This window comes from Microtus oregoni, unplaced genomic scaffold, assembly GCF_018167655.1.
Source record: "Microtus oregoni isolate MIOR12 unplaced genomic scaffold, Mior012 000003F_ref0000135, whole genome shotgun sequence".
Classification (NCBI taxonomy): Eukaryota; Metazoa; Chordata; class Mammalia; order Rodentia; family Cricetidae; genus Microtus; species Microtus oregoni.
In genome coordinates, this window is record NW_024543062.1 from 73,600,641 (window position 1) to 73,744,819 (window position 144,179).

Consider the following 144,179-nt stretch of genomic DNA (forward strand, 5'->3'; position numbering starts at 1 on the left):
GTAAGGGCTCCCATGGGAAGGCAACAAAGTCTAGCACATTAAGTAGGGGTAGGACCAAGTCCCTCCCTCCTGCATTAACGATAAGCATTTTCATACATACATTCTCATACAAATGAGAAAATGGCATCTAAAGTAAATTCTTAAGTGTTGGAATATTACTTTCATTGACTTAAATAAGACGTTTGATTGGTGCATATCACACACTACTGAAAGGAACACAGTTTTAAAAATTTACTCAGTGGAAAAATGTTGTGTGTTCATCGCACAATTGTGTTTAATATATAATAACATCTTAAGTCTTTCCCAAAGGCCATTGCAGTAGTGGTTGGCCCCTAGTGTGATGGCTTTTAGAGGTGGTAGAATCTGTAAGAAATGGGCATAGTCAGGGATCTTGAAGCATAATTCTGAAGAGATCAGTAGCTAGGCAATCAGCTATGTCCTGGCTAGGAGGGAAGGGTCTGCCCTGCACAGGCTAGCACCAGACAATGCTGCTTTGCCAGAGGCCCATTCAAAACTGGGAGCCAATCTAAACCTTTCCTCTTAGGAAAGAGATTTCATTTTGAAAACTGAGGAACGCGGTCTGGTTGTTGATTTGTAGAAGTGAAATTTATTAGTCAAGAGGTTGTTTTTAAAAAGTTTCTATTTGGGTCTAATTTTTTTTTTTTTTTTGGTTTTTCAAGACAGGGTTTCTTTGTAGCTTTGGAGCCTGTCCTGGAACTAGCTCTTATAGACCAGGCTGGCCTTGAATTCACCGAGATCTGCCTGCCTCTGCCTCCTGAGTGCTGGGATTAAAGGCATGCGCCACCACTGCCTGGCCTATTTGGGTTTAATTTTAAGTTTATAGAAGATCTTCTATTATAATAAAGCCCAGTTATAATTTAAATCACCTCTCTTAATTTTATCATCATTAAAACCATGTTACCAATAGGAAAAACTCATGAATTATCCTTCCCAGTAAGCCACGACCTCGTGGAGACATACAGATTATTAGTAATGGGTTGAATCAAGATGTGAAAGTTAGCTAATCAGAGGCTAGAGCTAATAGCTAGGCAGTGATTTAAATGAACATAGTTTCAGTGTGGTTTTTTCGGGGGTTAAGCTACGGTGGGACGTAGCCTGCCACTCCTCATACTACAAACAAAAACAAAAACAATCCTGAAAATATTTAATGATATCAAATATAGACTACTATTAATAGTAGTCCGAAGGTGTAGACAGGAATTTTCCTTAGGAATTTTCCTTAAATTCATGTTGTCTTGATATAATGTTTTAATGTGTTGCCTAAAGTATTGAACACAATACTTAGTATTTAGTAAGTAGCAGCCTCTTGATTATTTCTTGTAATTTGCACCCTTTTTAAAATGGTTATATTATTCCTATGAGGTTAGAAGTCAGAGAAAGTTACCGTTTCCTTTTAAACTTGGGGGGGGGTGGTTTCTAGGCTTCCCTGGGTGCTAATGAGGTGGGATTTAGCGAGCCATTTTGCTACGTTATAGCACCAAACTCTATGATGCTCACGTTTTTTTTTTTTTAAATGTGGTCCTCATTAGAAGTGACAAGGAGAAAACCAAGTATTTTGATAAGGTCATTGTTTCTGGAAATTTTCAAGGTATCCATGGCGGTTTTGCTTTTCATGGGAGAACACATTGTGAGTCACAGTTCCTCATGTGATCCCTCTAAAAGAATTTTAAGGGAATGTCCCAAGAGCCCTGCTCTCTTATGATACCGAGCTGATACTCAACAGGGGGATTTCTCAAAAGCTTGGCCACAGTCTCATCTGGCAGCACTTCTTCAAAGCAGGGGAGCATTTGTGAGAACGTTGCACTTGACATATGAAAAATCCAGTAGTTTCCTTTTTCTTTTTGTGTCTTTTGTTTTGGGAAGGGAGGTTTTTGGAGACAAAGTCTCCTTTAGCTCCAGGCTGGCCTTACATTCCCTAAGTACTAGAAGCTGGCATTGAATGCCTGGCACCTATCTTCTGAGATTTTAATTACTGGAACCCCGCCCTGCCAGGCCTACAGTTTTCCCTTAAATAACTATTTTTATTTCCTTCAGAGAGCTAAATTTACATATAGAGATTCTGCATGTTTAATTAATTACTCCTTTCTCCCAAATGTAAAACCCACTATTTTCATGACTTTCAGGAGACATGTGGCCAGTGCTTCTGCCCAACTGACACCAGAGACATGCGTCTTTCCCAGGCTAACTCTGCTCAAAAACACCAGAGTAAATTCTTTTTTCCAATCAGGAGAATAGAAAAATGTTTAATAGCCAAATGAAATGGTTCAAATAAACAAAGAGACAGGTGGCTTTGTGGCTGGATATTGGGATTAAGGTGAGTTCCTGGGCTTTGTATGGGTTTTGAAGTTTCCCTCTGCTGTTAAAATAACCCATGCCTAGGTTTTCTAATGTTTTTGTCCAGGTTGGAGTGGGTGGAAAAAAGAAAGGAAGAAAAAGGTGGACTTGTGAAGAGCCAAACTTAAAAAAATGAAGTCTTATTTTGTTTTCTAGAAAGTGTTACAATTCTATTGGAGTATATAATGAGGCTATTACCATTGTTAGATAGCGAAACTAAGTCATAAAAAACATCTGAGTTATCATATTATCTATACATGTGCATACAAATAGACTATATACACACACATGTAATTACAAAAGATTATATCATTTTATTTCTTGTTTTAGAGAAAACAGATGAAGCACTTTTTTAATTGGGAAGTTTGCTTTCCTTTCTTCCTCTTCTTCTTCTTCTTCTTCTTCTTCTTCTTCTTCTTCTTCTTCTTCTTCTTCCTCTTCCTCTTCCTCTTCCTCTTCCTCTTCTTCTTCTTCTTCTTCTTCTTCTTCTTCTTCTTCTTCTTCTTCTTCATTTTTTTCCCAAGACAGTGTAATAGTCCTAGCTGTCTTGTAACTACCTCTGTAGACCAGTCTGGCCTTGAACTCACAGAGATCTGCCTACCTCTGCCTCAGCAGTGCTGGGATTAAAGACACGCACCACCACTACCTGGCTGAAATTTGTTTTCTTGACTGTTCGTTTTTGAGTTGTTTATGTATTCTGGATATTGGTCCTTTCTCAAAAGAGTCTATCACTCTGTAAGTCTCTTCTTTGCTTAACTGATTGTTCCCTTTGTATTGCAGAAGATTTTTAGTGTTATGGTGTCCCATTTAGCAATTATTAGCCTTAATCCCTGAAGAGCTGGAGCCCTTATAAGAGAATCTCTCTTACACCTGTAGCTTGTAGGGATAGCCCATGTTTTTCTTCTAGGTATCTCAACATTTCGAGTTTCATACTGGGGTCTTTGGTTCATTTTGGGTTGGTTTTTGTGTGTAGATGGATAGATAAGAGGCATGCCAGTGTTCTCACAACCACTTACAACTCCAGCTCCAGGTGATCCAACTTCTACATGTTGACACCCAGTTTTCCTAGCACCATTTGGTGAAGATACTGTGCTCCCTCCCATGTGTATTTTTGGCATCTTTGTAATATATCAGATGTCTGTAGCTTCTTGCACTCATGCTTGGGTCTTTTGTTTTGTTCTATTGACTATATGTCTGGGTTTTATGCCAGTATCATGCTGTATTTTTTTGTATGGCTCTATAACATAGTTGGAAATCTGGGATGGTAATCCCCCAACATTGCTCCTTTAGGTCAGGATTGGATCCTTTGCAGTTCCCTATGAATTTTAGGATTTTTTTAAATTTCTGTAGGAAATATGGGGATTTTGATTGGGATTTCATTGAACCTTTAAAATACTTTTGGTAGGCTAGCTATTTCCACGAAATTAATTCCACCAATCCATGAGCTGGAGCGGGGGAAATCTTTTGATCTTTTAGGCCCTTTTCAATCCGTCTTTTCAGAGATTTACAGTGTTCATTGTAGAGGTCTTTCACAACCTTGGGAGATATTAGTAGATGCTTTATTTGTTTTTGATGATATTGTGAATGATAGTGTTTTTGTGATAACTTTCTCAGTTTCTTTGCTGTTGATGTATGGAAAGGCAAATGATTTTTGTAAGTTGATTTTATATCCTTTTAGTTTGCTGATATTGTTGATCCTTTCTAGAAAATTTCTCGTGGATTGAGATCTCTTATGTACAATATTGTATCATTTAGAAATAGAGACAATTTAGCTTCTTCTTTTCCAGTTATATCACTTCTCTTACTTTATTACTCTGGTCAGCACTACAAGTACTCCATAGAAAAGGAATGAGGATAATGGACAGTTCTGTTTCTTTCCTGCATTGTGCTTCTCCCTAATTAGGATAATGTTGGCTACAACATTGTCATCTAGAGCTTTTATCATGTTAAGGTGTGTTTTATCTTGTCTTCCTTTCTATGATGTTTATCATGAAGGCATCTTGAATTTTGCAAAAAAAAAACTTTTTTTTGTTTGTATTGAAACAAAAACAAAAGCAAGATCACAAATAATCAGCAAATCTAAGAGCTAGTTCTTTGAGATGATCAATAAGATTGGCAAATCTAAATGTTCTTCAACTAAAGAATGGGTATTGTGACCTCTTTATCAGCTGGCAAGGTGATTCCTCTTTTCGTTTCTTTTCTTTTAGATTGTCCCTACTTTAGCTAGTTGTGTGAAGCAGTGCACATTGATTGCATTCACCTCTGTCACTTTCCCTCCGTCTACATTCTTGATTGTGTCCGTTTTACTGCTATGCCCTCTACCCTTGCCCCATATGTGAAAGAAAACACACAACACTCCTCATTATAAGACAAACTGTTCTCATTGAACACGGTGATCTCAAGTCTCATTACTCCTGCCATCGATTCCCTCAAAAAATAAATTTGATTTATGGGAGCTGGAGAAATGGCTCAGATAATAAAAGAGGCTCTGCTCTTGTAGAGGACTTGCCTCTGCTTCTGGCACCCATGTCAAGTGGTTCACAACCACTTGTAACTCCAGCTCCTGGGGATCTGACATCTTCTCCTGGCCTTGGCAGTCACCCACATTCATGTCTGTGTGTGTGCACAAATGCACTCACACATGTATGTATGTGTACACACACACATTAGAAATAAAATAAATATTTAAATTTAGTTTGTCACATATTTTATAGTTCCTACAGCAAACCATAATTGTGCAGCTAAGTTTTAGATGTGCAGTTTCATTAATGTTTACTCTGAAACTAAATACACTAGAAATTCTCACATTTACAGTTTGGGTCATATAATTGAGTAATACTTGAGATATTTAGTTACCTAGTTTGTGAAACAAGATAATCACACATAAAATATTCTGAAGAATAGGAAACAGCTCCAACCATAGAATATGTAATTTAATAAATATAAAGAACAAATCACTATAGTATTTAATAATTTTAATAATACAGATGAACCAAAATAAAGTTTTTATAAAAACTAAATTATCTTCCTATAGTGATGAGTCATCCCCGGGATATCGTCTTGGCTGTTGAGAGGCTGCAGCTGGGCTGGTGGCATCTAATTGCAGGGACTGGGGAGGTCCTCATGTGCTGAGAATGCTTTGCAGTTTACTTTTCTTCCCTCCCCCTCCCTCTGTTTCCTCTTACTGTATCTGCCAGGATGCATTATAGGAAACAGAAACTACCTCTGTAGATATTGCAAGTTGGGAACCTTTGACTGCAGAACACTGTGTACGTAAACAGTTACTGAAAGTGATGACAGAGAGGGCGGCAGGCTGTTTCCAGGCCTGAACCCCTGCTAATCCTACTGGAGAGCTATTAGCTCAGGCCTTCTTTAGTGCTGCAAGTTCAAGCTAGACTCTGCAAGTTGCTATGAAAGCCTCTTCACACCAGCCTTATGAAACTGGCGCTTCCACCACTGCAAGTTCCCCCCAACACCCCTCCAACACTGAGGCCACTTGGAAGAGAATTGCCAGAGTTACAGGCTAAGCATGGACTCAGTGGACTCAAGCGAAGCACTGACCCAAGAAGCTGTGGATGGTACTCTGGGCATTTGATGCAGGAACTCCACTGTTTCTCCAGCTTTATATGCAATAAAAAACAAGAAGGAAGCTTTGACTTTGCTATATGCTTCTAAGTCTTCTGATTAACAACCAATATTCACAGCAGATGCTACTATGGTGTCTCAGCGTCTTTGCATTTTCCTCTTCCTTTTTTCCTTTCATCTTTTAACTATATGAAATTGGGATCTTGGGTGTGGGGTGGGAGGGGGGTAAGGGAAGAGAAAAGTAAGAAAGGGAGGATGGGGGGAACTTGGGGAAACAGGATGATTGGGATAAAGGAAGGTTGGATAGGGGAGCAGGGAAGCACATATTTTAATTAAGGGAGGCATCTTAGGGTTGGCAAGAGACTTGGACCTCGAGGGGCTCCTAGGTGCCCAGGGCAATGTCCCCAGATAGCTCCTGGGGCAGCTGAGGATAGGGAACCTGAAATGACCCTATCCTATAGCCATACTGATGAATATCTTGCATATCACCATAGAACCCTCATCTGGCGATGGATGGAGATAGAGACAGAGACCCACACTGGAGCACCGGACTGAGCTTCCAATGTCCCAATGAGGATCAGAAGGAGGGAGAACATGAGCAGAGAAGTTGGGACCACGAGGGGTGCACCCATCCACGGAGACAGTGGGGCTGATTTATTGGGAGCTCACCAAGGCCAGCTGGACTGTGACTGAAAAAGCATGGGATAAAACCGGACTCTCTGAATATGGCAGACAATGAGGGCTGCTGAGAAGCCAAGGACAATGGCACTGGGTTTTGATCCTACTTCATGTTCTGGCTTTGTGGGAGCCTAGCCAGTTTGGATGTTCACCATCCTAAACCAGGATGGAGGGGGGAGGACTTTGGACTTTCCACAGGGCAGGGAACCCTGACTGCTCCTCAGACTGGAGAGGGAGGGGGAGAGGAGAGGGGGGAGGGGGAGAAGGGTGCGAGGAGGGGGAGGGAAATGGGAGGCTGGGAGGAGGCAGAAATTTTCTTTTTTTTTCAATAAAAAAAATTTAAAAAAATAAGTATAAAGCATTGCTGAGTTTAGCAATTTAGTTGAAGTGGGAAGACAGAGGGGTCCAAATGATAGAATAAGCACCATACTTATGTGTAAAATTATTATATTATCAAAAATTAAAACTACAATAAAACATATTAAAACTGGAGTAAAATTAGAAAAAAGAAAATTATAATAAAAATAAATTGAAAATTATGCATGAACTGGATGATTCCAAGAATAAGTGAACCACTACTACTAGCTACTATGTTTTATATTATACGAATATGATGAAATGTTATACACAGGCCTTTGGTAGCACAAAAGAAGTTAAAGAATTAGAGAATTGGCTAGAGCCCTAACAGTCTTTTTGGGAAGATATGGGTTAGATTGCCTAGTGGGTAGGGATGCACTCTGAGGAAGAGGTAATTAAAAAAAAATATGTACATTTAAGAATGCCTGGAGATCCACAGGAATAGCAAGAGGTAAAATATAATACCAATCTAAGTTTAGTCAGTTTTTCCTAGAGAAAGGAATAGCTAGAGACAAGATTTTGCCACTAACCCATCAGAGAAATCAGCGAAGCAAAATGTCGATTAGTCTTTCTACAACCTTGCTTTGTAGCTGCTATAGAAATTAGTTTATGCCATGTTACCCAAGATTTGCTTCTTTGATGGGTATTTTTCCTCTAACCTAACTCAGTATTTATTTCTTAAGCTTAAAAAGCACAAAGGCAAGGCTGGACCCGGCAAGAGAAGGAGACAAATAGCTCCATGCCACGTCCTGTGGCTGGGGTGTGCAGGACTCAACCAGGAGCCTGCCTGATGCCTCTGGTACTGTGTGGTCCAGCACCACTATGGTGAGCAAGAACAGAGAGAGAGAGAGAGAGAGAGAGAGAGAACATTCCGTGGGCTGGGGAGAGTGGCAGATTGAAGAGGTGAGGCTGGTGAGGAACAGGCTAATTTGCACGGCCTGCTTGCCATCCAAGTTCAAGGTGATGTCCCGGGCTGGACTATTGCCAAGGTCCGAGGCCCTGAAACAGCCAAGGGGCTTCTGTGTCTGTGGCTCCTGGAGTCACTGAAGGTCCACGCAAAGGCCTGTAGTCTGGGTCGCCACCTAGGGCCATGTTGGTGTCTGAGGACTGTGCCGCCAGCAGGACTGTGATGACTGAGTGACCAACACTGTTATCTGGGACCATGGTAACGTACAGGCCAGGGCTGTCTTGTAGGACCATGTCTGGGTGTGTATTGATGATAATGGACTAGGTTGAGACCAAAGGCCACCCGGGTGTCCAGGGTCTAGGTTACAGCTTGTAGCTAGGTGGGTGTTCGAGGGCTGTGCCACAGCCAGGGCCATGCTGATCTGAGTGGCCTGAGCTGTCACCCAGGGTCATGGAGCCATCTGGGTCAGGGCTGCTGCTGAGGGACATGTCTGGGTCTGTGGTCACATAGCAGCCTGGGTCTGAGTTGATGTCTGTGGTTTCTATTACTACCTGGGGCTGTGCAGACATCTGGGTCTGGTCAGCAACCCGAGACCACGTTGGTGTCCAAGGGCCATACTGCCCCTGGGACAATACCTGTCTGGGTAGACAATGCTGCCACCTGGGGCCATGCGGACATTTGGACTGGGCTACTGCTGAGGGACATGTCTGGATCTATGATCCTGCTGTGGCTGGTATTTTTGTTGATGTCCACAGTCCTTGCTATGACAAGGGGTCATAGAAACTAAGCATGTTAAAGTCCAAGGGCCTTACTGAACTGGCCCCTCCCTTCATCCACCCCAGGACAGCTCCTCCTGCCCTTTGATGATAGTGGAGCAGGAGAGTTGATCCTGTCCCTCAGGAGAGAGCTGCTCTTCCCCAAGTCAGGAAAAGATGGCCCCACCCCCCTCACCACAGGTGAGCACCTCCCCTGGGAAACACACTAGAACTGACCCTATTTGCACTGATGCAGGTGAAATGGCCCTGAGGGCATGAGGGCACTTCCCCTGCCCCACTTTGTCTGACAGGTGGTGGCAAGGGTGAGGGACAGATGCCCTTCCCTCCTTGCTACCTGCAGTAGGCAAGAGATGGCCCTGGGGTCCTGAGAATGGGAGAACTAGCCTGCCCCTCATTAGCAAATAGGAGAGCAGTCCCAGAGCTAACCCTGTTGTTGGGATGCAGGTGAGCCATCCTTGAGGGCGTTTACCTCTTCTCTTTCTTCTCAATCCTACCTGCATGACCCATACGGCAAACAGGAGAGAGGGCTCTGTAACTTGCCTGGCAAGAGAGTACAGCTGCCCCTGGTTGTGTGAATGTGGGTGAGCTGGACTGAGGGCCTGAGAATGGGAGAACTGACTCGGATCCCTGCTCCAGGTTGCTTTGGGTGAGCTAGCTGATGCAGCATTGGAGAGCTCACCCTGGTAGTGACAATGGGGGAAAGCTGGTAGGCTGACCTACTCAGCTACCCAGGCCCAGAACCAGGGCTGTGAGTAAGCCCACTCCAACAGCCACCCCATCTATAAACTATTGGAGCTTGTGAAGCGGACAGAACCTACAGATTCAAAACAGCAGAATATCTAAGAGGTGCCCCAGGGAGAGCCCATTATAGAGAGTCTGACAGAAGCCAGAGGCCTCCAACCAGACCAATGACTCATAGCAACGAACACTTACAAGTAATGATATGTGGACTAAAGGGTAGACTGTGTGACTCACTAGGCCACACAATAGCTTCCTCTATAAAATTATTTTCCTTTTCTTTTTCTTTTAAGTTTTGTTTTCAGTTTTGGAGGGAGGTTGTAAGGGCAGAGGGCAGATGTGAGATAAGTGGGATCAGAATGCCTGATGTGAAATCTATAGAGAATCAGCAAAGGTTAAAAAAATCCAAAAGAACACAAATGCCCTTCATTATGAGGGGATCGTTGCACGTATTTTGATTCATTTAACAAACATTACCGGCTCATTTTCTGCTGGATATATTGCTTCCTATAAGACGAAAGGCAAACCCTTGTGACCATGAAGAAAGCTTCTTAATAAGCAGAGCAATATGCATCCACCAGCATAATCACATGGTTGATCTGAGACAGGAATGTACAGAATGCTATGGGCAGGCAGCAGAAATCTCACCTCTGCCTGGTGAGCCAGCAGGGGATTCACACAGGAAGTGACATTTTAACAGAGACTTTGAGCTGGAATTTTCTAGTTTTAGTATGAGGGGGAAGGGATACTTTAGGAAGATAAAGTAGCTGTTCACATCTTAACTTGTTCTCACCGAGGAGAAAACCGAATGTTGAGGAAAATAACTGGGAGAAGGGCCCCAGACCAGGAGAATATGGGAGAAAACGACACAGAGACAGATCATCCGCCAAAGTCAGAGCTATTGAGATTGGGAAATTGTACTTTGGCTACTACAAGTGCTGGGATCATTTGAAGAATAAAGTGGAGAAACCAGCAAGAATTTTGTAGGGCCCAGTGGAGCTGGCCAGAAATGGTGAAGGGACATTGATCTGAAAGAGACAGATCCAGAATGCTATGGGAACTCAGCTGCAGTCTCGCCGCAGGGGATTTACACAGAAAGTCGTTTTTTAACAGAGACATTAACCTGAGTTGGAATTTTCTAGGTTTTAGTCTGTGACTGGGGTTGTGGTGGAGGTGGCGTATATTCCTTAAGGTAGTGTCAGGTATTGTGAACTGCGTTTTTACTCAGAGGTCATGGACTTAAGCTTCCTGACCTTGAACATGTTTAAACTTCCTGAGCCTATTAACTCATTGATGAAGCTAGGGAAGAATCTGCCATGTGTTAATTTTGACAATTAAAATTAATGACAAGGTAAATTACATAGTTAACAAAAACTGAAAGGGACTTGACTGATGGCTTATACTGCAAGATATGATGCCCAATGAAAATGAATTATTTCAAGAGAAGTAAAGCAGGGTCAACAAGATGGTTTAATAAGTTTAGGCCCTCACGAGCAAGCCTGATGACTTTAGTTCAGTCCCCTGGATCCACATGGTGGAAGGAGAGAGCAGTAGATAGCCTAGATGTCTGGTTCTTACCAGTCTTCCCACCCCCTCTTCTGTGACAGAAGCTTAGGAGGTTGTGTTGCAGATGTATCAACTGGGACTAGGCACTCCATGACTATTCCTCTCTGCTTATGAACTAGGTGTGGCTTTCTGCAGTGGTCTATATCTGCTTCAAAAGGAATCTTTTTTTTGCTGAGAGGTGAAAGATACCCTCACCAGTGGTGGAAGGACAGTAATTAGAATGCATAGAGAACTGTATTGGTTTAGGGAAGTGGCGCTGCTAGGTTCTCCTCTTATCAGACATGGGTAGAGGCCTAGGGTTACAGTACAAAGCATGAATTCTCCCCTGTTGAGAGGACTTAGGCAGCTCTGCTGGTTTTCCCTGGGTTACAAGTGCCATCCTGATCATTCTTGTGGTTGATGACTTAGCTGGATGAATCTATTGACTGCTTTTCTCTCTTGGCAGCTGGCATAGCTCTGTTGGGTACCATGAGAGCTAGTTCTCAGGGAGGAGACTTCCACATAAATTCCAGCTTGATTACTCCAAGTACTGTGTCTGAAGCATGTGGCATCTTTAGCAATAGGGTCTTGTCTTTAATTTCTGGGAGCCATCCAAAGGCAATGGCATTATTCTTTGGGGAAGTCTAAGACTTCAATGACTGATGTTTGAAAATGAGGTATCCCGTACCCAGTACTGGAATTTTTGTCAGCTATGACTTTCAGTGACTGCATTGTGCCTCAAGTAGCATAGCTTCTTTTAAACTACATGTGTGTATATCTATATATGCATTTATATATGCGATTAAAATAAACATGAAGTAATTCTATTCCCTATGATACTTTCAACCTTATTTAGTGTTATTTACTTATCCCTTCTCCCCCGTTCTTTCTGTGGTGCCCTTCCTTCCCCCTCCCCGTTTTCCCCATTTCCCTTTCACAACACCCATGTCTTATTATTACCATCTCTAGATCTTGTTCTCTTCCAGCCCCATGATTCCCTTTTATTTTCCTGGTTTCTGGGGTTATTCCAGGAGATGCACTCACACCTAAACGATTTGGAGCGTTTTTCTTCCACAAAAAGGAAAGGACATGAGGCATTTGTTTCTCTGGGTCTGGGTCACCTCATTCAGTATAATATTTTCTAGTTGAATCCATTTACTTATGAATTTCATGATTCAGTTTTGTCTTTTCTTTCTTTTTTTTAGCATATTTTTTTATTGCGAAAAGAAGAAAAAAAAACATAAACAAAAAACAAGTTTCCACCTCCTCCCAGCCTCCCATTTCCCTCCCCCTCCTCCCACCCTTCTCCCCCTCCTCCCACCCTTCTCCCCCTCCCCCCACTCCTCTCTCCCTCCCTCTCCAGTCCACAGAGCAGTCCGGGTTCCCTGCCCTGTGGTAAGTCCTAGGTCCTCCCCCCTCCGTCCATATCTAGGAAGGTGAACATCCAAACTGGCTAGGCTCCCACAAAGCCAGCACATTAAGTAGGATCAAAACCCCCTGCCATTGTCCTTGGTGTCTCATCAGCCCTCATTGTTCGCCATGTTCAGAGAGTCAGGTTTTATCCCATGCTTTTTCGGTCACAGTCCAGCTGGCCTTGGTGAGCTCCCCGTAGATCAGCTCCACTGTCTCAGTGGGTGGATGCACGCCTCGGGGTCCCGAATTCTTTGCTCATGTTCTCCCTCCTTCTGCTCCTCCTTGGGACCTTGGGAGCTCAGTCCAGTGCTCCTGTGTGGGTCTCTGTCTCTATCTCTATCCATCACCAGATGAATGGATGAAGAAAGTATGGAATATATACACGCTAGAGTACTATGCTGCGGTAAAAAACAATGACTTCTCGAATTTTGCATGCAAATGGATGGAAATAGAAAACACTATCCTGAGTGAGGTGTCCCAGACCCAAAAAGATGAATATGGGATGTACTCACTCATAATTGGTTTCTAGCCATAAATAAGGACCACGGAGGCTACAATAGGTGAACCTAAAGAAGCTAAGTAAGAAGGTGAACCCAAGGAAAAACATATAGTTGTCCTCTTGGCTAAGGGAAGTAGACCAAATTTCCGGGAAGAAAATGGGATCTTGGGGGTGGGGTGGGATGGGGGTAAGGGGAGATGGGGAGAGAAAAGGTAGAAGGGAAGGAGGGGGGACCTGGGGAAACAGGAGAATTGGGATAAAGGAAAGGTGGATAGGAGAGCACGGAACCACAATTCTTAGTTAAGGGAGCCACTTTAGGGTGGGCAAGAGACTTGACCCTAGAGGGGCTCCCTAGTGCCCAAGATGAGGTTCCCAGTTAGTTCCTTGGGCAGCTGAGGATTGGGAACCTGAAATGACCCTATCCTAGAGCAATACTGACGAATATCTTGCATATCATCATAGAATCTTCATCCAGTTTTGTCTTTTCTACAGATGGATCTAATCCCATTGTGTGTGTGTCTTATTTTCATTATTCTCTCCTCAGTAGAAGGACATTTAAGTTGTTTCCATTTCCTACTAATTATGTGTGGCAATGGACATGACTGGACAAGTCTCTGTGTAGTAGGATACTGAGTCCTTTGGTTATCAACTCATTTTTGATTCAATCTTGTAAAGAAGAACAGAAACCTACAAGTGCTAAAATTGTCTCTAGGGACATCATAGTGACATATAAATGTCACATGTGCATTTAAACGGTTTTTATAGGCATCACAGTGAGCTCTCTCAGACCTGGCTCTGCTCCTGCCCTGGCAGCTAACACCATAGAGGGATCGTTTCAGAGTGTGTACTGGGGTTTCTCTCCTCCGGAATTTTCCCAGTCCTTGATGCATACTTGGAGGAATGCAGGGCTCTGCAGGCTGTATTTTACAGGTTGCTAGGGAGCTGTCTAAATATTATGGGCAATGCAGCAGCATATGGCATGCAGCGGAATTAGAGCAGCTAGAAAACATCTTCCTACCCTTGAAATGCTGCTAGTTTAAGATACCAGCACAAGTGCTTTTACATAAATGGATTAGTCCTTGTTGCGCTGTAAGGCTCATAATGAAGATATAAATCTGAGACTTCCAAATAGCTTTCATCCAAGGAGATGCATGTAGACCCCAACAAGGAGATGCACAGCAGACCAGGGAAGGACTACCAGGGAAAGACCAGGAAAGACAGGAGGAATGAAGAGCTTGGTAGCTCCATGGCTCTAAATAATAGCATTGGTGTTACACAGAGAACTGCCTGTCCATCTGCCTGCAAAGGTTAAGTTGGAATTAAATGGCATAACTTATTCCTCTAAGTCACCGGATGGCAAATGAATTTCTTGTATCTGACTCTATTGTGTGTTCTGAAATCCCCAACTCTTAACTTCTCAAGGATACAGGGTTGACTTTTTCTCCTATTCCAATAACTGTTTATGAACCTTAGTTCTGAGTTTTCAAAGAGAAGTTCCCTACCGTAGAACATACGGGGCCCTTCCTCTCACTTAGACTTCAGGTGAGGTTCATTTAAAGAATTGCAGTTCTTTGTACACATTTTATGAATAACAGTTCTGTGAATGCTGTTTTCTTTTGCAGACTACTCTGAAGCCTATTTCCTCCCTAAATGAGCACTGCTAGTTTGAAAATTCAAAATGCACCCAGCTCAGGGGCCCAGGCGAGTCACATGCTGCAGCGGCGTGCGAACAGGAACTGACTGCAGCTGGTACTTGGTGGCTTTTGTTTTCAGTCCTCTTTGCTTCCCTTCGGTAGACAGTTGCTACTGAAAGGTTTTTTTCTTTCTTTCTTTTGACAAAAGTGAGGACAAAATGTCTTATGAGTCCCTTTACCTCTCCCATGAAATTCAAATTTTAAAGAATAAAAATATAAAATGTATATAAACTTTCCTCTGAAGAATGAGGAGCAGTGCACTGGTCTCAAGATGTAGCTAGGGTTCAGGAGCAGTGGAGACAGCCACATCATGTTCTCCAGTTTTTCTTACACACTACTCAGGAGTTAAAGAGCCTCCCCTCTTGCCTCAGTTATTCTTTTCTGCTTGATTTCTTGCAAAAAACAAACAACCCAAAAGTAGTTTAAGTGCTGTGTTGTCTTGTTGACACCATCTGAATATTATCACTTGAAATTTTTTTTAAGAGTCTCGTAGGACTCTACAATAAAGTGTAGCCAGTAGAGGAAATGTAAAATTTCTGCTGTGTGGACGACAGCGTAAGAACTATTTTCAGTCCTAAAACCACCCCCTTTCTTTCTCCAGTTTGAAGTCCTTAGAGTATAACGCATGGATGCCAGCAAAACAAGATCCAAGCTCAACTGCAATCCAAAGTAAAACTATCAGGGTCAGGAACCCGTCTATTTCTATAGTAGTCTTGGTACAATCTTATATCCGATATTGAAAAGAAATGGCTCACTTCTCTAATCATGAAGCAGGTTTTGCTGCAGAAACTCTCAGTACACTGCGTATGGAAATGCTTGAAGCTCATGAACTTTGTATAAAGTCAGTTTTCCTTCAAATATCAAATAAGAAATGGGAATAAAACAGACTGATATGAAAAATGTTTGGCTTTATTTATGATCCAGCCAGTGGTTTATAAATACTGCACCCTCCCCCATGGAATACAACTTAAAGCCAATAGAAAGTGTTTTAACTGCCTGACAGGAAAAGTATTTGCACTCGAGAGTACTAGTGTTAGGAATGTGGCCAAAGGGAAACAGTTATTAGCAAACAGATAACAATCCAGCAGTCCGACCCAGCAGCTCTGTGGTCTTCCTGTCGCTCAGCTCAACGAGACACTGGTTTTACTGAGTGGACAGAAAATGCCTCAGACTTGTCTCTAGGCTGCTGTGTTTCTGGAGAAGGAAGTAGGTGAGTCAACTGTTTCATCTGTGACGGACATGCAGATAACATTTCGTATGTCTCATCAAGTGACAGCGTCCGTGCCTGCTGTCACTTAATCCTTGGGGGAGCTGTAATCACTCACGTTATCCTTTTGGCAAAGCTTTGGGATCTTCGGTCATTGAAGACTGAAGTGCAAGCAATTGCTCAAGATGAAAGAATACAAGCTAACTTATAAGAATAAATTTACATCTCTTTTAGAGTCTGGAAAATGATGATTCTGCTAGTGACTGTCAGTTAGGGATGATTTACTACTCCAGGGGACATTAAAACTTCAGAAGATATTTGGGATTGTCATGATGGGAGGTAGTGGGCGGTGTGATGGAGAGGGGGCAGGATACTGTTCAACATGTTGCAGGATGTTTGGGGACTTCTTACAGCTATCATCTGACCCCATTGATTAATACTGAGGAAAACTGTCCTACATGGAATATCAGAACAAGGAATTTAGTACCAAATATATTCATGATATATTTTTTTCTTTCATATTTAGAAAGATAGCTTTTTTCATGTTTTTAGTTTTGATATACAGCAAGCGAATTAGGTCTTTTGTAGAAAATTTAGATCCATAGGTTATAATTGTGCTTTTTATAACCATAAATATATTTATTTACTCTTTTGTTTATGTTAAGTATTGAGCAATATTTTCTACTCATTTATGAATCCCCAAATAGACGCCATCCTCAAATTTGATAATAGGTTAAGTAAAAATTCATTAAATGAGGCCAGGCGGTGGTGGCGCATGCCTTTAATTCCAGCACTCGGGAGGCAGAGGCAGGCGGATCTCCGGGAGTTCGAGGCCAGCCTGGTCTACAAGAGCTTGTTCCGGGATGGGCTCCAAAGCTACAGAGAAACCCTGTCTCGAAAAACCAAAATAATAATAATAATAATAATAATAATAATAATAATAATAATAATGCATTAAAGGAAAATGCCAAGCCAGATGATGTGTTATGGACCTGCTTTCTAAACTACTGAAGTGGTTGAAAGTAGGAGAATTGCAAGGTTCAAGATAGCCTAGGTAATTCATCTAGGCTCTCTTAAAACAAAATAAGAAATACGGTGGCTAGCTCAGTGGTATAACGCTTGACTAACATGTACAAAGCCCTGTGCTTAACCCCACTACTGGGGAAGAAGATCACAATTTTATCTTATACTTAAATCACAAGCACTGTAGATACTGTTATAACATATTATTCCGAGTTAGCAAATAGCAAGACCTTTACCCTCCTTGTTAGAGTGTGGGGTACATCATATCACTATATATGTGATTATAATACGTTGTGGGAATCCCTATCCAGTTTGAATTTCAACAGTAAGCACCGTTTTTGTGCCCTTCTCTCTTACTCTGGCAGAAGGCAGGAAAAAGAAAACGTTCCAAGGCCTGGAAAGGGTCTGGATAGAGTTCAATCAGTTTTAAGAAATGAGGTACAACTCAGTTACAATAAGCAACTATATCAGGCTTTAGTTCCTTGGGCTATGGTAAGTGATGGTTTCTCTTCTGAAACCTTCCACTAATCCTGTGAGCCCTAAGGTCTTGGACCTTCCACCACTTCTACCAAAGCTGTCTTTAGGTCAGGTCACCGTCATCTCTAATCGGCATCCTTTGCCATAGTCTTCCAGCTAGTCCCCCTTTCCATCTTGGATCCTAGACTGACTTCAGTGCAGACAGCACAGGCTAGATTGCTTTCTTTTTCTTTTTTGGTTTTTCGAGACAGGGTTTCTCTGTAGCTTTGGAGTGTGTCCTGGAACCAGCTCTTGTAGACCATAGATTGCTTTATAAGCTCCAGTGGAGTCCTATTTTACTCACAGTAACATTCAAATTATTCACCAGGGTGAAGAAGACTCTTAGAGTGTGCTGTTCTTCTCCATAACCCACTAGTGCTGACCATACAACTAAAGACCACTTTGCAGGTGTGTTACCTATGAAGTCATCTGAAGTTCTGTGTTCAGAGGGTTCCCGTGCATAGAGTAAGGCTTTTGGATTCTTTTTTTTTTAAATCATTTAACTTATTTTTTATTCATTTAATATATAATTATATCATTTCTCCTCCCTCATACTTATCCTACCCACCACCCTTCCCTCCCATATTCATAGCCTCTTCTTATTTAAGCATTGTTGTTACATACATACATATAACTGAATAAATGTGTAACTATAACCGATTTTGTCTATTCAGTGTTGCCTGCATGAGTATATTTCTAGGGTTGACTACTTGGTACTGGATACCCAACCAGGGGGCTGATCGCTGGGGAAGACTAATTCGACTTCTCCCATCAGTTGTCTTTTGCTCTCCATTCAGGGGTGGGTCCTCATGAGATTTTCCCTTATTATCTCAGGGATGTGAGCTAATGTTAGAATTGCTCAGGTCTTGTTTAGGACGCCATGGTGTCAAGATGTCAAAAGTGTAGCTTCCTGATAAAACTGGAAGTCACAATCTCACAAGAGACTTCTTTTTTTTTTTATTTTTTAATGAAATGCTTCTTGTAAGCTGGAAATTTTTTTTGTCTATTTTTTTTTATTGAGAAAAGGAAAAAAAAAGTTTCAGCCTCCTCCCAGCCTCCCATTTCCCTCCCGCTCCCCTCACCCTTCTTCCCCTCCCCCCACTCCTCTCCCCCTCCCTCTCCAGTCCAAAGAGCAGTCAGGGTTCCCTGCCCTGTGGAAAGTCCTAGGTCCTCCCTCCTCCGTCCATGTCTAGGAAGGTGAACATCCAAGCTGGCTAGGCTCCCACAAAGCCAGAACATGAAGTAGGATCAAAACCCCGTGCCATTGTCCTTGGCTTCTCATCAGCCCTCATTGCTCGCCATGTTCAGAGAGCCCGGTTTTATCCCATGCTTTTTCAGTCATAGTCCAGCTGGCCTTGGTGAGCTCCCAATAGATCAGCCCCACTGTCTCAGTGGGTGGGTGCACCCCTCGTGGTCCTGACTTCCTTGCTCATGTTCTCCCTCCTTCTGCTCCTCATTGGGACTTTGGGAGCTCAGTCCAGTGCTCCAGTGTGGGTCTCTGTCTCTATCTCCATCCATCACCAGATGAAGGTTCTATGGTGATATGCAAGATATTTGTCAATTTTGCTATAGGATAGGGTCATTTCAGGTTCCCTATCCTCAGCTGCCCAAGTAACTAACTGGGGACATCACCTTGACAAGAGACTTCTTGTTCTCTAGTTCTTGCAATCCTTCTGCACCTTATTCCCCAATATTCCCTGAGCCATTTATGTACAGGAATTGTGTTGTAGATGAATCAGTTGGGACCGTGCATCTCAGGTTCTCTGCATTTCGTCTAGCAGTGGTTTTCTGTAGTGATCTCCTTCTGCTGTAAAAGAAGATTTTTTGATGAGGGATGGGAGCTGCACTTGTCTATTGGTATGGGAATAACTATTAGATGCAGTTAGAAAGTATACTGGGTTAGGAACATGGTAGTGGAAGGCTCTCCACTCATGTCTGTGACTTCTCGAGCCATGTGCAGCTGGCTAGTGTTACAGTACCAGGCATGATTCTGTCCCTTGATGTGGACCTGAGCTCCAACTGGACAGCGGCTGCTAACCCCTCAAGATCACGGTGCAACCATTTCCCATTGTGAAGAGGTTGTCAATCCAGTCATTTGTAGTTCATAAGCTTTTCAGTTGAGTAGGACTACCAAATGTCCCTCTCCCATGGAATCTTGCCAAGTGTCTTCTGACCCTATGAGAGCTAATCCTCAAGCAGGAAGCTTCTACAGTAGAGCCTACTCAATTCCTCCAAGTCCTGTGCCTGAAGTTCATCATCTTTTAAGCAATAAGGCCTTATCTTCATATTCTGTGAAACAACCAAGTTCAACATTTGTTTCTATTATATTTAATTTTAAGTAAATATAAAACAGTGATTCTTATGTCATTTTTTAATTCCTTTTTTCCCACATTTTTATTTTAAAAATTTGCTTTTCACATTATATACCAACCCCAGTTCCCCGTCCCTCCCCATTCACTACTCAGTGGGAGTAAAACCTTCCTTGGAGAGTCATCAAGGTCTGGAATATCAATTTGAGGTATGACCAAAAACCCCTCCCCCATGTATCAAGACTGAGAAAGGTATCCCATCATAGGGAATGGGCTCCAAAAAGCTAGTTAATGCACCTGCCATAGGTCCTGGTGCCACTGCCAGCCCTCCCCCACCCAAACAGATCAAGTGACATAGCTGTCATCCACATTAAGAGGGTCTAGTTCGGTCTCATGCAGGTTTCCCAGCTGTCAGTCCATAGTCTGTGAGTTCCAACTAGCTCTGATCAGCTGTCTCTGGTTTTTTCCCATTATGGTCTTGACTTGCCCTTGTTCATATGAGCCCTCCTCCTCTCTTCAACTGAACTTCAGAAGCTCAGCCCAGTGCTTGACTGTGGGTCTCTGCAACAATTTCCATCAGTTATTAGATGTAGTTTCTATGACGACAATTAGGGAAGCCACTGATCTGAAAGAGGAAGGCCCTTTCTGACACTCTCTCCACTATTGCTAGGAGTCTTAGCTGGGGTCATACTTGTGGATTCCTGAGAATTTCTATAATGCCAGGTTTCTCCTAACCCCATAATGACTCCCTCTATCAAGATCTCTCTTTCATTGTTCTCCTTCTCTATCCCTCTCCCAACTCTGTCTTCTTGATCCTTCATGTTCCCATCCTCTCCCTTTTACCTCCCTCTCAGTTTATCCAGGAGATCTTAACTATTCTCCCTCCTGGGGCCCTCTCCATGCATGTCCTTCCTAATGCCCCCATTTTTACCTAGCTTCTCTGGGATTGTGTATTGTAGCTTGTTTTCCTTTGCTTTACATCTAATATCCACTAATGAGTGAATACATACCATATTTGTCCTTTTGGACTGGGGTTGTCTCACTGGCTGTTATTTTCTAGTTCTATCCCTTTGCAAATTTTAAGATGTCATTGATTTTTATGGCTGAGTAATATTCCATTGTATAAACGTACCACAGTGCCTCCATTGAAAAAATGGAGTACAGATCTAAACAGAGAATTCTGAACAGAAGAAACTAAAATGGCCAAAATGCATTTAAGAAATTGCTCAACATCCTTAGCTACCAGGGAAAAACAAATCAAAATGACTCTGAAATACCATCTTACACCTGTCAGAATGGCTAAGATCAAAAATACTCAGGACAGATTGTACTGGAAAGGATGAGGAGTAAGGGGAATATTCCTTTATTGCTAGCGGGAATGCAAACTTGTACAGCCACTTTGGAAATCAGTATGGTAGTTTCTCAGAAAATTGGATATCAATGTAGCTCAAGACCCGGTAAGTAATACCATTCTTGGGCATATACCCAAAGGATGCACAATCATACCACAGGACATTTGCTCAGCTATATTCAGAGCAGCATTATTTGCAATAGTCACGACCTGGAAAAAAATCTATATGCCATCAACAAAGCATGGATAAAGAAAATGTGGTACATTTTTGAATTCTTAATAATTTTAAATTGAGCCTAAAAACTGTGGCTGTACGTTATGTAGCCCGTCCTTTTTTGGACTCTTCCCTTTATCCTCCAACTGGCCTCCTGACACCCTGTAAATACTTCAGGCATTCTCCCTGCTCAAAACCTTTGCATTAATGTTGCTTTCTACCTGACTTTTGATTTGTTAGCGAAAGCTCTCTCTTACATGACTCATACCCCTATCTTCTTTAAGTCATCACTCTGTTAACTTTTCAGTGAGATTTAGCCTGAGCACACTATTTACATTGCAAATGATTTATTTATTCTCTTTACTTGGATGTGGTTTTGTTCACTGAGCTTAAGACTTTGTTATATATTAATTTTTTCTTATTGATGTGTTCTAAAAATTTCTCCCTGAGTGGAATAAGTTTCATAAAGCTGGTCAGCTTTTGTTTGTCCACTCCTGTACACTGTTGTAGTACTTAGTAGGTGCTAGATATGTATTTGTCAAATACATAGGCATTGGAAGTTGATAACACAATCTGAGATCCAGCCTCGATAGTTAGCCGCAGATAATGCTGATAAATATATATGCAAAGTTTCACTATAGAATGTGACTCATTTCATTTACTGAAACTCATTTTGTTGAGTGTAAATGCTGTATGTTTTAATCTATCTCTTGGTTGTCTCTAAAATATGATCAGGTTACATTTTATATAAAAACAGCTGACTTCAGCACAATGTTGAAATTTGAACTGCTTTGTGGGAAAAAGAGCATTGTTTTTTCAATATAAATAATCCATTGAATAAGGATTCTTTATTAAAACTAAATAAAATATCTACTCCCTCACACTTCCTCCTCATAAGCATTTTATTACACCAGCTTTTAGTACACCAAGAGCTTTCTGGTAAGTCAGATGGAAACCTGCTAGTGGTAAGGACCCAGCTGGGACGGAAATGGAGATGGAAGTGAAGAACTAACTATTAATTTTGCTGAATTTCATTTCAGTTGGGTGAGGTTCCAAACACAGAGGGTGTAACACATTCGTGTACCTCTTCTGGTTCCAAGGATAAATTTTTCATGCTGGATGCAATTCCACTTCCCCAGGGAGACTATTTTTTCAATAATTCTTCTCTAGCTTTGAGCTTGATATCTCCTCACCCCCCCTAGCCCCCCCAGCATCCTAGCACAGCCTCTTCCAGCAGCATGTTTATATACTTTGTCTTCTCTTGTTTTTCTAAAGGCATAGAGCTCTGGATCTCATTACCTCCCTTTAGCTATGGTGCACTTTTTCCTTTTTGGTGCTCATCAAAAGTGAACAAAACAACACAGCCCAACTACCATTGCTATCTCCAACAGCAAATGAAAGAGTCATTTGATCCTGAATGAGTCCTTTTGTTTGAGACATCTCATAGAAACTGCCCTTGTGCTGAATAGGTGGTACAGGTTGAGAACTGCTACTGTTTCCTGAACTCCATCTCAGGGAAAGCCAAAGCTACTTCAATTCTGTGAAAATACTTACGTGCTGGCACACACACACCTGTGCTTAATTAAAAGTAGTAAGAATAAGTCTATGAAAGCTGTAAGTTGCTCTTGTCTTTCTTATAAAAGCCAAATTCCATGTTTGAATACCTCTTACCTGACCTGTGAATTGTCAGAGTTGATTACTGCTTCCCCTTCAAAAGTTTGCTTCACTTATGGTCCAGGCAAACCTGTTTTTTTCCCTCCTTACTACACTGATATTTCCTTTTAAGTTATGTTCTGGGTTATGCTTTGTCACCTGACAGGTTTGGAATGTCCCAAAGCTTGTTCCTCATGTCTTTTCTGTTCTTAAGTTTTCATTAACGTATCTCTAAATTTTGAACTCAAAATTTAAGAATATCCTTTTGACTGTTTAATTCAGTTGTTCTCAACCTATGGGTCGTGACCCCTTTAGCAAACCTTTATCTTCAAAAATATTTACATTACAATTCATAGGGGCAGATAAATTACAGTTATGAAGTAGCAAGGAAAATAATTTTATGGTTGGGGGTCACCACAACATGAGGAACTCTATTAAAGTGTTGCCACATTAGGAAGGTTGAGAACCACTGGTTTAATTGGTTTCTCAATGTTAGGTTCTCCATATTACCCATCATGCTTAGCTAAGTCTTACCAAGTTCTATTTACTCTCCACAAAAATATAGACACTCCAGTTTTCCAAGTACTTAAGCCACGATTTTTAAAATTAATTAATTATTTTTTTAAAAAACTATATTTTCTTATTTTACACACTAATCCCAATTTTCATTCCATCTAATATCCCCTACTCCCATCTTACCCCACATCCACGCCTCTGAGAGAGTAAGTTAAGCCACAATCTTTAGAGCCGAACTTGATCCCTTTTCCTAAAGTCTGAGGTATATATCCTATGAACTTTCTCTTGAAAATATATTTAAAATGTGATTTCTTCTCAACACGTTTTCTGCTGCTAATGTGGCTTAAGATTTCTTTCATGCTCAAAATCTCCCAGTGATCTCTTTCATCCAAGAAAAGCCTAAACCACAAGCTATTTTTATTTTCTGGGTATATGATTAATGAACCCAGAGTTGCATATATTTCAGGTAGAGACTAAACCATCAAACAAAGACAAAATGTAAACATTCTGACTATTTATATTTTTTCTGATTTTAATTTCCCTTTTTGTTCTTAATTTTATCGCAAACATTCCTTGATCGTGGCAGGTGTCTTTTCTGTATTATACAGCCTTTGCTGAATAGTATATTTAAAAAGAAGGTCATTTAGGTAATGGTTCTGGAAGTTCAAGAAAATGTCACTAGCATTCTTTTGACTACTAACTGGGGGCATTCTTGCTGTATCATGACCTGGCAGAGGGTATTAAACGGTAGGCATCATAAGCAAGTCATAGCAAACATGTTTGTGCAACAAAGCCTCTTCTGTGTCCACTACTAGTCCACTCCTCCATCCATCTGCTGTGAGGGCCTATGTTGGAGAAGAGTGATGTTCTTTACACTCTCACTAAGCAAGTAGAATATAAGCCAAGAGAAAATACCCCTTTCACTGCTTAATAGTCTATTGATCATGGTCCGTAATATTTAATTCACATTACTCTTGTTATACATTCCAATTCAAGGAAATGATAACTCAAGGCGGTAGTGAGGAGGACTAAGGATGTAGTTTAATGATAGAGTGAGCACTTAACATATGTGAGGACCCAGATTTAATCCCTATGTATGAAAAGCAACAATAACAAGAACAACAACATAAAAGAAAATCTTAGGAGAATGCACGGATGACTGATGCAATATATATATAGTGTATCTGAGTAGATATCTGACTATATTTTTATATTTGTCTTTGTACATGTATCTAATTTTTAAACTTATTTGAAGATGCTAAAGAGAAAGGATACTCCCTGAGAAATCCCCAACATTTTGTCATAGAAGCTGAATTTCTGCTGTCCTCATAACACTCTTGATTCCAGGGCAGAAGCCGATGGTGTAGAACTCCTGGGAAGGTGACTAATGGTGAAAAACTTTTGGTTCCTGGAATATGTTAAGAGGCTCAGCTTGATATTAATGGGTAACTTCCTTTAAGGCACCTACACTCTATTTAAAGTAGGAAAGCTTGGATTCTTTGTGGTATCATTCACTGAGTTCCCCCAAAATTAACCTTTTTAGGCCTAGTAACTGAAAGGCAGAGCCGAGAGGCTAAGCTGTCTTCTGAAAATTCCAGAGGGAAGGCACACAGATCCCTGACTGCCATCTCTTCATTACAGAAACACATGGTGTGGTCATGTGAAGGTGAATCAGATGCTATGCACTTGATCTTTTTTGTTGTGGATTTGTGATCTCACACTAGTATTATGTCCTAAGGTCTAATGATCTGCTTTTTCTTGTGAATTTCTTTGTGTGGTTTGGAGTCTTTATTCATTTATATCTCTAAAACAATAGCACAACTGAAGTAATCTGTAAGCTTTAGAAATTTATCTTTTACATATCCAGATGCTCGAAGACACACAATTGAGGAGTTAATACACTTGGTCGTCCAATGAGGGCTGCTACCTATTTAGAACAGAGCATCTAATTACTTTATCCTCTAGAGAGAGGCACTTTGTGTTCTCACATGACAGGCAATGAAAGGACAATGAATGGGTAACTGGGCAGATGAGAACCAAGATTCAGGTTGAATTTGTAAGTCCCATTATATATTCAGGAGCATATACTAAGTAAAGATTCCGATACAGTAGTTTGCATTTTAAAAGAGAATGAGAGCTAAAAGCATCAAATTGGAAGAAATCCTCAGGCACACAAGACTAGGTTAGAGCACCCACAAAAGCAGGTGTAGACAGAGAAGAATTTCAGTATTGGAAGATTGAAAAGAGGGAAGGAACCAGCCATGAGTCAAGGGTGGGTCCATGAGGGAATGTCTAGAGAGTGAGATCCCTGGGAAACAACTGAAGTAAGCTGACACTTTCCTGAGGGGCTTGTGTTAAATCAATTGAGGAATGATAACTAACCTTGGAATTTGAAACATAAAAATCCCCAAAAGATCATGGACCCAAATTGTCATGTTATTATGTTCACTTGCTTGTATCTTATTTATTTATTTGATAATACTGTTTTGATTGAGGACTTACACTCTGGGGTCTCATATTTCAGGAAGAACCATTTCTACGGTTGGGGATACATTTGTATGTAATGGTACCAAAAGTGTCTTAGGCAAATTTGTGGCATAAATAATAACATCAAGGGTAAGTTCATTTCCTTCCTCCTCTTTCTTGGCATTTCAGCCAACCTCATGTTTCTGCAGTCACTGGTTAGTCAGTGGGAAAATTAAACATCACAGTTCTTCAAATATGGATATACAAACTTCTGTAGAAAGGGTGAAGGTCAATGAGGTTGTGTTAGGGGAAACTACACAACTTACCAGCACCTTAGAGCCAGCTGACTGGAAAGCTGAGAAAAGATTTGGAAAAGGCGATACTAGGTTTTAACAGGAGTTTTTGAGTTTATGTTCCATGCCATGCTTCTATCAGACGATGCCATTTGGAGAAGCAAAGGCAACACATTTTTGACGGCTGGAAATTTTAAGACCCGAGAGCTCTTTTGCTGCACAGTATAGGAATAGCTAATGCTGAATGTTGAGTCCTAAAGAAGCTTACAGAAGAATGTACTGCTCATTCTGATTTAATTCACTGAAGTGACATTTTGAGCACTCAGTCTGTGTCCACTACTCTAGGAACTATTTCTCACTTTTAAACTTTCTTAGTTGTCTCAACAAGCCCCAAGCGAACAGATACCACATTAAGTATGAAAAACATTGAAAAATGTGGACACAAAATCACATAGGAAGCAAATGACAGACACCAACATTTCTGAATTCACAGTACATGATCTGCCCACTCTCAAAGCTGATAATCAAGGCAATAGTCGTATGATCAGCAATGAATCTGCCATCTGATGAGCACAGCCACGAGTGAGTCAGTGACAGGAACAAACAATTATTTGTTGATAAGGCCAAAAGTTGCCCCAGAAATACCTTTTGTCCTGGTCTTTAAGAGATAATGCTGATATTTAATGAATCTGTGTGACTCAGATGAACGGTTCTGGATTGATGACCTCAGGGGTTGTTGCCATGCTTGCTCGGCATTCCCGTACTTTGTGTTTTACATCACTTCCTTCTGTCTGTCTCAGGCCATCTGTAGTTGAGAATGGTGGACTCCGTGGACTTAACATCTCCTTAGTAATGATTGCAACCTCTACAGCATTACGTGGACTCTGTATCATGAGAACTTTGCATTCTGTGTCTTAAGGCTTTCCCCGAGTGCTCTGGGGTTCACAGGGTCTGGCTCACTTCCACTTTCAAGTACGTACCATAGGCAAGCATGTGGTGATGCGGTTCTGCTCCGGTGTTTCCTTTGTGTTTCAGCCTCTGTGCTTCTCAGCCATTTACATTTATTTTTACATTAACCCTAACAATCTACTGTCCTAATTATACTGCTAAGTGTAAGTTTTATTATTTAGACTGTATTATACATTCTTCACTAGGGAATTCAAAATTAGTTGATACGATATGTAGCACCGAGCTTGGTATTCAATGCAGGATACTTCCCATTCAGTGATCATAGGATAGCACCAAGAATTATCATCTCGTTTTATAAAACCGTTTGTCGCTGAGTTTTGTGACTTTATTTTGAAAATCAGTAAAGTTATTAGCAAGAGTTTATAAATTCTTGCTGCCTGATTATTAATGTCCAAGAGACTAAGAACAAAGAAAATTAGAGAGTGTGATTTATTTTGTTTTCTGTAATTACTACTGACTCTTTTGGTTGTTTGTACTATTCACTATTATGTCTTATGTGTTAAAGTTAAAAATATTTCTAGGTGTGAAGTCACACATTCACAAGTTAACCCACCACCATACTCCATCCCTTCTATTTGATTTACTCTTTCCTATTCTTCTATGCCACCTTAAATCTTACTTCCTCTGTTGAAGTTCTCTGTTACATAGATGCTCCTTCCACTTAACCCTTATTTTAAAGCCAACTACGGTTCTAAAAACTGTAAGTACATGTACATACAAGAACCCATTCATTTAGTTTTTTACCTTCCCTATTCATATGTAGTCAGAGTCTGATAATGTTCTTAGCATTTGATGTATTTCAGTAAACACTTAAGTAAATAAAGCAGAAGGAATGGTACACTGACCGGGAAGTATTGATATGACTAGATTATGATTATGACTCTTAACATTGATTAAGAGAAAATAACACGATAGCTTTGAAATTTATGCTGCTTTAGGGTCCATGTCTACTTCCAGGTGACATAAAAGTACGTGGCAGGGTCCATATATCGTCTCATCTCAGTATTTGCTTAGTTGTTTGTGGCTATAAATACAGGATTAGCAAATCTACCATACCCGAGTTTTCTGTTTCTGCAGAATTAAGAAAAGGGCTTCGTATTTACTGTCTCAGATATTGAACGTGCTTGGAGTATGTTTTTGAAAGCTCACTATGTGATTACCTCTCTTAAGAGAATGCTATGGACTGAAGGTATCACAGTCAGTCCTGTGAGCAGCAGTTGAAACACTATTCTTCAGGAAGAAATTTCTTCTATATTCCCAGGATTCCTTCAGCAGGGCTTAACCTTTGGATCAAAAGTATAACAGTAGGAACAAGACAACTAATATTTATGATGGCATAAAGAGCTGAGTGGTCAAGTGCTTTGTTTTTATGTTGTTGTCCCAGAGAAGTCCAGCTAGCTGCCTGGGTGGCAGCTTTACCTGAGTGTGGGGACTTCACATTGACTGTCCCCTAAGACTGGTGCTAGGTCTATACTCATTGTGGTGGTGTAAGGACAAAACCACTGTTTCATTCCCATGTTTTCAGCATACCATTCAAACAGGATTGCTACATGTTTATCGCAGTAACATATATATATATATATATAATATCTTGTCTTGAAATAAAATAGGTTTATAGACTTCTCATAAAAATCTTGTAGGAATCACTAAGTGTATGATTATGATAATTTATTTTAAGATTTTATGGCCCCAGGAAAAATGTTTTATTAAAATACTTAAATTATGAGACAAAACATGTACTTGTCTTTGTGTTAGGTTTAATTTGGTAAATTTTGTTAATCTTAGAAAAATACTGTTTGGACTTGGCTTTTAAGAAATAGGGAAGTATCCTATAGGATTCTTTTGATAAATTAGTCTGCATTTTGTTAAAAAGGGTTACAAACTGGGACCAAGAAGATAGCTCAGTTAGTAAAGTAACTCCCATGTGAACATGAATTCTTAAGTTTTGGTTGCCCAGCACTACGTAGAAGGCAACCCCAGCAACACACATGTGTGACCCTATGCTGCAGGGACCTGGAGGTTGCAGAAACAAGACAGTTCTCATGAGATCATTGGCCACCAAACTGCATTGATGGGTTCCAAGCTCAATCAAAGACCTTGCCTGGAAAACTAAAGCTGGATGTGATGCAGTAACATACTAGATGTTAACATATGGCCTCTACACATGTGTACACAGGTTCATGGACACTCTTGGCACATGGACAATCACTTTAATGTTGTAAATTGGTGTTACTAGGCATGGAAATGTATTATTTATGGGTTTTGTTTTTCTTTGTATGGTTTGGTGTTAAAAATTGTGTTTGTTTAGTATTAAAAATTAATAAATGCTCTGCATCATGAGGTAGATGAGACCATGTAACTCAGTATTGAATTCCCCAAGGATGATTCCAGTGAATCCCTGCCTGTTTAATCGATAAGAGTAAGATCTGAAGAAATAATCTGGGAGACAGTTTAGTTCAGGGCTAGGTGGGAAAAAGCAGGACAACATCATGTTATACTTGACCTTGGTGACCAGGTGACCAGCGATCATGCAAAGATGAACCCTCTGTGGTGTCCTGAATATGTGTCAGCCCTCTAAGTGCTTTGAAGTCATCTCAGACTAAACCATAAATAGACAGCATTTGATTATCTCTAATCATACTCAGGTTAGGAGCTGAACTTGGTAGCAGCCGCCTGAGTTCTTTATCTCAATATCATCGCAGTATATATACAGTAAGTCCAAATAAGTAGCAAGTCACTCAATTCTCCAATTACGCAGTTTTAAAAACCTAGAATGGTGAATTTTGGTACTCTATGGTCCCTAAGAGGTAACACTGGAAAACCAAAATTGATCATACTCATCCTGACTGACATTGATCCATCTTAGCTGATTGAGTTTTTGTGGCAAGGCACGGAAGAAGTGCAATGCACAAGACCATGCCCCCACCCGGTAGCCCACCAGTTGAGATCCACTCCCAAACAGTGATGTGCTGAAGTCCTACAAAAGAATGCCATCCTGACTCTGTGAGATGCCACAGTGGGTAAGGTATCTGCTGAAAAGCTAGAGGTCCTGTTGGAGACAACACTGTTTATGGGGATGTCCTTTTCTCCTTATGGTTTCAAGAAATCAAAAACAGGAACTGGAGGAAAGCATGGATTCTGAAAAGTGGTGAGGAAATTTCTCACTTGGAAACAAAAAAATTCTAAATGAATTAAGTTATTATAGTTGGTGGTCATAATAAATTTATCTTAGTGTACAGTGAAATATAGTTGAAACAGTCTTCAAATCCTAATAAGTATTGGTCATTGTATTTACCAAATGTATTTATTTGAAGAAATGCTCTTTTTGATCTAATGGAACTGATTTATTTTTCCCAAAGTTCCTGTACTAAATCTGACTCCTGGTCCATTTCCTGCATGCAACCTTCAGGCTTGTACCTCATTGTGCTGGTGGCACTTGTCCAGTGGCCCACTATGACCTTTAGGAGGAGGTGTAAGCCCCTTGATTTGTGCCAATGTTGTATTTTGATTCAACCGGAACTAGCCCCAGAAGCCCTTTCTCCTCTCCACATCACCTCTCTATAGTTATGTGAGTTCCACCTGTTTCCTACAACCCTACAGCTTTCGCTTCACTGTGCCTCTGCTCCTGTTCCTCATTCACACAACTCTCACCATCTGCTTCTCTTTTGCTTCTCTTTCTAATCTCAATCAAGAGCAGTTTCTTTCTGCATCACTCAAACTCGTTGTTACTGCTCCCCAACTACACACAGAGCTCTGGTTATCAGCCCCCCTCGTTCTGCCTTTCTGCCAGTTCATTTATTTTTATAGACTTAAAGGTTACTTTGATAACTGTTTGAAAGTTCTCTAAGGATTGGACATACATTTTCTCTATATTTTCATCTAAATATCTAAAATAGCACTATGCAAGCAGTATTATTTGACATATGATTCTGTGTAGAATAATTTTGGGAATTTAACTTCAATAAAAGCTGCTAGTCATTTTTTTTCAGCCACATGATTTTGATCTCACATGCTGAGAGATTCCATTCATGCAAACCAACATCTTTTGACTTTGTGCCTTTTAAATTTTAGCAGACAGAATCCCTGACACAGGTTACAGAAATGTCCTTGTTAATGGGGTTGACACAAGTTCCTTTGCCGCATTTTTATATAATGCCCCAAGAAAAGTAACCTACTGCTGAAATGAGCAGCATGGAGCTCTGTTTGTTAGTCAGACTTCTTATTCCGGAAGCAAAGACTTCCACAGAGCCTCACTTACATCCGCAAGCTGCAAAAGGAAGTTTTAGATGAAGTGGCTCTGCCTCTGTTCAACATGCGTGTCCCACATAACCCACATGGTGCTCACAAAACCACCTACATCCGTTCTCATACACTATGTCTAGCATCTTCAGACTCATCATTACCGACAGCTGCATTTTTTTCAAAGGCTCTGAGTCCTTTTGTGGCAATGTGAGATGTGGTGGTTTGGGAAAAAAGCCAATGCCACTTTAAACACTTCCAATGTAATGTTTACACACCATCAGACAGTTATTTCATGGCATCCCTTTGTCTTCCTCCACTCTTTGAGTTCTTCAAAGGCAGTGGCAATTTCTTCATGTTCAGCACCAAGCCTGGGAGACTGCAGACACTCAAGAAATGTTCACAGACAGTGTTTTAAGAAAAGGAAAAGGAAACTGAGGAAGTGTATCTGGAAAGTAGAAAAATTAGCGGTGGTCATAAAACCAAGAAAGAAATCAGTTGACAAACGTTTGCAGATCAGCTGCTCAGGAGACCACGACTTGAGAAGCTAAGAAGGGCTACATGCTGGCACAGCTCTGTTTAGCTTTGCTTTTTAGTCCAACTTAAAACGAAAGCAAGTAAGATAAAGGAGAAGAAAACATTGCATGCTTTGCTCTGCTTTCTGTACCGAGTGTCTTACAAAATCTTACAAAGATGTTCTCATGTGATGAAATATATATTTTCCTAAGACTGTCTATTGCCATAGATAGAACAAATTGGTACTGTGTTTAGCTTCATTAATGCTTGAAAACTTGAAAACTATGAATTTTTCATGCCACTGTTTGGATGTTTGTCTCTTCTTGCAACATAGCTGACAAGAGAGGATCAATATTTCTTTATTATTGATATAGGGTCCTATATAGCTCAGGCTGGGTTCAAATTCCTGATGCATTTGAAAGTAATCTTGAACTCTTGACCTCCACTACCAAAACACTAGCAATACAGCATCTATCCTCACACCAGACTTGGATCAGCAAGTCTTACAGTCACAACTACAGCCTAGGGCACACGGGCTCCTTTCCAGGCTGCCATCATATACATACACATGGACCCATATATCATTACCTCGGCAGAATACATGTGTGTTGATAACATCAAGGTTAAGTTTAGAACGGGAAAGTTTCTGGAGAGGAGGACACACTACTTAGGCAGGTACCATAGAAACCACAGGAACTTAGGATGGTTTTTATAAAATGCTTGCCACTCCTTTGTTGTATTTATAGCCTTAAGCAAATTGTGCCTGATTATCTTCATTTGTTAAATGACATCCAGATAGCAGCGAAAAATGCTTTTAGCTTCACTGGTTAGTTAACCTTAGACCTCGAGGGAACAGAAGGCAATGGCACTTAGGGAAAACTGGGACTTGGAGGAAGCAAAGAGACATGGAGTCAGTCTCTCCTTGCTGGTTATGTTTGTTTCATTGTTTTACATTTTCCTTCACTCTCTCCACTTATAAGTGAAAAAGCAAGGCTTTTCAGTTCAAGTATACCTTGTAGAGGCAGAGGATCCTCTCTGTTTTCCCTGTCCTTGGACATGGGTTGCTTGGACTTCTCTGTTGATTCGGGTGCCTTTGCTTTCATAGGAAACTGATTAGTGACACATTAGCTCCATATCCAGTCTGAATCGTAGGATTTGACTCAGAATGCTGTGGAACTTTAACAGACATGACAAATATAAACTAAGTACATAATATGCACTTGCTAAATAGAAACATTTCTTGGCATTGTTGTAAAATCATTGTGTTTGTAAGGGATGGAGACATGACTTAGGGGCTAAGAGCATTGGCTGATCTTCCTGGAATCTACATGAGGACTCACAGCAGCTATAAATTTAGTTCCAGAGCACCCCATACTCTCTTCTGGCCTTCCTATAGCAGACACACATGTGGTGCACAGACATACATGCAGACAATACACAAATTAATTAATTAATTAAAATAATTACTTTTATATTTTTAACTGGATGTATTTATCACCATAGAACTTAGTGGTTGAAATATTTAATGCCAATAAACTATGTTTTTTCCATCACAGAGGCAAATATGTATCTATATCTTATACACATGTGTACATACCTCTATCTATAGACATAAGTTTTAAGGTTTATAAAACTACTTGTGCATTCTCAAACACCATGTCTAGCCATCTTTTGAATCATTATTAAATAACGTAAGTAATAGAGGAGATATTTCACAATCCCTGATGAGAATCACCCAGCACATTATGTGAATCAAGAGGAGTCATCATAACAAAGAGGTGCTGAATAAATCTTGAGAGTGGTTACTAAATGCGTTTAAAGGAAGTCTTGTACATCTCTTTGGTTTCCAAAGTCCTAACACAGGGTGAAATAATAAATTGTTTTGATCTTAGAAACCAGGAATGACTTTGGGAATACTGAAGAAGGAGAAAAATTCCTCTGAAGCTGATTGAGACAAAACTGGTGCCTGGTATCAATAAATCATCCAACACAGGGCAAACTTTATCATTTTAAAAGACCCTTTACATAATTATAAGATTTAGAATATATCTACCCACACAAAAGTGTAGTTACCACATCTAGTTAATGAAGCTTCTCTTTATGGCAAACAGAAATTAATTCAGAAAACCACAACTGGATACAATGCCTAGATCATCAGGTTGTGAGACCCCAGCCCAGTGGATACATCTATATCACAGTTACTGAATGTGCTTGGGGAATATCTCTGAAAGGAAAGTGGGAAGACTGTAAAAAGGAAGAATAGCAGGAAATCTATTATAAGACTGTCTCCCCTAGAAATGGGTATATAAGCATGACCATGGCAATGATAATATTAATAGACACGATAATGTGCAAGGGGGAAATTCCCTAGATAAAGAACACAAGTTACTGCTGAGGAAGAATTAGCCTTTCCCAGGAATGAGACCCCTATCTGGTTACCTAACACAAAGTGGTCAGTTTTAAAACCACATACACATAAATAACAAAAACAGACTTAAATACATACATGCACACATGCAAACACATAAATACACATACACGCATGTATACACACACATATATGTATATACACACACATAATATGTGTGTATGTAACAGTAGTCAGTGAAAAGGGGGCTATCAGGGAAGTAGAGGAGTTGGATGAAGAAAAGAGAAAGTGGAAACAGATGTAATTATGCTTTAAATAAAATTATAAAAATGATTCTTGAAATAATAAATTATATATTTTGCTTTGTATTGATAAGAATGTAGACCCAAGGTGAATTAACTATTTTAATTAATTATTAAAAGATAATCTTGTTGTTTAGAGCTGATGAATAAACTTCAATTAGTTGTTGCTGTCCAAACTGGATGAGCAGGACACACAAAAAAGTGACTGTCAAACTTTGCCAAGAAAAGGAGGGATAGCTCTTCAAAAGTTCCTGTTTCGAAGAAAAGTCTATCAGATAGTCAAGGCTTGTAGGCTAAAGATGATTGCCTCAATGTTATGGAGGAACTTTGGTTGACTCTCCAGACAGGCAGATGTCCCTGTCCTTAGGTAACATTATACCCCTCTGGGTATAGAAGTTAAAGACAAATAATCTTACAGTTTTTCTTAGTTATAATAAAGAGTAAATTAGATATAAAACGTTAGATTCACAAAGATAAGATAGATAATAGAGTATTTTCTCTAATTTTGCCAAACATCAATGGACTGGATATTGTAACTGTAATTTTTACATGTTTTTGTTATGTATAGTTTTTTTCATTTTTTATTGATTTTTATTGAGCTATATATTTTTCTCTGCTCCCTTCCCTTCCTCTCCCCTTCTACCTTCAACCCTTTCCCAAAGTCCCCATGCTCTCAATTTGCTCAGGAGATCTTGTCTTTTTCTACTTCCCATGTAGATTAGATCTATGTAAGTCTCTCTTAGTGTTCTCATTGTTGTCTAAGTTCTCTGGGATTGTGGTTTGTGGGCTGGTTTTCTTTGCTTTATGTTTAAAAACCACCTATGAGTGAGTAGACGTGATAATTGTCTTTCTGTGTCTGGGTTACCTCACTCAAAATAATGTTTTCTAGCTCCATCTATTTTCTTTCAAAATTTAAGATGTTAGTTTTTTCTGCTGTGTAGTACTCCATTGTGGAAATGTACCACATTTTCCTTATCCATTCTTAGGTCAAGGGGCATTTATGTTGTTTCCAGGTTCTGGCTGTGACAAACAATGCTGCTATGAACACAGTTGAGCCCATATCCTTGTAGCAAGATTGAGCATCCTTTGGATTTATACCCAAAAGTGGTATTACTGGGTCTTGAGGTAGGTTGTTTCCTAATTTTCTGAGAAATCTCCACAGTGATATCCAAAGGGGCTGTAACAGCTTGCATACCTACCAGTACAGTGCAAAAGTGTTCCCTTTTCCCCACTACCTCTCCAGCATAAGTTGTCATCAGTGTTTTTGATCTTTGCCATTCTTACAGGTGTAAGATGGAATCTCAGAGTTGTATTGATTTGCATCTCTGATGAATAAGGATGTTGAACATTTCCTTAAGAGTCTTTCAGCCTTTTTAGATTCCTCTGTTGAGAGTTCTCTGCTTAGGTCTGTACTCCATTTTTTTTATTGGATTTTGTGTTCTTTTGATGACCAATTTCTTGAGTTCTTTGTATATTTTGGAGATCAGACCTCTGTCTGATGTGGGATTGGTAAAGATCTTTTCCCATTCTGTAGGCTGTTGTTTTGTCTTGTTGACCGTATCCTTTGCTTTACAGAAGTTTTTTCGTTTCAGGAGGTCCCATTTATTGATTATTTCTCTCAGTGTCTGTGCTGCTGGGGTTATATATAGAAAATAGTCTCCTATGCCAATGCATTCAAGTGTACTTAACACTTTCTCTTCTATAAAGTTCAGATATGAGTCTATTTTCATTCCTCTACATGTTGATATCCAGTTATACCAGCACCATTTGTTAAATATGCTGTTTTCCATTTGATTTTTTTCTTCTTTATCAAAAAACATGTGTTTGAAGGTGTGGGGATTAATATCCAGGTCTTCTATTCGGTTCTATTGGTCCTTCTTTCTGTTCTTATGCCAATACCAGGCTGTTTTCAGTACTGTAACTCTGTAGTAGAGTTTGAAGTCAGGGATTGTGATGCCTCCAGAAGTTCTTTTGTTGTACAGGATTGTTTTGGCTTTCCTGTATTTTTTGCTTTCCAAAAATAACTTGAGTACCATTCTTTCAAGGTCTGTGTTATGTATAGTTTTACATATACATAACCTTTTTAAATTAGATACAAGGGCGAAATGTTATGGAATAATCTTTTTGTACATACCGAAGATGTGTCTTGGCCTATGCGTTTTCTGATTGGTTTAATAAAAGAGTTGACTGGCCAATAGCTAGGTAGGAGTTATAGGTGGGACAGCCAGGTGGAGGATGCTGTGAGGAAGAAAAACCTCAGGAGTTGTGAAAGATGAAGGGATAAGCAAGATGAAGTGTTGAAAGAGGGTAGCCACATGGCAGAAAGTAGATAAGAAATAGGGGTTAATTTAAAATATAAGAGTTAGTAACCTTTCTGAGCTACCAGCCAAACATTTATAATTAATAAGTATCTGAATGGCTATTTCAGAGCAGCTGCTGAGACATAGAAAACCCCACCTACAGATGGTAGGTTCGGGGATAAAATGAGATGATGAACTAGATACAGAAGAAAATCACTCTGATTGGAATCTGAGCTTTGAGCTTACCTGTAGTGTGAGGCCATGTGACATGATAAACAGTGGCCTGCAGTGTACTTGATACAATAAATAGCCTTTACAGTACAAATTTAAATGCAGGACAGCTTTTATTTAAATTGTTGGTTTAGAACTTGGTTTCTAACAAAAGTCAGATCATAGTGCAATCCAAGTTGTGGTTCTTGAACAGCTCAGTCTTTCTAGATGGTCTTTGTTGGTTTTCTCCTCTATGAAATGGGATAATAGCAGCAAAGATCATGAATTTGTGTTGGGACTCAAAATGAGAAAGGCATGCAACGTAATTTGCCTGGTATGTGGCATGTAATGAATCCAACAGATGACAACAATGACTACTATTGTTTTCTACTACTATTAACCAACCACACATCTCTCACCTCTGAAATTGATTTTCTCAAATATTTCTTTAGTGTATAGTTGATTAATATTGATAATCCACTTCAGATTTTTCTTTGTTAAAAAAATTTCAAAAGATTTTAGGGATTTTTTTCCTACATATAAAATAAAAATTTGATGGGAAAGCCAAGAATCTAAGTATGTCTCACACTATTCTCAGTTACCAACCTATCAAGCCACCACTATTTCTCACCATTTCCAGCATTCCTAGCTGCCAATCATGCCACCATTGTCTCTTGGTTATTGCAATGTTTGTATCCTCTGCTTCGTTCTTGATGCTGCCCCATGTCTCTGAAATAATTCAGTCATAAACTGCCAATTGTACCTCTCTGATCACAATTACTTGAACTATTTTTTGATACAGAGTTTCTCTGATACAGCTCTGGCTGTCCCGGAACTTGTTCTGTAGACCAAGTTGGCCTCAAAACTCAGATATCTACATACCTCCTCCTCATGAGCGCTGGGATTAAAGGCATGTGCCACCACTATCCAGCATAATGACTTGAATTCTACCTTATTAAAAGTAAAGACAAGGTCATCACAAGGACATGCAACACCATGTGCCCTTCCTTGTCACTGTATCTTTGTTTCTCTGGAGGCTCTCTGTAACACCCACTTTTTGAACATTGCTTCCCATGCTCTCCAGCAGCCTTGCCTTTCCTAGCTGCTCATTTTGCTCCCTATCCCTGTAATTGCTTCTTTTCTCATCTCTCAGGTTATGCTTAAATATTACCTTTTCCTTAGGTCTTTCTCTGGCAATCTATTTTAATATTACAGTTTCTACTAAAATTTCACCCATTTATCTTTTTCTATCTCTGTTATGTATTTATCCTTAGGATATTTCAATATGCAGCACACTATATTCTTAACCATGTTTTATTTATTATCTCTCTCCATATGATATATAATTATGTATACATACTTGCTGCTAGAGTAGGTAAGGCAGTCAAATATTTGATCAATGTATAAATACCTTTAACATTTTTAATATTATTTTGAAGCAGAAAATAAATACCAATGTTATTATAACATTAGCAACTATAGCTCACCATTTCTCAGAAGACAAATAACATGAAAACAGCAGCATCTCGTCAGTTGAGGAAGATCAAATGTTTATTCTGGTAGGTCTTCTCCACATCAAAGGTCATCAAAGACAAGTGCCATCAGAGTATCTGATGAGCACTTTTCTCTGTGGGTGGCTTTATAGATAAACTCCTCAGACAAGAGGCTGAAGGATCACTCATTGATTAATTGAAGGATAATTCATTGAATAAACACATCAGTGTAAAGATCATGACCTTGCTCTTGAATGGAAAACAACAACAGCAACATAAACTAACTCATCAAGTGTTCTCAGATAGTCTGCCAGCTTTGTCTACAAAGATTCATTTTCCATCTCCACTCTTTTGAGTAACATTTCTATCCTTTTGAATATTGCACTTCTGAATGGGCCTCTATAGATCACACAGAGACTGTGGTAAAATTTCATATTGTGCTTCTCATATACACATACTAGAGTCACAGATCACACATTTGACAATCTTCCGTTAGAAAACCTAGCTTTCTTGTGGCACAAAATCAAACTCAGATTTAAATCTCCTATATTATTAAAGACGGGACATACTGAGGAGCACAACATGATTCTGCTATTTGTGTATCAATCTAGTTTTGTACTTCTTACTGCTTAGTTGGGTTTCTATTCTTGTGATTAATCACGATAATCAAAAGCAACTTGGGGAGAAAAGGGTTTATTTCTTCTGACAACTCTTAAGTCACATTCCAAGTTAAGGCATAAGAACTCAGGGCAGGACCTGGAGGCAGGAACTGAAGCAAATGCCATGGAGGAACTCTGTTTACTGCCTTGTTCATCATAGCTTGCTTAGTCTAGAGAACCACTGGGCCAGAGGTGTCAACACCCACAATAAGCTGTACCCTCTTACATTAATCAATAATGAAACAGGTGCTCCCCAAAACCAGTCTAGTGTGGACATTTTCTCAATTTGGCTTTCTGCTTCTCAAATGACTTTAGTTTGTGTCATGCTGACAAAAAACTAACCAGGACATATGCCTTCTTCAGGCCTTTCCTCACTTGGTCCACTTTAATTTCCCATATGAACATTGGCTGTCTAAAGTGTCTAATGAATGAAAGCTTTCATCATGGTTACTAAACATAGATGATGTAGGGAAGGCAGTCTTCCATAGAGCATTTCTTAATTATTCTACCCGTTCAGACTTTGTGTACCTTTCAACTGTCCACATTATACTAACAACACCTGACTGTTCTCCATTGTGCATTGTTCTGTATGTTGTATTTCTGTGAAATATTATGAACTCACTCACACATAGAATGCATGTAAGTACTAAGAGAAAATATTAGGTACATAGTAAGGGCTCAATAAAAATATGTTGAATTGCTCAGAGAAGTCATGATACCTTATCCCATTTTCCTTTAGTTGGAGCAGTAGGTCTGTGTATAAATAGTACACTACCTATTTATATTTAGAGATTTATACTTCATATAAATGAGTTGAAAATAGTGACCACCCAATTTCACCTACACTCATATACTCACATGTACATATATGTATGTTACTGGAGTGCTCAACACAGTTATATGACTTCTATTGGGTTGAGAATCAAAGAATATGTGTTTAAAAGTACTTGACTTTTTTCTCATTTAAAAAATTATTTAGAAATATTAATTAATGACAACATTTGGTATATAAAATCAATAATATCAATAAAATAATCAAGATTCATCTCATTTTAAGTCATTCAGAGAGGTCAATATTTATGCTGAAAATTTTGGAGGATAAAGTCTCTTGCTTAAGATTTGTTTTTATATTTATTTGTGTGTCTTGTGAGCGCACGTCCATGCATGTGCATGTGTGTGTGCCTTTGTGTGTATGTGGTAGAATAATAACAAAGAAATATAGGCTGTTTTGAGAGTAGGAGAGACATGGAAGTTAAAGCAGGGAACTTGCGAAGAACTGAAGGAGAGGAAGGAATGAGGAAAGTGATATAATTCTATTTCAATTAAAAACATGTTTTAAAAATTACTAACCCAAGCCGGGCAGTGGAGGCACGTTCCTTTAATTCCAGCACTCAGGAGGCAGAGGCAGGCAGATCTCTGTGAGTTCGAGGCCAGCCCAATGTACAAGAACTAGTTCTAGGACAGGCTCCAAAGCTCCAGAGAAATTCTATCTTGAAAAACCGAAAAAAAAAATTTAGTAACTAATTAACCTATGTAACTTTGGAATACACCATAAACAAGTGTCAAACTTTTTAATTTTTCACACTAAAGAGGTGTCTTATCCTTTCTAACCCAATGAGACAATGCATCTATATTTTTATTGTTCATTCTTAGCTTTTTTTCTCCTTTCATTTCTTTCTTATTGGTAACTGAATAGTAACTAATGAAAATCTAATTTATTTGAGGATCTATTTGGTATAAACATTTTGAATAGTTTATCAAAGCTTTTTCAAACATCTCTATCACATACAAGTCCAATAATTCTCATTAGTGAAGATCAATAAGACAAAAAGGCACCCTACTGAATGGGAAAAGATATTCACCAGCCCCATATCAGACAAAGGACTGATTTCCAAAATATATAAAGAACTCAAGAAATTCAACATTAAAAATCTAAATAACACAATTAAAACTTATTTATTCACAAATGAACTTGACAAACATATTTGTAGTCCATCTCATATCTTTATGGAGACACATGGCTTTAGCTTGTGAGGAATTTCTAAGTCAATAAAGAAAATTAGTTAGCATATAGCTAAACTGCAGATGGTATGTTTTAACTGCAATTATTGGTTAAAAAAACCATTGGTAACTGTGACTCAACTATTTACTTATACTAAATCTGATTGGGGTGTGGTGATGAATTTACCACCAACTGACTGAAGACAGTTGTTTTAAAAATGGCCTCATCCTGGCATTGGTATAAGAACAGACAGGAGAACCAATGAAAGAATTGAATTGAAGATCTGGTTAATAATCCACACACCTTTGAATACCTGATTTTTGACAAAGAAGGAAAAAATATCAAATGGAAAAAAAGAAAGCATATTTAAAAAATGATGTTGGCATAACTGGATATCAACATATAGGAGAATGAAAATAGACCCATATCCATCACCATTCACAAAACTCAAGTCCAAATGGATTATAGGCCTCAACACAAAGCCAGCCACACTGAACCTTATAGAAGGGAAAGAGGGAAGTACACTTGAACACATTGGCACAGGAGACCACTTCCTAAATATAACCTCAGCAGCACAGACACTGAGAGAAACAATCAATAAATGGGACCTCCTGAAACTCAAAAGCTTCTGTAAAGCAAAGGACATGGTCAACAAGACAAAACAACAGCCTACAGAATGGGAAAATATTTTCACCAACCCCACATCAGACAGAGGTCTGATCTTCAAAATATATAAAGAACTCAAGAAATTGATCATCAAAAGAACAAATAATCCAATAGAAAAATGGAGTACAGACCTAAACAGAGAACTCTCAACAGAGGAATCTAAAATGGCTGAATGACACTTAAGGAAATGTTCAACATCCTTAGTCACCAGAGAAATGCAAATCAAAACAACTCTGAGATTCCATCTTACACCTGTAAGAATGGCCAAGATCAAAAACACTGATGACAACTTATGCTGGAAAGATAGTGGGGAAAAGGGAACACTCCTGCATTGCTGGTGGGACTGCAAGCTGGCACAGTCCCTTTGGATGTCAGTGTGGTGATTTTTCAGAAGACTAGAAAACAGCCTCCCTCAAGACTCAGTAGTACCACTTTTGGGTATATATCCAAAAGATGCTCAATCGTGCTACAAGGACATGTGCTCAACTATGTTCATGGCAGCATTGTTTGTCACAGCCAGAACCTGGAAACAACCTAAATGCCCCTTGACCTAAGAATGGATAAGGAAAATGTGGTACATTTCCACAATGGAGTACTACACAGCAGAAAAAAATAACATCTTGAATTTTGCAGGAAAATGGATGAAGCTAGGAAACATTATTTTGAGTGAGGTAACCCAGACACAGAAAGACAATTATCACATCTACTCACTCATAGGTGGTTTTTAAACATAAAGCAAAGAAAGCCAGACTAAAAATCACAATCTCATAGAACTTAGACAACAATGAGAACACTAAGAGAGACTTACATAGATCTAATCTACATGGGAAGTAGAAAAAGACAAGATCTCCTGAGTAAATTGGGAGCATGGGGACCTTGGGGGAAGGTTGAAGGGGAGGGAAGAGGCAGGGAGGAGAGCAAAGAAAAATGTAGAGCTAAATAAAATTCAAAAAAAGAAAAGGAAAAAAAAAAAAAGAAGCTTCATTTTGCGTGTAACTCAAGAGCGCCCTCTAGTGGTTTAACCACTTCAGTAGGGACAAGGAATGAAAATCCTAGGTGGAAGTAGGAGCTGATATTTAAAGTCATTCATGAAAATACTCAGCTACAGACAGTTACATATTTTATGAAAATCATATTTAAAATAAATATATATTTATGTAGTTTAAAGTTGTAGCCATGTGTAATTTTTCTTAGTCTGCTTTTACAATATGCAGTTTTCAAAGGATTTCTCACTTCTCTGAGTCTTGAAGACACACCCCATATAACTACCACCCAAATAAGATATAGCACTATCTCACCATCCTCCAGAAAGTTTTTTCTCTCCTGTATTTTTCCAGTCTATCTTCACCCCTTCTCATCTACCCTACAGTCTACCTGAGCTAATGGGAGCTCACCAACTCCAGCCAGACCTGGAAGGAACAAGCATAGGACCAAACTAGTCCCTCTGAATGTGGTTGACAGATGCATGACTCAGGTAGACTGAGGGGCCACTGGCAGTGGCACCAGGATTCATTCCTACTGCATGTACTGGCTTTTTGGGAACCCATTCTCTTTGGTGTATACCTTGCTCAGCCTAAATATAGTAGGGAGGGCCTTGGACCTTCCACAAAGCAATGTGCCTTATCCTCTCTGAGGAGTAGAGGGGGTGGAAGGGCGTGTGGAGGGAGTGGGAACTTGTATTTTTAAAAATTCTGATAAATAAAAAATACTTTCATAGTAATAGCTAACCTAATGTTTCAATAAATGCATGGGCATCGTACCCCAGTCAAATTGATATACATAATCTAATAATCTCAACTCTTCCACAATTCATTTACTAGTCTGAGCTTCATGGTGACTAGGATTAGGATATAGATTTAATAATTGGAGTCTCACTACCCAGGACTTCACAATACAATGAGTGTATTTAGAGATAGAGTCATTAAAGATATACATTAAAATAAAATATTTCATAGGGCTTTTATCTGATATTGAAAGCTTTTCTTTAGAAGAGAAGAAATTTGGATACAAACACATGCACACACATTTGTATACGCTCTCACATGCACAAACACACACACACACACACACACGGGGGTGGGAGGCCGCATGCACACACACACACACATACACACACACACACACGGGGGTGGGAGGCTGCACGCATAAACACATACGCCCACACATACACACACATGGGGGAGGCAACACTATGTTTTCATTTCTAAGACAGAGGTCCTCAGTGGCGTGTCTGATACCTTGATCTTGGATCATTTTCTGTAAATGGAGGCTGCTTGTTCGTTTCCTGACTGCTTTTATTATATATTTTATATTTTACCACGAGGCTTATGGTGGTTTGTTACCTACTGCTCCTTTAGCAGCTCTCTGGCTCCATTGGCTCTCTATCTCTATCTCTTTTCAGATTCCCTGCCTGGCTTTACTCTGCTAAGCCATAAAAGCAACACATATACAGAAGGACACCCCACACCAGTTATCCTTCAAAATTGTGCAGAAATCAATAACTGCTAATGGAACCCAGTCTGTATGGTGAAGTTTTTGTGCTTTTTAACAATTGTGAATAAAGCCTCTTTGAGTACAAAGTTATTTTTGATAATGTATATTTTCATTTTTCTGAAAAAAACACTTCACCATACAGTATGCATTTGGTCTTCTAATTTGCTATATCTTCAAAATATTATATGAGCCTTCCACCTTTCATGACATCCATTCTTCATCCAGAGACTATAAAATGGAAAACTGCAGAAACAAAGAGTTTTAAGGCTTACAATGCTTAGCATTCTGAGGAGTGTGATAAAATCTCAGGTCGCTCTGCTCCGTCCTGCCTGGAGTGTGAATCATCCCTTTGTCCAGCATACCCATGCTCCACACACTAGCCACCAATGAGTCACTTATGCATTGCACTGCTTACGTTTAAGAAACTTTTTTTTCTTGATAATGACCTCAGAGCCAGAGAGATGCGCTGGCAACAACTTAGCTATGCCACAGACAAGTTTGTAAAGTGCTTTCTTGAAGTAAAATGTTTAAAATTCTCAACAACAACAAAAACCTATTAATCACACACTAATGTTGCAAAGCTCTACAGAGCAATGTGATGTTTTGAGAGAGGACCTGAAATAACATCTCTTTTATCACCATATTTATTACGATTGCTCCATTTTATCTTTAGTTGTGTGAATTTTATTGTGCCTAATTTGTAACATTGCACTTTGTCATAGGTCTGTATGCATAGGAAACAAACAAATATCAGGATTTAGTTCTCTCCGTGGCTTCAGACCTTCCATGGGGGTCTTGAAATTAATACGTTCCATGGGCAAGGAGGACTGCTGTATCCGTGTCACTTTCCTGCGTCAGTAGTGGCAGGAGAGATGCAGGCAGCTTCCACCCTCACCAGCATCTGATACCACTGAGTCTGGTGGGTGCAAAATCTACCTCACTGTGGTTTCTCTTTCATGTGCTGATAAGCCATGCTGGTGAGCGTCTTGCCACATGATCATTTTTGTCAATGTATTTTTATAGTGCATCTGCTCAACTCCGAGGAGCTCTTCCTAGGTCTGGAGCCTTGCTCTCCGGCAGCTGTGCATTAACAAACATAATATTTATATTTTTTTCTTTCATGAAGGATGCTTTGTAGTGTTCTGTGTATGAATATTCTGGCTACCTAAATGTATTAATTTCATTCAGTGAACTACAGTAATAAGGTACTACAAGCAGAGTGGCATAAAGAAAACCAACTTTATTCCCACACTGTTTTGTAAGCTCAAAGTTTTAAACCCAGGTGCTGTCAGATCTAGGTTCTGAAGGTTCAGAAAGGTATCCTATTTTCTGTCACTCTCCTGGCTTCTAATGGCTGCTGGACCACAATCTACTGACGTTCTGACTCCATCTTCATGACTGTCTCCCCTCTGTGTGTCTATCTTGTCAAATTAAAGACTTTACACGTACAAGATTAGAACTCACAGTATTCCAACACAGCCTCACTTTGTTTAACTAATTCAATCTGAAGAGATCCTCTGGTCAGACACAGTGACATTCACTACAGCTGTGGGTCACTGCATCTGCTTTCACCAGTTCCTGGATGTAGGTTCTATGATGACAATTTGGGTAGTCACTAATCTGATTAAATGAGAAGGCCCTTTCAGACACTCTCTCCACTATTGCTAGGAGTTTTAGCTGGAGTCATCCTTGCGAATTCCTGAGAATTTCTCGTGCACCAGGTTTCTTCCTAACCCCATAATGCCTCCCTCTATCAAGATATGTCTTTAACTGTTTCTCCCCTCCGTCCCTTCCCCAAGTAGGTCTTCTTGATCCTTCATGTTCTCATTCGCCATCCCCTCTCTTCTAGGTCCCTCCCAATTTACCCAAAAGATTTTAACTATTCTCTTTCCTGTGACCCTCCATGTGACCATCCTTCTTAGGATCGCCCTTTTAATTTTTTTTTTTTAAATGAATGCCTGGCCTTAGCCATATCCCAGTTTTGAATGGGATTGTTTGTTTCCTTGATATCTTTATACCCAGTTTTAGGAGTAGTTTAATTATTTTGGATATTAGCTCTCATATATCGATATCTAGTTGGTAAAATCCTTTCCTCATTCCATAGGCTGCTGCTTTTTCCTAATGACAGTGTCCTTGGCATTATAGACAGTTTTCAGTTTCAGTAGACCACATTTAATAATTGTTCATTTTAGTGCCTGTGTTAGCAGTGTTCTACTTAGAAAGACTTTCTAATACAATTCTAATACTTTCTAATAATCTAAGACATTTCCTGTGCCAATGAGTTCAAGACTAATTCCTATTTTCTCTTCTGTCAGATTTAGTGAATCTGGCTTTATATTGAGGCCTTTGATCCATTTAGAGTAGAGTTTTTTACTGGGTGATATGTATGGATCTATTTGGACTTTACATGTAACCATCAAGTTTAACCAGCACCATTTGTTGAAGATGCTCTCTTTCTTTAAGAGGTATTTCTGGCTTGTTTTGTGAAAACCAGATGTCTGTAGGTAAATGAATTTATGCTGGGTCTGCCATTATATTCCATTGATCAAGGTGTCTAATTTTCTGCAATTCTATTCTGCTTCTATTGCTACCGCTTTAAATAATTTGAAGTTAGGAATGGTGACAATTGACTAGTTCTTTTATATTAGTCAAAGTTGTTTTAGCTATGTTGTTTTATGTGTTAGTTTGTTTCCATACTAAGTTGAAAGTTGTCCATTCAAAATCTGTGAAGAATTGTATTGGAATTTTAATGGGATTGCACTGAATTTGTACATTGCTTTTGGTACGATGATCATTTTAAATATATTGTTGGACCTTTATGTGAGTTTGCTATTAGCATAATTGTGGGCCTATAAAACAATTGGCCAATGTTCCTTCTGTTTCTATTTTGTGGGATATTTTGAGAACTTTTGGCACTAATCCTTCTTTGAAAGGCTGGTAGAACTTTGAGTTAAACCTTCTGTCCTTTGGCTCTTTTTTTTTTTTGGTTGGAGTCTTCTAATTCCTGCTTTTGTTTCACAGGGGTGTTTTCAGTCTTTTTAAATTGGTTATCTGATCTTTATTTAACTTTGGTAAGTGTTGAGAAAATTATTGAACGAATACAGGCTTTTAAAAGTGTGTCCTTATGATTCTCTGGTTCCTCAGTATCTGTTATGTGCCCTTTCCATTTCTAATTTCATTCTCTTGGATCTTCTTTCTATGCCTTTTAGTTAATTTGGGTTTTTATTTATTTTATTGCTTTTCTGAAAGAATCAACTCTTTATTTTATTGATTCTTTCCTGTTGTTGCTGTTGTTTGTTTCTATTTTATTGATTTTGACTCTCAGTTAATTATTTCCTGCTGTCTACTCTTTCTTCTTTTTGTTCTATAGCTTTCATGTGTGTTGTTAAGTTACTAGTATGAAATCTGTCAAAGTTTTTTTTTAATCTAGGCTATAAATTTGCCTTTTAGAGCCTCCTTCAATGTGTCCCATAAGTTTAGGTATTTGTGGATTTATTTTCATTACTTTTTAGAAAAATTTTAATTTCTTTCTTAATTTCTATCTTGACCCATTTTATTTTTCTATTCAGCAGGGAGTTGTTCAGTTTCCTTGAGTTTATAAGCTTCCTATTGTTTCTGTTCTTGAAATCCTTTAGTCTACGGTGGTTAGATAGAATCATGTGACTTAAATTTTCTTGTAATTTTCAGGTGTTGTTTAAATTTTTGAATCTGTTGAGAATTGCTTTGTGTACGAATATGTGTTCAGTTTTGGAAAAAGTTTCATGAGGTACTGAGAAGAAAACACATTCTTTTGTGTTTAAGTGAAATGCTCTGTAAATATCTGTTAGGCTCATTTGGTTCCTAATATGAGTTAGCTCCAGCATTTCTCTGTTTAGTTTTTTGCCTGGATGACCTGTCTTTTAGAGAGAGTGGGATAGTGAAGTCTCCCACTATCAGTGTAGGTGGGTCAATCAATCTGTGATTTAAGCTGAGGTAGTTTTTATTTTTTATGAACTTGTGTACCTTGTGTTTGGTACATAGATGTTAAGCTTACAGGGTCTTCTTGGTGGCTTTCCCTTTGATGAGCATGTAGTAACCTTCCCTGTCTCTTCTGATTAGTTTTGGTTTGAAATGTATTTTTTCAGATATTAAAGTGGCAACACGAGCTTGCTTTTAAGGGGATTATCTTTTCTATTATTGATATTAATGTATGTTTCTTGGATGCAACATAAATATGGATCTGGTTTCTGAGTCCAATCTGTAAGTCTGTGTCTTCTCCCCTCAAGACAGGGTTTCTCTGAGTAACAGTTCTGGCTGTTCTGGAACTCATTTTTCAGGCCAGATTAGCCTAGAATTTACTGAGATCCACCTACCTCTGCCTCCCAACTGCTGGGTTTAAAGGCATGCTTCACCACCACCTGGCTAGTCTGTGTCTTCTTATTGGTGGATTGAAATCATTGATGATGAGCGATATCAATGAGCAGTGTTCATTGATTCTTATTTTGTTGTTATTGTGTGTGTGTTCCCTTCTTTTTCTATTGCTAGTCTGTTATTTATTCCTTGTGTTTTCATTGTTATAATTAACCTCTTTTGGTTGGGATTTTTTTCTAGTATCTTCTGTAGGGATGATTTTTTTTTTGTAGATACTGCTTAAATTTGGTTTCATCATAAAATGTCTTATTTTCTCCATCTATAATGATTGAAAGTTTTTCCTGGTTTTTAGTCTGGGATGTCATCTTTGGTCTCTTAGAGTGTGTCAAACATATGTCCAGGCCCTCTGGACTTGTCTTTGTTGGGTTGGTGTTTTGTTCCTTGGTTTCTGTTGTTCTCTCTGTTTTTTTTTTGGAGGGAGTGGTTGTTGAAATACAGAGCGGCGAGGCTGTGTCCCGCCACCCGGCTAGCTTTACCCGAAATAATTACACGGAAACTGTATTCTTTTAAACACTGCCTGACCCATTAGTTTCAGTTTCATATTGGCTAGCTTTTACATATTGATCTAACCCATTTCTATTAATCTGTGTAGCCCACGAGCTGGCTTACCAGGAATGATCTTAACCTGCGTCTGTCTGGAGTGGGAGAATCATGGCGACTCTCTGACTCAGCTTCTTTCTCCCAGCATTCCGTTCTGTTTACTCCGCCTACCTAAGGGTTGGCCTATCAAATGGGTCTAGGCAGTTTCTTTATTAATAAGAAATCACTCCCACATCAAGTGGTGACTGTGTGTTGCCTGGTAAGAAATTCTTCTGGAATCCTGCTAAGTGGAGCTGATAGGAATTCTGCATAAAATGCATTTCTAGGTATTGGGAGCTGAAATAAATGAGGGAAACCTGAGGGGTGCACAAGAAGGAAGGAAGCAGAGTGTTCTACCAGAATCTGCTTACTTACCTGGGAATGTTGGATAGAGAATATGGAGAGGCCACAGCAGATAGTCTGTGACAGAGATGGGGATGAAATTTGGGCACTGGATTTGGAGGATAGAAGGGAGAGTGAAGATCTAAAGCTTGCCTGACTGCTCACCTGGCCTCCTTGCTGCTCTAGAGGACTTGGCAGATGCATTCACAGGTAGCACCTGCTGAAGTTGGCATCTAGGACAATGGATGAGTGGTGAGGAAGGTTGAAGTGTGAACTGTTAGAGATGGGGTGAGAGAGGGTGGAGGTGCCCCAGCGCTAGTCTTCTGCAGAACTGGGGATGAGACTGGAGGATTGGATTTGGAGGAGAAAAAAATGAACATCTGGAGTTTGTCTACCTGATTAACTGACCTTCTTGCATCTCTGGAAGGTTTGTGTGGTCTGCCTGGGTTAGTTTAGGATATAAGAGCTAGCTTGCAATATGTTTAAGTTATTGGCAAAACAGTATTGCAAATAATATAGTTTCTGAGTGATTATTTCTGGTCTAAGCGGCTGGGACAAATGGGCAGCCTCCAACAACAAATTGGCACACCAATATGGTTGACTATATCCACATAAAACCTGACAAGGCTTCAAAAAGGATTCTAGACACAAAAGAGCAGAGCTAAGCATGGCTTTTGGGTAGCAGCATTTTCTCGGTGGGTTCTGTTTACTAGAAGCAAGAAGAGGCACGATTCTTTTAAGAGAAGGTTTTCTGACTCAGGGGTAGCAGCAAAAATTGCGCAGCTCCTTTAATAAGGCTTCCTGGTTTGTGCTAGTGGCAAGAACAATTCTGACTCTGGCTATGGAGCACTTAAATAGGGGTTGTGAACAGAGTGCTATAACTTGTTTAAGGGCAACACAAACCTGCTGAATCCTGACCCTGCATCTAGGGCAAAGAGAATGGTTTTCAGAGGTACCGAACATGTCTCCACCATGTTGGACTGGGCAGGGTCAATGAGCAGTCCCTTGGAATTGGTCCTAGCCACACCCACTTAGCATAAAAAAATAAAAGGGCACTTATGATCAGAAAATAATTACAGATACACAATAAAGACAGATTCATATTTAAAAAAAGACCTCTAAATGAGTCACAGTGTTGGGTAAATGTATGTAAGCTTGAGAAAGAGAAGAAAAAAATATATAGACATAAAAAAGTAAACGGTTTTAAAAATTAAAACAAAGATGAGTGAGGAGAAATTTTTTCAAGAAAGGTCTGTGTGCTTCACTGGAGATGGGGCAGGCCCCAGCAGGTGGTCTGATATAGAGTTGGGGATGAAACGGGGGGAATGGATATAAAGGAGAGGAGGAAGAGGAGAAAATCCTCAGGCTACTTGTCAAGAGTGAGATATTGAATCAGAAAATATTAAAAAACCCTCATGTATGTTCTGGAGATTCATGATATAATTAATACTAAATAGTCTATGAAAATTTCTATGTTATAAAACCTTTTGAACTATATAATTCTTACTGTTTCACAGCTTGACAAGACCATAAAATAGTTTTTGTCTTTTTTAAACTATGCCTAAAATGGTAACAGAACAGTAACACTTGTTTATTGTGAAAAGTGTGGATGAAGCCACTTGCTGGAAGTTTTAATTAGCAGTTATTTTTATAAACATAGACCGTGCCTGAGTACATGATTAGATTTAGTAAGGTATCTATGGTAGATCAGAGGCAAATTATGAAATAAACTGAATTCACTCATTAGTGACTTAACAGTCAGGCTCTAATTAAAACCACATATGCATTTATTGACAATATTTTACTCGTAGGGGAAAAATCACCATCCATATTTAGTTAACAGACTCCCAGGAATATTGCCAACAGCTTGCAGTGCTCTCGTGTGTTGCTAGCAACAAGAAACCATGTGCAGCAGAGCCCAGAATAGGAGCCTTCTGCATTTTCTCTTCTTGATGGGGTGCGTTGGTGCTAAGATTAACGAGCCTGAAAACATCAAGTTGTGTTTACCACTGAAAAGTATGTTCTGCAACAAACCAGAAAGAAGTGAGAACTCAAAAGGGGTGCTCTGAGTTTTTCGGGCATTTAGATATAAATTAATTACAAGTACTACAATTTCTTGAAATAATAAAATATTCATATTATTTAGTTTTGCCACTTTAATTATATTTCCAAGTCCACTATGCATAATTTTCAGAAAACAGTGATTTTTTAAGTGAATGAATTTAGTAAATTGCAGCTTTCCTTCATTTTTAATTCTGAAAGAAAAATATTACTCAAGTGTTTAAATTTCTTTAGGGTACAGAGAGAGGGGGCATATTTTGTCCTCATGATTTAAATAATGCAATAAATTAGGAGCAGTAATTTATTTGGGTGAGTTCTTTGAATCAGTGGGTCAATGGATGATGGATCAATTGTTATTTACTATGTACTCAGGATTCTACTAAATTTCTGTGAGAACAAAAATCCGAATGTGGAGAATTTTAAGTCCATGCTCTAGATGAGAGGGTGGTTGGGCAGGAAGCTTGAGACAGACATGACAGACAAAGAGAGTAGAAAAGCAATCCATTCAACACAGCCCTGGATGTGTTTGCTTCTTGGGGCTGCCTTAACAAAGACACCAGTCACTGGTGGCTTAAACAATAGAACTGTATTTTTGTGCAATTCCAGAGGCCAGGTGCCTTGGTGTTGTGTTGGCTAACTTCAGAGGCCTCACTCCTTGGATTGCAGATGACTGTTTTGTCCCTCTGCATTCCTTTGTCTTCCCTTTGTGAATGTCCAGGCTCTGTTTCCACTCAACATCATGATTTAGAGCTCACACTTCAGACTTCAGGCTAATGCAGTCATAATTTTGGAGATCCTATCTCCAAATACAGACCCTTTCTTGGATCCTGGGAGTTAGAACTGGACAAATGAAATTTAAAGGGACATGCAGTAACTCACCTACTTTATTAAAAATATTAGGATGTTTTTAGGTACATATTTCAGGTACATATACATATACACACATACATGCATGCATGTACACACATACATAAATAATGAAGCCTTGGTGGAATCCATAACAGAAATTTTTTTAGGAAGTGGTGATATTTTAGTTGATCAGTAATGAAGTAGAAACCTTAAAAATAAGAAAAAAAGAAGAGGAAGAGGAGGGGAGAAGGAGAAAGAAGAGGAAAAGGAAGAGGAGAAGGAGGTAGAAGAGGAAGAAGAGGAGGAGGAGGAGGAGAAGAAGAAGAAATACATTGCAGGGAGGGGCCGCTTGTTTGTCCCAGCCACCTGGCTAGCTTAGCCCCTAAATAACCATGAAGAAACTGTACTAATTAAGTCACTGCTTGGCCCATTAGCTCTAGAATCTTATTGGCTAACCCTTATATTAATTTAACCCATATCTAGTAATCTGTGTATCACCACATGGCAGTGGCTTACTGGGTAAAATTCTCAGCATCTGTCTCTGGCAGATCCACAGCATATCTCTCACTCTGCTTTCTTCCTCCCAGAATTCAGTTCTGTATTCTCTGCCTACCTAAGTTCTGCCAAAGCCAAGGCAGTTTCTTTATTCATTAACCAATACAAACAACAAACAGAGGGGACTCCCACATCAGAAGAAGAAGAATAAGGAGAAGGAGAAGGAGGAGAAGGAGGAAGAGGAGGAGGAGAAGGAGGAGGACGAGGAAGAAGAGGAAGAGGAGGAGGAGAAGGAGGAGGACGAGGAAGAGGAAGAGGAGGAGGAGAAGGAGGAGGAGGAAGAAGAGGAGGAGGAGAAGGAGAAGAAGAAGAAGAAACCATCAAAGAAAAATAGAAAGGGAGGGAGGTCTGTGTTCCCAGAGGTCAGAAGTGAAGTTCTAGCCTCCAGTAATTAGAGCTTCCTTTGGCTGTATGGCATATGAAAGAGAAGTGTCAGGAAGAATCTGGCATCCACCAATCATACTGCTGAGACATCTGAAGAACAGGGTTTTATTCATAGAGGATTCTTGTTTATTGCATTTAAAGCGAATCTAACAATCTAAGGAACTATATTGCTGAATACTTTAGAAAACAGCTGGCTTGATCTTTCAAAGCTATCAAAATCATAAATGGTCCATATTAGGTCACTATTCCAGATTAATAAAGAAATGGAGCACCTGGTTACAGTATATGACAGGTGACTGGCTTGGAGTCTGGAGAAGAAAGCATGGAGGTTTTAAAAAGTAATGGAAGATGTTATTGGCATAATTTGGAAAAAATTGAAATGGATTACATTACATAAATGGCAGACTCACATTGATAGCACTGAATTAATATAAATGTCCAGAATGATATTGCTGTTAGAACAGAAAATAAGCTAAAAATATACAGGGATAAAGTGTTCTGGTTTTAAAAGCAATTCTATAATGATCCAGTGAATGGTGTGGGAGGTCCTTCTGTCTATGTGTTTCTTTCATTGGTTAATAAAGGAACTGCTGTGGGCCTATAGCAGAGCTGTAGGGGAACAGAGCTAGGCAGAGAAAACTAAATGGAATTCTGGGAGGAAAAAGGTGGAATGAGGAGATGCCATGGGGCTGCTGTGAGAGTCAGACATGCTGAATATTTGCCGGTAAGCCACTGCCATGTGGCTATATACAGATTAATAGAAATGGGTTAAATTAAAATGTAAGAGGTAGCCAATAAGAAGCTAGAGCTAAATGGGCCAAGCAACATTTTAAATGATACAGTTTCTGTGTGGTTATTTTGGATCTAAGCTAGCCGGGCAGACGGGAACCAAACAAGCAGCCCTCCTTTGCAACAAATCGCACCCAACAAGTACAGACAACACACACACACACACAAACACACATACACACATACATGCATTCACACACGCACACACACACACACACACAAATCAAAAAGTTAGCATGGGTTATCTGTACAAGATATGTATGTAGAAATTTCTTGTACTATTTCTGATTTATTTCTATAGATTTTGAATTTTGAAAGTAAAATATAAGAGGAAAAGAGCATTTCCTTAAGTGTCTTTCAGCCATTTTCAATTACTGTGTTGAGAGTTCTCTGTTTAGGTCTGTACTCCATTTTTTTTTTTTTACTGGATGATTTGTTCTTTTGATTACCAATTTCTTGAGTTCTTTGTATATTTTGAAGATCAGTCCTCTGTCCGATGTGGGGTTGGTGAACATCTTTTCCCATTCTGCAGGCTGCCATTCTGTCTTGTTGACTATGTCCTTTGCTTAACAGAAGCTTCTCAGTTTCAGGAGGTCCCATTTATTAATTGTTTCTCTCAGTATCTGTGCTACTGTGGTTATATTATGATGTGGTCTCCTGTGCCAATGTTGTCAAGTGTACTTCCCACCTTTTCTTCTGTGAGGTTCTGTGTGGCTGGCTCGATGCTGAGGTCTTTGATCCATTGGGACTTGAGACTCTACACCTTTTCCTTAGCCCCAGAACCTACCACTAGTTAAAATCCCTTCTTTTAAAATTCCTTCAGACATTTATTTTGTTTAAACATTTGTGTGAGTGCATGGGTGTTGATACCTTTAGAGCCTCATAAAGAGTGTTGGATTCCCTGGAGCTGGAATTACAGGTGGTTATGGGCTATAAAGATGGGTTCAGGGACCTATACATGGGTTTTCTTAAACAGTAGCAAGTGTCTGTAACAGCTGATCCACATCTCTAGGCACATAAAATACTTTCTTATATATTTATTTTTAGGTGCCCATGAAATAGTATAAGTTAGCTTTCTATGAAATAAACCTCAACAAATATTTATTAAATACCTGTAATTTCCCATGACTCAGGTAGGCATAGATACTGCCCTCCATAGAGCATATGTTGAGCAATAACTTCAAGCCATGATGATATGATGATTGTCATCTGACATGGGAATGATGAGAAAGTGTCAGGCTTTTCTGGTGACCTGTGTGACTCAGAGGAAACTCGGATGAACTTCACTAAGGGCTCAGAAGAGGGTTGTCCTCTAGGGATCCTGTCTTAAACTTCCATCAGTGAATGTGTCTTCTCATTTGGACTTGTATTTGGTGATTTCTTTTGGGAGCACCCTGTCAAGAGAGCACTGGCTACACCAATCCTTGGTAACATGCCTTGTTAGCATCTGGAAGGAGTCATTGTTACCAGGCTTTTTACTGATAAAGATGATTCATACTCGGGCAGACAGCGACCAGTTGTTTCTCATGGAGGGGACTGTGCATGCATGCTGACTCCCTCCCTCCCTCATCCCCTGTACCCACTGCGATCTTGAGAACGTGTTTCCATGATGTTGGTCAGACCAGTGCCAGGCTGTATCCACAGGAGTAAACCAGGAAAAGCATTGCCTAATCTGAACTTTGCTGAGGAAGCACAACACTCCAAATAATTTTATGGTTTTGCATAAGGAAGTGAGACAAGAAGGTTGGGACATTCTTGGTCATACCTGCCTGAAAAATGAACCTATGGTTAGCCTAGGCTATATGAGACTCTGTCTCAGAAAAAGTTATGAGAGAGAACTCAGAATGAAAATTATGAGAGAGAAGCTACAGTGAAAATTAGATGTAAAAAATAAGGAAATATAATATTTAAAATTTATAAAGTAATATTAAAAATATAATTAAAAATATTTATACAAAATTTTTATGCCTTTATCTAAGAAGGAAGTATAAAAATAACCAATCAATACTCCATTTTAAAGTGTTTGCTCTTGATAAAATAGCAATAAATTAAATCGTCAAAATATAAAGGCATAAAATTTATAAGCTATCAAAATGATGTAATAACCACATCTGTGAAAGATTATCAAAGTTCAATTTGATAATTTAAAAGCAAAAATAAAATTGGTAGACCCTTGGTAAATATTACACATGATATTGAGAGGCTGCAACATTCCCTGATCATTTGTAGATCAAGTCTAGGGTGCTATTATGTCATTACTTTATGTCAGACCATTAAAAGATGAACATATAACATACAGAGAGAAATAAAAATTGCAGAGATCCGGAATAATTCATAACATTTGCAAAAGATGATAATAGATACAGAATGCAAAAGATTTCATATGTAGTTGCTCTCAACAAAAGAACTCAGAAATGTGATGTAGAATCACAAGGTGTAGAATCACTGCATCTCCATCCATTAGTAACAAAGATAGAAATTAGCAAAACACTTTTATAAAAAATATACAAGTATCAGATACTTAACTCTAAATTCATGTGTAAACACTGTGAAGAACATTGTAAGATAGTCATCTATAGGAATTAAGTACAAAATGAATGTATGGGCAATTTAACCTTCACAGACTACAACACTCTAAGACTTGTTATTCTAAGAAATTGATTGCTGTTGCTCAGTTAAATATGAAAAGGCTTCAGGTGTTTTCTCAATTACATCAGTTTCTTGGTCTGCCTCTGTCTCTCTCTCTCTCTCTCTCTCTCTCTCTCTCTCTCTCTGTTGAGTTAGCTGGCTCTCTCCTTCTATCATGTGAGTATCAAGAATGGAATTCAGGTTTTCAAAGTGATTTTTCTTTATTATTGTCATGTATTAATTTTGGGAAATACTAGGATTTGTTGATTATGACATTTCCATGCATGCATTTTATGTACTTTGGTCATGCTTTGTTTTTAATATTTTGTTTCATTGTTAGTTTATAGGTGTGTTGGGGGAAGAGGTGTGAAAATTGAAAAAAATTGATTTACTAGCATGGGGTCATTTTTTTTTTGTAGATCTATGAGACATTTTTCTGTGCTCTAGCATCTAATAGGTAAGCTTCTCTCTTTGGTGACTATGTTTGTGTATCATAATAATGCCTTCTGTCCCTATTGTAAAAATTCACATAGTGTTTAATTAAAAGTTTAAAAAACTGTGTATACAATTAAATAATTTTGCTTTAAAATTTATATACATATCTTTTGAAAAACATAATTTTCATAAAACTGTGAAATTAAAGTTATTATATTGCCGGGCAGTGGTGGCGCACGCCTTTAATCCCAGCACTCGGGAGGCAGAGGCAGGAGAATCTCTGTGAGTTCTAGGCCAGCCTGGTCTACAAGAGCTAGTGCCAGGACAGGCTCCAAAGCTACAGAGAAACCCTGTCTCGAAAAACTAAAAATAAAATAAAATAAAATTAAAATAAAGTTATTATATTTTACCTGAAAAACTACCCTCTAAAATTAAACATATATATGCTATTTATTTGCTTGTTTATTTATTTATTTATTTGTCTATCTATCTATTTATTTTTACTCTTCTCAATGATTGCTATAACAGGGAAGCAAGTTTGAAAAATATGGTTTCCATGAATTTTGAGAAATCACACAAAGAAGTTAGTCTCTACTATGAATTTTCTCTGTACTTTTCTGCCCTCTAGTGGTGAAATGGCAAAAACCAAAGAAAAATTTCAAAGGTGAAAGCCAATTGACTGTTTTTGAAAAACAACTACTTAAGTTTAACTTTTTGGCTGTACAAGTTAACACCTGCACCATCAGTGGAGGAGTGTTCCCCTTACTCCACATCCTCCACAGCATAAGCGTTATCAGTGTTTTTGATCTTGGCCATTCTTACAGGTGTAAGATGTTATCTCAGAGTTGTTTTTGATTTGCATTTCCTTTATGGCTAAGGATGTTGAACAATTCCTTAAATATCTTTCAGCCATTTGAGTTTCTTATGTTGACAATTTTGTATTTAGATCCGTACCTCATTTTTAAATTGTATTATTTGGTATTCTGATGCCTACTTTCTTGAGTTCTTTATATATTTTGGAGATTAATTCATATTTGTCATATACGAATAAAACCGTATGGTGTTTTCTCAGATAATTGGGAATCAATCTACCTCAAGACCCAGCAATGCCAATTTTTGGCATATACCCAAAGGATGCGCACTTATACCACAAGAACATTTGTTTGACTATGTTCATAGCAACATTATTCAGGATAGCCAGAATCTGGAAACAACCTAGATGTCCCTTAAGTGAATAATGGATAAAAATGTTGTACTTCTACATAATGGAGTATTACTCAGTGAAAGAAATCAATGACATCTTGAAATTTGCAGGCAAATGGATGGAACTAGAAAAAAAAAATCCTGAGTGAGGTAACACAAAACCAGAAAGAAAAACCTCAGTATGTTCTCAATCAAAAGTGGATATTAGATGTAAAGAAAAGGATTACTAGGCTACAATCTACAACCCCTGAGAAGCTAGGTAACAAGGAAAACCCTAAGAGAGATATGCATGGATGCTCCTGGGAAGGGGAAATAGATAAGGTCACCTATGTAAGCTGGGAGTATGGGGGTGGGGAAAGGAAAGGAAGGATGAAGGTGGGGGGGGAGAACAAGTGGAAATGGGAGTTGTGGAGGGACAGAGAGGGAGAACAAAGAAAGAAATATCTCAATAGAGGGAACCAGCATGGAGTTAGGGAGAAATCTGGTGCTAGGGAAACTCCCAGGAATCCACAAAGATGACCCCAGCTAAGACTCCTAGCAATAGTAGAGATGGTGCCTGAACTGACATTTTCTTGTAATCAGATTGATGACCACCCTAACTATCATCATAGAACCTTTATCCAGTACCTGATGGAAGCAGATACAGAGATTGATAGCTAATCCCTGGGCTGAACTACTGGAGTCCGGTCCAAGAGAGGGAGGAGAGATTATATGAACAAAGTGGCCAAGACCATGATGGGGAAACCCAGAGAGACAGCTTATATGAGTCAGTGGTAACTCATTGATTCTGAACCACCAAGTGGGGAACCTGCACAGGACTGATGTAGGAACTCTGAATGTGGGTGTCAGTTCTGTGGCTTGGACAGTCTGGGGGCCATTGGCAGTGGGACCAGGATTTATCCCTAGTGCATGAACTGGCTTTTTGGAACCCATTCCCTATGGAAGAGTACTTTGCTCAGCTTTGATGTAGGGCAGGAGGGCCTTGCTCCTTTTTCAACTTGATATGCCAGGTTTGTAGACTTCCTTACACTTTCTGAGGAATGTTTGGGGAGTTAGGTAGCGGGAGGATGGGTAGGAACAGGAGAAGGGAAGGGAGGAGGAACTGTGGTTGGTGTGTAGAATGGAAAAAACTTTTAAATAAAAAAAGTAAAAAAAACTTCTTGGCTAAAATATTTAAAAGTTAGAAATCTTTCAACTATCAATAATGCACTTTGACCCAGTACTGATTTCTGATGTTGCTGTGTCATAACTTGAGATTGAAGAACAAAGGACTGATACTAAAATGATTCTCACATAGAAAAAAAAACAGTAAAATAATACAAAAACAAATGAAATTTATAAACAATTAATTGACTAAGTGCCAATGACAGTTACCCTGGAATAACCTTCCATGCTGTAACTTGTCTGATTTGTGTAACAATTCCAGAAGGAAATTCCATTTCATAGAAAAGGAGATTCTAGTTAATATGACTAAGTCACTTGATAGAGACTATGTCTTAAAGAATGATAACAACCTCTAGCATTTTAAACATATTTTAGTGTTGGACCCTCTGTAATCTGTGTTGGTGTAGTGGGGAGCAGAGATAGCACTTCAGACTTAGTAGGTGATGGAAGTCGGAGGAGTGGAGATGCTCCCAGTGAGTGGGTAAGGAGGGGCAGTGCAGTGGGGCGTCTGGAATTCCCAGGGATACAACATGCTGTTGACTTGGGAGTTTCCACCTCTGCTGTCATCAATGCGCCAACCTGGAATATGGATACAAATTCTCCTTCAAGCTGCTTCTGTCAGGGACTCCCAATCAGCGATGAAGAGAGAGAAAGGGCCCAGTGTAGGTAGGGGCGCATCTTTAATTCCAGCGATTGGAGGCAGAGGCAGGCAGATCTCTGTGAATTTTAGGAGCCTGGCCTACATAGTGAAGTGGGCAGTGAAGGCTATACAATCAGATAAAACAACAATAACAAAAACAAATAAACAAAAAAAAACCAAAATAAAAGGAAACAACAGAAGAAAGGGTTCTGAGAAATGAGCAATCCCTGTGATGCCCTTGACCATGTGATTCTTAGGCCATTGATGAATGAGCTTGGAGACGGGCCAGGGAAACCACACAGTGCTGAAAGCAGAGCAGGATGGTTCATGTCGTTGGTGTCTAGATGAACAAAATGCTGTTGGAAACATAGATGCATGTGTGTTTGTCTTTGGATTCACCTTATTTAGCTTCTCTAGGAACATGAATTATAGGCTCAATGTCCTTTATTTATGGCTAGAAACCAAATATGAGTGAGTACATCCCATGTTCCTCTTTTTGGGTCTGGCTTACCTCACTCAGGATAGTGTTTTCTATTTCCATCCATTTGTATGCAAAATTCAAGAAGTCCTTGTTTTTTACTGCTGAGTAATACTCTAATATGTATATATTCCATACTTTCTTCATCCATTCTTCCGTTGAAGGGCATCTAGGTTGTTTCCAGGTTCTGGCTATCCTCAGGAATATTAACCTTCATCAGGCGATGAAAGGAGACAGAGACAGAGACCCACACGGGAGCACCGGACAGAAATCTCAAGGTCCAAATCAGGAGCAGAAGGAGACGGAGCAGGAGCAAGGAACTCAGGACCACGAGGGGTGCACCCACACACTAAGACAATGGGGATGTTCTATTGGGATCTCACCAAGGCCAGCTGGCCTAGGTCTGAAAAAGCATGGGATAAATCCGGACTAGCTGAACATAGCGGACAATGAGGAATACTGAGAATTCAAGAACAATTGCAGTGGGTTTTTGATCCTACTGCACGTACTGGCTTTGTGGGAGCCTAGGCAGTTTGAATGCTCACCTTACGAGACCTGGATAGAGATGGGCAGTCCTTGGGCTTCCCACAGGTCAGGGAACCCTGATTGCTCTTCGAGCAGATGAGGGGTGGGGGACTTGATCGGGGGAGGGGGAGGGAAATGGGAAGCGGTTGTGGGGACGAGGCAGAAATCCTTAATAAATAAATAAATTTAAAAAAAAAAAGAAACATAGATGCAGACGTTGTTTTCATGAGATTTAAAATGGAAATTAGGCTAGTCTTGGGAACTGGGCTACAGGCTCTTCATGTTATAATTTTGGCAAAAACATCTGGCTATATTTTTTCCATATCCTAAAAATGAGAGTGAGAGTGAATTCAAATATAATAGAATTAATTTATTTCTCAGGAAACTTTGAGATAGCACAATGTTCAGGCTGTGGCGTGATTATGAATGACATACATAAATATTTAATAAATAAAATAATTAGAATATTTTTCACTACAGCAATGGGCAATGTGCTTTGAGGGCAAGATCTGATCCATGTTAAAGGCTCCAGGTATAAAAAATGCTAACTGAAGAACAGTCCTTTGAGAAGAGAGTATCCCATGAGAACCTTGCTCTCCCAGGGTCACCTAAGGTGTGCTTTCTCTGGTTCAGCGGCTAAGACTCTTGAAGGCTGATGTAGCTGTGGTCCAAGGGAGCACAACTATATTTCAATCTGGCAGTAGAACTTGGCAGTGTCTATGTGGTGCTGGATTAGCTGCTATGTAGAACGCAAGGGTTATGGGGTCATGTGGACTAGTACCATGGCTCTCGAAAAAAGCCTTTGAGACTAGGCCTGTGTCAGAATCAAATTTTACTCACTGGGCTGGAAAGGAAAATGTGAACTTGCAATAGAGACTTGAGGGTGTTGAAGATGCCAACAAAGGCATAGCATTTGTGAAGGAGAGCTGCAGACACCAAAATGTTCCTTAGAGATCAGATGGTGCCACCTTGCTCTCCAAATGCATAGCATGACGGGACTTGATGCATGTCCGGTTGGAGAAGTCTTCTGTGGGTCCTATCTTTCCCTGCTCTTCTATTGATCTTCCTTGTAGGAATAGGAATACTTGTTCTGTGTCACTGAAACAGGATAACTTGCCCTTTGATTTTACAGCTTATAGTTCAGGGTCTTTCTTAAGTCTTACAAGAAAATTCAGTCTTATAAGTGCTGTTGAAACCATGAAGATTATGGGACTCTTAAAGTTACAAGAGAAAAATTTTATATTATGATATTGTCCATGAGTCCTTAGGGGCCAGTGGTGTCATGTTATAGTTTGAAGGTGAAAGGTGAAATTACCCTCCACTCCTCCCCCCAGGATCATGTGTTTGGATATTTGGTCCTCTTCTGGAGCCATTGTTTTGGATGTTTTTGAGCCTTTAGAAGGTTTACGGAGGGATTAGGTCACTAGCAGTGGGCCTTTCCGGTCAACTGCTTATGGCAGGGACCCATATTCTCTACCTCTGGCTCCAATCATATAATGAACTCTGCCGCTCAGCTGTGCTCTACAGTTATTGTCATGTTTCGCCAACTGTGATTGATTCAGATCTCTCTGAAGCTGTGAGGCAAAATACCCCCCCCCTATGCTTTTTTCGCTATCCTGCTACAGTAATGAGAAAAGTTATTAATATAGATATTGTTATTAGTTCTAACTTAAAATAAAGTGTATCCTTTCTCACTACACATTTTCAATGGTGTTTTATAAGGATGAAATGCAGCGTCAGTGAGACATGAGCTGAGGCATGTTTATTATAAGACAAAGTAAGCTAATGGCAGGTTTTGGAACAGAAGTATAAACATAGCTTGCGTATTTAGAAGAATTGAGGTGTATAATCTTCTGAAAGCCGAAGAATCTTAGGAAGTGGTGAGGAAGTTAGAAGCAGTGTTTTTATCTGTGCCAGCCGACATGGTCAGTGAGAGACTTCTTGTTTTAAAACAGAAAGTACCCAAAGAATTGCACCCATAATGTTCCTCTGACTGCTTCACGTGTGTTAATATGTACATGTGCTCTCTATTCCACAACACATATATTCCCCTACATACCAAGAGGGAGAGAGAAAGACAGAGAGAACATGAGAAATAACTCGTAGATTTAAATTTTAGGAGTTTCAAGTTTGAAATTGTCAGCATCAAGGATCTAATATTCTTAGGTAGGAAACTGATTTCTATTTCTTTGAATGGCATAGGGAATTAATTTTTTTTTAAAATAAAGTATCTATAAAAGAGCTAAAGCGCCCTCCAGTGGCTAGACTCGAAAAGACTTTATTTGAAAATCACAAGTTAAGATTGTTTTGAGCCCAGGACTTACACTGACAACTGTGGTGTAAAAAGCTGTGGTGGGTGCAATGGATTCATCTGCAATTCCTGCCAGCATCGATACTGGGTTATATCCATGTGCAAACTTGATTTACACCAGGGAAATGCAACACCCTGAATGTTTAGGTTTTCTTATTGGAATCCGGACTGTATTGGTATGTGCACCAATCTCCTTATATTAATCATCCACTGAAGCATGAAGATTTTACATCCTGGGTTAAAATTGAAAACTAAGAGTTTCTGTTTTTAATGAGGACAATTCACTAGGTGTGTGTCAGATGTTAACCCAGCATCTGTTTGGTACAGTCAATGTAGTGGGGGCTTTGTCAGTCAGGTAGAACATATCCTCTGCCTCACTATGTGCGAAGGGTGTGGCCATAGTGCATGCTAAAACAATATCATCTAAATGTTCAGCCTATGAACATAATTTCCTCCTTTCACTCCTTCTTTCAACCATTCCCTGACGCCATTTCCTATCAAATGAGGTTTCTTTAATTAATATTGTTTTACATGCATTATATACATATCTGAATAAATAAACAAATACAACCTCCTGAGTCAATTTAGTATTGCTCATATATGATTTTATGGTTGACGACTTGGTATTGGATATTCAGTTGAAGCCTTGACCCTGAAGAAAAGTCATTTTTCCTCTCTCAGCCGCCATTAAATACCTGTAGGTCTTCAACTAGGCCTAGGTCCCATGACACTTGATCTTCCTGCCTTGTGAGAACTGCTGCAATGCTGACTTCTTTTTATGTGATGTCTTCTGCCAGTCCTACTCACAGTGCATGTGTGAGTTTTTAAAATGTAAGTTCCGTTGAATTATTCTGTACTGTGCAGCACTGCTTCGAAATTCCTAGTGGCTTCACAAAGAACTTAGACCAGAGTGGATAAGACCTAGTTTGTGTTCACCCCAGCTTGATACATTTGCTCCTTTTCCTACCAAACTTTGGGTTTCCAGGGCTCTTTAATGTTCTGGTAAATACACTCATCCTCTCCTTCCTGCGAGGTTTTTTTTCTCTCTCAGCTTTGCTTCCTTATCATTCAGACCACCTTTCCTTTCCTTTCCTTTCCTTTCCTTTCCTTTCCTTTCCTTTCCTTCCCTTCCCTTCCCTTCCTTTCCCTTCCCTTCCCTTTTCTTCCCTTCCCTTTTTTTCCCTTCCCTCCCTCCCTCCTCCCTCCCTGACTCCTTCCCTCTCTTCTTCCTTCCTTCTTTCTTTTTGTCCTTACTCTCCTCAAATGTCACCTCTGTCTATTTGTACCAACCCTATCTAAACTTCTAGAAAACTGCTCAACTCTGTCATACTTTAAAGTTTTATTTCCCTTTCTTTTTTCTTCCTTCAAACCCTCATATGCCTCTCCTTATTCTCTTTCAAATTCTTGACCTCTTTTCCATTAATTGCTGTTATATATGTACATTCCTAAAGACATAAATACAACCTGCTCAGTCTGTGTAATGCTACTCATTTGTATATTTTCAGGGCTGACCATTTGGTGTTGGATAACTAATTGATGTCCTCTGCCCTAGAAAGAAGAGAATTCCTTAGTTGACTAAAGTCATTTGTGTAGAGCTTAGGACTTTGGGCTTCTCCATGGCTGACGTTAATACATCTATTGTTGATTTCAAATTTAAATTAGACAAGAGACAAACATCTAGTAGGCACACAAATTCATGCAAATGAAACAATGCATTACTGAATGATGAATGGGTCAAAGGGAAAAGATTTTTTAAAAAAGTTCCTGGAACTAAATGAAAACAAAAACACAATGCAACAAAGCCTCTGAGATGCATTAAAAGAAGTTCTACAAAGAGAAATTCATAGCTCCAATCTCCTATATTAAAAATCAGGAAAAAACATAAATAAATGTTTTATGATATAACTCAAGAATTGGGGAAAACAAGAACAAGCCAAATACAACCCCAGTCAGTGTAAGGAAATAATAAAAATCAGAGCAGAAATTAATTGAATAGAGAAAAAAATACAAAAAATAAGGGAATCTAAAAGCTGAATCTTCGAGGAGATAAAGAAGATGAACAGAATTTCTGCCCAAATAATATGAAAAGAAAGAGAAGACACAAATTGAAAGATCCAAGAAAGAACAGATAAACATTACAACATCCACCAAAGAGATTCAGAATAGTATAAGGACATGATTTCAAGACCTGCACTTTATGTTAGAAAATCTAAAGGAAATAGACACATTTCTAGATTTACCTGAACTGCCAGTGTTAAACCAAGAGATCAACACCAAAATATACCCATAACAACAAAAAAAAAGAAATAGAAAAAATATTAAGATGCCTCTGACTGAAGAAGTCCAGGCTCAGAGGGATTTGCAGCAGACTTCGATCAGACTTGTAAAAAGAGCAGCAATCATTACTTTTAGAATCATTAAAAAATGTAGACACATAAGGAGTACTTCCAAACTCCTTAAACCAAACCATTATCACTCTAATATTGAAACAAAGTGAAGAGACAGCAAAAAGGCAAAGTATAAGTCAATATCCCTGATGAACACAGATGTAAAAATCCTCATTAAAATTCTTGCAAGCCAAATACAGGAATGTACCAAAAGATTATCTACCACAACCAAAATGGCGTTTTCCTAGAATGGAATTTATGGTTCAACAAATGTAAATCAATAAATACATTAAATCATATAAAGGAACTTGACAGTAATACTCATCTCAACCCATAAAGAAAAAAAGTCTTTGACAAAAGGCAATAGGCCTTCTTGATATAAGTTCTAAAGAGAGTAGGATTCGATTGAACATACCTCAATACAGTAAGTTCATACATGACAAACTCACAAACCAACCTCATCCTAAATGGAGAAAGCCTGAAGTAAAACAGATTTTAAGCACTTTGGAAGAAACAAACCTTGAAGTAGGACAGATTTTTTTTTTTTTGACAGCTTGCAGCAACTCAGCTCTAGGGTTGGCATGGATAGACTGAAGTGACATTTCAGGCAAGATAGAAAAGAAAGAACAAAGGAAGGGAGGGAGGGAGTAAGGGAAGAGGAGAGAGGAGTGAGGAAGGAAAGAGGAAAGGAGGGAGCAGGCTGTCTGAATGATAAAGAAAGCAGGTGGAGGAGGAAGAGGATACAAAGACTCTGACTGTGCCTACAGGAACCTGGGAAACCAAGGAATCCAAAACACAGAGGCAAATGCAGCAAATGGATCAGGCTGGGGTCCACACGAACGAGGTCTCACCTACTGCATTCCAAGGAATTTGGGAGGCCACTGAGGTTATAGTTTTATCTTTCAGTGTTTCTATTTGAAATAAAATTCCATGACTTTCCTGCTCCTCTTCCTCTATCTAGCTCCTCCCATGCCCCCTTCAAGTTGATAGCCTCTTTAATATTGATTATATTTGTTACATACATATATGCAAATAGATAGACACATGTGCACGTACAAATGCGTATATGAAAATGGAATCTGATGACTCCATTTTTGCTTCTTGTGTCTATATGGCTTCAAGGCTAACTACTCAGTATTGAATAACCAATAAAAAGACTCATCCCTGGGAGATGCTAATTCTCCTTTTCCCTGAAGTCAATAGTCATCTTTAGCGCATTGTCTAACAAGAAGTGGCATTCATATATTAGCAGCAACAACAAAAAAAAAACAGTCTGATTAAGGCCACTCAACAGGAGGGAAATCACACCTGGTATTAGAAACCTAACCAGCTTTTCAGGGCTAGTGAAGCCATCGATCTTTGAAAACAATCATCTACCCACTACCTGACTAGAGCAGCGTAATTTCTTATCTACACTCTATATCTTATCCTTGTATGCACACTACCACCCATCATCAAAGAAGTTCCTCTCTACAGCAAATGGAGACTGAGTTATAGTTTTATTTCTGTGAAAAAAACATCATGGTCAAGGAAACTCATAAAATAAAGCATTTAATTGGGGCCTTGCTTAGAGTTCTAGCAGGTTAGTCCATGAACATAATGGCAAGAAGCAGAGAGGCATGAAGCTAGAGCAGTAGCCGAGAGGTTTGCATCCTAATCTACAAGGAAAAGGTAGAGAGAGGGAGACACTGGACCTAGTATGGGCTTTTGAAATCTTAAAGCCCACTCCCAGCAACAACTCCTTCAGTAAGGCCACACCTATTCCAACAAGGCCACACCTCCTAATCCTTCCCAAATAGTTTTGTTAGCTGACTACAATATTCAAATATATGAGCCTGTGAAGAATACTCTCATTAAAAACATCATGGAGACCATTATAGAACGTCACAACTGAACACAATGTAGATATCAACAGATCACATGGAATTCAGTTCCAATAGACACATGTACACCATAACTCCTGCATCTCTGGCACAAAGAACTTCACAAAGCAAGCATCAGAAAGATTTAGAAAGAGTTAGAATACCAGGAAATCTGCTGTGAAATAATGTCTCCTATAAATGGCTGTATTAACAAAATTGGGAAAAAATGACACGATTAATAATAATCATGTAACCAAGGAAGGGGAAAGGTTTTTCCCACTGAGAATTTTTAAGCAGTGTAGTACAGAAAGAACTAATACAACCGGGTTTACTCTGAAAAAAAAAATAACTTACTCAAGTACTCTGAGGATAATTGACTCAGAGGGGTTTCAAATCAAAGGATTAAAAGAGATCAATTTGAACTTGGTGTGAAGGAAAAGAGAATGAGAGAATTAGGGTTATTCAGTTTTTTTTTTTAATGGAGGTTGATATTTCTTATTATGATAGGCAAGCCAGAAGGAAGAATTCTCCTTTAGACCTTTGAGATACATGTGCCATAAATATCAAAGCATCATAAACAGTTATAAGAGTTCATAACCCATGGAAGAATTAAAAATGAGGACTATATATTTAGCAACACTAATTTATCATGGCATACTTTAAATCCATGAAAATGAACGAGACTTGTAGTTAGAGCCGAGAAGAACAAAAATAAACAGAATTGTGCTTTGTCTATCATAACTTCTTGAGATTGGAGAGATACATCAAAATCATAAAGGAAGACTAAAGGGAGACATGTTGAAAAGTTGAAAGTGTGTTGCTGTAACCAAGGAGAGCATTGCTAGGAGTTAGAGCCAATTATGCAGAATTTCAACGAATGTGAAACCAGAGAGGATCTGAAGAATCCATTCTGAATTTGGCAAGGAGGAGGTTTTGAAAACCCTCATAAGAACTATTTGAGAAAAATGGTGTGGAGGAAAGCCAGACTGTAGTGATATACCACATTGCCAGGAAAGTAGCCAAGTAAAAACTCTCCAGGACCTGTTAAACTGAGGAGAGGAAAAAGTGACAGTTTGACATTTTTTTTTTCAGTGATGTTTTCTTCCTAAGGAGAGTTGCAAGGGAATATTTTTCTATGACGCCAGCATCTTTGAACAGAGACACATCAATAAAACATTGAGGATACAGGAATGATGTCCCTGAGAAAATAAGATGAGCACAAATGACTTCAACAGTTCTTTAGGAGGAAAAAACATATTTCCCAAGGAAGTATCAGGAGAAGCAGCGTGGGTGTAGACGTCCACAACACCCATTCCTGGCAGATACACCTGACCACCTGTAAAACTCTGGTACTGATGAATCATAAGGGTTCATATTCCTTTCAAAAATTTCTTTCTGTGGTACAATATTTAGTAAATACCCAACTAAACAAACAATTTATTGTAGGACTATTGAGTATTTAAACTTACTTTGTGCACTGTGACTATCCCAAAGGCAGACATGGAATGGTAATTAAATTGATTTGACAGTGTAAACACTCTCAAGAAAGATTATCTCTCTGTAAAGACATTTCCAAGGAACACAATTCTAGAGCATGGGAGTGATCAAAGGGATTTGTATTGTGTTTTTAATTAAACTTGATTTTGAGAAAGGAAATTTTCTTCATATGGTATAAATAAGTCCTATTATTTTATCATTCAAATAAAATGAATCAGTAGAATATCATGCTTAAAATATATAGTTATATGCAATTTTAGTTGCTTTCTCACCTTTCAAATTTAAACCAATACTAATAATATAATGAAAACCTTTTATTGATATTAAAATGGCAACAAAATTTATTTAGAAACAGAACTAAAAATGCATCACAATTAAACGTCAGTGAAGTTTTGAAGATAGAGAAAGATTTAGGAATGCCTCGTATTTTATAGTACCTTTCAAACAGGAGGCATTCTGCAAAGGAACACATTAAATGAGTATACTACTATACAAATTACTATTTACCAAAATACTTAATATTAGCTAGAAAGGGAAGCCGAATTACTTGTACAATTTAGAGATTTGAGGCATTAACTTCTTTACATGTATTGGGATGACAGCAATGTTCTGACTGTCAGAATGAATCCATAGAGAAAGTAGGGGTAGAGTATATTATTTTTCTTAATCTAGACCAACTCAAAATCTTAAAATTTAAAGTTAAAAATTAAATTAAATAGCAGATATTCAACTACACAAGGGCTCATGTAAAAATCTATAACAGGGCTCTGCAGAATGATGTACACACAGTAAAGAGATAGACAAGTATATACTAAATTAGAGTAATTACACTTTTTAAAGAACTTCAACATGGAAAATTTCAGATATTTGTATCTTCTGGAAAGTCGGGAAGGCTTAGGTACCTGAAGGCATTTCCTCAAGAAGACCAAAAATATGCTTGAAATAATACATCAGAAAACCATGTCTTTAGATGTCAAATCTAGATTTAAATCATGCTTCTATCTAGTGTGTGTAAATGAAAAGATGCATGTATGGTCTTCCCAGAGGTCAGGTATACGGCTATCACTTATTCTGTTGTATTTATTTTCTGACAAATGTTCTCTATCTTCATTTTTCTTAATAGATTCCCCTATCATTCTTCTCCTTTTCTTTTCTTTATATTAGTCTTTAATTCTGTTCTTCCTGGATTGCTGAGCAGTTCTGAAGAAGAGCTGCGAGAAATAATGGAACAGAAGATGGGCATGCAGAATACAGGGGACAGCTTTTTCCAGATGTTTTCTTACACTCTGGTATTCTAGAGCAGCAGGAAGGTGGGCTGGGGGCTCTGTGACAGTCAAGTGTCAGAGGTTTCTGTCTTGAAAGAGTGAAGTGTGTATTCATGCACAAACCAATTTGGGGTCCTTTTGCCCCCAAGCAGGTCACGATCAGGAGATGCACAGCTGATAATTCTGTGCCGTTACTTCCAAGGAAAGACAGCTTTTCTCTGTATTTCTTCTTTCAGCGATTCTAATGTTCTGACCTCTTTGTTGCAACACGAAGGCACCAGAAGGCTTGCTCTGTCACCTTGCGGTTGTGAGCATCCTTGTCAGTGCCTGGACTCTCCTGAGATCTCAGTCAGCCTTTCCAACATCCTCAATCTAATTTTCACTATATTTCAGAATTCATTGTCATGTATTTTCTTTTAGAATCATACTTTCTTTTATTTCAATGAAGCTGAAGTAATCAAGGTTTTTGTTTTCTTTTGTGTGTGTGTATATCTAAGTGTGTGTGTATGTGTGTGTATCTGTGCGAATGTGAGTGTGTGTATGAGTGTATGTGTGTGTGTGTGTGTGTGTGTGTGTGTATGTTTGCTGTGTATGTAAAGAGAGGGGCAGAGTCTTTAGCTCAACCTTCTTTCCAAGAATTCTCACAAAAGGTAAACAGCTACAACAGGAGTAAAGGAGAGAGAGATGAATATTAAACACTGTTGGCAGCAGAAAGGTAAAGTGGAAGATTTAAGAGATGTAGTAATTTTACATGACTGCAAGCTTCTTAATGGGGCTAGCAGCAAAGATAGAGAGATAAACTGTAATGGAGATAAAATGTAACGGAGATAAAATGGAGATAAACTGTGAGACAGCCTTTATCCTATGATCCAGGAGAAAACTGGGAAGATTACGGACTGTACTGAATCCTCAGCGAATGAGCATTAGTTGGAAGCTATGAGGGAGTGAAAGAATAAGTCAGACAGCAAATATTTCACGCTGTGATTAAGAAAGAAGCTGGATCCTTGGCTGTGGCTGTATCCGGTTAGGAGAGATGGCTCAGGGAACACAGCTGTAGTGAGTGAGTGCGGGCGGTGGGTGGCGATGTCTGCACACGTCCTCAATGCTGGCTGCCCTCTGGAGGATCACAGCTTGCTTACTGAAGCAAATCTCAGTTGGAAGAGATGGTTCTCACTGTGGCATCAGTCACAGGAGTATTCTCACGATCTGGGCTTGTACCTTTCTAGGTATATATTATGATACACAGAAACGCGGCTAAAATCTGCAGGGAACATTTCTGATTTCATTAAATTTTCACAGTTGTATTTTCGCTTCTTCTTAAGTAATGATAGAGTTGAAAACGCGATTACAAGCCTGGCTGTAGGTGTTTCTTACTTCTAATGGAGTTGCTTAATTTATCTCCAGGGAAAATGGCTGTTGGTTGATAAAAGGACCGGGAGGGCTCTGGTGACTTGGTTGCTTATAAGAGACAGGGCTACTGGGGTAGTTTCTGCAGAGTGGATGACAGAAAGGCATGAAACCACTTGACTGAATAAAGCTACACTTTGGGGTTTGGAGTTGCTGTGAATTAGCGTGATGACTGCATTTTACAAAAAAAAATCACATTGGTGGGAGGAGAGATGTAGACCATGAAGGAACGAGACTTAGATATCTGTCGAGACAAAGACAATTATTCTTGTGTCAGAAAAAAAGATAAGAAAATACCTGGAAGTAATGGTGACCTCGGCTGAATTTGCTGTATCTCTGCCCATCAGTTATCAGCAAGTTTCTATTGAAAGCCGTGTTAAGCCAGGCCTGGTGGCTATGGGCCTGTAATTCCAACCAGCGGCTCAGGGAGCTAAGCAGGAGAATGGCAGCTTCAAAGCCTGCCTGGTTGCCTGGGATACACAGTGAAGTTCAAGGCCATCCTGGGCAACTTAATGAGACCCTGTTGTGAAGTTTTTTTAAAAGTAAGACAAGGGCTGGGGATTTAGCACAGCGGTAGATCACTTGATGAGCAGGGATGAAGACCCGTTTTCTATCTCCAGTATTGTAAGACAAAATAAGACAATACCCCAAAGTGTGTTTCTTGTACATTTGAGGGATTTTTAGAAAAGCAGGTGATATGTGGTTAGAACTGGGTGTGGTAGGAACTTGAAAGAACATGACTTAAATATGATAGCAAGCTTATTTTTCACGTAACGAAGCAGCAGTCCTCGGCAGGGTCACCTCGGACTGGTGCCTCTTGTGTCTCCCACAATGCCTTCCAGAGGCTATAGCGGTCACGTTTTTGGTTCTCCGTGTTGTTACCACAGAAGAGCATCACATCTGCCTTCCAGAGAGCATGGGACACGTGTGCCTTTCCGCTGAGGGTTTCTAGAAGATCTAGAATTTCATTTACTCAGGCCTTTACATCTCAATAACCAGCACTTAGAGATAAGGAACACTGGAAAAGAGATTCTTAGAGGACTCACATTTTCCAAAATTTAAATTATCATCTTATTATTTTGATAGCTAGAGCGGGAATGTACATCTGGAAGGGGAAAGAAATCCAGCTTGGGTGAAGCATGAGGAGCGCAAAGAGGAGAGCCAAGAATGAATAAGCTGACTCCGTCCTGAACCCTTCAACACTGCCCTCCAAAAGATTCAGGAACTTACTGCAAAAGACAATTAGGGATGCTGCAGGGTGCTCAGAGGGGCGCAGGACATTATGAGTCTTCTACATGCTATTAGAAAGACTTATCTGACACACTGATCATTATACAACGGGAGGCCACTTAGTCCCTTGCTTAGGTTGCTACAGTCCAAGGTTTTCTTTATTCTTCAGTGCTCCTTGTTATTCCCCCCTCCCAACTCCCACATTTAAACACTTATTAGAGTCTTTCATCTGAAGCAGTGTATTCGTAAAAAATGTTAAAAATACTTGGTTAGGTCCTTTTAAAGATTATTTTCACAAATATATCTATTCTTTTTTATCAAACAGATATAGGGCATATGAATTCAGTATTATTTTCAAGACCAGTTATACAAACCTTGGCCTATAGATCAAAATTCTGATCCCCACTACAGAAGCCCTATTGGAAAGTCTTTCTTGGGTTTTCCAGGGTAAATTGAAGGGATCATCAGGGTCTGTGGCCAGGTTATCTAAAGGATTAAATTTCCCAAAGTCAAGAGAAAAATAAGAAACTTTTGCCTGAATCCAGTAGCAAATTTCCTCTTTGAGAAATGAAGAAGTAAAAATGTCCTCTATTTTCCAGTTTGGGGCATGAGGCTAAAAATTGATAGATATGGGCTTCTAGTATAACACTGTTGCCATCCACAAACTCCTTCAGGCCTTCCTCCAGAAGAGGTGATTGTCAGAGTCTTGGCAAAGTAATAGGAAAGGAAAAGAGTAAACCTATTTAACTTGTTTCTGTTTGGAGATTGATTTTTGATAGGATTTTCGAATATAGCCCGGGCTGTTCCTAAACTTATGACCTTCCTGTAGTGGTCTCCTTCGTGTGGGGGTTTTAAGCATGTGTCGCGGTGCTTGGTTTAGATGAAGGGATTTACATCTTTATGGAAATGTTACAATTAAAATTCTCAATAAGCTTCAAATTTTAAAAATAAAATGTGATGCTCAGGTTGTCTCTTTGGACTGGTGTAATTTGTGACATAAGCAAAATGAAATGTTTTAATCTCAGTGATTTAAACTGTAGATAAGGAGCTGTGTTAGTTACTCTCCTGCCTTGTGACAAATACCCTGACAGAAGTAACTTACAGGACAACGGGTTTATTCTGGCTCGCAGTTCAAGGTGTAGGCTATCGTGGCAGAGATGTCAAGACAGGCGGTTGAAGCAGCTGGTCACATCATATCCACAGTCAAGAACACACAGCAGTGCATGCTTCCTAGGCATCAGCTTGCTTTCCTAGCTTTATATTGTTAGAGGAATTGGCTTACCCAGAATTAAGATATCTTCCCCTCTGGAGTGTTCAGAGATGTATCTCCTAGGTGACTCTGAATTCTGTCAAGTTGACAATAAGTTAACTATCACAAGTAGAAACCACAATCACTGGTGATTTTTCTTTCCTTATCAAAAGCAGCATATCTTAAAATGTTTGGATTTGGAACACGAAAGACATTTTGGTTATGTTTACTCACATTATAATAGCACAAATTGCAGCAGAATTTAAAAAATAATATTAATGCACTTAAAAACCAATCACCCTGTTGCATGCACCATAATCTATTTGATGAAATAAGTTTGTTTTCAAAATAAGAATTTAAAGAGAAGAGGAGTTGGTGAGATGACTGAGAGCATGGAAGAGCTTGCTGACAAGGCTGTCAACCTGAGAGAGTGGTTCCTACATCGCACAGGGTGGAAGGAGAGAACTAACTCCGGCGAGTTATCCTCTGACATCCAATGTGTGGTGTGGCACATGAGAATTAAAACCCTCCTTTTTGCTTGTATGTGCAAAAATTGAGATGTCAAAAAATTGAGAATAGTCCTATTTTATAATTATAATTAATAATTAGGTCCTTAATAGGGACCTAATAGAGGATTTTTGAGTTATTATATCTGCCTATTCTTCAAGTTTTTGTTATATGTTTCACCGATTGAAGCATGTTACAGAGTTGTGAATAGCTTCTTAGATACCACAACCAAACTTGACATGTAGTAGTTTTCTAACGGTTAATTGAATTAGCGTATCAAAACAGCCCTTCCATTACATATTACATTGGGCTTTTCCCAACCCATCGCATTATTTGAAACCATAATTGAGTGAGTTTGTGATATAGCATAGGACGTGGAATCTTCATAGACAATACTGTGATGCTGAGTTAAACAGATCTTCCAAATGCTGATGAATTTAGTTATCCAAACCGTGAACTTCATTCATTAATTTTAGTAACAAATGCATGAAAAAAATCTTTAAGCACTGGAATACTGTCAAGCTAATGGAAGCTTTCATTTGAAGCTTGAATTAGTATTGGCAATAAATATTGTCAGTTATTTTCCTTAAATGACAGCCTTATTTTGCTCATTTTTAAAAATAGAATAACTGCCAGAAACACAAGTCTGAGTAACCACATCTATTTGCCAATTGGTTTTTAAAGTACAAATTATGTTTTATGAAAACAGTAGCTAGTGTAGCTCATAACTTAAGCAATTGCTCACATTTTTTGGTGTTAACTTTCATACATTGGTATGTAATTGAAACGTTCCATTTCAAAGAATATAGAAAAGACAGGTACTTAAGAATCCAGATTTAAGCCGGGTGGTGGTGGCACATGCCTTTAATCCCAGCACTCGGGAGGCAGAGGCAGGCGGATCTCTGTGAGTTCGAGGCCAGCCTGGTCTACAAGAGCTAGTTCCAGGACAAAAACCAAAAAAAAAAAAAAAAAAAAGCTACGGAGAAACCCTGTTTCGAAAATAAAAAAAAAAAATCCAGATTTAATAGCATTGACGTTTGATCAATTACTTTCTGAGGGGACAGTTGATATATGGGCCACTAAGAGAATAGTGATCACCACTGGTTTGGTGTTACTACCTCATTCTCTCTCTCTTTTTCTTTTCAAAAATGTCTTTATTTTACTTATTCATTTAAAAGTTTGTTTTTTTTTTTCATTTTACATACCAACCACAGTTTCCACTTTCCCCACCCAACCCCCTATTCACTCTTTAGAAAGGGTAAGGCCCCCTATGGGGAGTATACAAAGTCTGGTACATCAAGTTGAGGCAGGACCAAGGCCCTCTTCCCCTACATCAAAGCTGAGCAAGGTTTCCATCCATAGGGAATGGGCTCCAAAAAGCCAGTTCATGCACTAGGGATAAATCCTGGTCCCACTGCCAATGGCCCCACACACTGTTCAAGCCACAGAACTGTCACCACGTTCAGAGGTTCTAGTTCAGTCCTATGTAGGTTCCCCAGCTGTTGATCCAGTCAGTGAGCTCCCACCAGTTCGGATCAGTTGTCTCTATGGCTTTACCCATCATGGTCTTGACTGCTTTGTGCATATAATCTCTCCTCCCTCTCTTCTACTGGACTCCAGGAGCTCTGCCCAGTGCTCAACTGTGAATCTCTGCATCTGTATTCATCAGTTAATGGATGAAGGTTCTCTATGACAATTAGGGTGATCATCAATCTGATTACAGGGGAAGGTCAGTTCAGACACACTCTCTACTATTGCTAGGAGTCTTAGCTGGGGTTTTCCTGGATTTCTGAGAATTTTCCTAGCAGCAGGTTTCTCTCTAACTCCATAATTGCTCTCTCTGTCAAGACGTTCTTTCCTTGCTCTCCATCTCTGTCCCTCTCCCACCTCAACCATCCTGTTGCTTCATGTTATCCTCCCTCTTCACCTTCACACATTCACACACACACACACACACACACACACACACACACACACACACACGCATGCACACACACATATGCACCTCTGTAGTTGTCAGCTTCATTCTGATCTTAGGTTTTTCTCTCTCTCCAGTGAATTTGCAAAACATACTCTGCTTGCTGTTCTTTTCTGTCTGTACAAAAATAAGAATACATATAGATTTCTCTTTTAGTTTTGATAGCAACTGGAAATCAATATGGGATCTATTAACCATTCATGAACCTCCTCAATCATTCTACTTCCCACCTTCCTTTTGGAGCTGAGTTACTCCTTGTGACCATGATGCTCTCTTGAAAGAAACCCTACTGGCCTTCATTTTCACTTACAATCAGTAACAATTCTCACTGCCCAGCTCTCAAGTTTTTAAATCATGCATTTAATTATCTTTTAGTTTTTTTTTCATGCTGTTGTGGACTGAATTGTATCTCTTGTCTACAAATTTATATCGATGCTCTAACCTTTAAAATATTTAGCATTTGGAGATAAGCTTTTGGGAAGCACTTAGATTTAGTAGAAAACCTGAAGGAGGTGTCCTAACAATGAAATTAATGTCACTATAAAAAGAGACACCTGAGGACTTGTTTGTGCTCTCTCAAACACATGAGAATGTAGTGACTAGGTCATAAGGAGTGGGCCATCAACATGACTATAGCTTATCTTCCAGAACTATGAGAGATGGGTGTCTATTTTTGAGTTCTTATAGACTGGTATTTTGTTAAAGTAACTTAAGCTTAATGTTATCATCTATCTAGAAATCTTTTCATCCTACATAAACTTAACTGCCCACTTTTCCCATGGCCACACTTGATTGATCTGTGGCAAATCTTGAGATTTCTAAATGATTGATAACACAGTCCATTTCTACTAATTTTCAGCACTGTCTCAAAATGCACAAATCTCAGAGAACAGGGGGAGAAGACAGAGACACTTGATCTTTTCCACTCACTTCAGACCTCTATCTCCCTTTCTTCCTGATTCATAGAGAAAACTGTGTCTACTGCATTGGAGGATTCTTAAAGAAACAACATAGGGAATTGGATGCTTGCCTTCTACCCTAGCACGTTTTAGTTGTATGATATTGACAAACTATCTTTTGGGATATATTATATATATATATATATATCTAAATATATGTATTTATATATATGTATATATATTTGCAAACAGGGAATCTATTAGTGTCAGTCAGTGTTCCATATGTTGTGAGTATGAGAAGAACTTGAATCATACTGATTAGGACATAAAATACGAGCAATAAATATGGATTGCTGTATTTGTTCATACTAAAAAGACTGAAACTTTTTAGTGGAATTATCTCCAAATTTGCCTTAAAACTGAAGTTTTAAGCTTCTATGTTACAATGTTTTGTATCTGCGCTTTTCCCATTATGGTGCATTTAGTTTGTTCCTCTGTGGCATTGTGTCTCCACAGATAGGTGTTGGATTAGTTATAACCTCTGTTTTCTCAACAGGATCTTTACTACCGTTCTTTGGATGCAGACAAGATCCTCTGTATTTTATAGTAAAGCTATCCATTTTCATTTTTCTTTGCTTTATCATGTTCGTTTCCCTCAGACCACTCACACTCTTTTATTTGCCTAATGGCCCATCACTAAAATTTCAGCTTCTCTGTCACTTTGTCTTGAAACCCTTCCTTAATTCCTGTGATCTGGCCTAAATTGCTCTTTTTATGTGGTCCCTTAGCAAACTGCTCCTTCTTGTCAAAGCACATATCACACTTGAATTGCCTCCTTGCTTGTTTGTGTCTTCAAAAATATTGCCAGCTCTTTCAAGACAAGAAACCTGTATTTATCTTATTTACTATCAATCCTGTGCAGTTCTGGAATATAGTAGGCTTTCCATAACCATTTTATTAACTATGAAAGAATAGACATAAGCTTAAGAAAAATGCCAAGCGAAGTAGAGAATGTTGGCGATATTTTAAAATCATTGTCTTGACTATTCACTGACTTATATATTTATTGTGCTGCAGTTCTATTTGAATTTGAAAGATGTACTTAAAAAGTCAACAGAAACATGATGGCACAATGACCCAATGTTAATCTTATATTGAGTATGATTTAAGAGTAATTAAGTGGACAGTGTAAGTTTGAGCTTACTAAATTCCTTTATCTGACCATGCCCTTCCTCCTGATTTCTATTAGAAAATACAGGGGTAAAGGGCTATACATTTTTGCAATAGCTTTTTTCTTTTACTAATTTTATTCCCAAGCAACTCATAATAATATCCTTGAAATTTCCCATATTTTGGATAAAATTAACCATACTTAGAAAAGAGACTTGGGAGAAAAAAAGAAAAAAGAAGAAAAGGGACTTGGGATGTTCTGACCTGGTGTAGATGAGGATGGTGGTGGTGGTATAAATCTTGAACCATTAAAAAGCACAATAAACATCCCAGATAAACAACCATGCTCTCCCATTTCTTTTGTTATGCAAACAGAGGAGATCCCAATTGGAAAATCCTGGGGAACACAATGCACTACTCAGACACATAAGGTTTTATGAAAGTGCTCCTCTGAGTTGTGTTTCCCAAATTTAAAGAACAGAAGATGCTCTGTGGCCAATAAAATGTTCTTATATTTCTTCAGTCATGCTCTCCGTTTACTGTTTGAAATTACATCCACTACATAGGGCATGATGACTTCAATTAAAAACATACTGGGGTTGATAGTTAAAAGTAGCCATAGACAAATAGCTTTTCCTGTTTTGTAGTGGTGGCTACAAAACTCATTAAGAGTTTTCCATCATATAAATGGGAAAGTATACTTCCAGATTAAAGAAAAAAAACCTCCTTTCTGGAAGGTAGCACTAAAGCTTACTTTAGAGGAGAAAGAAAGAAAGAAAGAAAGAAGGAAAGGAAGGATGGAAAGAAGGATGGAAGGCAGGCAGGCAAGAAGGAAGGAAGAAAAGAAAAAAACAAGGAAGACAGAAAGTTTGTATCATTTAATTAATACCCATTAAATGCTTTTTTACTTTCTACCCAAGTGGCAATTTGCAATTCAGTCACCTCTTCCTCATTTGATCCCAATTTAAACCACTCACCAGATGTTTTGAGAACACAAGTTTCTTCTTCCAGGGCCACATGTCCTTTCTCTTATTCACTGGTTAATAAGTGAAGGAAGTTAAAGTAATTGTGTTGTGTGTATGAAAGTTTGGAAGATAAAATGATGCCAAAAATCAATGAAAAGACTGGTCTTATGACTGTCTTCTTAGACTACTTCACTTGAAAATGAAATCAGAAGATATTAACTGTCCTGTTCATTAGAGAACAGCAAAAATGATGTGGAAACACCCCTCTAATGCTTTCTTTGAACTTAACCATCTATCTTTACCAATGTACATTCCAGTCTTGGTTTGTAATCTAGTCCATAAACTTTGATATTAATGCATGTCTGTATGTAACTGTGAGTTTTGTAAAGAAGCACAGGTGTGATTTTTTTTGACATTATCTTGTACCCCCCCAAAGTTTAAGATCTGAGTAAACTAAATAACAAACACACATATACACACACAGTCTTTATTTGAATATATAGACATTGCTATAAAGATGTACACACTGTTGTCATAAAGATCTGGTGTAAATATATATTTGAATGCATTCAAATACATAACCTGTGCATGTATTCATATATATGGACATATAATTTATTACACAGTAATAATCTATATTCTTTTAATATCTATATGCCTATATAGTTATAATAAAACTTTGACATTTAAGTCCTTTTGTCTCAGCTGCTAACACACAAGGCACTCTCTCCCTGAAAACCTGCTGGCTGACTGAACCAGCCAAGGGAACAGATAAGCAATTTTCATTCTTCTCCCTGTACTCCAATTTCAACTCCCTAGTGTCTTAGGCTTTCTATTGTTGTAAAGAGACACCATGGCAACTATTATAAGGAAAACATTTAATTGTAGTTGTCTTAGAGCTTCAGAGGTTTATTCCATTATCTTCATGGTGATATACAGGCAGGCATGGTACTAGAAGGAACTGAGAGTTCTACATCTTGATCTACAGGCAACAGAAAGTAAACTGTGTCCTACACTCAGCATAGCTTGAACATAAGAGACCCCAAAGACTGCCCCTACAGTGACACACTTCTTCCCACAAGGCAACACTTACTCCAAAGAGGCCACACTTCCTAAAAATGCCATTCCCTATAGGCCAAACATTTAAAAACAGGAGTCTATGGGGGAACCATACCTATCAAACCACCACACCCAGCCCCTTAGTAGGTAATCTGTGATGACCTGTCTTTCCTCTCTTCCTTCATTCCTTGAGGATTCTACAGATCTTTGTGGCAGACCTAGCTCTCTGCCTTCCTGTAGATCTTCTCACTTGTAGTCCATACCAATTCCATTATGTCAGCTTACAACGCCTAGGAACAAGTGTGCCCCTTCTACCCAGCATCTACATTGGCCGTTCCTTGCAGTGACTTAGAAGCATTCCCTACCAGGTAACCCAGAGGCACTGCATGCTCCAGAGAGGAAAACAGAAACCAAAGAACAAAAGCCCATTCAACCAAATAATATAGTAACACCTAGAATTATGATCATCCCAAATTCAGATGCCTAAACACTAGCTTCAGAATATAATCAATAAGAGCCAGGGCAAAATTTCTGCATTAGAGCCCATCAACCCAACTACTGAGAAATGCAGAATAGCTGAAGCACAAGATAAGGACTCCAAAGTAGCTATTATGAATATGTACAAGGACCTTAAAGAGGATATGAATAAATCCATTAATGAAATCTCTTACTACACAAATAGTGAAACTAAATGAATAAAAATGTTCAAAACAAAAGAGAAAATGGAATCACTAAAGAAAACCCAAACTATGATAAAGCAGGAAATGAAACAATATAGGAAGTTGAATAGGTACATCAAAAACAAGCCCCTCCAACAGACTACAAGAGATGGAAGAGAGACTCTTGGGCACTGAAGCAAAGCTATGAAAATGGTTACCTCAGTCAAAGAAAATGTTAAATCTGAGAATAATCTCAAACAGAAAGCAAGCCACAAAACATCCACAGAATTTGGGATACCATGAAAAGACAAAATCTACAAACAACAGGTATAGAGGAAGGGGATGAAAACCAGGTCAAAAGTACAGAAAATATTTTCAACAAAATCATAGAAGAAAATTTCCCTAACCTAAAGAAGGAGTTTAATGCTAGTGGGCTCTACATACAGGCTTCTAGGCCAGCCAAGGTACATAGTAAGACCCCTTGTCAAAAAAACGAAACAAAACAAAAAAAAAAACAGAACATTACCCCCAATCAAAGAAGCAAAACCAGAAAACAAATATCTAATTATGCAAGGGTCATCAAGATGACAAATTACTTTGGCAAAGCAAAAGAGATACATTGGGTAACTTGTAGAAAAAGGATAAATCAAGGTTATAATCAAGACCTCTCTTACATAATTTCAATCTTTTTCAAGTTTGCATTTTCTTACTGGTTTACTTTTATTGAAGTGTCTTTTAAATACTGGCCTTTCCATTATCACCCGGAAGTGAGAAAAATACATTTCATTAGTATCTTCCCAATCCTCACAACAGACAACTATGTTATCTTCACATTAATTCCAGATTAAGCAACTCAAGTTTTATGTAAATTGTAGATTTCTTTTCCCTCTTTCACAGTGACATGAGAGAATGCATTCAGTATTAGAAGATGTCAGAGAAAAATTAAGTATTTTGTCATGTGGACTTTACCAATGACTTCTATGAACAGATTTATAGAGACAAAATCCTGACAATGGAATTCCCGTACTACTTTTCAGGTGCCCTGAATTTCTTTGTCCATGCTTTGGATTTCTTATTTTCACTGCCATTGAAGGCAGAAATGTCCCAGTATTCACCCATTTTACTTGGTGTTTAGTTGGAAAAAGACAGGGCTGAACAATCCAGAGAATATATTCTTTAAAAGGGTCTCTAAGCACAGTTTGCTCACAGTCAGTGATGCACTTGAGCCAGCAAGTGTTTAATTTCTTACTTAATAAAATTACCAAAATGTGGATCTTAAAATAAAGAGGTATTTAAGAAATGCCTCTATGGGGAGTGATTGCTATCAACCGCACATAAAGCACAATTGGATATTGCAATAGTACTTACTGTAAAAGAGCATCTGTTCCTGGGCCCATTAATCCTCTTACTTATAAAAACCACCCATCCCTGAGTGCACAGAGGGAAAAAGGGCACGGAGCGCGATGCTGACAGCTGTAGGTCGGAAGGGGCCAGGGCCACTGAGAACATCCCTGAAAGCCACTTTAAGGCACTAAGGTCCAGCATCTGTTTGCTAATATTATTTTATCACTCTGGTAGGCCATGTCCAGTTTATTCAATCTAATGTAAGTAATGAACATGAATTCTTTAGGGCAGCTAAGGACATTTCCTAATGAATATAAGAACCTTAGAAAGGAAAATGATAATAATGGATGGAGCAATGTTCTTTGAATCACTAGACCAAATAAATTGGACATGACATAATAGCTTCTTGTTTTTGCCAGAGACTCACTCTGGCTCCTTAGAGAGAAATTCAATCATTTCTGTTTCGGTCAACTCTTTATCAGCTGCTTAAATTACTTGATGAATAGCTCTAGTGAATATCCTGGGGCCTGGAATTTTTATAAATAGCTTAGGGTGCTTGTCAGTGCAATAGAAGGGTTTAGAATATTTGGGTTGAGTATATTTTCCTTGCCAAATCTTGTATGCAAAATTACTTGTAATGAACTGATGGGCCTAATTGCTGTCTTTTGAGAGTTGCTTTCATTTACATCTTGGTATATTACAGTGAAATAGTTCAAATGAACCACATTGAGGGTGAAACACTTTAAAATTAAATTCTACTAAGATTGATAGCTACTTTTGAAGTAGATGGTGCTGTTTTAAGATTGATATATATATAATATATATATATATTATATATAATCTTTTAGCCTATAATTTTTAAAGTAAAAATATTCCTAGGAATTAGGCAGTGTCTATAGTAGCTGGAGTTCTCAATGATTTACATATTGATAGATTTAATTTTCATAAAATACTAGTAAAGGACATGTAATCGATATTCTGTCTTATAGATGGTGGAATCTTGACCTGGAGAAGTTTGGAAATCACAAAAGAGCACAAAGCTGTAAATAAATAGTCTTAGAATTTTAACCAAAGTCTCAGAATCTATGTTCTTCCCACCATGTTGCAATTCCCAAAAATTTATTTACAAGTTGGGATTTTTTTTTTTGTGTGTGTGTGTGTCACAGAGGAAATATTTGGAAATAAAGAGGACAATTTGACAATTACCCACATGTTACTAAATAGAGAAACTAGAACGGAAACTACTGATACTCAACATTACAGATCACAGCCAATTAAAAATGTTTAATGCACAGGACCTCGTGCTGCTTTAGTTACAGTATGCAATGGGGATTTAACTAAGCAAGGTCAGAGAAAAGCCCAGAAAACTGCAGACTCAATCCCAACTCTATCACCGAGAAGAAAGCTGTAATTCTGGTGTTGGATCTTAGGAAGAAGTGGGGCAGTGTTCTGCATTCAATACTGATACATGATTACCCACTTCTGCTTCCAGTAAAGCAAGCCCAGTGCTCCCTCCTGGTGAGGCTGGTACCTTATCCTAGGAAGCTGACACCTTCTTGTTAGCCTAAGGTCCTCTTGTGAGCTTTGCTATATCATCCCCGCCCATCTAGGTATCGACTGTTTCAGCTTCTGCCCACTTACACTTTTTTTCACATTCACTGTCCAGAATGAAGGCATTCAGAGATGACCCTGAGGTGAGCACCTTTACAGGTGGTTGCTTTAGAACTCACCGTCTCTCACTGATCCTAATAGCAGCCAAGATCTACAAAGCATCCTTAGACATTCTTCGGCTCAATTTCTTCAGAAGAGAGCTAAAGGACAATTTGGTAAATCAACATATCACCAACAAATCATACCTTTTCACATATTGTCTTGTAAATTCTAGCCATATTAATACATTTCCTTAATTATATATTTTATCAATAATACTAATAGCGAATACACTTTTGTTTACCTATATTTGTATCAACAATATTAATAGCTAATATTTTTTGTTTGTGTAGGTAGTATTTTATAAACATGTAATTAAGACAAACTTATTAGCCAAAGTATTAATATTAAGAAATAAAATAAGGTAATATGAATTTAAATATCCTCAGCAATTTTTTAAGCCTTATACTTCTAATATAGTGATTTTTAAAAGTTTATATCTTTCTTTTTATACTATTTCTATTTTCTTATTTTAAATTTTTTATTTACTTTACATACCAACAACAGTTTCCCCTCCCTCCCCTCCTTCTTTTCCCTCCCAAACCATCTCCCATCTGCTCCTCCAAAAGGGTAAGGCCTTCCATGGGGAGTTAACAAAGCCTGGTACATTAAGTTGAAGCAGGACCAAGTACAAAGATTTAAGACTTGTTTGTAGGTACATCTTTCTTCCTTCCTCCCTTCCTCCTTCCCTTCCTCTCTTTCTTTCTTCTTGTTTTATCTTTTATTTATTTTTTCATACATTATATTTTGTACTATTGCCCTTCTTTCCCAGCTCCTCCAGATCCTTCCCACCTTACCACCCATCCAACTTGATTTTCTCTTTCTCAGAACAAAAACAAGAAATAAGCAAACAACTAATAAAACAAAAATTAACCAAACCAAGCAAAAAAATAGCTTCCCCAGCCCAAGATAAAACACATGTTGGCTAAGTACTCCTGGCCATGGGGCTTGCCATAGAATAGGCTGATTAACCCAGCGACATTCTTTTTCTATTGGAGGACCGATTTTCCCTTTTCCAACAGCCATCAATTACAAACATCTTCTTTGTTAGGGGTGGGATTTGCTGTCCATTCCCTTTTCAGTGCTGGGATTTTGTCTGGTTTGAACCTGTTTACATTTTTGAACGCTGTCATTCTCTCTGAGTGCACATATGTATGTGTTCTGTTTTGTCCGAAAGACACTGTTTCTTGGGAGTAATCTGACAACTCTCACTTTTATAATCTTTCCACTTCTTCTTGCACATATAGATCCCTGAGCCTTTAGGGAAGGGATATGATGAAGTCATCTGATTTAAAGCTGAGTGCTCCAAAGTCTCTCGCTCTCTACACATTGTAGGCCTCTGTGTTAATTAGCAGGCATACATTTCATAGAAGAACAAAGTTGTTTGGAATTAAACTCATAAAAGACATAAATTATTCTCCACTGTTCCTTTCATTTCTTTATTTGGCTGTTAAAATAATCTATAATTGTAGGCTGTGATATGCCTTTCAGATTTCAAAAAATGCTGATATAAATAATAGGGCACATATTCTAAAAGGGTTCATTCTTTCCAGACCAGCAGTTCTCAGCCCAATAAGAGGGTGTCGAACTACCCTTTCCCAAGGGTCCCCTACGACCATCTGTAAAAAAAGATAATTATATTATGATTCATAACAGTCACAAAATTACAGTTATGAAGTAGCAATGAAATAATTTTATAATTGGGTGTCAGCACAGCATGAGGAGCTGTATTGAGGAGTCTCAGCATTAGGAAGATTGGGGACCGCTGCTCTAGATGGATATGTGTTCTATATGTCTATTACCTCCACTTAGTGATGGCACGTCCCTGATTCACTAGAATTTGACTCACTACCAACTGTTTTATTCCCACCACACTCCGTTGACATTTTAATATGGTTGAGCTCTGCACTTATCCTCCCATAGGAAGGAGAAGGAAACTAACCTGGGAATAAAAGTGATTTGTGTTACCTGCGCACTCAGAAAACCAAGATAGCCAGTCTCAGTGTTTCTTCTTCTTTTTCTTAGATTTACTTCATTTGTTAGTGTTTGCCATGTTTTTAAATGAAAGTTTTTATTCATTGGTTTATTCTTTAATCTTTAATAGTTAGACTCCATGCTCAATATACCCTTTCATTTTTGTTACCAAGAAATTTATTTCATTAAAAAATCTGCAGTTATTTTATGTTATGTGAATGAAAACTCTCTTACATTTTCCCACCTACTGATCTCCAGAAGTGTGCTGTGAATTGTCTTTTGTACTAAATTCTGGCTGAACTTTGGTTCTGAGTAGCGCAGGGACAGCTCTGTGCTACTCATTAGTGGAGTATTTTTAAGCCCGTGGTGGCAGGTAAAAGAGAAGCTCATAAAATATTTATAAGCGGTAGAATAAACTGGATTAGGACTTGGGAGTGTGCCACAAAATTGTACCACAGCTTGAGATAAGTCACTTAACCCTCAACCCTCAATTTCTTCAGCGGCAGAAGGGATATGCTAGTATTTGTTTTCTGGAGTGCTTGTGAATTTGAAATACTGTCAGTCACTTGGTACATGATGCCACTTTTGGGGGATTCAGAACTACTGCTATTTTCCTTAGTGGAACATGTTTCCCTTAAGAAATAGAAACTCTATTAGCAATGCATTTTGGGAAGAGGAGGCATTTGTTAATTTAGCTAACACATATAATTCATCACGGATTTGTTCATGATGCCACAGAACGACAGAAAAAAACAAAAGGGACTTTTATAACTCAGTATATTTAGGCTTTGACCTTTGGTGTCATCAACTATTCTCGTAGTTTCCCTAGAGACCCAGGCAGGCAGTAAAGGGGAGAGGTAAGATAGTGAGATTGTTTCTCTTCTTCATGTGGATTAATGAAACCCCTTTATTTTTACCCATTTCTTTGTGTGGCTCTAAAAGATTTCACTCTGCATATTTTGCAAAAGTAAAGTTTGAAGATTACTAGTCTGTCTTTATCCTCATTTACAGAAAAAAAATCTTATTTCTAAATCTGATTCTAAATAATGCAAGCTTGTGGTTTTAATTGCAGAGAGAATTGTATAGTTTAAAGAATAATCATATAAGATTTTGACTAGTGTTTCTTCAACCTTCCCTGTGCATTGGAATCACCTTGAGAGATTTAGAAATCTTGATGCCCAGGTGGCTCCCAGACCAATTATATCAGGTCTCCACAGGTGATTCCGATGAGCAGCCAAAGTTGGAAACCACTGGCTTGGCAGGAGGGAGAGGTGACTTTGATTTAAATTGGGAAGGAAATGTGTATGGAGAAAGTAGGATTTGACAGATGGGCTGAATGTTGATGGGAAAATATGGAGGCATTTTTGTTGATACAATAATATTAGTTCATGAAAATATGTAAGAGGAACAGGAGAGGGAGAGAAAATGAGAGAGGCAATTATGCGAGTATACATCAGTAATTTAAGAAGGCATTAAGAAATTATTTCCTAGAGGCATGCAGTTAGGTGAGTACGGAGATGGAGAGGATCTGGGGGTAGTTGGTGGAAGGGAAAATGATTAAATGCATTGTATGAAAAAATTAATATAAAACAAAAAAATTCTCTTTGTGATTTCATAATTTCACATTTGTGAAAATATGACTAAAGTAGTTAATCTCTAAATATCTGTTTCTTCACCTGCAACCTGGGAGATAAAGGAGACCATTGATAAAGTTTAATGCAGACTAAATGAGGAAACTCATAAAAAACATATCTTTCAGTATGTCTCCAGTGGGTTTGAATTAAAACGAGCAGCTGGATTATGAATACCCAGTGAGGAAGGGAGACAAGAGTGGATAGCCCTTCCACATCCCATCAGAGCCTTAGCCATAGGAAGCCTTTAACCCTTACACATTCTCTCTCATTCATGTTTTTGTTCCCTATTTTCCCTCTTTTTTAATCGATTTTTATTGAGCTCTACATTTTTCTCTGCTTCCCTCCCTACTTCTCCCCTCCCCCATTCAACCCTCCCCCAAGGTCCCCATGCTCCCAATTTACTCAGATCTTGTCTTTTTCTTCTTCCCATGTAGATTAGATCTGTGTAAGTCTCTCTTAGTGTCCTCATTGTTGTCTAGGTTCTCTGGGATTGTGGTTTGTTGGCTGTTTTTCTTTGCTTTATGTTTAAAAACCACCTATGAATGAGTACATATGATAGTGATCTCCCTTTCTTATTCTCTCATGAATTTATTACTTAATTATTGATATTCTTAGTCTGAAAACTGTGCAAACTGCCATTTTCTCAACCAGTACCCAAGTGCCACTTTTTCTGAATCTTTTTAGGAACACAAGTGAATCACATTGTGTGTTATTTTTCTGTAGTTAACACTAAGATGGTTATAAAATCATGTTACTGAAGCCAGCTTCTCCTCTTAGTGAGAAACAAATACATGTGAAGACACTTTAATAGAAGACTCATACAAAATAAAACAAGCAAGAAGAAGGGAAAACAAACACTGCATTGCACCTCCATCCAGCAGATGTGCAAAACACAACAAAGAAATGATATGATAACACAAACCATCCAAGATCTCTAGAATCTCAGTCTCAGAAAATGAGACAAGTTAAACAATGCTTTACCATTCTTGAATATCCAACCAAAGGATTCTAAGGCCTACCACAGAGGTACTAGCACATACATGTTTATTGCTCCATGTTTATTTATTTATAATACCTGTTTGTTAACATATTAAAAGAAAAATTAAAATGACATATGTATACAGTAGAATATGTATGTATATGTTTATATATATATATATATATATATATATATATATATATATATATATAAAGTAGAATGTTATTTAGTCACAAAGAAAAAATGAAATCTGGACATTTACAGAGAAATGTTATGAAATTGAAAATCATTATGTTAAGTGATTAAGCAAGACTTAGTAAAGCAAGTGTTGCATGTTTCTGTATGTACAGTTTAGATTTCAATTTGCATGTATATGTGTGTATGTATTGGGGTCTGGGTCATGAAATTAGAATAGGGAAAGTCCTCCTTTTTTGTCTAAATAAATAGGAAGGCTTTAACTTGAACATAGTAAAACTGTATACATAAGAACAGTTATTTCCTCTGCAACACTGGAGCATCCTACAGTCCTCTAATATCTGGTAGACTTTTCTATGAATCAGGATTTTTTAAGGACTGTCCTACCTTGTCTTAGCAAGGTTCAACAGTCTTTTTCCTTTGTGCCCTGATTGTTCAGTTTATATAGCAGTCAAGGCAAGGCCAGTTTCTTGCCCAAGTGATTAGCTTTGCCATTGATGCCCATCATCCTTTTATGAAGTAGATTGTGCTCCCAGAAGCAGATATCAAAAAAACCCTTATGTTATTAAACATTTTAAATACCATATTTTGTAAGTCTCTGAAGCATTTGAAGAGCATCTCTCTAACTAAAATATATCTGTTTAACCTTGAAAACTTATCAAACATAAATACAAGTTTAATTATTATAGATGACTAATAACCTGAATTTCTTAATTATTATTACTTGTTTACATGAGCTACATAAGCACAATACCCCAAACAAGAGTAGAAACATATATAACAAACAACTTCAAATTTGTATCAATAAACCAAAACCCTTCCAATTAAAATATTTGAGGTTAATAGTTGTCATTTTATCTTATATTCCTATATCCTACCTAAACAATGATAACTCCATAACTCACCAAATGACCAAAAACTACCCACCCACCTCTTGGGAATATGGGCATCATGTTCTCTAGACTGCTTCCTGCTGAGGATGATGGCATCATTAGGGGACACATAGAAAATTGAGACAATGGTCAAGTCCTGGGAAAACTAGTTGTAAAATTTGTTGTCAGTCTCAGGAATGTTCATATATACATCACCTGTCTTGTAGTCTTTCTTGACTTGTTTCTTTATGTCTCTAGCCAAGACTTTTGGGAGTCCTCTCTTGATCAGACCTGATCTCTACTAATATTGAAGGGATCTACAACCTTTCATTTACTGTGGAAATAAAAGCATAACCTCTCCCTCAATGTAATATACTTTCTGAATTCCATTTTAAAGTTAAGGCATCCCTAAGATATTTAGGCTTGTTTAATTCAGCAATCCATGTTACAATCCCATATCTTTCAGCAGCTGTCATTTGCTCATCAGTACTCAAAAAATTCAATGTCAGCACAATACCATACAAGATCCAGACTCACTGTGTATTTCCCAAATTTATATGATTTATTCTTTTTATATTACTTTACTCTCCCTTTAAAGACTAAAATACCTTTTATTTTTAAACCATTTAGTTTTTTTTTGGTTTTTTGAGACAGGGTTTCTCTGTAGCTTTGCAGCCTGTCCTAAAACTAGCTCTTGTAGCCCAGGCTGGCCTCGAACTCACAGAGATCTGCCTGCCTTTGCCTTTTGAGTGCTGGGATTAAAGGCATGCGCCACCACCACCCAGTTTTTTTTTTCTTATGACTGTCTTTTTCATTCTTAAGCCTATGCATATTTTTAAACACCCTATAACCTGTTTACAGGTTTTTGTTTTCCATCTGGACCTATCTTTACTACATGTGCATCTAGACATTTCTGATCATGTGAGCAGAATCTTAAACTGCTAAGTAGCTTTGCTGGCTACTGTGGAGGCTGGCGCTACTCCTCTTCAGGTCTGTGAGAACAGCCTTAAGCAAACTTATGCATTTAACATTCCGAGTTCTAGGAAAACCCACTCCGTAGCTGATCTTTTCACTTAGCTATTCCCTGTTTCTACTTAGTATGTGGGTATAAGTGCTCTGCTGTATGGCAGAGCCTCTTGGTCTTTCTTTCTTTCTTTCTTTCTTTCTTTCTTTCTTTCTTTCTCTCTTTTTTCTGAGACACGGTTTCTTTGTGTATTCCTGGCTGTCCTGGAACTTGTTCTGTAGACCAGGCTGGCCTGGAACTCACAGAGATCCTTAAAGAAGCTGTTATCTATTTCTTTCTTTTTTCAGCTTTATCAGTCCCTATGTGGAAATTTGCCCTCCACATTGGAATGTCAAATGTAGAAAATTTTTGTTTGGGCTACCAACAAGCTTCCAAATCATGTTACAGAGGCTTATTATTAGTTATGCATGCTCATTCTTATCTTATGCTTGTTCTATTAACTCTTATAACTTATTTTAACCTGTTTCTCTTCATCTGTGTTTTTACTTGGGGGCTTTTTACCTTTATTTCATGCTGTCTATCATACTCTTTGTCTGCCTGGCTGGTGGCTGTCTGTTTGGCTCTGGACATCTCTCTCTCTCTCCCTCCTCTCCTCTCATTCTCTTCTCCTAATTATTCCTTTTGCTCACCAGCCCTGCCTATCTCTCCATTGTCTAGCTATTGGCCGTTCAGCTTTTTATTAGACCAATCAGTTGCCTTAAGCAGGTAAGGTAATACAAATGCAATGCATATTTACTTCATTAAACAAATGCAACATAAACAATATAGCATACTTTAACACAGTAAAAACAATATCTGTAACATAAACAAATATAAGACATCTTTAAATAGTTAAAGTAATAGTCCACAATAAGACAATGAGAAGGAAAGAAGAGATCTTAATAGGTAAGCAAAAAAAGAAAAGAGTAATGGGATACATGTAACATGAAACATGAAGTTAGGGATACAAGGGAAGGAGGTGGAGGAGAAGAATGAAGCAGAATAAAGAATATATGCAAATTCTGTGAATCCGTTACTTTGAATTTTGGCTTGAAAGAATGTATTTCTCATTGGAAGAATATTTTCACAGACCGTGATCAACTTACAATAGCTTCCATCAAGAAGATCATTCCGTTGGGTACAGGTGTCTTCAGTAGGCAAGAAGGCATGCTTTGTTCTTAAAGCTGCTGAGCCCTGTGTGTAGATCTGTTGAAATCTCACATGCAAGGGACTTATGGAGGAAGGGGTGTGTGCAGCGAGCTAAGTTCTGCTTCACTCAACTCCTCCTTATTAAATGTTGTCAGGATGCTTCCTTGTCTTTAACTCTGACATAGACAGTTTAATGGGACTTAACTCTGACATAGACAGTTTAATGGGACTTTGAAAACTGTTCTACAGATCTCAACATCATTCCTTATCCAGGTTGTTAATTTCATAGCCATTGTATGAAGAAGTCAGTGTAATGCTTCATAACTTGAAAGTAGTGACTCACCCCTATGGATTGTTTTTGAGGCCAATTTGTTTTGAACTTTACTGAAATATAAGTATTCAATATACTTTTGCCACTGCAAAATTGATTTGAAATGGTATCAGGTGATTTTGATGTGTCTAAGCACAGTAAAACACACATATATGGATGTGTCTCTCATAAATTACCTCAATTTCTATAGAGTCAGGGATAACTTAAGATAGATTCATCTTCTATTTCAGGAATTATTTTTAATCATGTACCCTAGTCAGATTTTGTATTTACTAAAAAGATTCCCATGTCACCATTTTTTATTTATTTATCATGACCCTTCCAAAGTTTAGTGCAACATATTTTTTTTTCTCACGGTGAAGTCATTTAGTGAAAACACACTAAACCGAAACCTTTCATTTCAAGAGAGTTTGTTGGTGCTTGGGCAGAATGGAAGTGTTCTTCCTGGGAGTGCAGGGAGAAGCAGAAGACACTGTCCACTGGGCACCTCTTTGGGAGGCAAGGGATTTCCTCAGTCTGAGTGCAAACTTTTTTATCTACTTCACAGCAATGCCAAACTGTGATTGGCACATTTGAAAATTCATTAAGTAGTGATTAAGGAAGATGAATTTATTTCTATTTTCTCTGCTTTGTGATATTTTCATTTAGTCTCCCAAAACTGGTGAAATAATTAATTTGGTCATTGTAATGAGACATGTTTTCTTTCTCACTCAGCAGCTGGTTCAAATAAGATATGCTTCTTAGGTCTATTATGTGTTCTGCTCTAGGCTTTTGTTTATATCTCAGGCCCAGCCTTTGTGGAATTCATAGTTTGGAGAATTAAGTCCTGGATAAAACTACACTTTTAACATTTGTTTTTGATGAATGTGTTTTCAAATATATTTCTGGTACCAATACAGTGATTAATAAATATTTGCTTGGGTATATTTGTTGATGTTGCTTTGTTTAGTGGGTCAGGTTCTCATTATATTGTCTTTATAATCTATAATAAGTTGTATAAACCAGAATGTCTTTCAGTTTACAGAGCTCGGCCTGCCTCTGCCTCTTGAATGCTGGAATTCAAGTTAAACAGTATGGTCTTTCAACTTTTCCCACAACAAAAGGGAGCAGTATTCGTCAGCTGCTATATGGAAAGCGATCACAAGGTGGCGACAGAGTATTTGTCGTCGTGTCCTCCATCTCCACTACAAGGTGACAGAGGACCATTTCCCTGAAACATTTATTTAGATTTATGCGTAACTGACTTAAAAGCAAATTGAAAAACTTAAATTTCAAACATTTTCTGGGCATCATCTTGCTCTAAAATATGAGAGAACATTGAGAAAGCATGTTAGCAAACAAAAAGAGGATTAAGTCAGAAATGGATCCAAAGGTTTGTGTAGCAGCAGTCCGGCCAGCAAGCTGGTGGCGAGGGTCATCTTGCTTTGATGAATGAAAGGAAAAAAAGAAAAACACACATGTATGTACAGCCACAGATCTGTGTGAGTACTGATATGTATTCATACTGTTTATACATATTGTATTGTATGATGCTTGTCTCGTGTATGTACTGCATAATCACACAATATGTGTTTTCTTCAGTGAAAGCAAGCTGCTCTAATTTGGTCCTCAGTGCCACTCACGTTCCTTCCTAGAATTTGCTCAGAAGTCCCACAATTCCAAAACCTGTACTGATGACCTCTATTTCCTGCTTTATTGTTTGTGCCTTACATGATATTAGACAGTTTTAAGGAAGCTATACCTTCGCAGTATATATATTTAATTTTCTACCTGCACGTGTCTTATTTGCCTCTAACTCCAAAAGAAAAACTACAAAAATGGATTTCAGACATTTCTAAGGAAGAGGACGTATGAGAAGAAAAAAAATGCAATACGCCATCGTTGTGTTTTCCTAGAAGTATGGGGAGAAGGTATCATAGCCTCATATGTATTATATTGTATATGTTGTATATAAATAGAAACAAATCTATAGTCTACCTGAAAAACTGAAATATGTATGCATATAAATTGCTGTACTTTATGCTATGGTTCCACAGTTAATTTTTTCTGCTAATGATGAAATCAGTTACATTTAAGCAATAATAGTGATCACTATTAGTTTACTAATATTAATAATAAATATTACCATTAAGCTGTTTTTATTCTATTAAGACACAGGTGGTAGAAACTTAAAAGATGAGACATTTAGATCGATAGCAATTATCTTAGTCACTTTGTAAATCAACATTTGCTTCTTAGTTTCTGACATTCCCCTGTTCACTGCATCTATAAACCACATCGAAGAAAACTAGACTCAACACTAATCTTGCCATATGCTGGCTGGCATTCCCTCTTCAGCAAGGAGTTTAGATTTTAAATTTTTTAAACCCCTTGTTTACAAACCTTCTGCTTACTTTCAAATGTTGCAGCTATGCTAAAACCAGAGCCAAAAAGACTTAATTTTTGAGAACCTAATGCTCATGCGAAATCAGGATACTGTAGCTATCTTGGAGATAGATGGATTAATGGATATCTTTGTGAGAAGAACAAATTCATGGAGGAAAATGTGTTTAAAAATGTTATTGTTATATAAAATGTAGTTGTTATTTCTGTGGTAACACTATCAAATACAAAAACTTATATTTTTTATGGCAGAAAGATGGTCAAGGTCTCTTTTCTGTTATGTACAGTGCACTGAGAAATACACAGGATGCACACGCAAGTGTGCACAGACACAGTGTTCTTTGACTTTAATAGGACTTAATCAGTTTGGAAATGGAGAAGCTACTATCTAGTATATGTGTGACACTTGGTTTAATCTCTACTCTCTCTCTCTCTCTCTCTCTCTCTGTCTCTCTCTCTCTCTCTCTCTCTCTCTCTCTCTCTGTCTGTCTGTCTCTCTCTCACACACACATACACACACACATGCACACATCAAACAAACAAGCAAAGAACCCTCAACCCCACACAAGAATCAAAATGCAAAGTGCTTTAGTGAATTTAGAAGCAAGCAACTTAAACACATTCTGAGCAAACACAGAAAGTCTCCTGATAACTTCAAGGCAGAGAGGAGCTAGCCCATCAAATAGCTCCCAGTGTCCTAACTCTGCCACTTTCTTAGATTTTCACATATTTCCTTAGTCTTAAGAAATGTCTCTGAGCTATTTGGCACAGAAAATGTATGAGAGATACAAACATTTTTTTTAAATCTCCTCAAAGGCTATCCCTGGTTTTCCTTGACCTATAGTAAAAGTTGTTTATTCCTCAAAATCTCCTATGTAGATTTAAAAATAATATTCATATATCTATGAACACACATATATAGAACTTTCATTGTATGTGAATAAACCATTGAATTACATGCAGAGCACTTTGAGTTCACATATGATTTCACTTATTCCTCCACAAACAATTGAATGCGCCGTACTTCTTTTATAATTCCACATGTTTCCCACTGTGGAACATATAGAAGTGTTTTAGTCATTTCATCAATGCTTTACATTCTCTTTTGGAGTCTTTCTATTCATGAGTCAGGTATGACTTTAATGAGCCATTTTCCAAAATCTTCCAGCATACTGTGAATTTGACTCTTATTAGCATTCTCTTTTAGAGATATTCTTCCCAGAATTGAGCAGGAATGAATGATTTATAAAGTGTCTTTTCGTTATGGTGCTTTTTCTTCTTTGCATACACTCTTGGCTGGTTTTCTGATTAATACAATATTAGGTGCTGTGATGGGTTTTCTTGGTTGTCAACTTCAACTGGAATTAATTAAAACTCAAATGGCTCGGTACATCTGTGAGGGAGTTTTTTCATAGCTAAATAAATTGGAACATTTGTCTTTAATCCAGATGATTTGAGGTGGAAAGATGTTTTAATCTGGACCACCCCTTCTTCAGGCAGCCTGTATAAAGGTCATAGAAGAAGGAAGCTTGCTCTTGTTCTCTCTGTCTGCTTGTTCCTTAGCTAGCAAGTCCATTTCTTTAAGGGCATTAGAGCCTACATCATAATTTTAGAATATACTGAAGACCAGCTGAGACATCCAGCCTCATGGATTGAACTCCTGGATTCTTGGGTCTTCTGTTGTTAGACAGCCACTGTTGGACTAGATGACACTTAATCTACAAGCCTGTAAATTATCAGTTCTGTCCTTCTAGTGAACTCGAAGTAATACAGTGCCCAGTAACCACTTACTGAATATTTGATTAATGTAGAAATAAGCCATTTGCTAGGTTATTGAATTTTAGATTTTGAGATGAAACTGATTGTCACTTGCATATGTCATAGCCTTTCATTGTGTTTACAAAAGTTCAAAGACATGAGTATCACATATTTATTTCATATTTTCTCAGTGCCTTTCGGAGTTCCTTACTCACAGAATGTATCATAATGCTACTTTTACAGTGTCTGACATGGTATTTAAATGTTTGTTCTACATGTATTAATTATATTAATTACTCTTAAAGCTGGGCACATGCTGTAAAATGCAGAAGATAATACACAGCTTGTAGGTTTCCTCTGAAGATAGATATGTGTCAAAACTGTAAACATATCTACCAAGTCATTTGTTGCTGCTAAGTAAACCACCTCTATAATTTATAGTAATACACATATAATTTGTATAATTTATAATTTATATGACTTGCTGTAGTAGTTTGTTACTACAAAAATTTATTTGGAGCTCACAGTTCTAGGGTGATAGGAGTCACCACCATTAGGGAGGGGAATATGATAGCAGGTAGGCATGGTGCTAGAGCATCAACTGAAAGCTTATATCCAGACTGATTAAAATCAAGAAGTAGAAAGAGAACATACTGGGAAATGTGTGGGTCTTTTGAAATCTCAAAGACAGCAACACACCTTATCCAGAAGGCAGCAAATTCTATCTCTTCCCAAATTGTTCCATCAAATGGGGACCAAGTGTTCAAACACATAAAAATGGGGGTCATTCTTATTCACTCCACCACAGTGGCATCAATTGAAGCTATTTAATTGTGGTGTACTTGGTGCTTTAGTAATTAAGGATGTCACGGATCTCAGATTAGAATAAAATGGCAAATGTGCACCAGGTCCTGAGAATAGAATACTACAAGGGTTCTTAACTCTCATTTGATCAGTAATGCCTTTAAGAACAGCTCTGATGTATGTCCTATCTGAAGCTGGTACTCCTTACAGTTTGGTGACTAAGTCCTTAGAAAAACCATCTGGAAAGCACATGAAGGTGGGTGGAAAGCTCTTAGGGTGGGTGAAGAAGAAGATAATTATCCTCACTTTGAGTCTTTCTTTGTTGCTGTTGCTTTTAGCACCCAGGACTAAGTTTCCATTTATCTCACCTGCAATGACTTTTTCTTTCTTTATTATAACACAAAGGAAAGAGAGGGTGGGGACCCACCTGTAGTCCAGCCAATCAATAATGATGTTTTTGTACCCATGCACCAAAGTAGGATGTCCTAGTGCAGTTATTTCCATGATGTGACTAGAAATAGAGCTAAAAGTCCCTACTATCAAAGGGGCACAAAGATGTCCTTACATCAACAGAAGAAAGGAAGGAGGAATCCCATATAAGGCACCCAAAATCAAATGTGTCCTCTAACATCTATGGAGACAGAGGCTCCAGTTTTAGGACCCTTCTCTAATCATAGAGTCCTTAAAGCTCACCAGTTAACGTAATAAATTTTGCTTTTTCCTGAATATTTTTCTGTCTTTTAATCTTTAACTGATTGATTAGTAGCTATCACCCTAACTAGCTAGCTGAAAGATGTGCCACTTTCCTGACTGCCTCAGATGCCGTGCAGAATCACTATTCCCATACTCTTTTTGATTAAAGTACAAATTACTAAATCCAGCCTAGATCCCAAGGAAAGGGCATTTAGATTTCATTTGAGAATGGAAGTCACATTTCAAGAGGGTTTTGGGGAAGAAAGTTATTATTACAGTCAGTTTTTGTTGGAGGAGGGGCCGCTTGTTTGTCCCAGCTGCACAGTTAATTTAGACCCAAAATAATCACACAGGAACTGTATTAATTAAATCATGCTTGGCCCATTAGCTCTAGCTTCTTATTGGCTAACTCTTACATCTTAATTTAACCCATTTCTATTAATCTGTGTATTGCCATTTGACTGGCTTACTGGCTAAAGTTTCAGCATGTCTGACTCTGGAGGCTCCATGGCTTCTCTCTAACTCCGCCTTCCTCCTCCTATGCTATAGGCCAAGCCAGTTCTTTATTCATTAACCAATAAAAGCAACACATAGACAGAAGGACCTCCCACACCAAGTTTCCAAAAAGGCAATATCTAAATAGAGCTTAGCATGTTCTGAAGTAACCAAACCAGTTTTATCATTATTCAAAAGGGTGCTATATAATGCATATGTATGATTCTTCTTTTGCAGGATGAATAATGGGTCCTGAATTCGGTGTGCATTTTGCGCTCACCTCCTGAGACAGTGACTCAAACAGCTGGTTCTTTTTCTCTTTATTATTATTTTTATTTTGTTTATGTTTTGTTTTGAGACAGGAGCTCTCTATGTAGCTAAGCATAGCCTGGAACCCACTAAGTAGACCAGGTTGACCTCAATCTTGTGATGATCCGCCTGCCTCTGCCTACTGAGTGCTGAGATTACAGCTGTGTATCACTGGAGTTAACTGAATCTAAAATAGAGTTAGTTGAATGAATATGATCGCTTTGGTGACTCTAAGTTTTCTAAACATATATTTGGTTTATTTTCAAACCTCAATGCCATCCAATACCTTTTCTTAGAGTCTGACCCAAAAGTTTGGCGTCTGTGCTCGTTACAGTCTGTGCAGATTCACGACCTTCATGGAGAGTGAATGGAATGGCACCTATTTCTGGGATTCTGGGCTATGTGTCTTCCCACTTCATTGGCTGCTTTGTGAAGATCCCTTAACTTTTCTGGACTGGTAGGAGAGAATATTCTTCTTCAGGCAAATTTGAAAAACATCTGTAATTCCATCTTTTTTTCATTTCTTCTGTTCTCAACTTCAAACCCTAGTCTCTATGGATCAGTCTTTGTTCTTGGTTAGCTGTCTACCAAAACTACTTCTATGACCTCATCCAGTTCCAGGACCATGACAATCATCTGTCTGTTTGCATGACTTCCTATTGATTAAAGAATCATTGATTGATATCTAAAATTCTCAATGGACATTGTCTGGTCAAACTCACCTACTTTGCACCACTACCTGCCTGCTTACGAGCAGCTCTGAACTTAACATGTTCAGAGGCCTCCTAGTTCTCTTTCGGTATGTTGAACCACACCCAGAAGCTCTTCCTTCTTCATTATCCCTTTAGCTGTTCAGGTCGATCAGCTCATCTCTTCTGCCTCCTCTGTCTGCTATTGTCTGATGCAGATGGCAATATTCTTGCTATTGATTTTGAAATGAAAATTAATGTTCTTTTATAATTAGTGTTTTAAATCATGGGTTTTTGTGTTTTTATCATCTTTCCTGTATTCCAATTTTAATTATATTTTAAAATATGCACTAGTCTAGGACACTATTTCTTTATTCAAATTCTTCAAATTCTTGAAGTCAAAGCTCGTAGAGTGGCTTTACAGACTGTGGAAACACACATAGCTACAGCAGCAACTGACTTTCTTTCTAGTTTGTTCTGTTCTTGTCATGAGATCTATGTTGGCTACTTCTTCCTGGATGTTGCATCGATTATTTCTTTACCGTCCAGGCAGCAAAACAAAAGTGACAAAATACCTGTTTCTCTGACCTGTAGGTCATTGTACAGATGTCACCTTTCTAGTGGGGTCTTTCTGGTCATCCTGCTTGCTTCAGTCCCAACTATTTCACTTTTCCTTATTTTCCCTCTGAGCTCTATTGGTCTAACAATACATTTTGTCTGTGTGACATGCTTATTTCACTTACTTTGTTCTGGTTCATTCCTTGACTTGAAAAGTAAGTGCTTCATAGCAAGGGTTTTCCTGTTTTCTTTATCCTCAAGAATTCCTACATAGGGCTGATCTCAGCTACATGGAAAGTAATTTTAAAATAATTAATTTAAATAAATTATTTAGATAAATAATTTAAAATAAAAGTAATTTTAAATAAAGGAATGAAAATGTTTGATAAATATGAAATAGTATATCCAAGTGGAATTAATTTATCATCCAAAAATGTATTTATAAAATTAATTCCAAGAAAAGCACACACATATGTTGGAGGAAGGTCATTGGTTAATTAATAAAGAAACTGCTTGGCCTGATAGGTTAGAACATAGGTGGGTGGAGTAAACAGAACAGAATGCTGGGAGGAAGAGGAAGTGAGCTCAGACGCCATGCCGCTGCTCTCCAGGGCAGATGCAATGAAGCTCTGACCCAGGATGGATGTAGGCTAGAATCTTCCCGGCAATCCACCTCATGGTGTTACACACATTAATAGAAATGGGCCAAGCAGTGTTTGTATGAATACAGTTTGTGTGTTGTTATTTAGGCTCCAGGCGGCTGGGAGCTGGGTGGCAGGAATGCAGCCCGAAGCTCTTTCAACACACATAGTGTTCTCTGTTTCCCATAAGTTAGATTTGCTGAGGATTCTATTTTACTTTATTTTGCTTCTTTCAGCCTCTTGATGTGCTGCTAGTCTCCTATTAACGCCTTTGTAATCATTTTCCAGTACAAACATACATATTAGGAGTTATTTTAGGTGTTAAGAATCTTGTTCAATTAGTATCTTCCTGTAAGATGCATTACTGATAAAAATAAAATTACTGTATTGTTTTATAATATATTAATGCATATTTTTAAAAGTTTTATTTTTTATTCATGTGTGTGCATGAATTTGTAGGTGCATTTATGTCTGTGTATGTCACATGTATATTGGTGCCTGAGGAGGCCAGAAAAAATTTGGATCCCCTGGAACTAGAGTTATTGATGTGGGTGCCCAGAATTAAACTTAGGTTTTCCAGAAGAGCAGCAGGTGTTTGTAACCAATGATTCATATCTCCAGACCCCTTAATATATATTTCTAAAATAAAACCTTCCAAATTATATTCAACAAAATGTAGGAATGTTTAGTGATCTCAGTTGTAAAACAATTTGAGACTAAGGTAGGTTAGAGTTTCAGGCCAAATAAACAAGTATAAACATTCCAGTCTTCTTAATATTTTTAGTGCAGAAAAAAGAGATAGTTAAGTGCCAATTGATTCTCCTGCTTAAAAATAAGACCAAGAATATGACTTGGCAATTATCTAAACTTATAGTGTTAACTGTTGGGAATTGTGTGCATCATAAATATTCAAATGATAATAAGGCTTTGTGATCATTTATTTCAAAGTATATATGAGTAACTGTTAATACTGTATTATACAGAGTTTTGAAAAAATAAGATACTTGGATTCTGTGGATTTTTGTATAAACTATTATACAACCAAAACAGAAGACAGAAACAGAACAAAAATTATTATTCAAACAAAAACAGAAAACAGCATATACTTTATTTTAAGGATAAACTTCTTTGGTCTATATAAGAGCAATGGATTTGGTTGTTTAACTTTTCTAATTCTTATTTCCTAAATTTGAAGCACTAAAATATGATTAAATTTTATTGTAATTTAGATATAATAGGCTAAATAATTGGGAATATTGAGAACTGGGTAAACACTCATAGATTGCCTTATGTGTAACCACAAAACTAGCATTACAGGATTACATATGCATGTTTTATCTAGTTATTTTCATCATACTTAATCCTTCATAAAAGAAGTCTCTTGAAGACTCTGGAAGTAAACCAAACTTACAAGGTGCAGGAAGCTCCTGAAACTTTCAAGACTCACTAAATCCCTTCTTCAAGATTACATAAGTGGGAGCTATTACTGAGGACAAGAGAAAGGCTCCTACCATTTAATTTTCTTACAACTCATGTCAGGAACTGTTGACCAAGCACCATTCTGTTGACAGAGGTTTCTGCCCCACCCAGTCCTGGAGTTGCTCAGTCCCAAAGAAACATATAGAGGTCTACATTATGTATAAACTGGTTGGCCTAGTAGCTCAGGCTTCTTATTAACTCTTATAACTTATATTAGCCCATGATTTTTGTCTGTGTTAGACATGTGGTTTGGTATCGTTTTTGGTGAGCCACTCACATCTTGCTTCCTCTGCAGCTGGTTCATGATTGCAGACTGAGCTTTCGTCTTCCAGAATTCTCTTTGCTTTGCCTCTACTTCTTGTCTGGTCACCCCACCTATACTTCCTGCCTGGCTACTGGCCAATCAGTGTTTATTTAAAATGCAAGTGACAGGGTACAGACCATTGTCCCACAGCAAGGAACTACAGGGATAACTTTCATGACTTGTCACCCACTCTGGGGTGAGCTTTTCTGTGATGTGCCTGTTTTTGGGTCTTCATGTTATTTCTCTAAGTAAAATATTCTTTCATCTTTCTATAGGAATGTGTATTTACATGCAACCTCACAGTACTAGAGTTCTTCAGAACAATTCTACATCCTTTTAAATGTAGGGTTTATATTAGAGAGACCGAGAGTGAATTTAATCTCTTTAGTCCAGAGTTCTTGAAAAGTTAAAACCCACTCCATGCGTATTTTTCCACATGGCATTATAGGTGGAGGTTTGGAGCTTAGTAAACATTTTGCCATGGCATATCACAGTAGGAAAGTAATACACAATGCTTGTTGTTCTTAACATTTTTGTTTTATTTTTCTTTAGGTCTCAAGTACTCATTGCCTTTAATTAGGGTACTTTGGCTTTATATCCCCCCAAATATTTGTATCAAACCCAATGATTGTATTTATTTTAATATAGTACTCATACTTACTCGTGTTTAACCTTAATATATATTTTATCCATTCCTTCAATCCTATTTAACACTTTTATTTAAATATGACACATTCAAAATTTCCTTGCTATTCTAGTTGCTGTGACAAAATACTTGTCAAAAACACTTAAATGAATGAATTTATTTTGTCTGCTAGTTCACATACAATACATTGCAATAGGGAAGGCATGGTAGCAGGATTGTATTACAACCCATCCCAATAGGGAAGGTGTGGTGACCGGAATGAGGTATAGTCCATCATGGTAGGGAAGCTGGAGTGACAAGGGCCTGAGCCTGTTAGTTATATTACATTCTAAATCAGGAAGCAGAAAGAAAGTTGAATGCTGGGTATTCATCTGGCTCTCTCCCTTTTATTTAGTCCTGACACAGTAGATAAAATGGTGCCATTGACTATTAGGATGGGTCTTCCTACCTCAGGTTATCTTATCTAGAGTCCACATCATAGACATCCCTGGAGGTGTGTCTCCTAGGTGATTCTGTCTCTTGTCAAGTTGACAATATTAACGCTCATGTGCGCTATAAGATTCACATTGTAAAAGTACAGCTCAAAAACAAGAGTGAATTTATACAACAGCATAATCTTTATTGAAACCATTTCCATTTAGCTCCCTTGTGCCTGTTTATAGTTAACCATGTCTTCCACATATAGTACATTTTTTCACAGGTAATCACATTTATCTTCAGTTTCAGGATTGCCTGAAACCTTTTAAAGGAGGAGATACTGAGAAAGAAACCATTATTTAAAAAGAAGACTGAAGTCATCCAGCACATTGATTACTTAATATTAATGCTCTGGCAGTGCTAAATCTTTGGGTATCTGATGCCTGACTTTTTTTGATCATATCTAATACATACCTGTAGCTCTGAGCCTGGCATAATACTCTAAGTTACCACTGAAGGAAGTGGTCTACACAGAGATTATCTTTGTATGAATTGATAAGGAGGTATTGTGAAAAATGGAAAATAAACTAGGTTCTAGCCTCTGTCACATATAGATTAAATGATTTTGGATGATAATCCTAAACTTATATTCTCATTTTTAAACCAAGAATAATATTTGCTTTCTTCCTGATGCTTTATGGCATTATCATAATAGCAAAGAAACCTCTATGAAATGCTTTGTAAAAAGTGCGGCATGCAAAGGAGTTTTTCCGCTCATCATTAATAAGGACCAAGTGTGTTTACAGTTAACTCATTTTATCAATGCTCCAAAACTGAGTTGATGAATTAATACAGTGTTTTTATCTGTGTGTTTATAGACTCTGATTCATTAGGTCCATGACTGAAAGTAATTAACATCCATCTGAATTTCATTTTCTCATCACTTGAGTGACTGAAATCTTAATATTAGTAGCGCATGCAGAGAGTTTATGGAAATTTTAATATAAGTCCATCTTTTTAAGTCTCAGAAATCTAATGCTTGACTTTCCTTGATGAAATTTTCTGTGAACTTTCATCTTTCCACTTGAGGGAGAATTTTAAGTTGCTAGTGGCACTCGGCAGGAAGCAGTCTACACAATGAGATTACAGTTTTGCTCTCTGTCAAGGTTAAAAGCTCAATACTACCTCGTCATATCAGGCAGAAGCAAGCTATTCGAATTGTCTTTAAGTGGAAAGAAATGGAATGGGGAGTTTATGAAATTCTGTTCCAGTTCTCAGACATCTTTTCTGTCACATTCCTCTGCTTTTGAATGGAACCATTATTGATAAAGCCATGTGAGCCTTGTATTACAGTTTTCTTTACCTTGTGCATAGCAAAGATTCATTAAAGGCATGGATCACAGAGCTTAAAAGGACTGAACATTTTTAGATTTAAAGTTCCATTATTTCCTACCAGGGTGTTATACTTAGTGGGCAAGTAGTCTTGATATTGTTTGCAAAGAAAACACTCTCTTGAAAGAGTAAAATTTGACAGTGTTGGGTAACATAATTAAAACAGGAGGATCAAGTAGGAAGGGAAAGGAAAGATGAGATTGAGGGACAGAAAGAGGGAAGAGACAGCTAGAATTGAAGGACATTTGTGGGGCAGGATGAAAATCTAATGCTGTGAAAGCTTCCTATAACATATGAAGTGATCCTAATGAAGTCTCCAAATAATGAGGGACATAGAACCCTAACTGTCATATGTCACTAAACAAAGCTCCCAATTCTGGGACTGAGTTTCATCTGATTGAATTGTTGGCCATAAGAGTCCTATGGAAATCTTTAAACAACCCAGGCTGTTGCCAAGACAAAACATTGCTCTCCACAAACAGACAGCAAGGCTCCATGAATGAATGAAGATAGCTTACCCACAACTCATTGAACATGGAGAGATTGAACTTGTGCCGACTTAGAACCTTCACCATATGTTCTAAAGTTTCTGACATGGAAAGGTAGCCTACAAACTACCAAAAGAGAATGGTTGACATCAACTCAACCACAAAATCTTTTATATACAGTTTGTCCTGCTTGTGGTAGTAGCCAACTGATGTCTGACTTTACTTAAGCTCCAATCCGTGTGATGGAGCCCACATCCAGCACTGATTGGGTGACCAAGATTCAGAGACTAGATAGCCTAAAGACTTAGAGTTAAACCAAATACTACTATTCCTTTAAAGTAACAATAACATGATTCCTAATGATATTCTGCTATGCTCATAGATTGGTGCCCAATTCAGCCATCATCAGAAAGGCTTCCTCTCTCAGCAGATGGAAACATACAGAAATCCACAGTCAGACATTACACAGAGAGACCCTGAAACACACAGGAGATGTCTCCTTCAAATCCCTCCCCGTGGAGCTCAGTGAACCCCATGGAAAAGGAGGCAGAAGGAGTGGGGGAGACAGATGATATAGAGAATGCTAGGAAAACAAGATTCTCTAAAGCAACTGAGTCACACAGAGACTGAAGAAGAAAGCACAGGGCAAACACAGGTCTGTGTTAGGTCCTCTTCAAGTATGTTACAGCTTTCGGTTCAATATATTCATGGAAGTCCTTAGTGTGCGACCAAGGGGATCTCTGATTCTTGTGCCTGTCCCTGTCTAGCCTTAATGTGATAATATTCTCTTTTATCTTATTGTATTTTATTTTGTCATGTTTGGTTGTTATGTCTAATAAGTCTGTTGTCTTCCAATGAGAGACAGAAAGGGAGTGACCTGGAGGGGAGTCGAGGTGGAGAGGAACTGGGAAGAGTAGAAGGAGGGGAAACTATAATCAGGATGTATATATTGTCTGAGAAAAGAGTCTATTTTCAATAAAAGGGGAAAACAAAACAAACAAAACCCCAAATAAAAGTTAAAAAAAATGATAACAAGCCTTGTCTCTTTATTCATCCATTAAGCTAAACTGTGAGAGCAAGCATGGTGGCACATGATTCCAAACTCAACTATTGGAAAGAGGGTCAAGAAATGAAGGTAATCTCAGGACACAGAAGACTTTATCTCAAATAACCAAAGTAAGAAAAGGGAGCAGCTGAGCATGACCTGTAATCCCAGAACTCAGGGCAAATTGTGGGGTGGCAAGAGAGTTGGGAGTTCAAGTTCAGTTTCAGGTTCGAGGAAAGTTTGATACTTACCTGGGTTACATGAGATCCAGTCACCAAACCAGGGCAAAACCAAACCTTGAAGAACAATTTGTAATAGTAATAGATTTTTTTTCTCTCTTTTCTTTGTTCACTGATATATTAAGAAAAGCTTCCAGATGTGGTGGTTAATGCCTATTGGCCCAACGCCAAGAACTTGTGAGATATGAGGATTAATAATTGATGAACAATATGGGCTACATTGGGAGACTCTGTCCTAAAAAACTAAATAAAGATAAAAGTTTGAATCTACCCCCACCAAAAGGATTTTCTGGGTGTATTGGCACATTTAATCTCTGTACTCAGGAGGAAGCAAATGCAGGCAGATCTCTGTGAGTTTGAGGCCAGGTTGGTCTACAAAATGAGTTCCAGGCAGTCTAGAAACTACACAGACTGGTTGGGGGCAGTGAGAGGCAGAGAGAGAGAGAGAGAGAGAGAGAGAGAGAGAGAGAGAGAGAGATTCATTTTTTAGGATTTCTTATCCATGTATAAATATATTTTCAGCTGATTGTAATTGTATTGATTGGTTTTTAAAATATAAGTTTATAAATAAAATATAAATCATTTTCTATCATTCTCAAGAATCTAATTATCATATTCTTGGTTTCATAGAACATGTGATCTAATATTGTTGTCCTGTTGTCTACTTTTCTGAATTTGATTTGATATCTTATGCTGTAAGATTAAACTCCCACTGTTTAAAAAATCATCATTATTATTGGGACAAAAAGTATTAATACTCTTCTTCTTGAAATGTTCATTATCCTAATCATGTCATAGCTGGTGCCACAATTCATTTCCCCAGGAAAAAAACTCTGAGGTAAAATTCAGGATTTAGAGAGCTTATTAGGAAGCACTTTCAGAGTCAGTGTTATGCAAAGAAGGAAATCAAGATTATGTAAGGAAAAAGATAAGCTATAAAACAGAACAATAAAGGATTCAGGTAACTCCATGGGCTCTTTGAAATTGGACTGGTACTTAAAAATTGTCTGGAGTTGATGTAGGGTATCAGATGTTTGGTCTTCATCATTAATTGTTATTGAATGCAAAATACTCTGGAAGGGGTGTAAACTTTCATGATTTTAACATTTATTTTACTTGTTTGAGAATTTTATATTTTATAACCTTCCCCCCCCCCTCAACTTCTTATGTACTATTTATGGAGCAAATGTGGTTACTCCGTGTGTGTGTGTGTGTTGTGTGTGTGTGTTTATCTAAAGTGTGAAGTCATACCTAGGACCTTCTACATGCTAGCCAAATGTTTTTCCTATGACTAACATCCTCTGTTTATGGAATTTTGTGTAGTTTTCAGTGTAGGAGTTTTAAAGTTCATACAGCGTAGTGGAGACTCAGCACATCCTACACCGAGTCCCTCACTGTATTTCACAGATAGCAATGTGAGTAGTGTATGTGGAAGCAAGCATGTGATTGCATATTCAACCTAGAACAGGGAGATGATGAGTGTCTTGGAGAGCATGTATCAAATAGCCTGAAGACTTCCCCTTACCTCCTACCTCCTGAAGATCCACTCCCCTTGTCCACAAGGTGGACAGGCTTCAATCACTTGGAATCTTGGAAATTCAAACTAGAGCAATACTTCATAACTGAAGGATTTTTTAATTGTTCGCAGATACTTTTTTCTGATTTACTTAAAGACACTATTGTGGTTGAATGTGAAATGTATCCTGTAAACTCAAGCATTTGAAAACTTGAACCATAGTTTTTGCTGTTTTGGTTCTGGAATCTTTAGGAGTTCACTGCTTGTTTGTTTTTTCTTTTTCTTTCTTTTTTTTTTGTTTTTTTCTTTAAGTAAAATTAAATAACTTGGCACCAGTTTCCACCTAACCTCAGCTTCCTATTTTGCTAAGCTGTGAAGAGGTGAGGAATCTCAGCTGCCTACTGTGTCATCATGGACCCGCTCACTGTTATGCCTTCTCCTGCACAGCAGACTATACCGTTTCTGAGCTTATGCCCACATCCCACCTCTTCCCTTAAGCTACCGACTATAAAGTGTTCTGTGATGACAACCAGGGAAGTACATAGTGCAGCCTTATTTATTTTGGAAGGGCAGGGGTAGATTGACAAAGCTAAGCCTGGAGCACAATTCCATTCTAGACACTAGTCTGTGGCTGCCTCTCTTTCTCATCAGCTCCTGTCCAGCTGTGCCTCTGCTGTGCTGGTCTTTGATGTTTATTCAGCAAGGCTATATGTTTAAGATAATTGTTTCTTATATTTTCTTCTAAATTCTCAAACTCCTGTAAGTCAAAAATGTTCTCTTAACTGAGTTAACAACACCCACAATTCTTCTCTCAGTTGTGTTCTCACTAGTAATCAAAGGATTCACCCTTACATCAACCGTATTTCCTGAGTAAAGCCCCAATAAATAGTCACATTTGTGTCTGGCCTTCAGTTTGGAGGGTCCTCATGCTCACATACGCACTTCTCATCATGTGTGGAGGACCATGTGGGCAGACATCCCTCTCTAAGCAGCCTGTGGGCACAGGATCCAAGGCACTCAAGCACATGCCTTACACACTATCTTGATCCACTTGCCTACAAGTCCCATATATAACAAATGTTCTAAATGGGGCCGTATTGTTGGAAATAACCTTGAGAATTCCAGACTTCTTAGCCTTGTCTCAGAGTTCTGAGTCATTCCATTCTATGGAAACAAAAATCTGTCTTTATTTCAGCACCAGAAGTTTTACTGGAGAACTACCAGGGCAAGGCCATCCCTGCATGGGAAGGCCTCTTTCCTTGGGGCCTAGGGGCTAAATTTATTTATTTATTTAAAAACAATCCATGGAAACATTAATTCATGCTCAGAGAGAAACCTGCTGATTAAAATTAAAAGTAAAGAGAATCACTGTGTTCTTGTTCGACAGGTGTGTTACATATAAACCTGCTTCATTCTTTCATTTGCTCTCCACATATGGACACGGCAAGCATCTGATTCTAATTCTATGGTATCAAAATGAATGATCTGATAAAATAACTGGTCCTAAGTTAGATTCAGATCAAGTCCATTGTTAATTACAGTTTCCACCTAGGCCAGTACCTTATCTGTCTTCCAACTTCAATTGTTGTTACTCCTGACATTGAGATAAGACACATTCCTATAGATCAGGGACAGGCCCTAAAAATTAGAGCATTAAAAAAATCCTAAAGCTCTGCACTCTTTTCATTCTAATGGCAACACACGAGTTCAAGCTTTTCTAATGGTGGCTTTAATTAATTTGCTTTTAAATAAGAACATAGGTACTTTCAATAATACTAAGGCCCCAAAAGCAAACAGAATCAATTGAATTACTTTTACTTCATGAGCAACAACTGTGAAGAGTTTGGTTTGCACTTTTGCAGTGTGTGTGTGTGTGTGTGTGTGTGTGTTGTGGATTGATTCATGTGGATATATTTAGAATCTTCTACTATTCTGCAATTATTGTCTCTCCGAATAGAACCTGGATCTTTTCCATGTGAAACATAGTTTCTGCTCTCTAGATCCCCCGGCTGCAGGATGACTGCTCTTTCTTCTTTCCTTTCAAAGCTTTCTCTGCCAAGATTGGCCTTGCTTGTATTCATCCTGTTTACTTGTCCAACCATCCAGGGAAGAGTGCGGTCAAAGGTGAGGTGGTACAGGTGCCACTGTTTGCATTACTCATAGTTCCCTGAAGGGATGTTACTTCTTGTCCTTTGATCTCTTATTGTAGAGTGAAAATAATCCTTCCTGTGACAGATGGATCACGTATATTATTATAGAGTATGCTGTAAAACAAACATGAACATTTTTCTTTTTAATTATTGATCATAGAGGCATTCCAACCTCTGGACACTTGTCCAGTGATCAGAATATGAAACTGTTTAGTGGCTAATTCATTTTATTTCCTAGCAAAGCTAGCTATTTCTACTGTGCTATATAGCTTGAAATCACACCCAAATTTAACCAAAATATTTACATCTTACGAGTATTTATCAGGTACTGTATGTAAATTGATGTTACCTCTTCACTTATCTTGAGAAATTCCGACTAGAAGGTATTTTTCTCATTTCCTTACATACACAAATATTAATCTCTCTCACACACATATACACCCTCATATTCATTTATATAAATCACCATTTCCTCAAGTTAAACCCAATATTAAATTTTCTCAAGAGATCTATATTTAGGTAAGGAATAAGGAACCACATATTTTAATCCATCTTGAGAAGAATAAAACTTTATAATTTCATTGTCTGTTCTACACTAATAGGGGAAAGGGGCTTACAACATTTCATTTAAAATATTTATTTATTTATGGGGAAAGGGTACACATGTGCCATGGTGCATGCATTAAGATCAGAGGCCAGCTTAATGTGTTGCTTCTATCAACACTTCGCGGACTCAAATTCAGCCTGGCAGGCTCAGCAGCAGCAGCAGCCTCGCTACCTGCACCATCTCACAGACCTGGAATGACCCTTTTCTGATTTGTTTCTTTTCAGCTATGACTTTGTAAATTTAATCTTTCTGACATATACTTCTGTATATTGAAAATGTAATCTTAGGTTTTTAATCCTGTAAAAGCTCCCCCAGGTTAATTTTAGAATACACTCTGCTTTTGGAAAAAGAAATAAAAATAACTTCCAGATGTACAATTCCTTCATCATCGTAGAAAAGAGAATGATGAATTCTTTATTGTTGGTAACATAACCAGACTGGCTACTTTTCAAATGGAAACATGAATAATCCTAACAACTTCGTTCCTCAGAAATATTTAGTTCTTCTCGACATATGTCTCAATCAGACTTTTCATCACCCTGACAAATCCCGGAAGAGTCGAATGGAGGAAGGATTTATGTTGGCACAGTTGCTGGTTCCATGGCTATGAGCCTGAGATAATGAGGCAGAGCATCATGGAATCAAGTCGTGGAGGAGGACAACTGACTTCCTCATTATAACTAGAAAGCAGAGAAAAGCAGCGAAGAGTTAAGTGTCAGATGTACACCTACAGACACACCCTCATTGACCTTCTCTCAGCTAGGTCACACCTCCTCATAGACCGTGCAGTATGAAACTGTAAATGGATTAGTCAATTGATAAATACAGCATTTTCATGGTCCAGTCACCAATCAATACCACAGTGGCTTGGAATCAAGCCTTTATTCAACACATGAGAATTTGAGGAGACATATCACGTCTAAGCTTAATGATGCTCAATCACATCGGAGTCTGATTAGAAATGCATTATCATTTGTATTGGGGGGCCATTTCTTCCAGGAGTTCATGCTAGTGATAATTTGTGTTTTGACATTTATATTTGTCAAGGTCTGTGTAATAATTATGTAAGCTTTATGAATCAGATGGTCTCTGCAGCAAGTAGTCAGCTTTGTAATTTTAGGGGGATAGCAGCCATAGGCAATGACCAAAAAAGTGAGTATAGTTTCTGTAAAAAGAAACCTGTTTCTGTAAATAGTCAATAGTTTTGCAGAGGCCTGTACTAGCTCAAAGTTATCCATAGTAGCTTTTCTATGGACTGTTTATTTGGGTTGATCTGGTCCACAGGGCATACCATGTAATATAGTTTGAACTTTTGTTCATTTGTTAGCTCCTGGAAACTTTGCCACTTGTGTTTATGTTAAATTACATTTTCCTTGAAACAAAGAACAAATTCTGGTTTTGATGTCATTCTTGGAACTATATTTAAAATGAAACAGGTGTCATGTTATCATTTATTTAGCAGCTGTAGCGGAGTAGTCTCTTTAAACCTGATGTAATTACTGCCCCATTTTCTTTATTTCCTTTATTAATGCAATATTCAAGTTATGCTTGTCTTAAAAGGATAATAAATATTATATCTTTAACATTTATAGAAAATTTCACATTGAAAACATACTTATTTGTTGATAATTTTTCTATTTTATTTCAAATAACAGAAAAACAATATTTGGAAAAAACTAATGTATGTCTGTCTAAAGTTCTGTATATTTATATCAAAAGCATCGCTAAAATGTCATGATATATTACCACAATATGCAATGATATGGTTTGGGGAAATATTGACCAATGGGTGAAATATATTTGCAAGCCAATAAATGTAATTAAAATATTTTGACTACATTTCTAGTTTTCTTCAACTGATAATAGACATAAAACTTTAAAATTATGAGATATATCCTTTCTTTATTTCTTTGCTACGCATTATAGACTGTCTATCTTCTTAAAACCTGAACTGTATGATTTTTCCATACTACATAATCCCTCTCACTTAGTTCATTTTAAAGTGGTTGTATATATTAGCCATTGAATTTCCTTTTTATACCTACCTATTGACTATTTAAGAAGATCTAAATCCATTTGTATGCAAAATTCAAGAAGTCCTTGTTTTTTACTGCTGAGTAATACTCTAATATGTACATATTCCATACTTTCTTCATCCATTCTTCTGTTGAAGGGCATTTGGTTGTTTCCAGGTTCTGGCTATTGCAAACAATGCTGCCATGAACATAGCTGAGCATATACTTTTGTTGTATGATAGGGCCTCTCTTGGGTATATTCCCAAGAGTGGTATTGCTGGATCCACACACAGGTCAGGGAACCCTGATTGCTCTTCGAGCAGATGAGGGAGGGGGACTTGATCAGGGAGGGGGAGGGAAATGGGAGGCGGTGGCGGGGAGGAGGCAGAAATCCTTAATAAATAAATAAATTAAAAAAAAAACAAAAGAACATCTAAATCGTGTGGCAATCATTGTGGTAAGTGGTATAAGCTATCCAATAAAGGACAAATGCATGTTTTCTTTCATATAATAATAGTTAATAATGATCGTCATCCTAACAGAATGTACAGTTGTCTAGGTGACAAGCTTCCAGGCAGACCTGTGAGGGGTTAATTATATTTGGTTAATTGAGATGGAAAGAATCACTGTAACTGTTGGACTAAATGCTGTAATTGACTTTCTGCTGCTATAAGAAACACTGTGAACAAGAGAGCAACTTGGGGACAAAAGGATTTATTTCACGTTACAGGTTTTAGTCCATCATTGAGGAAGCCAAAGCAGGAATTCAAGGAAGGAGTTTGAAGTGGAAACCACAGAGGAACACTGCTTCCTGGCTTGTTCTGAGGCCTGCTTTCAGCCACTTTTCTTATACATCGCTGACCTGCCTGCCTGGGGATGGGGCTGCCAGCAGTGACTTGGGTATTCCCACATTAATTAGCAATCAAGACCATGAGTCACAGACAGATTCACACACCGAGCTGATGGAGGCATATCTTCAATTGAGGTTGTCTCTTTCCACGTATGTCAAGTGGTCTTCGATATTTGTTATCACAGCTAATGAAACAGGGAAATGGAACTAAGAACAATTAGGAGGCATTTGACATCTTTTGCTTTCTGACTGTGGATACAATGGGGCCAGAGGGCGTAAGAGCCTGACACTACTATGCCTTCTCTGCCATGTGGGACCATGACTTCAAACTGTGAACAGCAAGAAATCCTTCCTTCTTTCAGTTTTTTTTTTTGAGTCAGAGCTGAAGAAAAGTAACTGAGACATTTGAAATCTATGTCTTGAAAAAAATAGATACATGACAAAAGAAAACGGACTATTTGGGAGGAAGAAGAGGGGCTTAGGATATAGGAGGCAGTAATAGAGAGGATAATGTACACTATATGTATGTGTGCAGATGGCACTGTGAAGCCTGTCACTCAACACACTATACACAAGCTAATAGAAAACACGTTAGTTACTGCTTAAATGTCTAATTTGAGGCCAGTATTACTGTTTCATGAATTGTGAATCTTAGATTGGTGGGCTGCTGTGACAATTCTTGGTAAACAGACAAGCTCATGTCATACATTGTGTTTGTTTCTATTTTAAAAGAACTTATAAATATTCAAGCACGTAGGAACCCCTTATATGAGCAGTGCAGTAAATTTCTCTTTTCTACAAATCTTGCAGAATATATTGTAAGTCTTGGCATAGTGTGGAATTTGAGATGTGAAAGTGTCACAAAAGATAAAATGTCATTTGGCAGAAACATGTATTCATTCCCCCATTAAGCATTTATTGATCCATTATTCAGTGTTAAGAATTTCTACTTAAAGAACCTAAATATAACAATTAAGTTTGACTGAATTCCCTGAATGCACTTTATAATTTGAATTTAGGTTTTCATGGCTTTTTATCAATTTAGTCACATACAAGCAGAGATGTTTCATCATATCCTATTTCCTAGCTTCAACGTTTCAAGCCTTTTCAGAGCAAAAATGAAAGATTATGAGTGTACTACATTTCTGTAGCTCTTTTATTTCCACCCTTTCCTTAGCCTGCTTTCATGTCTGTAATAAAAAATTTGATCCGGATTGGATTTAGGAACATTATGTTTTTCAGATTGACCTACCCTGTGACTAAGTTTTGCAATGAAACCTGATCAGGCTGTTATACACCATTGCAGCTAGGCACCTTAAATTAGATGGAAGAAACAGAAAATCTTACTGAGGATGTGCTGACTAGATAAAAAGTGGATTTTTACCTTGATTCATATTTTGTGAGCATATAAGCCACTTTAAAAGTTTGCAAGTCTTTAAAGCATTTGCTCCAGTTATTTCCAATGTGCTAAGGTTAGAGAGTTCAGTGAGCACTTTCAAACATCTTGTGAGGGAATTTCTGATGTATGATTATATTAAGGAAAGGAGACAGATATTCAGGAATGTGTTGGAAAGAAACCAAGAAACTAAGATTTTCTTGCTTGAATTTTGAAAAGATGATAGATAAATCCTGGCTTCTTTGTTCAGGTTGCCTATGAAGTACGAGTAATAATTATTATTAATAGTGTGGAGACTCAACTTCCACAGTTTTGACAAAGTTTTCTCTCTCTCTCTCTCTCTCTCTCTCTCTCTCTCTCTCTCTCTCTTTCCTCTGTTAATTCCAAATTGTTAAATGTGAGATATGTTTATAACCAGGTAAAATGGGTATTTTGCTTCCTATGGTTATCTTGAGAGATATATCACATACATACTGATGAAAATAGCTAAGTCACTTGGGTTTGCTTCTTTGGCCAGCCATTTAATACCTTGATGACCTTGGACAAGCTTCCTCAAGTCTCTATGTACTCATTTTATCCAGAAAATGGACAACTGTGGACTCATATCTTATTGTGAAGATTAAATATTTAATACTTGTAAGCTACCTAGAATTATTCTTAGAAAACAGCAAACACAAAAGAGCTGCTGTCTTGCATCTTCCTTTTTTTGGTCAACTATAATATGTTAAAATTATCCTAAATCATAAAATGTAACGTGTGTCGCACTTCCTTCCAGAGAACAACATTTTAGTAGCACAAACACTTGATTTATTGCTTGGCTTGTAAAGATTGGTTTTCCTGAACATTTCCATTTTAAAAGTAGAATAGTATTGTCCAAAGAAACATAAAAACTAAATGTTTAGAAGCCTTTGTGCTATATAATAAGTTGCAAAAAGACAGACATAAACAGTTGATTAGTTTTATTATATTTAATTCAGAAAAGTATTAATATGCATTATTGATATTCAAAGTTCTACTTTCAATTATATAATAACATATATTTATCACAAAATGTTTTTATATAAATAACATCATTTTGGTGGTTTTTAAAATGAATGAAGTTGAAGAAAAGACACATTAATTCTATTTTTTTAAATTATTATGCCTTTAAAAACTACCACAGGAACTTTCCTTTACGTCATATTGAAGTCCCTGGGTTTTCAAACTTCCTATTCTACTGGCGTTGCATCTACTACAGCTGACAGCCCAGAATATCAGAATGTTAAATTTATTTTTGACAGCCCACTCCTAGTTTTGGTGGGATATATCTGTAGATAAGCAATATCAAGCTTTATATGTCTGGGAGGATGAAGCTGAGGTTGTTAATTTTTATATACAATGGTCACTTGATCAAAACCTAGGAAAGTTTTGTTATCCCTCTTGAGTGAGCCTGGGCCATATGGGGAATGGCTTTGCCAACTTCTCATGTGTCTAAAGTCTTAGATAGAGTTTTTAACATGCTTGTGCTCATGTCAGTGAGAAAGACATTTGCTATGGATGTCACTCATTTAGGTCTTTTTTCTATTACATGAATAAAGGTATAAACATAAATATTCTCAAGAAAATTTGAAAGTATGGCCACTTAGCAAAATAACAGCAATAAGTTCTACCCTAGTGCCTACGGTTTCCTCAGTTATGACCTTTTAACCAGGATTATAGCTCCAGTCATGGAATTCAGTTTTATGGAAGAAGCCTCAGATCCAACCAGAGGAGTTTTCATATAACAGATTAACACGATTGCACCAGTAGGCAACTTTTGCCTGGTATAATCATATGTAGTATCCAGTTCTTGGTAAGACCATTGATGTCTTTTTCCCCCTAGAAGTCTTCATAGTACCTTATGGTACTTCAAAACTAGCAAACAGTGAGGAAGTTGAAGTGAGATTAATTTCTCTATGTCACAGCCAAACTTTGTTGTATCTTTAACAATTGGATTTTATCATGTGGTTATGGTAGATTCTTTTAATGAAATTTACACATGAGGACAAATATTATGCCTTAGCTACTATTCTATTGCCATGAAAAAACACCGTGATAAAGGCAACTTTACAAAAGAAAGAATTTAATTGGAGCCTTGCTTACAGCTTTAGAAAGTTAATTTAGAATTATCATGATGGGAAGTAAACCAGATGCTATTATAGTGTTAGCTGAAAGCTTTACATCCTGATCCCAGGCAACCAATAGACAGGAAGCCAGACAGACAGACACACAGATTGTGTGCTGTTGGTGTGGAACATTAAAATCTCAAAGCTCACTCCTAGTGGCACACCTTTTCCACCATGGCCCTACCTCCTAATCCTTCCGAAACAGCTATAACTCTATACAGCCCTATCCTCTTGGCCTTTGGTAGTAACGAGCTGCAGCAGGGCCATGGACCCAGATGTCACTGACCCAGATGGCAAGCGAGTCACCCATCTCAGCCTGCTCTTCATCATCTTCTGATGTGGGAGTCTTTTGTGTTGATTTCATTGGTTAAATAAAAAAACTGCCTTGGCCCTTTAACAGGACAGAAAATTAGGTAGGCGGAGTAAACAGAACCGAATGCTGGGAGAAAAAAACTGAGTCAGGCAGTCGCCCTGATTCTTCCACTCCAGACAGACACAGGTTAAGATCTTTCCTGGTAAGCCACCTGTGGTGTTACACAGATTATTAGAAATGGGTTAAATCAATATGTAATAGCTAGCCAATAAGAGGCTGAAACTAATGGGCCAGGCAGTGTTTAAAAGAATACAGTTTCCGTGTAATAATTTCAGGTAAAGCTAGCCGGTCCCCCACCGCACCTATTACTACAATCTTCACCTCTTCAGATCAGCCATTCTCCACAGGACTTCACCCTGTCTCTCTCCCCTACCCCACCATATAAATGTTCACTGTCATAGTGCCTGACTGCCACAAGGTACCCATGATTTCTCCTCAGCACCAAGGTAGGCCATCCTGGGCAGGCCTGTGGGTCTCCTTCTCCCACTCAGTCATAATTTTACAGCCTTTAAAAAATGTGGTAAATAAAACAAAAAAATGAAATTATTTTCCTTCCTGAGATAATCTTATGCAGTTCATGCTGTTGTCACAACTCACTATGTGGCAGAGTTTGGCTTTGACCTTCTCATCCCTCTGACGCTAACTTCCAAGCTCTGTGATTATAGGCACGAGTCACCCTGCCCAGAAACAGCTGTGTCCTTGTTGTATTACTTTGACCATATTATTTAATCTCATTTATCTTCAGTCTCTTGACTTGTAAGATACATATGGCTATATCTATTCATATTGTTGCTAAAGATGAGATGAAGTGGTGCTATTTGGCATGTGAGCTGGCTAGGCATACCTCCACTAAATGCATGGAGAAGAATGACCTGAAGCAAAGATATTCTTTATTAACAGGTCATCAACTATTAGCTCTGTTTTTGCACTAAAACCTTCAGTGATCCTTTGCAGTTTGAGGTAACCAATTTTAGTTTTTTGATTCTCAAATTCAAACATTGTGACAGCTTGGTTTTAACTGCTATTAGAAACAGGAGCTTTGGTCTTCAGTGGTTGAGAAAATGAATCAGCAATTACTAAGTCACTTTGTATTACTGTAATCATGGGAGTGATCAATCAATAAACTATTACAGGTGCTGACTTGAAATAAATCTTGCATTTTAGAATTAGTTCTCTATGCTATAAATCTTTTTTCTTTTTACTAATATTTAGCATCTTAAATGTATTATGGAATACTGTTTTATCATAATACATATGTCTGGATAGTGCAAACATAGTTGTACTATTTTATTCATTTCCCATTTATCTATTCATTTTATCTTATAGTATCAGTGAAAGTACATATTACAGGATTGTGTGCATTTTCAAGGCGTTTGACTTTCCTCAAATATAATATGTAATATCAGAAAACTATTTGGTGGTACTTGTCTTCTTATGAGGTCAGGAACTTGCAGGTATAAAGGATGAGTTTCTTTCTTTGGAACATTTTTTCAAGCAGCGACCAAAAGTCAGCCAGTGTCTTCATTTTTGAAAGAAGTCCACTGAGGTTTGCAAATGTGTTCATGCTTGAGTGCTGACTAACAGGCACCAAACTAATTAGAGACCAAAGATTTTGCTGCATTTTGTCTTCTAGGAGCAGCATGTTTGTAGAGTTCTGTGACAAGGACACTTGAGGGTATCTTATGGATGAGATCATCGTTATTCAACAATAAACTTATACAAAACAAAGCATATTATGCAATATTTCTGGTTGCAGATTTTGAACACTAAAAATTAATCTGAAGGGACAAAAGAATGTGAATATTTATAAATAAAGAAAACACAAAAAATGATAATGGAACCAATACCAGACACTGCTAAAGTGGCCAAGATCCTGAGACTAGATGGAGCACGGGTCTCGGGGATAACCTAATGCTATTATTCTGCTAACAGAATAGCTATAAAGTCACCCCTTATGGCAGCTTATATGCCTGTATATCAGCTCCTCACTCATCCATCATCAGAAAAGCTTCTTGCAATAGCTGGAAATCCATACAGAGACCCACAACAAGACAATGGGCAGAGAGTCAGAGACTTTGGATCACTTAGTCCTAAATAGAATTGACTTCATCAAATCCCTCCCCTCAAGGTTCAGGGACCTATGTGGAAGAGGAGACGGGAAGATTGTAAAAGTTGGAGGTGATGAATGACTGCAAATAAACAGTGTCTAACAGACACAACAGGACAGATGCACATGACTTAAAGAGACTGTGGCAGCATGCACAAGACCTGCACAGATTCAAGCCAAATGGACTCCCTGCACTGAGGGGAAAGTGGACACAGTCTCCTGCCCCTAACCAAGAAACTATCTGCAGTTGATAGCTGCTGCCAAAGAAAACAATATTTTTTTCTAATGGAGTCTCACTGGATGTATAAAGTATGCCCAAGAGAAGACTTCATGTTCAGAAGTAGTCAGCCAACATAAAACCAACTCAATGGTATGCTTTGTAGACTTTTTGTCTTATTATTCTTTGTATGGTCTATATTTTATTGTATTGATCTTTTGCTTATATATTTTCATTTCTGTTTTTGTCTTTTTGTCATTTTTTGTATAGTTCTTGTTTTTCGTTCCTTGTTTGTTGTTTAAGAGAGACAGAAAAAAAAAAGAATATGTAGTTGTGTGAGTAAGGAGTTGGGGAGGATCTGGGAAGAATTAGGGGAGGAGGAAACATGATCAAAACATATTGTATGAAAAATATTTTTCAGTAAAAATGATTGCACCAACTTTTTATAAGTGATAAAATATATTTGTTCTAATATTTCAAAATCATACAGACTTCAAAATTCATTGTGTCTTAATCATTGTTCTATTGCTGTAAAGAGACACAGTGACCTAGGCAATTATAAAAAAGCATTTAATTAGGTTCTTGCTTACAGTTTCAGTGGGTTAGTCTATTATCATCACAGACATGGTGCCGGAGATATTGTTGAGAGCTACATTCTGATCTGCATCTGCATGCAGAGAGAGAGAGAGAGAGAGAGAGAGAGAGAGAGAGAGAGAGAGAGAGAGAGAGAGAGAGCCTGAGAGGGAGAGAGGGAGAGACACTCCGGACTTGGCATTGGTTTTAGAAATCTCAAAGTCCATTCCTAATGACCCATTTTCTCCAAGAATATCACATCTCCTAGTGGATGAGAAAGCATTCAAATGTATGAGCCTATGGAAGCCATTCTTCTTCAAATCCCCACACATGGTAAGATATTTTGTGAAATGTATGATAGTAAGGAAGAAAACATGTCTGATAATAGTGATCTAAGAAGCAAACCCCATTTTCTCCTGCAGACCTGTGGCTTCTTTTAGGCAAAATGAAGACATGTGTGAAAGTTCCCCACTTTCCTTTGTTACTCTAACATCTTCTCAACTGTTTCATTGATTTTCTGTTGAGTATGCTTCCGACTTTCATAACACTTACCACACATGTACAATGATTTTCCTAACTATGCTTTTGGGAGCATATCTTGTGACACCCTGAACTGAAATAAGACCTCTTTGAAGTAATGTACAATGATAAAACAAATAAAAGTGCACCATTCCTTGGAAGCTGGGACCTCAAGTGCTCAGTGTGACGGGCAACAGCTCCTTTATGTCCCTAGGGGCCAGTTAGCACAGTGACAACATTTTCTCTTCTCTACTTTTCCTTGAAGTCAGAAAGGACAGAATAGGCGCAATGGAATTAAAACATGGCTTTGGTTATAGACCTGTTTATGGCTCAGAATCTCATCTTAGGTAACTCTTAATGTTTTGTTAACTCTAGTATTGTTTTCATTTGCAGTGACTTTCTGTTGAGAGTGGGCGCTATCAGTAGCACAGGTGTTGACAGTAGCAATAATTACTGAAGAGATTGAAATGTTTAGAGGGAATGGAATTCTAACTTCTTAACTTTAAACCACACGGACCTGAAATTCTGCACATTATTGATTAATTGACAGATTTCTCATGAAACCATTCCTGTCGTGAAAGAGATGTTTAACTGTGTTCAGTGTTCTATGCTATTTGACCTCCATTAGCCTGCCTCTGTCGTGTAGTCTATTACGAAGCCACTAGAATTTAGGGTATAAGGATTAGTTGAGGTGATTGTGGAGACGTTAGTGGAAACCTTCAGTACAGAGATATTTGGATTGTGTAGATATGGGGAACATCCGCTGTAAAATACCCCAAACTGAATTTATACTCTTAACTTATAAAAAGTACTTACTAAATGTAGTTCTCTTTTTCAAATATTTATTTTAAATACTAGAAGGGAATATTTTTCATTGCTTTTTAAGACATTATATGGCAAAAGAAACACACAAAGCCCAGAATAATAATATAAATTAAAATGCAAAATAATTTAAGTTATTCTTTGAGGTCAAATGGAGTTAAATATTAAGGGTTCAAAATAAAATTTTAATAACCTAATTGAAAGCCACAACAACATCCCATCAAAAGCACATGTGACATTATTAGCATATGTCAGGATTTTCCAAATTAAGAAGAAAGCATCAAATTAAGAAGAGCACCAAAAAACCCTGCCACAAAGAAAGAGATAATTTGTGCAGCTTCATCATCGGCTTAGACATTAACAGCCTTGTGCTTTCAGCTCCATGGGCGAGTCTGATAAGAGATGGAAAGATTCTGTGGCTCTATCTTTGATGGGTCTTTTTATTTTAAACATCGTTTTACTGTGCTGCTTCTTCTAGTTTAGGGTGGAAGAAGAACAAAATATTTTGTGGAGTTCCAAGTCGTACATAAATATAATACCTTGGTTCAAATAAGAAATTACCAGTTAAAAATGACCAGATCACTTTTGTTTCCTGAAGTTGACAAGATAAAATCAGCATCCAAATTTTATTCTGCCTCTTTAAGAGCATTTTAGAACTGAAATAAATTGGGAGTTACTTGTTATTCATGGGTATTGAAAAAAGCTAATAAATTCCCCCTTATCTTCCAAAAGCAGGCAGGAGAGCATGGTTTTAATAGTAACTTCCCATTTTTACATTTATCACACATTAAATAATTATGGTTTGGGACATAATTCATTTCAATACTTAAACTTCTCTTTAGAGCCTATAATGCTTTGAGCTTACTTTGAAGTCAAGAAAGCTCAGGATATCATTAAGTCACCTAAAAAATACTATGCAGGTGCCAAATCAGAATAAAACCACCGAAAGAGAAGAAACAATAGGGAATAGTCACTGTGTTTCGAAAGGTTACCAGACTGTCATGTGCAGTTGGGTTTGTGTTTGTGCTGTGCAGTGACATGAGGGATCATGGGACATTCCCAGTGGCTCTGCTACATTTCTCTTCTATTATTTTTCTTATTTTAGAACTTTGATTTTTGTCTTTAAAAATACATGAGATGCCTATTTCAGGGCAAACTGACTCACCCTAGTGTCTTCTGTTGAAATATTTGCAATTTACAGCTGCTGCAGATAGGTCAGTTTGCTTTATATGTGATATTCAGGAAGTTCTCTTCACGTTTCAGAATGTGAGGTTTCAAACCATCTCTGTTCACTTAAAAGTGAACATTGGTCTTAATCCCATGTGTTTCTGGAGTTAAGGATGTCTTTGGAATTCCCTGCTCATTTCTCTCACTTTCTTTAGCCCATCCCTTCGATATGTCAGTCCTGCAACCCTTGCAAGTCACTCTTGACTCTGAAGAGGATTGACAAAGTGTCTTTCTTATTAAAATGGGGATTCACACACTTCTTAGCACTATGCCAAATATGGATTAGATTTTTTTCCTGCTATAATCAGAAACAAATACAACTTCAAAAGGAAAATGTCTGGAGATACAGAAGATAGATTTAGTGGCAGTTGTTGGAAACAGTTCACATCTAGAATACATCTTGGCAACTTTGTTTATCCTTCTGTCACTGTCATGAGTATTCCACACCAGTGTTTTGTATAAATTAGGTAGCTTAATACTTTAGTTGCATATTATGACATTAAACTTCAAAGTGGGTCCCATAATATTAATATGACAGATATGAGACATTTAGTAGATTTGAAGATACACTAACATCTAGGCTGATAGTGTCAACTTTCTAAATCTGTTTTTTTTAATGTTTATACATTGGTTACTGCTAAAAGTATTACAAGATACTATTAAATTTTGACTTATTCTGAGCACACTGATCAAATCATTTATATAAATGCTATGAACTTTTATATCTAGTTACAAATTCCAAGTGGCTTTTTATGGTTAGTTACAAGTGGCTGTTTTATTTATTTATTTTTTTGCCATAGTGGAAGAAGGAATCAACTCCCCATCCAAAATTTGGTCTGGATGTGGACTCAGACACCACCTGTGATGGGGTGAGAGGTAGGGTACCCACCTGAAGGAGTTCTGGAGAAAGGAGCATAGACTGATTTGTGAGAAAGGACAGTCCCATGGCTTTGATTTTAAGTGTGGTTAGGCAAAGTTAGGGTTTCCTGTTGGCATAGCCACATCCATCGTTTAAGCTGTCCCCTGGGCTTCAATGAAGAAACCGACTAGCTTTTCTTGCCATCTGCCCAGATATACCGCAAGAGGGAAAACGAAAGAATTGGGAACCATAATATTTCATCAGTCAGACATCAGAAAAGGGGTCCATCTGTATAATTAACTTGGAGATTGCCTTTAAAACTAATCCAATGGTCACATCTCTCATGTTTACCTGCACTGCCACAGTTTTTAAAGATCGTTTTTATTGCTGACTTTGCTGTGACTGGTTATCAGTGACATGTAAATGTATCTGTTTCTTGTTTGTCTCTGCCAGCTGAGCTGTAACCTCTCCAGAGCAAAGTGATGCCTACCAGTTTAATTTATTGTGGTGTTCTCAGCATCTGGACTGTATAGGAATCACCACTAAATAATATATTGGTCCAAAGCTCGGTGAGGACTAAACTGTGAACAGTTTTGTCACACTTCGTTCTAATAACAGAAGGTTATTCAGTAAGTACCAGTAGAGAGAATTCATGTTTCCAGCTATATCTGCAAAGCCTCCTCCTTAGGACCTAGCCCATAGCAAGCATTTCATATCCATTAGCCATTATAACAATTAGAATGTACGGCAGGAAATGTAAATAACAGCAAATAGAAATGAGTGCCTCTCACAACAGTCTGGATGTGAGCCGTCTGGTCCGGAATGGTGATTCCATGACATCAGCCACCCAGACTCTTTCTTTCCAGGTACTGAAGCAACATGGCTTACCATGACATTCATACAGGTTCTTCTACATATCTTACTTCCTGAAAGGAGACCAAACCATTCGTTTTTATGAAATGTTGACTCATTCAGAGCAAACATAGCACTGAATTCTGAAGCACAGTAAGATCGTCTTGCAGATTGGTTTAAAACTTTTAGTGGCATGGTGGTTTTGTTAGTGTTTCTATTGCTGTGTTAAAGCCCACAACCCAAAGCAATGTGTGCACGCATAGGTTTATTTTATCTTATAGTTCAAGATAACAGTTCCAACACAGAGGGAAATTGGGGCAGGAGCTCAAAGCAGGGCAGAAAGCTGGAGGCAGAAACAGATGCAGAGGCCATGCAGAATTGCTGCTTACTCACACTTTGCTCAGTTTGTTTCTTATATACCCAGAGTGGGCTGGACTCTCCCACATCGTCAATCACTAACTAAGAAAATGTCCCATAGGCTCAGACTTGCCCGCAGGACAATCTGGTGGTAATATTTTGTCAACTGATAATCTTTCTTCCAAAGCAACTCTAGCTTATGTCAAGGTGACATAAAACTTGCCAGCACAGATGATAATTCTAGGGATGAATTAAAAAATGAAAATTTACTTGATAACAAAATAGTGCTAAAATTGTTTAAAATGTAATAGTCATAGTGGTGTGAATATTTTTCATGTTCAGAAAGCAAAAGTAATATCATAATTTCTAGAAAAGGAAGTAAAATTAAAATTAAAATCAATCATAAACTTCAGAGGAACACAATTGATTTCCGGAAAATGTAATGAATAACATTTAGAGGAAGTATGTCATGCATTTTTAATTAGTCAAAATGTCTCGCCAATATAAATGAATAAATATATGTAAGAATAGAGAAATAAATAAGTAATAAACTGGTTAAATCGAATACTGCCACTCTCTCTAGTCTAGCCCACAGGAGAATACAGAGAATATTGCTTTAGAACTAAACCGTGCTTTTTTGATACATTAGCTACTCTAATAATTATTCTGGATATTTTTGAACATCTTAAATGTTTGTTCACTCTAATTTTGTGACTGTTAGTACAAAACTATATGCTGTTCAGCCGCTGTGCAATTACACAGCTGCCAAAGTCTCTGTTGATGAAGATGTGGTACAGTTTAGGAATGATGGTTCACCCTAAGCTCCTAGCTAGTGTCCAAGACCTAGTTGGGTTGCTTTTCAGCTTCCTGCATTTTGCTAACTAAAGAAGGTGAAGGGATGAATGGTTCTCAGACAATCTGTTGTTCAGTAATAAAGACTTCCCTCTTAGGAAACAGGGCTAGAGAAACAAAAAGAGAAGAAATGGTTGATGAATGGCTTATCTGCCTCTGATGTAGTAAAAATCCCCATTGAATATAAATTTTTCTAGACAGATATCTACAACCTTCAGTGAAATAAATTATTCTCATTATAAAAAGGCTTAATACCTGCTTGTAAGAAATAATGCTTTCTTGTCAGCTGGGGACGACTTTGAGTTATTTTAAATAGCACATAAGGTCAATAGCATTATATAATGTAAAGTTAGAAATTTTAGTATGGTGTATTCATCATCTCAATATCTAAAATCCTTAATGCCCAAATTGACTTGTTATTATTTTTTCATAATTTGTTTTATTTTTTCATTAATATATATGTGCATGTGCACAAGTGTGAAGGTGCCCATGGAGGCCAGAAGAGGGCATTGGATCCTGGATAACTGATACTGCATGGAGTTGTGAGGTGCCTAACATGGATGCTAAGAACTGAACTTGCTACTGCTGCACAGTTTCCAGCCCTATCCTGTCCTGCTCACTCACTGGGGCTTCTGGATTGCAGCCCCACCAGGGTCTATGTCTAAGGAGCCCACTGCACTCCTTGTGTATTGGCAAATTCAGGTAATAAAGCAATGTTTTCTGTGCTGAAAAAGGAAAAAGAACTGAACTTGGGTTCTTTGAAAGAAGAGAACGTGTTGTTAACTGGTGAACCTTTCTCCCAACCCTTAAGAGGTAATATGAGTGTTACAATCCAAATCTGTGGTTTTTTTAAAATGATATAGAAGTTTATTAGTCAAACAGTGATGGTGAACGTCCTTAATCTCAGTACTTGAGAGGTAGAGGCAGGTCAATCTCTGCCAGTTTGAGGCTAGCATGGTCTACAGAGCTGGCTCCAGGAAAGCCAGGGCTAAAGAGAGATACCTTTTCTCAAAAAAAAAAATCAAAACCAAAAAAGTTCATTGAAATATCCTACTTCTGATATTTTTACATATTTATTGATAGTTCTTATCAAGAAATACTATAACTATAAAATAGTGAATGCCTGTAATTGAAAATTCTGAAACATAAGGATGCTATTCTAAAATAAAAATCCCTTTCATGTATTAAATTATATTAACTCATGATGCATTGGTTAAATTTTTTGATGCTTTCTCAGTAGCATCTGTGGTAGTTAGAAAGAAAATGACCCTCAAGGAGAGTGACACTATTAGAAGGGGTGGCTTTGCTGGAGTAAATGTGGTCTTGCTGGAGAAAGTGTATCACTGGAGAGGTGGACTTTGAGGTCTCATATATGTTCAAGTCATGCCCAGTGAGACAATTCACTTCCTGTTGCTTGCAAGATGTCAGACTCTCAGCTACTTCGCCAATACCATTTCTGCCTGCAGCTGCTATATTCCACAATGATGATAATGAACTGAACATCTGAAAATGTAAACCACACTACTAAATGTTGTCCTTTGTAAGAGTACCTGTGGTCATGGTGTCTCTTCACAGCAAGAGAAACCCTAGGTAAGACACTATCCATTGTATTGCAGAACTTAAGACACCATTACATATTTAAAATACATAGAGAATAGAGGCTATAACTTATTTCTTTTAAATTCATAATGAACTGATCATTAATTTAAAAGTGAATCTGAATCATATTTTGACTTTTATGAAATAAGGCATAAACTTTACCTTACATCTTTAATGAGTTATTATATGTAACTAAGGTGGCTTGAATAACCATGGCTCTTACAGGCTCAGATATTTGAACACTTGGTCCTCAGCTGATAGAAGAGTTTGGGAAGGATTAGGAGGTGTGGCCTTGCTGGAAAAGATGTGTCACTAAAATCAGATATTGAGGGTTTGTTGGTGTACAAAAAGTTTCACAATAGCCGGAATGGAGTATGAGAAAGTAAAACTCACAGAAAGAGTAGTAATCTGCAGTCCTCTGTGTGCACTGGGAACTGGACCCAAATCCAGCAGTCAAGAGACCAGTGCAAACTTTTCATCAGCATTCATAGAACATCTGACCATTCTCAAAGTGGGCAGGTATCTTAAAGGCTATTGGCTAAGAAGGTCCCACAGCACCTCCCCCTTTTGTCTAAATAAGAGAGTTCTAAGCCTAATACAAAACTATATACAATAAGAGCAAATATCAAGTATTGTCCAGAGAAAAAAAGAGCCAAAAACATACATAAAAATTAGAATTACAACCAACATGAACAACATCAAACAAGAAACATATGCTTACTGTTTCAATAGCTATCCTAGCCTAAAGAGTTTAAATCTTATATTAAAAGTAGCTTGACAAAGTCATGAGAGGAAAGTAACTATGACTATCTAGTCTTCAACCCCTCAAAGACTTGAGAAGGGAAATAATATTACTTGAGTAAACAGGAAGCACAATAAAGCAACTTTCAAAAGGTGCAAAAAAAATGTCAGAACCTGGGCAATCACCACAAAGTAGCTTGTAACACTTTGCTCACAAACCCCATTTAAATGCCTCGTAACAGGACCTCCCAAAAGAAGAGAAGCCATTCATGCTTCCACCAGCTGTGTGAGCAATTAGCATGAACCAGGAAGTCTTCTCTTAAAGAAGCCCTGCCACTGCTTGCAGCCAGCAAACAGAGACTATCTGGAAAAAAATGGGGCTACCAAGGTGCTCCAATTGATTCCCGCTTTTGTGGGTCTAGAGCACCCTTTAAGAAGAAAGGTTGATATGGGAGCAGGGAAGAAGATATCTTAACTAAGGGAGCCATTTTAGGGTTGACAAGAGACTTGGCTCTAGAGGGGTTCCCAGGTGTCCAAGGGGATTTCCCCAGCTAGGTCATTGGGCAGCAGAGGAGAAGGTGCCTGAACTGGCCTTATCTCATAGCCACACTGATGAATATCTTGCATATCACCATAGAACCTTCATCTGGCGATGGATGGATATAGAGACAGAGACCTACATTGGAACACTGGACTGAGCTCCCAAGACCCAGATGAAGAGCAGAAGGAGGGAGAGCATAAGCAAGGAAGTCAGGACCGTGAAGGGTGCGTCCATCCACATTGACGGTGGGACTGATCTAATGGGAGTTCACCAAGGAGAGCTGGACTGGGACTGATGGAGCATGTGATCAAACTGGACTCTAAATGAGTGCTGACTGAGAAGCCAAGGACAATGGCACTGGGTTTTGATTCTACTACATGTACTGGCTTTTTGGAAGTCTAGTCTGTTTGGATGCATACCTTCCTAGACCTGCATGGAGGGGGGCGGGCCTTGGACTTCCCATAGGGCAGGGCACCCTGACTTCTCTTAGGACTGGAGAGGGAAGGGGAGTGGGAGTGGGGGGAGTAGAAGGGAAATGGGGGGATGGGAGGAGGCAGAAATTTTTAATAGATAAATAAATAATAAAAATAAAACAAACAAGCAAGCAAACAAACAAAAACCACCACCAACAATAACAAAAAACTTTTTAAAGTCTTATGTGGATCCATGCCCCAGATAGTAGGCTCCATTTTGTTGGTGTACAAAAGATTTCCACAATAGCCCAAAATGGAGAATAACAAAGGTTTATTTATTTAGGGAATAAACTCACAGAAAGAGTCGCAAACTGCAGTCCTCTGTGTATGCTGGGAGCTGGAACTGAATCCAGTAACCAAGAGGCCCATATGTGCTTTTTGTTTGCATTTATAGTACATGAGACCACGCCCAAAGTGGGGTGGTATCTTCAAGGCTATTGACTGGGGAGTTCCCAAAGGAAGGTTTGAAAAGACTCTTGCCCTTCGCAGTCTCTTACTGCCCCATGCTTATAGATCAAGATGTGAACTCTCAGCTACTGTTGTAGTACCGGGCCTTCCTTCTTGCTGTCATGCTCCCATGCTGGGATGGTTGTGAATACTGATGTTCTGAAATAGCAAGCCCCAATAAACCTTTCTTCTATAAGTTGCCTTGGTAGTGGTGTCTTATTACAGCAATAGAAAGGTAAAGGTAACCAAGACAGTGAGATTTAATTTTGAATGTATTTTATATATTAATTACACCTAGTTATAATTATTGCTGTATATTAATAGGAGCAAGTGATTTAAATATTTGAGCATATATGGCATAATCTATTCTACAAATTATTTTAGTTTAAGTGGTTGAAGCTTTTGATTTGGGATAGCAGTATTTTTTTAATACAAAAACAGATGTTTATATGCACATATTTTATTATAGTCCTGTAGATTTACCTCAACAAATCACAATGACTGAAGTTGTGATTAACATTACCTTTTCTGCATCTGTGCTTTGAGCTGTCTGGAACATGTTCAGGAACATTATTCTCACTCCCGGTTTGCAGTTCCTCTGCTGGCAGTAAAACTCCTGAAGTTCAGAGGACAGAGGCATTCTCCCAACTCCCAGAACTACTTTATGACCCTTTATGTTATTGCTCAGCTTCTGTCACTGAAATATAGAGAGGTCACATTTTAAATGAGAGATATCATTTATCAAAACTCCACAGAATTTAGGACTAATTTCCTATAGATATTTATTTTTTAACATGAGCTGGTTTTGTTTAACTGAAAAAAGAGTGGCAAAAGGTATGCTTTTATTATTTTGGCATAATGGAGATATATGTATATAAATAACACACTCTCTTGCAGAGATACCTAACCTATGGAATCTCTTGCTTCATAAGATTTCCACACAACTGTAACAGACTAACACTGTATGAAGCAATTTGCATTTAAACGTGATAATCAGGAAAAAAAAGAGTCTTTAAAATAGAAAGCTCAGACCTAGAATAAATTGTCCATGTAAATGTGCTGATTTGCATGCAGAGAATGGATTCTAACAGTGGGGCGCAACTGAAGAAATTAAGGCTACCTCTTCTCCTGAGTGCCCAGTGACGTTGAATTACAATCGAATACCTATAGAAATAAGGGTGACATCCAAATGGATACTAAATGAATATATTATGCTCTGCGATGTTTCACTGAATTCTAAACGAGTTCAGAAAGATGGAATACCAAGAGGTGCTGAAGTACTTCAGACACACTCAGTCAAATGCATGTGGTTAAATAAAACTCTGTAGAATGTTCCCAACATAAAATGAGTTTTTCCTATTCAGAAGGAAAGTAGAGCAATTTATTTTTTTTCCTCAGACGATCTCATCACAAGTAGGAGTTTACTTTAATAAACTTGGTTTGGTTTTTAGGGAAACTCTTGCAATTTGAAAGTTTCTTTGTAATTCTTTTGAGCCCTAATGCAATAGACTTACAATCTTACTTTTATTGTGCCCTTTAGCATTGAGTAAGCATTATTATCTGTTTAATCTGGAAAGCTCTAGTGACCTGCATAAGAAGAGTAAAAGCAAAAAAAAAAAAAAAAAAAAAAGAAAGAAAGAAAGAAAGAAAAACAAACCCTATCCATTGATTGACCTTGAGAACCAAGGGACTCCTATGTTGTGGTTAGTCAAATACCCTGGTTAGTATTGTTTTTTTTTTTTTTAAACTGTATTAATGAAATAAGAACTACAATTGGCTTCTACGTTTTTGTTCATTCTTGAAAAGTTTACTTTGAATGTACTTTTTCCACTTTTGAGTGTGTTGACATGGTGTCATAACATGCTAGGTTCCATTGTACATTGTCATATGATGCTTTAGCCAACTGGGACTGTTCACCCACCATGTTAGCTTTCCTTCAATTTGGACTCATATTGTAGTTATTATGCTAGCATTACACTATAGCCTCAGAAAATCAGAATATGGAGTTGCTCCTTTCCCAGAACCATTTTCTGATCCTTTGTCTTATCTTCTCAACTCCTTCACTACAATTCAGAGGTATTCATGCTGTATGAGGAATGGCATTCCTCAAAACTCAGCGGTCCACAGATGAAAACTGCCCCAACCTGATACACTGCTGGATGCTGATTTTGCTCAGATATAATTTGCAGCAACATGGAATGGGTACAGACCTAGTATGGATGTTTAGAACTATTGTAAAAGCAAGTGTTGGCTTAGAGGAGGGAGTTAAGAACTGAGGTGGAGGAACTCAGGTTGTCTCTGTTATCTGACCTTGAAGAAAAAACAACTTTCTCTCATCTCTATGACAGGAAATAGTTTTACAACTTGTATCAAAGTGCTTGCCCACTGAGGTTACGCTCTTATCTCCCCTTGTAGAATAACAGCTAAGGATGTGCTCTTCCTTGATGAACACATTTCAGAAAGATGACTCCTGGGTCCTTGAGAATGATTTTTCTGGGTCATAAACCCTATTAGAACCTTAAGAAATACTTATCGAAGAGGCAAAGAAAATCTTTAGAACTAATGTTTTCAAGTAAATGCTCTAAGTAAAGGTGGGTCAGGGCTCTAAGGTCTAAGGGTCCAGTAAAGCTGAAGTCAGTGCCAAGGTTTTCTGGGTCACTGACCATAAAACTGATTTCCCTTAGGACCACGCTATAACCCAGGGACACTTTGTAGTGTGAAGTTCATCTGGACCCATTTCACTAACAATTTATTTACATTTCCCCCATTTTTCTAGCCTGGCACATGATGATTTTGGCTAGCTTGAAAGCCAACTTCAATGTGTTTTCTATTTTTCACTTTTCTCCCTAAAGTACTGGAGTGTTAAGTCTGTGGCTGTCCCTGTAGAATCTCCCACATTCACTTGCAAGCAGGGCCATTGAGAAAGATTCCTTAAACCCTATGCTGTCATTTGGTGGGTGCTTGCATGATATTAGAAATTTTTTAAAATTCCATTATTTTATGTTAAACTAATTGTACAATAGGAACACAAATTATCAGTAGATGTTTCTCTATATAAACTGTATCTTGGATCAAAAGGTTAGGATTATTTACTAACAAAAGTACTGCTTCTTTGTAAAGCCCATGCTTAATTCTTTAGTCTATTGGTTTTGTAACCTTGTTATTATTAACTGGACTTTAATATTCCCAATACTTCAAACTTCTCAAATAACATTAGTCTATTGTAATATATACACCTGTAAATGTTTATTTACAATTACAAACTTTCCTTAGTAGGTGTTGACTATGATTACTTTGTATACTGTAGGGAGGGGAAGAGGCAAAAATCTAAATTGCCACCTTTTAAATTTATTTTTTTAGATTGACCTTATTTGTTTATTGACATATCAATGATCAAATTCAGCGCCTAATGCATGCCAAAGTAGCACCCTACCACTAATCCCACACCCGTGGCCCCATTTTTAACTTCTTTCATGGAGAGACAAAAATCACACAGATTAACTGCAACAAGATGGTTTTAAGTATATGTAGAGGGATTAGTAAATCTATTGAACAGATGTGCTATCACGATTACTGATGACATTTGTGGTGATGAGCACTTCGCATCGCCCCTTTTGTGAACTTGAAGAATACGATAGATTGTCATTGACCATAGTCAATGTTGAACTCTTGGCTTTACTATACTGCAGAACATCTGGTTCATTGTTTTAGGAAAATCTAATTACTTGGGTCAAATACATGAAAGCTTAATAGCCTTTATTTACAGTGATTTATAATAGCCATCTGATCTATCCCAAGCATAAATGTGCTATAATGCTAGCATTTGAACATTAGTCTAGGGACATTATTGTCTTTATATACTGTTTTATGAAGGCATTTATCTTTTGGATGGCTGCTAAATCTTCTCTTTATGTTTATGAACATTCTTTTTATATTATATGGTATTATAAGATACGATATTGCACGTCTAATACTAACTGAGTATCTAACTTGGCTTGAGTAGCTTTCGTGTTGTTGAATTGGACAGTTCTCTTTAGCAGCAAACATTGTTTTATATTAGTACGTTTTCTCAATAGCAGTTATGGCCAAGGATGAAAACATGGACTTGATATAACACACATAAAGCAAATGAACAATTTCTTCTGTATACCAGGTTTGGTGGTAACATAGTAGCATCCTTAAGTTATGGCAACTATATAGGAAATCTTTTTTGACAGTAATAGTATATTATCTCATATATTGAATTCCAATTTCTGGAAATTATGAAGTAAGTACATAAAACTTCATATATTTCAAAATTGAGTGTCAAGACATGACAATGAGAGAAACTACTAAAAACTGTTTAATGCCTAGAAAGTTTTAGTCATGGTGGAGATTTAATCAGCTTGTATCCTGATTTCCTATAATGAGAAGTGGCTTTATTCATTATAGTTTCTTGCTAAAATGGGTTGTTACTTGACATGAAATTCTTACTTTCTCAGAGAAGAATATAGAAATGTGGTAATGTTAAAGTTGAAAACAAAGTCAGGAATATTTATATGAGCCTGTAACCTTTCAAATGTCGTGAATGCTTGGCTACTCAAATGTTCTAAATATTTACTCTTCATATATCAGTTATGGATTAATCATGTTTGTTTACAAATTGGAATGTAAGGCATTCCTCCACTTCTCTTTACCTATTTTCTGTATGCTAGAAGTAGTCTATGAGGGCTTTTGGGTCTTTATGGGAATTTTTAAGTGTGCAAATACATATGTACTAACTTGATGTGTGTGTGTTAGTTTGTGTGAAGATGCAGGTGCTTATGGAAGCCAGAAGTCAACATCTGGATGTCTTCCTTGATCTCATCTCCTTATTTTTTGAGAACAGGTTTATTACTGAACTTGATGTTCACCATTTTGACTGTACTGACAGTCCAGCAACCCTCTGGGATCAACCTGTCATGACCTTCCCAGTGCCGGCATGCTCCACCATTCCTAATATTTTGCATGGATGCTGGTGATTGAATATAGGTATTCATGCTTTCACGGCAAGCACCTTACCTATCAGAGCCTTCTCTGCAGCCTTAGGTTTGGTTCCTAGCTCTAATGAGAGGTGACTCACAACAGCCTACAACTCTAGCTTCCAGGTTGTCTTCCACCCAGCGCGTACCTATGCTCACCTGCACATACACACAGATACACATATAGATGTAATTAAAATCATTACACAAATATCTAAAAATTTTAAACACACTCTGAACTAGGTGAATGACAATGTGGTCATTCAATGCTATTAGGTCACTTAAGGACCGCCTTCATTTCACTTCTGTAATTTTTTAACTATTTGTTTTTTGTATAGTTAGCTTCAGCTGTCACCTTGACACAGCCCACAGTTATCTGAAGCACTATTATTTGGTGGATTACCTCCATTAGATTGGGCAATGGGCATGTCTGTTGAGAATTTTCTTTATTGCTTATTGATGTAGAAGGTCCCAGTTTCCATGGGCAATGATACTTCTAGAGAGATTCCAGGGCTGTAAATGCAAGCTGGCTGACCACTTGTCAGAGGGAGCAGGACTGTAAGTGGTTTTTCTTTATGGTTTTTGCCTCGGAATTTGCTTGAATTCTTGCCCTGTATTCCTTCAGTGATGAGTTGGAGGAATCAACCCTTTCTTCTCCAAGTTTCTTTTGATCAGAATGCTTATCACAATAAAGAAAACCAAATGATGACAAGGGCAAAATTTCCTACCCCAAAACCTCTTAAAATATGCACTAAAAGAATATTTACCATTTACTCATTTTTAGGTGTCTCATTTTTAGAACTCTTCTCATGTGGAAAAAAGTGGAAACCATCCATCCAGTGGCCCATTCCTTTTTCACCATTCCCATTAGCTCTTGTAAATAAGCTTTTTACTTTCTCTTTTTCCGATACCTTATAAACAGTACCCTGTGGCCTTTGTCACATAGAATTATGCCTTTGAAATTCATCCATGTTGCAGCTTATGTCAAGATTACCTTCCTTTTTGAGATTAAAGCCATTTTATTATATGCTTATATCAGGTTTTCTCTACCCTGTTATCTGCTGATAAACATTTACATCACTTGCACTCCTCAGTTATTTTGAATAATACTGATGAAAACATGGGTGAGCTGGAAGCTCTTTGAGCTCCTACTTTTAGCTCACATTGTATATCCATTTTTGAGACTATTGGATTATAGGATTGTTTCAAGAAACCTCTACACTGTTGACCATAGCATATATTTCATCTTACACTTCCACCAAGCTTGCACATGACTTGTAATGTCTCCATATATTTGCCAGCATTTATCATTTTCTGTTATTTTTATTTCTTTAGTAATGTTTTATTTATTATGTGAGCATCGTGTATAGAATATTTTGATCATATTCATCCCCTTGCCGAACCATTTTTCTGTTGGTGTTGTCTATTTTTGTTGTTTTTCAATATGTCATCCTATGAGGAGAGTGTTAATATTTCATTGTAGTGTGGTCTTACAATTTCTCAATATGAGTGTTGTTAAGCTTTTTTTTCCCTGTGATTATTGACTATTTCTGTAGTGTTGGCATTATAGCCATCTAACATTTGACTATCTATGTCAAAATTTATTCCTGAGTGCTCTACTTGAATCAATTGGTCAGTATGTCTTTATGTCAGTATTATACTATTTTAATTTTTACTGTTTTTCACTTATTTCTACTTTTAATTTTAGCTCTTTTTGTTTTGGCTATACAAGATCTTTTGAGATCATATATATAAATTTTAGGCATTTCTCCTACTGCTAAAAAATATACCTATAACAACAGTTTTGCTAGTAATTGCATTGGAATTAGAGGCCCCTTAGGAGAACACAGACATTCAACCAACACTATGTTTTCTAATGTACTAACATGGTTGTTAATTTGTGTACTATTTCTTTAGTTATAGCTTATGTTTTACAGTGTATAAGATTTTTTCTATTTCGGTTAAATTTTTGATTAAATCAATTATTCATTTTGATGGTATATAAAAGAGATTGACTTCTCAATTTCCTTTCTCGGTTGCTTTCTTACAAGAAAAAACAGAGATGATATTTGTTTGGAAATTTTACTGAACTCTTTGGCTATTCCTCTAGTTTTGTGTGTGTGTGTGCGCACGCACGCGCGTTTGTGTAAGACCATTAATATTTTCTATATGTGAAGTGAGAACATGCCATTTGTGGACATAAGAAAATCTACTTCCTTTCTAATTTAGATGTCTTTTACTTATTTTTATTACCTAATTGATCTGAATGAGATTTCTATTCTGTTGAATGGAAGTTGTTATTACATATGTCCCTACACTGTTATGTTTTCTAAATGTTTGGTTTTAATTAGAGAATATAAATTGAACAAAGTGATGGGTTTCATTGTTGTGAGCCAAGATGATCCAAGGCTTTTTCTGAAACCCTGATGTCTAAAGAAAGGACATTGTTCCTTATCTACAACCAGGGATATGCTCAGCAAGTTCTATTTCTTCTTCTACTTTCCTACCTTACGTATTTGGTTTCCACGTATGAGACAAACAAGAAAACTAGTTTTTGTGAATTTGTCTTGTTTCAACTGTGGTGGTGATCATCAATGCAGTAGTATACTTTAAGAAAAACTGTAAGTTTCTCACTTCTAAAAATGATTTAAATGTAGATTTCTGAAATATGGCATATAATATGTTAAAGTAATTTCCTTCTGTACTTTACAGCTTAGTTGATTTTGTGGCCCATGTGTGTGGTATGCTTGACCCTTCTGGCTGCTACAGTCTTTCCTTCCTTCTTCTGTGGGGCTCTCTGCATCTACTCCCATCAGTTGCCAGATGAAACCTCCCTGATGGTGCCTGGGATAGCACTGATCTGTGTATCCAGAGTATCATTAGGAATTTTTGAACCATTCCCACATCCCCATGATGAAGCCTACGTGATCATGGTGAATGTTATCTTTTTGATGTCTTCTTGGATTCTGTTTGCAAGTATTTTAGTGAGAACTTTTCCATCTATCATGAGGAAAATTCGTCTGCAATTCCTTTTCTTTAATGTATATTTGTGTGGTTTAGGTATCAAAAAAATGTGGCCTCATAAAAAGAATTGGACAATTGGATAACGTTCCTTCTCTTTCTATTTTGTGCAATAATTTGAGGAACATTGGTATTAACTCTTCAAAACTCTCATAGAGTTTTGAGCTAAATTATCTGGACCTGTTTTTTTTTTTTTCGTTGTTGTTGTTAGTCTTTTAATTCCTGCTTTTATTTCACTAGGGTATCAAATTGTTTATCTGATCTTTATTGAAACTTTGGTAGATAGTATATATTATGAAAATTATCCATTATTTTTAGATTTCCAAATTTGGTCAAGAACAGATTTTGAAAGTATGTCCTTATGGATTTTGGAGATTTCCCTCTGTGTCTCTCATTATGTACACCTTTTATTCTTTTATTTTATTAATTTGGATCTTTTTCTCTATCTTTTAGTTAAAGTGACTAAAGTTTGTCAGTATTTTTGATTTTCTTAAAGAAGCAATAGATATAAAGAAATTTGAAACAACACTCTATATCCCAGCTGACATATATATATATATATATATATATATATATATATATACACACATATACACATATGTGTATATGTATTTATATATAATCTGGGTATCAAAACAACAGAATCAATATGAAGCTTACAAACTCATGGAAACTGAACAACTCACTACTGATTTCAAAATCTGCAGGACAGAAATTAATAAAGAAATTAAACTGTAAGAAGTCAATGAAAATGAAAACACAGTATACTCAAACTTTTGAAACACAATGGCAGGCAGTTGTAGGAGGGATGTTCATAGTAGGAAATAATGAGTGCCTACATTAAAAGGTTGGAGAGATCTAATATTAGTAACTTATCATACCTGAAAACTTTAGATGAAAAACAAAAAAGGAAGCACCCCCAAAAAAGTGAAACAAGGTGACGAGAAATAATCAAACTCAGGTCTGTAATGAATGAAATAGAAACAAACAGAACAGGAGAAATAATCAATTGAGCAAAGAGTTGGTTCTTGTAGTAGTCTTATCCCTTTGTTTTGGTGTTAAGATAGTGTTGGCTGTATTAAATGAATCAGGAGTAAATTCTCCAGTGAAGCGATCTAGTCTAGTTCTGGTCTTTCTTGAGAAGTTTTGGTTACCTGTTTACTTACATTTATTTTGGCAGTTTGTCTTTTACATAATTTATAATTTACCTATTTTAAAATTTAACATATGTAAAATTTCTTATATTCTCCTAGAAATGTGTCCATTTTTAAGTTACTAATTTTATTTTCATAGAATTATAGTTTCAAGGTCCTATTTATATCTAGAACATCAGGTAGAATTCTCTTGAAGATGGACACTAAAAAGAAATCTCACACTAGCTCAGAATTGAGTATGATAAAGGGTTATTTATTTAGGCGTAGACTCATAGTCCTCTGCATGAACGGGGAACAGGAACTGAATCCAGCAGCTGGAAGAGAGAGGGAACAAGCGCTTTACATTGGCATTTATAGTATAAGAGACCAGACTCAAGTAGGTTGGTAACTTAAAGGTTACTGTCTGTAGGATTTCTTACAGAACCTTTTGTTTAAACAAGAGAGTTCTAAGCCTAATACAAAATTATATACAATAAGAACAAATATCAAGTATAAAATTAGAATTACAACCAGCATAAACAGTATCAAGCAAGAAACATGTGATAAATGTTTCAATAACTTTCCTATCCTAATGAGTTTAAGTTTTGTATTATAAATAACTTGGACAAGTCATGAAAAAAAAGTAACTACAACTATCTAGTCTTCAACCCCATCGAAGACCCAAGAAGGGAAATAATATTACTTGAGTAAGTAGGAAGTGCAATCAAGCAATTTCCAAAATGTGCAATAAATGACAGAGACAAATGGCTACTTGGGCAATCACCCAAAGTCTCATTTGCAATGTTGCAGCAACCAACTTTGGCTAAGGCCTAGAATAACTGTCAGACCATTTTCAGAGGCAGGAAATTATTTAAAACTGTCTTACTCTGTCTTGGCAAGGATTGACTGAAAACCTGAATAAAGGTCAATGGCGTGGTGTACATATTTTAATTTTCCAAAATCTGCAAAGTTGAACACATCCATTTGCCAGATTTTATTCCTTTGGGTTACTCCCTAAAGGTAGTGGTGTTTGGTTATAGAAAGAGCAAGTAGGGAAATTTCTTTATAATCTCCTTAGCTTGTTGCCATGTAATGGAAAACTCTTTCTTTAAACTTTTGCTATTGACATGATGATTTTTTTTTATAAAATTCTAAGGACTTCAACACACTTCCAATTAATAATCAATCAATTTCTTCATTACCTTGTGCTAGAGGACCTGACAGAGACATATGCGATCAGATGTGTGTTACGTATGTGGGACAAACCCTATTCCTGATTATATCTTAAGCCTGTATGAATAGTGAAGTCAATTCTGTAACATCTCATATAAATTCAGAGGTTTCATAATGCAAGACACCTCTTTCTGCATATTGTGAATCAGTAACTATATTAAGGGGGTCTTTATTTTTTTATTTTTTTTAGTTTCTTTTCTTTTTTTATTATTTATTTATTTATTACAGATTTCTGTCTCCTCCCCGCCACCGCCTCCCATTTCCCTTCCCCTCCCCCAATCAACTCCCCCTCTCTCCTCAGCCTGAAGAGCAGTCAGGGTTCCCTGCCCTGCGGGAAGTCCAAGAACCTCCCACTTCCTTCCAGGTGAACATCCAAACAGCCTAGGCTCCCACAAAACCAGTAGGTGCAGTAGGATCAAAGCCCAGTGCCATTGTTCTTGACTTCTCAGCAGTGTTCATTGTCCGCTATGTTCATCGAGTCCGTTTTTATCCCATGCTTTTTCTGACCAAGTCCAGCTGGCCTGGGTGAGTTCCCAATAGAACATCCCCATTGTCTCTGTGTGTGGGTGCACCCCTCGAGGTCCTGAGTTCCTTGCTCGTGCTCTCTCTCCTTCTGCTCCTGATTTGGACCTTGGGGTTTCAGTCCAGTGCTCCAATGTGGGACTCTGTCTCTGTCTCCTTTCATGGCCTGATGAAGGTTAATATCCAGGAGGATGACTATCTGTTTTTCTTTGGGTTCACCTTCTTATTTAGCTTCACTAGGATCATGAATTATAAGCTCAATGTCCTTTATTTATGGCTAGAAACCAATTATGAGTGAATACATCCCATGTTCCTCTTTTTGGGTCTGGCTTACCTCACTCAGGATAGTGTTTTCTATTTCCGTCCATTTGCATGCAAAATTCAAGAAGTCCTTGTTTTTTAATGCTGAGTAGTACTCTAATATGTATATATTGCATACTTTCTTCATTCATTCTTCCATTGAAGGGCCTCTAGGTTGTTTCCAGGTTCTGGCTATTACAAACAATGCTGCTATGAATATAGTTGAGCATATTCCTTTGTTGTATGATAGGGCATCTCTTGGGTATATTCCCAAGAGTGGTATTTCTGGGTCCAGGGGTAGGTTGATCCCGAATTTCCTGAGAAACTGCCACACTGCTTTCCAAAGTGGTTGCACAAGTTTGCATTTCCACCAACAATGGATGAGGGTACCCCTTCCTCCACAACCTCTCCAGCAAAGGCTATCATTGGTGCTTTTGATTTTAGCCATTCTGACAGGTGTAAGATGGTATCTTAAAGTTGTCTTGATTTGCATTTCCCTGATCGCTAAGGAAGTTGAACATGAACTTAAGTATCTTTTGGCCATTTGAACTTCTTCTGTTGAGAATTCTCTGTTCAGCTCAGTGCCCCATTTTATAATTGGGTTGATTAGCCTTTCTTGAGTTCTTTATATATTTTGGAGATCAGACCTTTGTCAGTTGTGGGGTTGGTGAAGATCTTCTCCCAGTCAGTGGGTTGCCTTTTTGTCTTAGTGACAGTGTCCTTTGCTTTTCAGAAGCTTCTCAGTCTCGGGAGGTTCCATTTATTCAATGAGGCCCTTAATGTCTGTACTGCTGGGGTTATATGTAGGAAGTGGTCTCCTGTGCCCATGTGTTGTAGAGTACTTCTAAGAAGGTCTTTAAAATCCCTTAGTACCATGAGAATAGCATATAATTCTGCCTTTTGGAGAGAATTATAAGGGCAGTGTTTCACCTTACATTAATCTTTTGATTTGTAACCTGCCTTTCCTGATTTATCTGCATAAGTTTAGAACGTACGGGACTCTCGTTATTGGTGTGTCCCATACAATGCGGGAAAGGATCCAAGTATTTCTCTTTATAAGGTTACTTCTATCACTTTTGGGATAATTGCTATTAATCTTTTCTAAAAAAAATTAGCACAAGCTCTTTGCCAAGGTTCATTGCCTTTCCATAGTTTTTTTAATGTCATCAGAAGTAAAATGCACTATAATCTCTGCCGGTTGACAAAGTCTCAATTTTCCTTTTATAATTAATTTACAGACTTTTTCCACATAAGTTTCTATTTTTTTACTAGGTATATGTGATAAAAAGATCCATTCTAAGATAATATCTTCCCTTTGTATTAAAATTCGTGTAGGAGAAATTCTGGAAGGCATTATGAGTAAAATTTAATTAGGATTTGGATTCACTCTATCCATATGTGTTTCCTGTAATTTTTCATCAACAACATTCAATTCATTTTCTGCTTCAGCTGTTAATTCTCTGGAACTATTTAATTCTTTCTCACCATCTAAGGTCTTGTTTAAATGAATTATTAGATCAGGTGTTATCCCAACAGCTGATTGTAGACTAGAAATGTCTCTTAATAATCTTTGAAAGTCATTAAGAGTCTATAATTGACCTTTCCTAATTAGTACCTTTTGTATTCTAATTCTCTGTAAGCCTATTTTATAACACAGGTATTAATTGATAGAATCTCCTCTCTATTTTTTTTTCAGGAGCAATTTGTAATCCCCATTTTGACAAAACTTTCTCTACTTCTTCAAACATGTTTTCTAAAGTATCTATGTTTGAATCAGATAGCAAAATGTCATCCATGTAATGATAAATTATAGATTTTTAAAAATTTATATACTTATTAAAAATTTCTACCTCCTTCCCTTTTCCCATTTCCCTCTCCCCTCACCCTCCCTCTCCAGTCCTAAGAGAAGTCAGGGTGCCCTGCCCTGTGGGAAGTCCAAGATGCTTCCCCCTCCATCCAGGTCTAGGCAGGTGTGCATCCAAACAGACTAGGCTCCCAAAAAGCCAGTACATGTAGTAGAATCAAAACCCAGCGCCATTGTCCTTGGCTTCTAAGTCAGTTGATTACAAGGTAGGAAGCTAAAACCCTGGGTAAGTCATCTCTGACAGCTATTGGTGATGTTAAATCCTGTCCCTGTACCTTCTTTCCCTACTCATCAGCTCTAATAATTTTCTCTATTGTTTCAAATTTTTTTACTACTATCTTTTTAAAGCCTGAATCTTTTGGCCTGTATATATTTCTAGTGGTTTCATTGAGATACCTAGCCTTTGCTCCTCATTCTGCACATATGATTTCAAGGTCTGAAGTTTTTCCTTTAAAGATAACATCTCATCCTTGGACATTATTTGGATAGCATGCAGATTGTCTTCCTGGAGAGATACTCTATCTGCTAGCCTATTATAAC